We start from the raw sequence: 144,179 nt of genomic DNA, 5'->3' as shown, positions 1-144,179 counted from the left end.
AGAGAACTCAAATCCCCAATCCTATCTGGTAATCACTAATGTGGCATTCCATGTCAGAGATAATTTCTGATATCTGGAATTTCTAGCATATGAGCTTGAAGAATTTAGCTTATTGCCTTCTTAATCATCATTCTTCCCTCGCCTTCTACCTCTGGCCAGAAAGATGCTATAGCACACTGGTGTATCCAAAGTATAATCGTGCAGTACTTGCTACTCTTGAATGACACATGCACATGAATTAAACTTGTGTAAATAGGACCTTTTACTGCAAAGGGACATTTCCTTGAAACTTACATTCTGATGAAGCTCATATTCACTAATGTTGCTTTTGCTGTTTCTGGTAGGAGGACATGATGAGAGGAAAACCAGGGTATGAACATTTAAATGAGCCCCTTCACGTGTTGATAGAGGCAGAGCTGCCAGTTGAAATTGTTGATGCTCGTCTTATGCAAGCTCGTGAGATCCTTGAAGATCTGCTTAAGCCCATGGTACTGCATTTTCCCAACATTCAGATTCCAGGCTTGGACTTTCTTAGTGGTTACCAATTGGTCTTTGTATTTATCTCCCTCTCTCCCTCTCTCCCTCTCTCCCTCTCTATTTTTATTTAGGATGAGTCACAGGATTTCTTCAAGAAGCAGCAGCTGCGAGAGCTTGCCATGCTCAATGGCACTCTCCGTGAGGAAGGCTCACACATGTCTGGTTCGGTGTCCCCCTTCCGCAATAACCTTGGCATGAAAAGAGCCAAGACAAGGGGGTAGAATGTGGTGGTTGTCTGATAGGCTCTCTGTGTGGCCGTATTGTCTGCCTGGGCAGCTAGTTCTATGTGGAGGTTGCCATGCCATCATATGCCCCTACATTCCATTGGGGCACTGGCACCAAGGCCAGTCATAAATTGGTGTTTTCTGCTATGGAGGGGGTTTGCTGATATAATGCTATAAGTAATCGGTTTTTGGTATTGTGAAGTTTCCCTCGCATGTCAACAAGTTGGGGACAAAATATATATCCACCTTGTTATAGTAATATGTGCTTGTGCCTATGCTTTGCAGTTTTGTAACAGGTATGTGGTGTGTATAGAATAGAATAATGTGTGTCAATTTTTTTTTGTACAATCAAAGCAACAATCGTCTTCCAAAGGTGGTCTTGATACTACTTGCAGACTTATCCTATTTTAAGGTTTTGGCAGTAACAAAGTTTTACTTGTGGTAATTTTGATTGCTTGAGTGCTCTCTTTCCACAAAAAAAAGTATGGATGGATAAAACTGTTAAGAAGGTTGCTTGAGAACTCTGGCCCTTTATTACAGAACCAATTGTGGTCTTTCAAATGCAGATTAGACATGCATGTATGTATTGGATGGATCAATGGATAGATAGTCAGAGGTTTGCTCGTCAAACATGGTGCAGGATGGTAAGGGAGAAAGTCCACAGAAATTCCTGTATGTAACTTCATTAGAAAATAATGTGGAATGGTTACTTCTGCATCGATTCACTTCTGCAAGGAGGGCTAGAGATCATATTTGCTAAACCTGATTAGATGTTTGGTTGCAGATTCGTGCTTGATGATTTCCAGGTGCTGTGATGCCCCTGATATAAAGTACCATAGTACTTCCAAATGGGTAATACATTTCCCCTTATAATTATCCGATGAATATTGATGTGTTTTTATGGGGTAAAGTGTAGCATCCCAATTTAAATGCTACTATAGAAGGGACAGATGATTAGGATGTAAGAGCAGCCTTCAGAGGAGTCTCTCTGCGTTGCTACTGTCAGGTCTAGTGGCCAGCTTCCAGGCTTTGATTCTTCAGTGTGATTAATCCAACTTCTTCAAGGATTGCATAAACAATGTCATGTTAGAAATTGTAAGCTAGACATATATTTTGTCTCTTTGACTTATGTTATTTGTCTCTTTGGTTTCTGTGGTTCATGAATTTTCTAATTCATGAACTTCGTTGGTTGGGAAGAATTTATGTTTTGTCTCTTTGGTTTCTATGGTTCATGAATTTTCTGTTTCATGAACTTCGTTTCTTGGGAAGAATTTATTATTACTTTGAATATGTTCTAGGAACTTGGTTCTTGTCTCTTAGAAAGTTGTATCATTTATTAGTGTAAATTCGTATGGAAATTTGCCTATAAATTTTCCAGCTTTATAACTTCAGAATATGCACTTGAATAAATGAAATTTGAGTCCATTTTCAAGTAGTAACATCTTAGCCTCATTTCTCTATTGTTCTTCATCAAGAATACACCTTTCTTGCCTTTGTGCTGTTTATCTTCTACAAAGTGGTATCAGAGCCATAGCTTGATCTACATAAGGTTCTTACAAGGGAGAAATGGCTTCTAACAACAACATGTTGCAGCCACAACTTCCTTTGTTCAACGGGAAGAATTATCATCAATGGAGCATTAAGATGAAACTTCTATATGGATCTCAAGATTTATGGGATATTGTGGAGATCGGTTTTGTAGAACCGAAAAATATTGTAGCACTCACAAATCAACAACTCGGTGAGTTGAAAAAAAATCGGAGGAAGGATAAGAAAGCTTTGTTTTTTATCTATCAGGCGGTAGATGCTTCTATATTTGATAGAAAGTCAATGAGCCCAAAAGCTCATGTTTCTCCAATTTGTTTATTCTGTCTTCTCCTATATGGCCAAGCCTGAGGTGCCATAAATACTTTAGATTTATCTCATTTTTGGATCTATTAGATCCTATGGTATTCATTGTTTGCTCAGATATATTCACAGATACATCCATATGTATGTGATAGAGACTGTCAATCATAAAACCATGTTGAATCAATTTATTTTTTTTAAATAAAAATCTTTCTGTGCTAAATAAAATACAGAAATCAAATTTCTGCTAGCAATAGGTAACAGTCCCTAAGTATCCTGAGCATATCTGACATACCTTCTGAAGGTCTGTCACTCTTCATGTTCTTTATGCTTCCTATGTATGTAGGACAGTTCCTCTTCCAATGGTCGTCCATGATGCAATGGAAACACTTTTCCTTGCAATTGGCCTTTTTCTTGGAACTTCCTTACTTGGTATTTTCTTAGTCTTCTGCTTCTTCGCAGGCTTCTTCTTCTTCCAAATAGACTCTCTCTTGAAAGTAGAAACCAACTTGACACGAAAACGATGCCCCTTGAACTTCTTCAAGGTCCCTGAGGTAGTTACCAATTTATTTAACAATTCTATTTTAGTGCATACAACCTTGTTCATATGGTAGTTTACTATAAACTATTCATATGAAGCTGGAAGGGATTGCGGGATCAAATCCGTTTGCAATTCCTTGTGCATGGTCATGCCAAGCTTCTCAAGCTTCTCTAAGTCCTTTATCATGGTCAAACCATGATCACGGACATACTGCCCATCGTGCATCTTGGCTTTGAAGAGCCTCTTGGACACTTCAAACCGAGCTGCGTGAATCTGATCACCATACAACTCTTGCAGGTGATTTAATATGTCCCTGGCAGTCTTCATGTTCTCATGCTGGCATTGTAGTGCATTGGACATGGATGCCATTGTGCAGCACCTAACTTTATTGTCATTGTTCGTCCACTTAACAAGCGTCTTACGCTGATCAGTGATCGGACGGATTGGTAACACGGGGATTCCATGGTCTAGCATATACCCGAATTTCTCACAATTCAAAACTATTTTTGAAATTTGCTGAGCCAATCTTTATAATTGGGTTTGGTCAAATGGTTGTTCTATAGGATATGAGTTAAGAGTCTAGAAGCTGACTTTATAATCCTCAGAGAGTAAAGATTCTAGTTAGACTTTTGTACTTGATCCTAATCTGTTCTAAGGTCTTTTAGAACAAATGTAACTCCTACTATTTTCTCGAATTCCTCACACTCCCTGGATGAACCTTTGATGTATTGCTCTTTGAAGTAAACTCTAAACTTTTGCCTTGAATGAATTATATTTACTGATATGTTTTTGATCTATGCATAGTTATTTCGTAGATAGTTCTTAAATGGATTATGATTATTGATATATGGATTGCTTTAGTATTTGATTCGTCGTAGACGTAGAAAGCACGACGAATGCTTAGAAATTGAGTTCATATGTTCATGAAACATATACCATGATTAGATCTATCCTACCACTCATTTTTAATCAAGAACCATAGAGTTTATTTCTTGGATGCAATATCGTCAAGGGGGATTCCAGATCCCTACCATCTTTATTTTATTGAACTTTGTTTATTGCTATATTGTTCTCCGATTTTAATTTCTGAAAATCAAAACATAATTTTAATCCACAAATTTATTGAATTAATTAATCTAAAATTATATTAAATAATCTCATATATATTTCGTTCCCTGAGGATTCGACCTCGGACTTCCGAGAATTTACTACTTGTGCGATTCTCCTGCACTTGGGAGAACAATTTTATTTTTGCATCAAGTTTTTGGCGCCGTTGCCGGGGAACGGCTGATTTATTCGTATAATTTTAGATTTAATCAGTATCTTAGTATTTAGTCTTTTTTTTTCTTTCAAAAAAAAAAAATCTTTATTGCTGTTTTTTATTTCCTGCACAGTCTGCATCAAACTCTGATATCTGAGTAATCCACCGTCTGATTGCACTCAAATTTAGTCGGCTGCTGTAGGACACATGTTTCTTTCATCTGAACGGTCGGATTGACATTCTGATACTTTTACGACCATTAAATTAATATAAACTTTGCTGCTGTCTGCTTTGAATTTTCTGTGTTTAATTTTTTTTTTTTTTTTAGAATCAGAATTTTATTATCATCAAATCTCATTAACCCTTGTTGCTACTTGAAAATTGATAAGAACTTTAAGAAAAGATCAAGGGTAATTTAAAAAAAAACAAAAAAAAACAAACAAATAAATAAACTCTGAAATTTTGTATGCTAGGTTGGAATAGGGACAACACTGGACGTCTGAGTCGACAACCTTTTGACAATTCCTTAGATCACATTATTGAAACTTTTTCGCAAAATCTCAGATCTGGTGAGATGGCTGATGATGATGTAGGAAATCACCATGGTAATACTGTTGCTGGTGGTCCAAACCGAGAACGATTGACACGACGGTGTGAACGGGGTTCCGCCTGAGTTGTCTTGGTTGATGCTGGTTGCGCTCCACCTTCCGCCAAGGAACCTGCAAACAAGCCTTGCACCACCACCAGGGTGGTGATGGCCCTCCGACGGTCAAGTCAGAGGAGATTGGAGGAGGAGAGATGATAATCACAAGTGGGAGAGAGTGCTCTGGGAGGTATTGCTTACCCCCCCCCTTCTCCCCCCAGCCGCATATATACCTGGCTGGGAGGTCTCTCAGGGGGGTTTGTCGTCGTGGGGCACGATAGAATGGCCACTGACATGGCCGTTACGGGGCGTCATGGAGCAGCGCTGGGTACGGTCATGGCAGGGCGTAGTGGAGCTCCGCTTTGTACGGTTGATACAGGAGATCGTGGGCAGCATCGGGTACAGCCGTTGCAGGGAGTAGTGGAGCAGGAGGCCGCGGCGTGCCTCTGGAGAATAGCCTGTCGTTATCAAAAGATCTCCGACTCGGGGTCGGAATGCTGGATCATAGGGCAGCCGACCCGGGGTCGGGCTGCGAAGCCGAGGAGGTCCGACTCGGGGTCGGAGTGCTGGATCATAGGGCAGCCGACCCGGGGTCGGGCTGCGGAGCCGAGGAGGTCCGACTCGGAGTCGGAGTGCTGGATCATAGGGCAGCCGACCCGGGGTCGGGCTGCGGAGCCGAGGAGGTCCGACTCGGAGTCGGAGTGCTGGATCATAGGGCAGCCGACCCGGGGTCGGGCTGCGGAGCCGAGGAGGTCCGACTCGGAGTCGGAGTGCTGGATCATAGGGCAGCCGACCCGGGGTCGGGCTGCGGAGCCGAGGAGGTCCGACTCGGAGTCGGAGTGCTGGATCATAGGGCAGCTGTAGCTTCAAGCTTCCCGCCTTCTTTATGGCGTATGGCGGTTGCTGCTGACCTGGCAACCTGAGGATTTCGGCGGACATCCTTCCTTAATGGTGTCGATTCGCCTTTGGGGTGCGAGCGACCCTTCGGCGGCCAGGCGTCTTCTGGCGTCATCGAGGTGTCACTTGCCCTTTCGCCTATTTAATCGGGGGCCCTCCCCCGTCCGTCTTCTTCTTTACGGACATTTTCGAGTTTCTCCTTTGCGCTACCATTGTTGCCGCCGAAACGTTCGCTTGCTTTTCCTTTGACGCTCTCGGAGCCGTTCTTCCTCCTCTTCAAGTGAGTTTCCCACTCTTCTACTTTGAGCTCTTCATACTTTTTCTTTTTGTACTAGTGCACCCCAGTCGTTCCGGCCTTTCCCTCCTTCTTGACCCCGTCCTGACCGTAGATTGGCCATTAGGGATGGGCGAAGTGGGAGCAGATAGCATCAAGTCAAAACTGGTCGCCGAGGACTTAGACGGATTTGTGGCTCGGTACCACCTTCCCGAGGCCTGCAATGTCACGCTCCCAGGGCCTGAGGAGAGGATGTCTCATCCTCCTCGAGGGAAGATCGCCATCAATGAGGGCATCCTCCAGGCCGGGTTCCGCTTTCCCCCTTCAGACCTAGTCTTACAGGTGCTCCGGGGTTTAGGAATGGCACCGACGCAACTGGTGCCGAACTCGTGGCGTGCTCTGACGGTCTTCCAGGTTCTCTGTCGCTTGCATGCGATTCCCGCCACCTTGAACGTTTTCTGGGAGCTCTACGGCCTGAGCGGCCACCCCCAGGACAAAGGGTGGTGGTGCTTCGCAGCGCGGCGAGGGTGCGGCCTTGTCAAGGAGGGTCCTACCTCCATTCACCACTGGAAGGAGCGCTTCTTTTTCGTTGATGCAGACCCCTCCTGGGAAATCAGGGCAATCTGGGGGACGCCGGTGAAGTCCCCAATTGGCCTGTCGAAGTTGTCGAGGGAGGAATCCGAGGGCGTCGCCGCCTTGAAGGGGTTGGTCGCCGAGGGCCAGCTTCCCCCGGTGGGCCGCCTTATTTCTGAGGATACCTTGGTGAACGTCGGTTTGAGCTCGGTCCCCACCGACCGTGAGTCCGCCATCGTTTCTTTAGCTCTTTTCTTCTCTTTCGTTCCTTCTTCCTTTCGGTTTCTCAGTCCCTGACCATCCCGTCCTTCTTGCAGAGGTCGACGACGTCATACGGTCGGTGAAGTCGAAGGCTGTTGGTAGGGCGTCCCTGCTGGAAGCAGTCCGGAGGAGGAAACGAGCTCTTCCGAGCGGGGCCCCACCGGCGAAGAAGTCCCGTAAGGAGATACCTCCGATGCCGACCGACGAGTCCGGGCCCACCGGTCAGGGAGATGTCGTGGGCACCGACCGGCAGCTGACGCTGTATCAGCCCTCCGGTGGTAAGGTTGCCGCTACTCCGGAGGTGCCACCTGAGCCTGCTCAAGACGGACGGGTCGGACGTGATCGGTCCCCGACCCGGCCTTCGACTCGGTCGGCTCCTGATGACTCGAGGAGGGACGCGCCGAGGCCCCGGCCGAGCGGGACCCTATCAATTCCTGGGGCGACCCCCGCCCCGAGCGCGATCAGCCGGACTCTTCCCCAGGCGATGGATAAGGGTAAGGCTGCAGAACCACCATCCGGCTCCGGGGAGAAATCGGGGTCTGCCTTCACTACCGATGGCGCCCGAAATCTCATCGAAACAGTGTTGCTGGAGAAGGACCGTCGGCGGGTCCGGGAGTTGGATGTCTCTGACGTTGGGGCCGCCAGCTGCGTCTGTCTCATGTCGGTGAGTGTTCTTCTGGCCGTCTTTCACCATTTATTGGCTCTGTTGTTCTCCGCCTGACTCCCTTATTTTTCCTATTTCTTAGCTCGCCCAGTACATGATCCGTCTGGAGGAGTGCTACAAGGAACAGGCGGGGCTTTTGGCGAAGGCCGAGGACCGGCTGAAAGCAATGGAAGAGGGAGGCCGGGCTGCGGCAGGCAGGACGACCGGGGACCTCGAGGCGAGGCTCCGGGAGGCCGAAGAGCGGGCACTCGGCTTCGCCGCCCTGGAGGAGCAACTGTCAGAGGCTCGGGAGCAACTCAAAGCCGCCTCGGGCCTCGAAAGCAGGGTCAAGAAGGCGGAGGAACGGGCTGAAAAGCAGTCCCGGAAGATCGCGGACTATCGAGAGCGGTGGGAGAAGGCCCAGCGGTCTGCCGACAACGCCTGCGACCGAATCCGCTCTTTTGAAGCCAAACTAGGCGAACTGGAGTCGGCCCTGGAGAAGTCATGCACGGACGTCCAAGAGCTCCGTTCGCGCCTGAAGGAAGCCGAGGCCGCTCGGGTTGCTACCGAGGCGAAGCATAAAGAGGCTCAGGCTGATCTGCTGAGGGTCTCCTCTGAGGCCGAAGGCCGGATTGTGGCGAAGGTCTTGGAGGCCAAGGCTCAGATTATGGAGCGAGCTGAGGCGGAGCTGGCCGAGAAGAGGGCGGAAATCGGGCGTCAGGCGGTAGAGGCTTATCGCCAGTCCGCCGAGTTCGCCCATGATATGTCGGAGGCAGTGCGGACCTATCGCCAGTCTGACGAGTTTGTCCATGACGCGTCGGACGCGGGGGCCGAAGCCTTCACCTTGGGCTTCGAGGAGGGCCTGGCAAGGGTGTCGGCTAAGTATCCCGAAGTTGACCTGAGCGAGATCTCCCTCCTGGACTCCTCTCCGGCGCCATCGCCTGCTGGTTCTCCTGCTGCTTCCCTACCTCCCGCGGACGAGCCCGGCGTTCCCGACCCGGGAGTTCCTCCAAGCTGACCTCTTGTACCTTTCATTGTCTTTTTTATTTTTGTATGTCGGCGTTTTGCCCAATTGTATGGGCCTCGGCCCTGAAAATTAATGCACGTTGAATATTTCTTCATCTCGCCCTCGTCCTCTTTTTTTTTTTTTTTTAGCTCTTGGTTGCTTCTTGCTGACTTTTGATTCCCGAAGTTCTTCCGGCGCTAGGCCAGGCATCCGAGGGTTAAACCTCAGGAAACTCTTCCGGCGCTAAGCCAGGCATCCGAGGGTTAGGCCTCAGGAAATTCTTCCGGCGCTAAGCCAGGCATCCGAGGGTTAGGCCTCAGGAAATTCTTCCGGCGCTAAGCCAGGCATCCGAGGGTTAGGCCTCAGGAAACTCTTCCGGCGCTAAGCCAGGCATCCGAGGGTTAGGCCTCAGGAAATTCTTCCGGCGCTAAGCCAGGCATCCGAGGGTTAGGCCTCAGGAAATTCTTCCGGCGCTAAGCCAGGCATCCGAGGGTTAGGCCTCAGGAAACTCTTCCGGCGCTGAGCCAGGCATCCGAGGGTTAGGCCTCAGGAAACTCTTCCGGCGCTAGGCCAGGCATCCGAGGGTTAGGCCTCAGGAAATTCTTCCGGCGCTAAGCCAGGCATCCGAGGGTTAGGCCTCAGGAAATTCTTCCGGCGCTAAGCCAGGCATCCGAGGGTTAGGCCTCAGGAAACTCTTCCGGCGCTGAGCCAGGCATCCGAGGGTTAGGCCTCAGGAAACTCTTCCGGCGCTAGGCCAGGCATCCGAGGGTTAGGCCTCAGGAAACTCTTCCGGCGCTAGGCCAGGCATCCGAGGGTTAGTCCTCAGGAAATTCTTCCGGCGCTAAGCCAGGCATCCGAGGGTTAGGCCTCAGGAAATTCTTCCGCTCGCTGGTCGGCCAAGGCTGGCGCAAGCCGAAGCGACCGGTCGGGGCTTCCGGCTAGTCTGCTCCCGGGATGATCATCGGGTTAGCCAGGCATCTGAGGGTTGTCAAGCCTCAGGGAAATTCCGCTCGTTGGTCGGCCAAGGCTGGCGCAAGCCGAGGCGACCGGTCGGGGCTTCCGGCTAGTCTGCTCCCGGGATGATCATCGGGTTAGCCAGGCATCCGAGGGCCGAGCCTCGGGAGATTCCACTCGTTGGTCGGCCTAGGCTGGCGCAAGCCGAGGCGACCGGTCGGGGCTTCCGGCTAGTCTGCTCCCGGGATGATCATCGGGTTAGCCAGGCATCTGAGGGTTGTCAAGCCTCAGGAAAATTCCGCTCGTTGGTCGGCCAAGGCTGGCGCAAGCCGAGGCGACCGGTCGGGGCTTCCGGCTAGTCTGCTCCCGGGATGATCATCGGGTTAGCCAGGCATCTGAGGGTTGTCAAGCCTCAGGGAAATTCCGCTCGTTGGTCGGCCAAGGCTGGCGCAAGCCGAGGCGACCGGTCGGGGCTTCCGGCTAGTCTGCTCCCGGGATGATCATCGGGTTAGCCAGGCATCCGAGGGCCGAGCCTCGGGAGATTCCACTCGTTGGTCGGCCTAGGCTGGCGCAAGCCGAGGCGACCGGTCGGGGCTTCCGGCTAGTCTGCTCCCGGGATGATCATCGGGTTAGCCAGGCATCCGAGGGCCGAGCCTCGGGAGATTCCACTCGTTGGTCGGCCTAGGCTGGCGCAAGCCGAGGCGACCGGTCGGGGCTTCCGGCTAGTCTGCTCCCGGGATGATCATCGGGTTAGCCAGGCATCCGAGGGCCGAGCCTCGGGACATTCCACTAGTTGGTCGGCCACTTGTCGCTCGCCGCCCATCGGGGTTTCTCTGTGCCCAGCCGCGACCGTGTTTCTCCTCTCCTCCAAGCGTTGCCTGGGGGGAACACGAGAAGGGTATTAAACGCTAATTAATGCGTTACCTGGGAAATCGGATCGCCAGTTGCTGCTGGTGAGGAGTGTTAGTTGAGCCGCCGCGATACGCGGGTTCTTCGAGGAGGATGCGGCCTGGGCGCGAGCGGAGACACGTGGACCTAGGGGTATACGTCACCCGGATCGTCCTGCACAAAGAATGCGATTTAAGGAGAATGACGCTTAGAAAATCGCGGGGAGATACGCCTCGGGAGCCGGAACGGCTCCGGATTCAGTGCGCCTGCATTTATTGGAGCCACCCGTATCGGAACTACCAGGGGGCCGCAGCTTGGCTATAAATACAGGTGCAGGTACGATGGAATTTGCCAAGCCGGAGCTGCAGGTTGCCATGGATCGCGGACCTCCTCCTTGGCATATGACTGAGAGACTCCTGTCGAAGGAAAGGGGAGGCGCTCCCCTTACAACTTCAGCCAACTAGCCGTTTCATCTGGGATCAACAAGGAGGGTCTCCCCGGCGGAACTCCGCTCTAGGCGTTTCATCCGGGATCACATCTCCCCTCCTTGAAGTTCAGCCTCCCGGTTGAGCTCTGCGCCGGACGCTCAATCCGGGACCGCGCCTCCATATACTCTTCCCCCTCGAATCCCTTCTCTTCCCTACCACTGGGGAAGATGGGAATATCCTTTGGAGGCGGCGTTCCCCTGGGGGCAGCGGGAGCTTCTTCTGCGGCGGCTCCTCCTCTTTTTGGTGAGGTGCTGGATGGCGCCTCCGGTTAGAAGCACCCACTTCTGGTGGGACTGCAGCCGCCCTGGGTTGAGGGTTTGGGTCCCCACCTCTTCTTTACTTTCTTTACTCCCTAATTCCCCTCTGGGAATTCCTTGTAATCACACGAGCACGCCACTGTAACCAGAAATTATTGAAATGAAAAGTATTGCACCTTTCTAAATTGTCTTTCTGGCCTTGTTGTTCTACTGGTAATACATCCGCAGGTTAGCGGAATTCCAGCCCCTTGGAATTTCTCGGCCATCTAGGGCTTCCAACTGGTAGGAGCCAGGTCGGTTTACCCAACGAACTTTATACGGGCCTTCCCAATTTGGCGCTAGCTTCCCACCTTCCGTAGGTTGAGATGCCTTAGCTCGCCTCAGCACCAGATCTCCAATTCTGAAAAGCTTCGGTCGGACTTTGGAGTTGTAATATCGGGCCACCCTCTGCTGATACATTGCCATCCGTACCTGAGCCATTTCCCTTGCCTCTTCCAAGAGATCCAAGTTCCCTCGGAGTTGCTCTGAATTGGCCTCGGGTCGGTGCGCGGCCACCCGAGGCGAGGGGAGTCCGAGCTCCACGGGGGCAACGGCTTCCGTGCCATAGGTTAGGCTGAAAGGCGTCTCTCCAGTAGGAGTCCGTTGTGTGGTCCGATACGCCCAAAGGACATTCTCGAGTTCCTCGACCCAAGCTTGCCCCGTCCGGCCGATCCGCGCTTTGATACCTTGGAGGATTGTCCGATTTGTGACCTCGGCCTCGCCGTTGGTTTGGGGATGCGACACGGATGTGAACCGATGCTCGATCCCGAATTCCTCGCAGAAGTCCCGAAAGTGCTTGTTATCAAACTGTCGACCGTTATCCGAGATGAGGACCCGAGGTACTCCAAATCGGACAATGATGTTCTTCTTCACGAACTTCCGGACTTGTGCCTCCGTGATGGTGGCCAGTGGCTCTGCCTCCACCCACTTGGTGAAGTAGTCGATGGCGACAATCAAAAATTTCCGCTGGGCCGAAGCGACGGGGAATGGTCCGAGGATATCCATTCCCCACTGTGCGAAGGGCCAGGGCGCGGTGATTGGCGCCAAGGGGACAGAGGGGACTCTCTGGACGTTGGCGTGGCGCTGGCAGGCGTCGCATTTCCGCACGTGGTCCTTCGAGTCCTCCAACAAGGTCGGCCAATAGTAGCCTTGCCTCATGATCTTATGCGCCAAGGACCTAGCCCCCAAGTGCGATCCGCAGATGCCTTCGTGGACTTCGCCGAGGGCGTAGGCCGCTTCCGCGGGGCGGAGGCACCTTAAGAGGGGGGCGGTAAACGAGGTCCGATACAGCCTCCCTTCATAAAGTACGTAGTGGGCGGACTTCTTTACAAGCCGCCGGGCCTGATCTTCGTCTTCAGGGAGGATTCCTTCGGCGAGGTAGGCGACGAGCGGGTCCATCCAAGACGGCTCCGGATCAATTGCCATCACCGCTCCAGCCCCGTCAATGCTCGGGGCATCCAGGGTCTCCAGGTAGATTGCCCTCGACAAGTTGTGCGCGTCTGCGTCCACTAGGCGGGACAACCTGTCGGCCCTGGCATTTTCGCTCCTCGGGACCTGCTGAATGTCAACACTGCCGAGGTCGGGAATGAGTGTTTGCACCTTCCGGACGTAGCTCTGCATGGTCGGGCTCCGCGCCTCGAACTCCCCTCGAACCTGCCCGACCACCAGCTGGGAGTCGGTGAAGACTTTCAGACGCCGGATGCCGAGCTCCTTGGCGAGTTTGAGTCCCGCGACTAGGGCCTCGTACTCCGCCTCATTGTTGGTCACTGGAAATCCGAACCTCAAGGCATACTCGGCTATCACTCCATCGGGATTGGTGAGGACCAGCCCAGCCCCTCCACCTTCAGGGTTCGACGACCCGTCAATGTGGAGCGTCCAGATCGGGAGATCGAGGCTGGGTGTCTCCGGCGGCTTAGGTTCCGCCTCCTGCACAGTGCACTCAGCGAGAAAGTCCGCGAGCACCTGGGCCTTGATGGCTGGTCGGGGCTGGTAGCGGATGTCGAACTCACCAAGTTCTACTGCCCACTTCACCAGCCGTCCCGCATTCTCTGGATTGCTGAGAATCTGCCGCAGTGGTTGATCGGTCAAAAGGGTGACAGAATGAGCCTGGAAATAGGGGCGAAGCCTCCTGGTCGCAGTCAGCAGCGCGAAGGCGATCTTCTCAGCCTTCGTGTACCGCGTCTCGGCATCCCGGAGGACTCGGCTGATGTAGTATACAGGCTTCTGAAGTCTTGCCTCTTCCCGAACCAGTACTGCGCTGACTGCGGTTGGGGAGACCGCCAGGTAAAGGTAGAGCATCTCCCCCTCTTGCGGCTTGGACAGCAGGGGAGGAGACGCCATGTACTCCTTGAGCTGGTCGAACGCCGCATGACATTCGGCCGTCCAGAGGAAGTCTTTTGGGCGCTTCAACACCTTGAAGAATGGTTGGCAGCGTTCGGCCGACTTTGCCACAAATCGTCCGAGCGCGGCGACCCTTCCAGCGAGCTCCTGAACCTCCTTCACTTTGGTCGGAGGGGACATATCTTGGATGGCTTTGATCTTGTCCGGGTTGGCCTCGATCCCGCGCTGGTTGACAATGAAACCGAGGAACCTCCCGGCCGAAGCACCAAAAGCGCACTTCGCTGGGTTTAGCTTCATGCGAAACTTTCGCAAGGTGGTGAAAGTCTCCTCCAGATCTGCAATGTGCTGGTCTGCATGGCGGCTTTTTACCAGCATATCGTCCACGTACACCTCCATATTCCGGCCGATCTGCTCCTTGAAGATTTTATTGACGAGGCGCTGGTAAGTGGCGCCAGCGTTCTTCAGACCGAAGGGCATTACCTTGTAACAGTACAGCCCCCGGTCTGTTATGAAGGCAGTTTTCTCCTCATCCTGTGGAGCCATCATTATTTGGTTGTAGCCGGAGAAGGCGTCCATAAAAGACAGTAGCTGATATCCGGAAGTCGCGTCGACCAGTTGGTCTATCCGTGGAAGCGGAAAGCTATCCTTGGGGCACGCCTTGTTCAGGTCGGTGTAGTCGACGCACATCCTCCACTTCCCGCTCGCCTTCCGGACAAGTACGACGTTTGCCAGCCACTCGGGGTAGCTCACCTCTCTTATGAAACCTGCCTCCAAGAGTTTGTCTACCTCCTGGTCGACCACCCGGATCCGATCCGGGGCACAGTGTCTCTTCTTTTGCTTTACTGGTCGGTGGGTCGGGTCGACGTTGAGGGCGTGAGAAACGACCTCCGGGTCGATCCCAGGTACATCGGCCGCCGACCAGGCAAACACATCTGCATTGGCTCGGAGGAATTCCACTAACCGGAGCCGAGCTTCCAAGTCGAGGTTGGCACCGACCCGGACCGTGCGGTCCGGGCGGCCTTCTTCGAGGGGAACTTCGATTACGCCCTCGGCCGGCTCCCCGTGCCGCAAGGCCACTTCGTCTCTGGCGTCAAGTGACTCGACGCTTAGGGCCTCCATGGGCTTCTTCCCTTTGAGAGTTGCTAGGAAACACTGCCGTGCGGTCGGCTGGTCACCTCGGACCTCTCCAATCCCGGCCGCTGTGGGGAACCGCATGAGCAAATGGTAGGTAGAAACCACCGCGCGAAGGGCGTTCAGTCCGGGTCGTCCGAGGATAGCGTTGTAGGCCGAGGGGACACGGACGACCAAGAACCCGAGCCGCACCGTGGCTTCTGCGGGTGCAATGCCCGCAGTCACAGGCAGCTCGATGACACCTTCGGCCGAGATAGCGTCTCCAGTGAATCCTATGAGGGGGGTGGATGTTTTGTGCAACAATTGTCGGGAAAAGCCCATCTTTTGGAAGGCCTCGTAATACAAAATATCAGCTGAGCTTCCACTATCCACAAGAACACGCCTTACATCATAGTCCGCCATAGTGAGAGAGATCACCATGGCGTCATCGTGGGGAGTCTGAACCCCCTTTACATCTTCATCACAAAAAGTGATTACATTTCCGACCCGCTGCCTCTTCGCGACGGCCACTCCTGATACTTCCGCCGAGCCCCCTGCGTTCCTCACGGGCCGAGAGCAGCCCCCAGTGATGGTGTGGATCACTCCCGCAACGGGTCGATTCTGCTCCCGAGGCTCCTGAGGGGCCGGGTCGGCTGGACGCGGGTCTGCGGGGGGACGTCGGTCGTTTACATATCGACCGAGACGCCCCCGGCGAATGAGAGCCTCGATCTCGTCCCGAAGCTGGAAGCAGTCTTCGGTATCGTGGCCGTGGTCTCGGTGGTACTCACAGTACGCCCGAGAAGGCTTCCTCCCAGGGATCTTCTTCATCTGCGTCGGGACCGGGAGGTCCTCCCGCCCCTTGACCTCCATGAGGATCTGGGCCCGGGGGGCCAGGAGTGGGGTGTACCGGTTGAAGCGTCGGTGCGGAGAACGAGGGCGTGTGGCGCCGTGGTTCCTTGCTGGTGACGGGCTTCTGCGCCGGCGTTGAGGCGTCGGGCTCCTCCTCTGGGGTGCCTCTTTTCGCCTTTTCTTCCCGGGCTTTAGAGGGGCCTCGGCGGCCTCCTTGTTCCGGTGGGAGGCTGCCTCCTCGGCGTCTGCATACTGGTTTGCCCGAGACAACGGCTCCGGGAAGCTCCGCGGCAGGCGTTTGTCCAGGGAGAAGGTGAGTCTGCCCTTCCGGAAGCCTCGCTTCAGGGCTGAGAGAGCCACCTCCTGGCTCAAATTCCGGACCTCCAGTGTTGCCTTGTTGAAGCGGGTGAGATAATCCCGCAGGCTCTCTCCCTCGTTCTGCCGGACATCGAAGAGGGAGTCGGAGACCAGTCTTCGCCGGCTACTGACGGCGAAATGGCTGATGAAGAGACGGGTGAACTGGTGGAAGGACTGGATGGAATTAGCCTCCAGGCCGGCGAACCACGCCCTTGCCGGGCCGCGGAGGGTCGCCGGGAAGGCCTTGCAGAGGAGAGGATCCGATGCTCCATGGAGGAGCATAAGAGTCCTGAAACTCTCCACGTGGTCCCGTGGGTCCGCCGCCCCGTCGTAGGGTTCGATCGCCGGCATTTTGAACCCCGGCGGGTTTAGGGTTCGCAGGATCCTTGAGGCAAGCGCCGGCTGGGAGGAGATTTCCAAGTCGGCGAAGGGATCTTTGGAGTGGCCCTTCAGGACCTGGAGCTGTCTGTGGAGATCGTCCACCCGCCGGTCCAGGGAGCGCGACCGGTGGGTGGGAGACAAGGAGCGGCGCGAGGGGGACCGACTGGAGTGCGGGCCCCTCGAGGACTGGGGTGTCTGAGAACGCGCCCGGGTCCGCCTCTCGTACCCCGCGCAGCTCCGATGAGAAGGTCCTGGCAGAATGGACCGCACTCGAGAATCCTCCCCGCGCCGGCGCTCCTCTCCATGGGAGAGGAAGGAGCGCGGGTTGTGAGGAAGAGGCGAGTGCTCGGGGAGCAGCGGCTCCTGAGCCCGCTGCGGCACCCGAGAGATCACACCCTGCAGATTCTGCACTGCATCCGCGAGGGTGCGAACCTGCTGGGCTAGCTGGTCGAACTGAGCAGGTTCGACCGTCTGAATGGGAGGAGAAGCGGTGGAATGCTGCTGAGAGTGTGTTGGGGACGCAGCAGCCTCCCGGCCAGAGGCGCGAGAGGCTCCGCGACCGGAAGCATTGGAAGCTCCGCGACCACCTCGCCGTGCCATTACGATCGTTCTGAGATTCGTGCCCCTCCTTCTAGCGCCAACTGTTGCTGGTGGTCCAAACCGAGAACGATTGACACGACGGTGTGAACGGGGTTCCGCCTGAGTTGTCTTGGTTGATGCTGGTTGCGCTCCACCTTCCGCCAAGGAACCTGCAAACAAGCCTTGCACCACCACCAGGGTGGTGATGGCCCTCCGACGGTCAAGTCAGAGGAGATTGGAGGAGGAGAGATGATAATCACAAGTGGGAGAGAGTGCTCTGGGAGGTATTGCTTACCCCCCCCTTCTCCCCCCAGCCGCATATATACCTGGCTGGGAGGTCTCTCAGGGGGGTTTGTCGTCGTGGGGCACGATAGAATGGCCACTGACATGGCCGTTACGGGGCGTCGTGGAGCAGCGCTGGGTACGGTCATGGCAGGGCGTAGTGGAGCTCCGCTTTGTACGGTTGATACAGGAGATCGTGGGCAGCATCGGGTACAGCCGTTGCAGGGAGTAGTGGAGCAGGAGGCCGCGGCGTGCCTCTGGAGAATAGCCTGTCGTTATCAAAAGATCTCCGACTCGGGGTCGGAATGCTGGATCATAGGGCAGCCGACCCGGGGTCGGGCTGCGAAGCCGAGGAGGTCCGACTCGGGGTCGGAGTGCTGGATCATAGGGCAGCCGACCCGGGGTCGGGCTGCGGAGCCGAGGAGGTCCGACTCGGAGTCGGAGTGCTGGATCATAGGGCAGCCGACCCGGGGTCGGGCTGCGGAGCCGAGGAGGTCCGACTCGGAGTCGGAGTGCTGGATCATAGGGCAGTCGACCCGGGGTCGGGCTGCGGAGCCGAGGAGGTCCGACTCGGAGTCGGAGTGCTGGATCATAGGGCAGCCGACCCGGGGTCGGGCTGCGGAGCCGAGGAGGTCCGACTCGGGGTCGGAGTGCTGGATCATAGGGCAGCTGTAGCTTTCCTGGATACGCGTGCCGATCACGTGGGGCATGGCGGCTCAATTCCCCCATAACAGTAATGAAGGTAGACCCCCAGTTATGACACTTCGACAATACTTACACCCCACTAGGACTAGTCAACCTTCATGCATGATTATTCCTGAAAACGTAGGACACAGATTAAAACCTTTTCTTGAGAATTTTGCAGATGAAGAGGACTCCTTTTCCTTGGGGGAGCCTTCTTATGACTGAGCATGACGGCCAAGGTATGTGTATATTAGTTAGAATTAATTTTTTTCTTTTATTTCTAGTTTTCTTCTTATTTTTTAGGTCTTCTTTTCTGAAAATCAACAGCTCAAGGTATTCTTCTTCTCTCTATTATTTTCTCTATTGTCTCTCATATATAGTTTTCTTGCATCTTTTACATTGAGGACAATGCAATGTTTAAGTTAGGGGGAGGAAAATATTTTGATCAAAAAAAAAAAAAAACTTGTTTTTGCATTTGATTTATTCTATTAATTTCTTTTCTGAGCAAATGCACATGTATTTTCATATTGAGTTTGTGCAACTATTAAGGTAAGGAACACATGCATACTATGATTGATCAGAGACCTATCATTAGATCCCCACACGTGTACTTAATGACAATAGGAAAGCCTCAGGAGTTCACATTTGTTAACTGCATTTTTGTTAGCCTTATCCGTAAAAGAAGTATGAGTATCCTTGTCGTACCATAAGGTTCATGATTTGGTTTTCACATAAAGATAGAGGTTGAATATCCCAGTTAGATTACTTAGGTGCCTTATGATCCGACCTTGGTTGACCTATAGTCACGATGCAGTCACATATATAATAAAAAAAATACCTATATGGTTCAGTCTATCTTCTCTTTTCTTGCATAAAAAAAAAAAAAATCCTTCTGATAACAAGTCTGGCCTCGTGGCGTAGTCTGGTTCGAGTAATTAAGCCCGAGGGGTGTTTCACCTAATGTCTTGAGCCAACTGGATCGGGGGTCATTGGCTGAAAGCTCGCTACATGGACCTTACTAGAGCCTAATGGGGTTGGATAGATGTAGCCGTCATGGGTATTAAAAAAAAAAAAAAAGAGAAAAAAAGAATGAAATAATAATAAGCATGTATGGGTTGGTCGGACTGAACCTAGTGACATGTGGTAATGACTAGTTTGACTCCATTGTGTTGGACCTCTGTGCACCCGGGTTGTTTAGTTGGGATTGATAGCTCTTTCTTTATATGTGAACCATTCTTGACAAATTTAGACAACATGTGATATTCTGAAAATTTGATGGATCAGGTTCTAACAAATTGTAGAAAATACTTGTGAACTTGAGTAGTGCACCTAAAACTCAGGCGGTGCCCTGTTGTGGTGGAGGTATTAGTACTCTGAGAAAGTCATGCGATTTGATGCACACTCAACTTTTATATTTCCCTGCTTTGAGAGTTGCCATGCTTGAAAATATATATCAATTAATTACATGTGTATTAGCTTAGGATTTATTTCATATTTTTATTAAAATCTCATGTCATATCATTCATGATGTTTGTGGGTAACATCCCTGAAAATCCTCACGAGACAACACTCGTCCACTAGGGTAACCTAGGGGTTTAACGGCTTGTTGCACGTGCTAAGTGCAATCGTGATTCCTACGAAAGTGAGTATTTATCTTAATTTTATGCAATTAGTTCTAATAAAACATCAAAGGATCAACCAACACTTTTTGTACTCTCATGTTATTGTTTACTCTGAATTGCTAGAGACTAGCAATAAGCTAGTTGGGGGGTGTGATGAGAGCACAAAAGTGCGATCTATACATCCCTTAAATCAGGCGATTGTGGGTTCGTGTCCCACCGGGCGTGCCACAAAAACTTGATGCAAAAATAAAATTGTTCTCCCAAGTGCAGGAGAATCGCACAAGTAGTAAATTCTCGGGAGTCCGAGGTCGAATCCTCAGGGAACGAAATATATATGAGATTATTTAATATAATTTTAGATTAATTAATTCAATAAAATTGTGGATTAAAATTATATTTTGATTTTCAGAAATTAAAATCGGAGAACAATATAGCAATAAACAAAGTTCAATAAAATAAAGATGGTACGGATCTGGAATCCCCCTTGACGATATTGCATCCAAGAAATAAACTCTATGGTTCTTGATTAAAAATGAGTGGTAGGATAGATCTAATCATGGTATATGTTTCATGAACATATGAACTCAATTTCTAAGCATTCGTCGTGCTTTCTACGTCTACGACGAATCAAATACTAAAGCAATCCATATATCAATAATCATAATCCATTTAAGAACTATCTACGAAATAACTATGCATAGATCAAAAACATATCAGTAAATATAATTTATTCAAGGCAAAAGTTTAGAGTTTACTTCAAAGAGCAATACATCAAAGGTTCATCCATCTCCCTCCCTAAGAAATTAGCCGGCCATAAACATAAAAGGAACTCCCCTGTTCCTCTTCCTTCTTTTTTTTTTTCTTTTTATTTTCGGAAACAGGGGCTCCCCTGTTTCTCTCTTTCTCTGTTTTTTTTTTCTTTGTTTTCAAATGAGAGCTGCCCTTTCCTTCCCAGCCGAGAGGGATATAACAAGCTGGCCTTTTTGATCCTCCTCTTGCATGCGGTGGAGATGGCCGGATGAGATGAATCCACGGGAGACGAGTATGGACGTGGACGGCTGGGGTTGCTCGCGAACGGAAGGATGAACGCGTGGATCCGGAAGAATCGGATGCTGGAATCACGGACTCGGAAGCTGGATTTTTGCTGGGGACTGAGACGCGGATGAAATCTGGATGAAGCTGTAGATCCGGAAGAATCGGATGCTGGGAAGACGCTCCACGGGATGTTGGGGGATCTGACGCACAAAATCATCACGGACGGCTGGATTTTCCACGCGGACGCGATGAAGGAGGCTGATAGCGGAAGATTCACACGCGGACGCGATGGTCTGGGACTCGGATGATACGCTGGATGGTCACCGAGCTGAAGATGAAGCTTGGACTCGTGAAGCCTAGACGAATGAAGCTTGATCGTGGAGTGTTGGAGCGTGGAAGCTTCGGAATGCATCACGGGAAGGAGCTAACGGACGGAAGCTGAGATTCGGGATGTTGGGAGGCTTCGTGGACGCACGGGAGAAAGAACTGATCGCGGGTTCCAAGAGGAGTCGGGATGCGGACGATTAGATCATGGATCCTGGGATGCGGGCGCTGGGAAACTTCACTGAAGATTTGCATGCGGAGAAGACGGACGCGGTGGAATCGCTACGGACGCGTGGATGGGCTTGCGGGAGAGGCGGACTCAGAGGCTTCACGGGATGCTGGGGCTCGGGAGATTCGCAAACGGATGCGGAATGGACTGGCTCGCGGATGCCGTTGATCACTCGTGGGAGGATGGGTTGCACGCTGGATGTGGCTGCACCTAGTTGGCTAATGCTCCTTCTAGTGTGCAACTGGGACTGACCCCATGTGGTTGGCTGGTCACCTGTGGTGATGCATATTTTTGGACCCGATGCGAAATTTAATTTTGATTTACGATCACCTACACCCTACAAAAATATAATATTAATGCAGCATTTTTATCATTTTTTTGTTAGTAATAATACTAATTTAAGGGATGTATAGATCGCACTTTTGTGCTCTCATCACTTCCCTGGTAGGAAAACGGAAAACCCACACGACTAGGGTTTTTAGTGGGTACTGCGGTCCCACCGATTTACATGCCACCTCACCTAACAGTTATTGGTGACACATAAATTGATGAATGTACTACTCTTGTACAATGCTTCTCAAGCATGTTGCAGTGCTACTTGGTCTCTAAGCCATGAAGACCTCACCTAACAGTTATTGGTCCCATTTCTTAGTTAAGTCAGACCCACCGTATAACCGTAGGAATAAAGTCATCATTGGGTCCTCACCTAACAGTTATTGGTGCCCAACCCCACCTTTACCCTACAACATCTCATGTCTATAGAGAGGTCCAGCCCCCCGATGCAACTTGACCACTGTATCCAGCCGAGACAAATCAACATCAGAAAGGCCTTAGCAGCTCTACTATAGTGGAAGACCTATTGACTTAATATTGGTTAATCAGGTCTTAGTGTTTGCAACTTGAGCTCTTCATAAGAGGTAATCGAACAATTGGCCAGGTAAGCAGGTGGGAGGCTTCCCTCACTCAGAGAGTAAGGTCCTAATTAAGTAACCACCTTTCATGCTTTCCTAGACATCAATTAGATCAATTAATCTAATATGACTTGCTCATGTCGGTTCACTCTCGACTTGATTGAGGAGATTTTTAATTTAGGTCTCAATTGGGTTTGCTACATCACATGTAAACCTATCTACCCGACTCTCATTCACATCACATGCAAACGGCACATTGCAGGCAGTTATAATCGCAGCATCAAAATAAAGCTAAACTTTAAATAGGTGATGATCATGGATTCTAGTTAGGTCGTATTACAAGCACATGCACGTCAATCGATCAATTGGTCTTCAACTCTTGAATTGGTTCCAAGCCTCCTTGATTCGATCCTTGACCAACTCTTGATCCAATCGCCATCAACCGCTTAGACCCCTGTTCATCTCATGCCTTGTCTTCAACTTGATCGTTGACGTACATCACATCACAGAAATACAACCAGATGTAAAATAAAAATAATAATAAATTACATCTTCTTTTAGGAGGCACGCAGGCCTCTCAAAACATCAAATAAGATGCATGTAAGCATCTGAAAAATTACATGACATTACAGATCACATCGCAGGTCATTGCATTTGATACCAAAAGGGTTTGAATCCTATGATCATCACCACATGCAGCAATTATAATTTTCAGATCTGAAAACTAACTGATTATCTCATGACATAGGTTGCTGATCATGCTAATCATGATTCTAAACTTTGTAATCTCATTAACAATGTAATTAGAATCATCATCTTATCACATAAAAATCAGCATGCAAAAATCAGCACCCTAGAAAAATCTGCATGCAGAAAATTTTCAGCATGCATAATCTTTCAATTTTCAGATCTAATAAGCCTACTAATAATTAATCCTTACCTTAATCTATGAAGCCTAAGCTCTGATACCACTGTTAGAATACTCCGATCATGCCGCTGAAATTTTAAAAAAATTCAGATGCAGCAGAAGAGGCATGCGCGGGATCAACCGTTCATCGCATGAACGTTGTTCAAAAACCGTTCGTAGATAGATAAGGATTAAAAACTTTTAAAACCTTTAGGAAGATCAGATCTTCACCTTTGTGCGGGTAGATGATCACCGCAAACTGATGATCGTGGTTTAGGATGAAGGTTCGCTTGAAGCCGTTCAAGTGCCCGGCCTCTACGGGTATCCACACGAAGCAGAAAACCGATCCAAGCTTTCTATCTCCCCGGGGTGCTAGCTCCCTTGCAGAGATAACTTTGATGGCTGATATCCTTCCTTTCAATCAATCCTTGATTGTGCTTGGGAGGAGGAAGAAGAAGGATGAAGAGAAGAAGAGGAACGAAGCCCTGCAGCCTTCTTTTTCTTCCTTGCGTTGGAACCAAACGGTGAAGGAAGAAGGAGGCCACCAAGATCCTTTTCTTCCCTTTGTTGTTGGTGGCTGAAAAGAGAGGAGAGGAGGGTGGCCACGTGATGGAGAGGAGGAGGGCTTCACTTATCATTAGGGCACCTCCTTTCAAAGCCTTATAAAGGCATCTAGGGCTCCTATTTGGTTTAGTCCAAATCATGAATCAATTGGGTTCAATCTATGCTAGTCCTAATCCAATTAGAACTTGAATGAACCATGACTCAATTGAACTCTTCAATCCTAATCCAATTAGGAGTCATGTTGATTCATTAGATTAATAATTAATTAGGACTTAAGAAATCCTAATCCAATTAGGACTTGTTTAATTCTAGTCCTAATCCAATTAGGACTCTAATTTGAATTCGAAGTCCTAATCCGATTAGGACTCTAGGAATCCTACTCCAAGTAGGAATCCAAATTTAATTCAAAACTCCTAATCTAATTAGGATTGTAGGAATCCTACTCCAAGTAGGAATCCTAGTCCTACTCCAAATAGGATTCCCAGTCCAAGTAGGAATCCTAGTCCAAGTAGGAATCTCAGTCCAAGTAGGATTCCTAGTCCTAATCCAATTAGGACTCTAGGAATCCTACTCCAAGTAGGACTCTTGTTTTAAGTCCAATTAATTAATTCTCTTTGTTCCCTCTTCAGCTTATTATCAATCGAATTGATTACTTGTGATTCCTAATCACGATTCAACCATCGGATCGGTCAATGCCTGTAGTGTGTGTGACCCCATAGGTTCTACTCTGACTGGTAGTGAGATATATTGTGATCTCTATCACAATATCATTGAAAACTCCTTTCAATGGGTCGGAACGATTCCAACTCTACTCATTAGAGCTTATCGATCATCGAGATAATCCCTATGAGTCCCACCATCCACCAGTGACACCTAGCAGCATGTAGTGGCTACCCAGCAGAATAGAATGATGAACCTCTAGGTGCAGTTATCATGTGATACAGTCCTTCTATCGTGGATCCCTACAGGACGGAGGTCATGGATAACTCGTCAAACCCCTTCGTCTGTCATATGTCAAGATTTATTCGACTCGAGTTCGTTAGTGGAAAACTCTTTCTCCACTTTATATTCTGCCCTGGCCAAGGTCTTAGAACTCAGTCTAACAAATCACATAGGATCACTCCTCTTCTATCAAGGTCGATAGATTCCATGTGAGTGCATACCCTACTCCTACAGTGAACTTACTGCAGCCAATCTACACTACAAGGACCCATATGACTAGAGACCATGTATACGTGTAGTCAAACTACAATAACCTCACTGTGAGTAGCTGAAGCACCGCAAATCAAAGGACCAGTCATACTACTGTAACATCAAGCAAGTCACTGACGAATGGATAGACATCCAAGTGACTTCTTGTCTTGGTCACGCTCAGTACCCTTGTTCTCTAACAAGCACCTGCACTATCACTTCAGTGTCCCTACACTGTGGACTCAAGTCTCGTCCATCTAGAAAGAAAGTGATCTGTGCACTGATCGGATCGATCACCGTCCTCGTGATGATCCATTGATCAGGAGCATTTAGAAATTAATCACCAATGATACATGGCTCAAATTCTCAATTCTTGAGAATATGCATCATCATCTTATTAATTTCTTGGACGATTCATAGACACATAAATAATATGAATGAAAAGATGTCTTTTATTTATTCAATAATAAATAGTCAAGTACAAAATTATGTCCCTAGAATTAACAATGTGTCAGCCAGATTGGCTTCTAGGGCATACATCTAACACCTTCATGTAAATTACTTGAGAATAACAAAAAGAGAAAGAGATAAAGAAAAGAAAATAGATATTATTCAAGAGAAGTAAAATCTAAGTAAAGGCAAATACTTCAATCTTAAGGAAAAGCAAAACAAGCATAATACATTTGGCACATTTGTGAGACTTGTGAAAGGGATAAAATCCGTAATTAATTACACTTAAACAGGGAGAGTTTGATGTGGGCGTTTTAACCTTTCTATATTGCTCATCATAGGGATGGTGCCAATGGGGAGGCTAGTGGTAGTACCCGGCACTATTTGACCCAACTATTCGGTGTAGGGTATATTAGGGACGGCACAAGAGGGAGGCTAGTGGTAGTACCTCGTGCCCCTTCCAACTCCACCGGATAGGGAGCAAATAGAGTATAGAGCATAAGAAAGTAAAAATGAAAGATAAAGTAAATGAAAGTATATAAGAAGAATCAAGTCAAATTTTTAATCACTTGAAAACACACTTTAAGGATGAAATCAGTGCAAGATTATATTTAAATAGGGGAAGTTTGTTTGAAATGAATTGATTTTGATCATTGATATGCTTGCTCTTAATATTTTAATACATGACTTAACACATAATATATTTAGCATGCGGCATGATGTCTTGAATTATGGGTTCTCAATATTTTGTAATGCTCCATGCTTGGACAATTTGATTGAATGTTTGAAATACTACATAAAATTTTTGTTTGGTATTATTGAAAAGAAATTTCAGATTTGTCGTTCAATCATCGTTAAAATCTGAAAGTTGAATAAATTTGTAAAAAGGAGAAGAGAAGGATATCTCTATTTAGGCAAAATGAATTGATTTTGTTTTATCCTTCAACTTGCTTAACTTTGATATATAATTTTCTAATTTATACCAAAACTCAACATAAATACAGATATTCTGAATATGCTCTTATATGTTTGAAATATGTGTTTCTCAATCGTAATGATTTAAGATGAGCTACAATGTGGAAGATATATATCTCAAATTACAACTTTGAAAGCCTCCTTGAGAATCTTTATGAAGTTCAGAATCTGATTTTGTATAAAAGCCATAACTCAATATGATTTTTAAATGAAAATTTTAACATAAGAAAAACAGAATTAATTTTGACGCCTTGGTTGATTGTCTCGATACGCATCCGAAACATATCTTTTCTTATCGTTAAAGTATACTAATATTGGTCTAAATGATGTGTCTTTCAATGATCTTGATTGCAAACAAATATTTTCAAATATATAATTTTATTTTGATATTAAAAAGATTTATTGTGCTTCATGTATACATTGCTGAAAAACTATGATTAAGAAATTGAGTTCTATAAATATAAATACTTCAATGATCATCTATATGTTTTTCTCTCCTACATTATTAAAGACTTCCATCAAAATAAATATATATATTATTAAAAGAGTGAATGATCTTAAGTCTAGAAATATTTCAGCTCACTCAAATGATTTTTAAAAAAAAAATGTAAATGCTTTTGAAAGAAATTGAGCTTCAAATGAATCATTTTCTGATTAATATTTCAGTACATTTTCTCAAAGATTAAGAGGAAGCATAACTTGTTCTTGAAAGATTAAAAAGAGTGATTACTATAAACTTTGAATAATTCTAGATCACTCTACATTCTTGATATCATAAAGTTTCAGTTTTATTCACATTTATCATTAAAATCTGAAACTCAACAAAAGAAAAGAATAATTAAAGAAGAATGCATCTTTTGAGGGGGAGCTTTAGATATTCAGTATCTTATCCGAAAGTTACTTTAATTTGATGCATACCTTGAATTTTATGGATTGATTTTGATGAACCTCCTTGTATGGACTTCCTAGCCTTAGTTACATAATAAGCCTATACCTTGAGATGAGTTCTATAAATGTTGTCTTATCTCAAACCTTGAGTCTTATGAAAATAAGCTGAAACTTATAGAAAATATTTTTTTTTTGAGATTGACAATTTTATTGAACATTATCTTCAAATTCTAAACTCTTAAATGGAATGATCAATTGAGGGGGAGAAAGAAAATTTCAGAAGGAGAGATCTTATGGAACTTAATCGCATAAATCTATAACTAAAGGAGAGAGAAAGAATACTAAATGAAAAGTGATCCTAATACTCTCCAATATGTATCATCTGAAATTTAAATCTGAAAATCTTTATGATACACCTTGAGGCTTGTTATTTGGTTAATATATCTTATGCATAAATCATGAACCAAATTGCAATTCAAACAGTTGATCTTAAGAGCCTCTAACTTAATGAAAAAGGGAAAGAATAATGTGTTGAATTTTCTTGAGTATCTCTCAGAAAATCTATTTTGGAAATACAGTAATGAGTCCTAATTGGCTTTCTTTAGAACTTCAATTTTGTGCCAATTTATTATTATATGTACCAAAATGTGCTTCTTCTTAAAGGAATAAAGTCTTTAAAAGAGCTTTAAAAGAACCTTCAAAGCTTTGAATTTTATGTATGCTCTAAGATATATCATAAATTGCATGAATTCATATTTTAGTATTTATGCCACAATATTTTTACACCATAAAAGAACTTTGCAATCATACCTAATATATTGCTCTTATACTCTGAAAATTAATTAAATTGCTCTCATGTTGATAAAATACTTAATATATTGGGCAAAAGATCTTAAATGAACAAGCTTTCATACTTATTATTGAAGAGAGGTTAGATTTCCATTCGTGCCTTCTTTGAATATCAGTCTTGATACTTCTTGAATTAACTTAAGAAAGATTCCACCTACACTTGAGTTGAAAACTATCCTTGGAATCACATTCGATGCTCATTAATCTTTTTCTAACATTATTGCCTTGAGTTATATGATTCATATTCTTGCAATAATTTGACATGCATTAACTTAGTGTTTCACTATCTTTTTGATGTTGTCAAAAAGGGGGAGAAATATCTGAGTATATGCTCATAATGCTTTATGTGTTGATTATGTTAAGTTGATTAAATCTAAAGCATTATCATGAAGTATATTTTAAAGATATATATTTTCTACTTCATACAACTTAGCTATGCATTACTTCTAGAACACAATATATTTTATATTGCATATACTCCAAGTTTTGTCATCATCAAAAAGGGGGAGACTGATGACCCAAAGATTGATTTTGATGATCACAAAACCTTGAAGTATAAATACTAATGTTTATGTTGCAAGGAGAAAGATATTTATTTGGCAAGGAACATAGCAAGTTGGAAGAACGCAAGAAGGCCTCCAAAGCTCTCAAGAAAAGTTGGAAGAAAGCTACAATTTATTGGCCCAAGTTTCAAGTTTAAAGTATTCAAGTTGGAGGAACAAATTCTAAAGAAAAATTCAAAAAAATAGTTCTCAAGTCGACTCCTCGAAAATTCGAGTCGACTCCGATACATGCCGAGTCGACTCCCAACGTTTTCGAGTCGACTCAAAAGAGTAATAGAGGAAAGACAGAACAATGAATTTTAGACCCTGCAACCGAGCCGACTCCAGAGGACCACGAGTCGACTCCGAAGTCAGGCGAGCCGACTCCTAATTGTGCAAGAGTCGACTCCCAGAGAAAAGCAAGGCAAAAAGTCAGAGAGACAATTTCGGACACTGAGAGCCGAGTTGACTCCCGCAAAGTCCGAGTCGACTCCGAGGCAGTTCAACTCCAAAGACAGAGGATCAGTTTTCGGGCTCTGAGAGCCGAGTCGACTCCAAGAGAATCCGAGTCGACTCGAGGAAGAAAATCAGAAAATATGTCCTCTGGATTCCTGAGAATGAGCCGACCCCCAAGTGCCCGAGTCGTCTCCAGCTATTGGCGAGTCGACTTCAGTTTGGTCCGAGTCGACTCTAGGACAAGGCATGCACATTAATTCAAATTTGGAACAGTGGCCGAGTCGTCTCCAGTCAAGCACGAGTCGACTCCAGTAACAGCCGAGTCGTCTCCAGATCGCGCGAGTCGACTCCGAGCCCAACGGATACATTGTCAGAATGTGCAGACGGGTCATAACGGCTCTATTTTTGTCTCTAACGGCTAGTTTTTGTTTCCACGCCATCAAAAGCTATAAAATCAAGAGGAGAGCTAGGGGAGAAGGTATGGAAGTGGGAAAGAACATTTAGGAAAGAGATTTCAAAGAGATTACAAGGGAAATCTCCCATAAGCACAAAAGGGCCATTCAAAGTAAAATAGAGAGAAGAAGAGCATCCAAGTGAATCCCAAAGCTTCCTCTCCATCCGTGTGCTGCCTCGGTGATCCTCTACTTCGTGCCAAATCAGAAGAGGGTCAAGTAAAGAAGAAGCCGAGCTCCTTCATCTTCAAAACTCGTTTGAGGGCTTCTCTTTACTCTATTTGTTTATATTTGCTATATTTGCTTAGTTAAGAAGCTTGTAATTGCTTTAAATTCTTAGTCTAATATCTTGTAACTTGATTCAATCAAGGGATTGAATTAAGAGGTTAAGGTTTGTTGGTGAGCCAAAGGAAAAACCAACGGTGTTAAGGTTTGTTGGTGAGCCAAAGGGAAAACCAACGTTGTAAGGTTGTGGTTGGTGAGCCTTTGGGAAAACCAACTGGGTTGGATTGTGAGCCCGTGAAAATAATCGGTTGGTTCTAGTCGGTGAGCCTGTGAAAACCGACCGAGTTCGTTGTGATCTCGCAAAATAACAAGTTGGGTTGTGAGCTTGTAAAACAACCGGCTGTAATCTGAGGGATTATAGTGAAATTCCTAAGAGGTCTTGGGGAGTGGATGTAGGTGCTGGGATGCACCGAACCACTATACTTTTGTTGTGTTTGTGATGCTCTTTGTTATCTAACTTCCTCACTCACTTACTTACTTAGATACTATGCTTGCTTAACTCTTCTCCGTGCATCTTTTAGTTGCAAGCATATTCAATTTACTTAATCAAGTCTCATTCAATATAACAGCATTAAGACTCATTGTATTGAATTGCATACTTGGGCAAACTTAGACTAATCTTTTATTGAGTCCGCTGCTTTATAGTTGATTAGATTAGAATCATACTCTTGCTAAGTTTAAATTCCACTATGCATCCATACAACTTAGCTTAATTAACTCTAAAAGATTAGAAGTAGTTGAAAAGTTTTTAAAAGACCCAATTCACCCCCCCTCTTGGGTTGTCACCTTGGGCAAGACATTCGAATGGTGCTAGCACTTCAGCTCAACGGAAATGGAAAATTTTCAGATGGATGTGAAATCAGCATTTTTAAATGGCTACCTTGAAGAAGAAGTATATGTAAACCAACCACTCGGATATGTGAAGAAGAGAGAAGAAAAGGTGTGCAAATTAAGGAAGGCACTTTATGGTTTGAAACAAGCTCCTAGAGCTTGGTATAGCCGCATTGATGAATATTTTATAAAGAAAGGATTTAGGAAGTGTCCATTTGAGCATACTCTCTACACCAAAGAAGGCAAGCAAGGTGAGATTTTAATTGTTTGTCTTTATGCTGATGATTTAATCTTTACGAGCAATAATTCATGTATGTGTGAAGAGTTCAAAGAAGCTATGAAACATGAGTTCGAGATGACCGATATGGATCTCCTACATTTCTTTCTTGGCATTGAGGTTAAGCAAAGTGAAAGAGGAATTTTCATTTCTCAAAAAAAGTATGCAAGAGACTTATTGAAGAGATTTAGAATGAAGGATGTCACTCCATTGAACACACCTATAGAAGTAGGCTTGAAGCTAAGCAAATCTGATGGTGAGAAAAGTGTTGATGCAACACTTTATAGAAGACTTGCTAGTAGTCTTATGTACTTGACAGCTACAAGGCCAGACATTGTGTATTTAGTGAGCATGCTTAGTAGGTTCATGGAAGCACTATCAAGAAACCATTGGAGAGCTGGAAAAAGAGTTCTAAAGTATGTAAGTGGAACCATTGATGAAGGCATTCACTATGCAAGTGTTGAAAATACAAGGTTGGTTGGCTATTGTGATAGCGATTGGGGAGGAAGTGTTGATGATAGCAAGAGCACTTCTAGATATGTTTTTAACATTGGTTCAGGAGCTATTTCATGGGCTTCAAAGAAACAATCAGTGGTGACACTTTCTACAGCTGAAGCAGAGTACATCTCTTTATCTTTTGCATCTTGTCAAGCACTTTGGCTAAAAATGGGTTTTAGAGGAGCTCAAATATTCACAACAAGAAGGTATCACATTATTTTGTGACAACAAATCAACTATTTCTCTCACCAAAAATCCAGTTTTTCATGGCAGGAGTAAGCATATAAGAATCAAGAATCATTTCATTCGTGACTTAGTGAAGGATGGGGACGTGAATGTGAAGTATTGCAAGATACAAGAACAAATTGCTGATATCTTTATAAAAACTTTGAAAGTGCACATATACAAGCATTTGAATTGGGTATGACGGTTGTCTAGCTTAAGGGGGCTGTTAGAAATTATAAGTTAGACATATGTTTTGTCTCTTTGACTTATGTTTTTTGTCTCTTTGGTTTCTGTGGTTCATGAATTTTCTGATTTATGAACTTCGTTGGTTGGGAAGAATATATGTTTTGTCTCTTTGGTTTCTATGGTTCATGATTTCTGTTTCACGAACTTCGTTTCTTAGGAAGAATTTATTATTAGTTTGAATATGTTCTAGGAACTTGGTTTTTGTCTCTTAAAAATTTGTCATTAATTAGTATAAATTCGTATGGAAATTTGCCTATAAATTTTTCAGCTTTGTAACTTCAAAATATACACTTGAATCAATGAAATTTGAGTCCATTTTCAAGTATAACATCCTAGCCTCATTTCTCCATTATTCTTCATCAAGAATACATCTTTCTTGATCAGTTCTTTGTGTTGTTTATCTTCTACATGCCAAAACCATGCAAACTATCAGACCGTGTAAACATTGCTTCTACTTGTCTAAGCCCATGTTAGGCACCCTAAGCTGCACAAAAACTGCACTGCCTTGCTTGCTCAAATTAATCCACGTCAGCATTACCTACTCTAATATCTCCTGAAGAACTCGTAGATGTTCAAATCCGGATCTTTTCAACTGTTTGCTTATTTTGTGAAGTTATTGTCCTATTTGATTGGCAATTTTACTCATCAGAATTATAAGAAGGAACGGGCATGAACAAGCATAGCTTACAAAATCTTGGAGAACCAGAAACAATGCAAGAACTCAAAACATTCGATGGATGAATGTCACTACTATTCCTCAGAGCGGCAATCAAGCAGCTTGGGTAAATAAGCCTCGTCTTTCCAACCGGTTTGGCTCATTAAGTGCACGTTCCCTAACCAGATCTTTCAGCATATCCTGTTCTTCCATCATCTTACATGCAAGATCCTCCTAAGATCATACCCAAACACAGCAAAAAGGAAATGGAATAATCCAGGAAGATGACACTTGGCAAATGCTAGAAGAAAAGAAAAGAGAAGTCCAAGCTGGACCCCGTGCAAAGAGCACTATTCTTCCTAAATTTTTCGGAAGATTAACTGTGAGGACCATGTAGGTGCGTTTTTAGTCCTACATCAGTTATTTGCCGGATAGATCTTGAATACTTATATAGGATTAAGGAGCCTAAATAATACTTTCCGGCTAGCCTTTTTAGGTGAGGCCTTGAGTTATTACAAATGATATCAGAGCGGATCCGACTCATAACCTATGTGGACTAGGAAATACTGCAGAACAGATTCATTAGAGATGACCACAGACCAATCGTGATGCTTGTGATTAGATTTAAATGTATTTGAATTCTTAACCTTTTAAGTACATCAGGGCTTAAATGGAAGAGTATGAGAGGACTCATGCGGACGTGTGCTTAGTTCCAAATCGATTATTTGCTGGATAGATGTTAGATACTTATATAGGATCAAATCTACATAATACCTTCCGGCTAACTATTTTGGATGTGGTCCTAAATTATCGTCTTTTATGGATAGGGTGTTATGTCACACTAAAAAAAGCTTATGAATGCCGTAGAATCAGTTCGACCATGTCCCGAGAAGAGCAAGAGGCTTGTCACCGGACCCCCTAGCTTGAGGCAGAAAGAGTACTTGGTTGGCTGCTTTTAGTGCAGAACATTCAGAAGGACAAGCCCAAACAGTGGACGAAGAGGGCAACCAAAATTATCCGTGCCACCAGTGGATTCCGCAGCTTTTCCTACAGTGTTGTTGGCTCTCACGATGCTAAAAACCAAAAAGCAACACCTAGATCAAATGATGGTGACAAACTGCAGCAGCTGCTTGCAAGTTCCAAACATTTCAATGGAAAGAAATTTTGGGGATACAGCAAAGCCATGTAACTGCTGTGTCAAACTTCAGCATGCGACTTTTATCTAAGCACCAAGATCCAATCTTCATGATACATCAAGGTGCCCCTTATCATTGGTCATACAAAAATCGACACTGTGCGGCGGCTGTGGTGATTTCATGAACTTTTTTGTGGTTAATAGGGGGGGAGATACATGACTGGTAATCTAACATTGCACTTCTCATACCTACTAATTGGTGTATCTGAGATGCATTTCTTCTAGCTCCCGAAAAGGACATTAGATGGATTGGATTAGAAGGATCAGTCGTCCGAAAATGAGAGCTTTTGGTAGGTATTCTTTTATTTGTAGGTTTCTCCACTTTCGAGGGCCTTTGTTTGAGGTGAGGTTCTATAGTTTTTTGGTTATCTCTGTTCCACCAATGAATGTTGGTTATTTCTGTTCCGATTGGACTGGGAGAACAACAGTCAGGTGCACCCATTGGACATTGGAGGCAATGTTCTACACACAGAAGGATTGCACACCATACTAAAAGGTCAAAGTAAATAGATAGAGAGAGGAAAGAAAAGGCAAAGATCTCTCTTCACTATATATCTTTGAAGTCTGCCGTAGTATACATAATCTATTGATTAAACTAAAGAATAAAAGTGAAAATGAGGTATTCTATATTTAACCCCATGCCGACATCCCACAATTATAAGGCGACAGGGATGGTATTTATTAATTTTAGGTAACTGTAGAATCTAGATGTCAGATTGACATCATAAACTAGTAGAGTGTAAAAAATTTCAAGTGTAATAGCCATCAGATGGAAAATTTTGACAATAATGGGAGATATAAGATCCAGAATGAATTAAACATGGCATTCAAAGCTATTTTTAGCTTCATCTATCCTGTTAGGGACAAAACTACGAGGGTGATCAAGGCTCTAAGTGTAACTCCAAAGCTGGCACAAGGAGAAATCTTTATCAGCCCTCAGGAAAAAGTAAAAAGATAAATCTTCTTCCTCAATACTCCATATCTCTCAATACTATCTTGATGAAGAGTTAGCCAAGCATTTCTTCAGGCTTCAATCTTTTAAAGGAAACTTCCTATAGGAATTCCATTCATCTAACTTGGCAAACAACTTCATGTATGCATGAATGCATGCGTTTGCATGCAGAGAGAGATGCAAATTGGAAATTTTTAGGCATTAATTGGAAGAAGCAATTCTAAGTACTAAAACGTAAGATAACAGGACCAAAGAGGATGTTTTTTCTAAACACAAATCAGATTGTAGCTTGTAGAATAACACAAATCAGATTGTAGAATGTACATTCATATGTATAGCCCCAAAGCATTGCTGCAATTCACACACCGAGAGAGAGAGAGATGCAAATGGAAATTGTTTAGGTGTTAATTGTAAGAAAGAGTTATAAGTATTAAAATGTCTGATAACAGGACCAAGAGGATGGGTTTTTCTAAACATAAATCAGATTGTAGAATCTACGTTCATAAGTATAGCCCATAACACTGCTGTCATTCTAACAGTAGAAGTTATGAATTTCATTGTCAACTTTTTGGAAATTTTTGGCCTCAAGGACGTTTGATCTTGAAGGTCACAACAGCATCATATACTTCAAAATAATATAAATAGTGATCTAGTTGAAGAAAATTAATCATTATATAAGCTCCTAACATTCTTAGGCAAGCTTAAATACTGCAAGCCAAGACAATGAAATCTATTCCTCATCTGATTCTGTTAGTACAGTTGCTGCAGTTAGGATGATGCTAGCCTAGAGTAAATGAGCATGTATGGACTTGTAAACTAATGAGTTGATCCTAAATTAACCATCAATTTAGTCTAGCTGATGTTGCATCTTGCAAGTATATAAAATCCTGTTGCACATTAAGCAATCCTACTTCAAAATTTCAGAGACTTGCTAGTCATTTGGATTAAAGCTCAGCAGACATGTTGGAGTTCCCAACAAGGCTGATGAAGTAATCATGAAACATAGATAATATGTTAAAAAAAAAAAGATCACTGTGACAGTGAAGTCGGTGAAACTGTTGACTTGATACTGGATATGGAAAAGGCGCCATCTTAGGATATTGAAAACCACATATCAGCAACCACTTGAAGATGTTTGAGAAAGGATCATGGCAACTTGCTCCAAAGCTACCGACAGACCAGATGGAGAAGAAACAATGTCTTTAAGAACAAACAAGGGTTGTTATTCAAAAAGGCAGCCCAATGTATGAGGCTCCCATGATAGGTTCAAAACATGAAAATAATTTCTCTGCCTGGGTACGTCCGACCCTCCCCAATAGTTGTTCAACATCAGGAACATAAGAATTATAGGGTTAAACTAAAAGACTTCCATTGGCTGATCATTCTCAAAGTTGCGCACATGGAAAGAATTGAAATTTCAAGCCTGTGGATTCCCTATGCAGCCCCATTATCCTCTTCATTCAAGAGCTGATATACTTGCATGATTGTCATGGCAATTACTATTGGCAACTAATGGTACAGTTGAAATGGACATGGATATTCACATGATGCCATCAATATGGATGACAGTCACAGAAAACTCACAAAATTTAATGTGCTGACTTAAGGGCTATCAATATAAACAATTTGATGGATAAGGTGTAATCATTGATTAAGTTGTTCAAGACCTTGGAAAACGAAGCGTGGGATTACAGGCTAATAGAAGGTAACAAGGAGAAACAAGACTACACGAGATAGCTGTTCAAAATGAAACAAGTGTCAGGCAGAGATAATACACAGGCTGAGAATGAGGGTAATCAAAAGAAAACACTTGGGCTCATTTTGTGCTCATGGGTCTGTGAGCCTTCATCAGTGCCCGCCTCAATTGTTATGCAAATAATGCCATCTTACAACAAACACAATTTTCTTCAGTCTCAAAAGTTTACAATGGTTACATTACGCCCCTGAGACACTTTTGCTTCATCAGTTCAAGTTACAGAAATTGTTGTCTCTATCCACCCTTTCAATGTAAAGGTCAATGCAAAAAGAGCAATTTGTTTGAACAATCTATAGTACCTGTATTCTAATAATTAGAATATTTCTACTTAAACATTAACCTATACTTAGGTCTCTAAAACTTAAATTTACAAAGTTGCATATTTTTCAATCCTCTTGCATACATATCCTTGTCATGATCAATTTACCACTCGATTTGCCTACTCCCTGCATCACCTGCTTGTAAGTTTATTGGTAACCTATCACATAGCTTTTCCAAATTAATGAGAAACTGGAAAGTTCTCTTTTTTCTAAATTTTTTCCATCAATTATTGAAGCAAAAGAAGCATCTACATGATTGAACTTCTTAGCAAGAGACAAAAATTAATATCCCACCGATTACAGTAACAAATTTCCCAGGACCAATATGCCACAACTCAGAACTAGAACATCTTTCACAAAAAAAAAAAAAAGAATGAACTTTGGGAGTACTTTACGGTTGCACCTTCACCCATGTACATGCAACCATTGGACTCTCTCATAACATGTTTAGAAGAAGAGTCACAACATTGATCCCATCAATATGCTCCTGTAGTTGACCAAGCGATGGCAAAGGAATTGGAATTCTAGTCATTCAATCTTAAAGTCAAAAACTAAAAATTAATATTTAGTTACAGTACATAATTGGGGTGTTTCTAGATATTCTTTCCTTCAGTTAACTGTAGATGAATAAATATCCTTTCAAGTATATTCACTTTGCGCTTCATCTTGTAAAGGCTTTCAGATGTCAGTCCCCTGCTAGAGTACCACCCAGCAGGATATCATCACAAGCCTCATACACAAACAGACTATCCACATCCTCTATACCAATATCTCAGCACTTATCAAAGACTATGGAAGCACTTCAACTTTGACTTCCTCCACAACATCACATGCAGATGTTGAATGACAATAGAACAGGACTTGGTGCATACCAGAATAGTCCTTGAAATTGCACTTATTCAAACCAAGTAATAAGGATCATCATTACCAAGACAAGATCCCACGTGAAGCTATTTTATACAAACTAAAACTTACAGAGTGGACTGTCAAGTAATGATAAACAAAATATGAGAAAGAAATAAGTCACGTGCTTCACCCTATACCGACCACAAGCACAAGCAATCCATTTGCACTACATAAACAAAAAAAATAAATAATAATCCTCTGGCCACCATATTCTCAACAATGGTATTCCATACCGCATGCAAGCCGTATGGAACATTCCATAACGTCCTGATTTGGTACCGGTACGTGGTATGAGAGGACGTACCGACACTCAGTATGCCGAACTAGCTCTCATATTGGGCATACCGACACAATGACAAAGTGGCACCAGTATGGGGCCCAGTACCAAACGGCGTTTGTTTTTAACTATCAAAATACTTCTACTAGATAACTGTCTCTCTGCATCCGGCATAACAAAAACTTCATAATCACTTCAAAGTATACTGTTGTATCCTACATTTCAGCAGTTTTCTATTGTCATTTAACCACCCAAAATATGAGCCTCCACTACAACAAAGGGCACAACCAAATCCAAAATAGATGATTTAAAGATATAGCTAAAATTAGACTAAAGTATTTAACACAAGATTTGTTGTATCAACCTATACCAATTCGAACCAACTGTACCATACCTATAATATACTGGTACAGTAACAAGATTCGCTATATAAGTCAAATCGGTAAGTACCGCCTGAAATCAAGGGTGTTGTAATAAAAAGTAAGAAAAAAAAGGATTGGAAGTTATCTTAGTATAGGATGCATACCGTACCAAACTGATAATGTACCGGTATGGTACATAATACCAAGATAGCAGATCTTGATTGATCAACTGTTCTTCATTTCAGGAACATCACAGATACTGGTCCGGCAACAATCATCCATACTTAACCCCACATGATTTAGGTCTATACCTTCCTAAACTAATCCTAGAAAGTTAAATTGATATCCATATGAATTATGAGAAGAAGAAAAGTAGCATCAGCTGACTCCTAAGAAAAGTAAAATCAAGATTGAGCTAGCAATCTCTGTTCTAGGAATGCCCCCAAGCAGTAACTCTTTTAACAATCTCCACTCTTACCCACATATTTCCGAGAGATAGATTCTGTCCCTGTCATCCCTTCTGTCTCCATTTAGAACCTTAATCACCCTTCCTCAACATAATGACAAGTATTGAAGACAAAATGTCACAAATACTTGATTCTTATGATGTGATGCTACCCAAGAAAAAAGGTTGGGAAAAAAGCTTTAAGCGCGTACAGGTCAACAATTCCAAGTGACACAGCTAGGTGGAAAAAAGAAATTAGAGATGATCCTGATTGTTCCCCACTGACTGCCTCCAAAAGTTACAATTTAAATGCTGATGATGAATGAAAAACCAGAGATTCAGCATATTAGGTAAAGGAAACTATACACCTTAACCAATGACCTGAAAATAACTTATGCACACGACTTCAATGAAGAAGTGAGTAGACAATTAAAGGAGTCAGACAGTTGTGTCTTTTCTTAATTCATTAATAGATCATGTAAATAAAACACTCTGCAAACAAGTAAACATCTTTCTTCCCTCGGAAAGCCAGTTCTTTTTTCAATAATATGATTCAACAATACGAGAAGGGCAAGAGCCTCCATAACAATAGTTATTTTTCTCACAATAAAGGATATAATTCTCATGTTATCTTTCTTCATAATCACATTGCATAAACACTCATTTTCTAATTACAGTTCTCTAAACAAGTGTGTCAATTGACAGTGAGCCATCTTCCCTTTTCCCATAATTTCACAAATAGCCACTTCCAAGGTTCCGTAATGTGATTCTATTAACTCAGAAACAGCCAACATTCTTCATAAAAATGAACCCATATATATCTAACAAAGATGCAATTTTTTCACTAAACATTTAACCAATCATACGGGAGAAAGATAATATGTTATATTAGAACATACAAACATCAAGAAAAGCACACAGAGTTATAACAACCAGATCTATTCATAGAACGGTTTTTCAGAACGCAAGTACATAACCAAGCCAAAACGACAGATGCAACAATCCTTAACTTACTTATCCACCTTGAATGATCCCCAGGCTATAGCTATCCAACAAAGAGGAAAAAGAGACCCACACCAAAGTAAGCAAAAGTTTCCAGTTACAACCACTCACTCACATATCCTGCCTTCACTGCTGCGGGACATAGTAGTAGGCGAGGGGGTCGGCCGGTGCCCCCGCGAGACCCCGGGGGATGGCATCGTCCTTCCCCTCCTCCCTGGGCACGATGTCGACAAGGAAGTCGAAGACGTCGGTGCGGGTGATGGCGGCGGCGATGTCGCTCTTCTGGAGGGTGCGGCGCTTGTTCTCCTCGGCGTGGGCCCAGCCCCGGAGCGTGAGCTCGAGGATGAACATCTCGCAGGCGCGGGCGAAGACAACGGGGGCCTCGGCGGCGATCATGCGGACGTCCTCGTCGGCCTTCATGATCTTCTTGATCCGGGCGAGGGGGAGGTTGTGGTTCTTGAAGTCGGTCGTCTGCTCGATCTCGCGGTACTGGTCAGCCCAGAACATCTGGAGCTGCTGCTGCTGTTGCTGCTGCTGCTGGTGGTAGAGGTGGTGGTACGCCTGATAGGGCGCTGTCGCGGCGGCGGCGGAGTATGGGACCGGGGTGGCGACACCGATGGCCGGGGGGGTCCCCTGGCTCTTCTGATCCATCTGCACCTGCGGGTTAACAGAGTCACGCGTCAAGATCGAAAGCTTTGGAGGGAGAAATCGGAAGAATCGAGGGTTTGGTGGAAGGGGGTGTTTGGACCTCCTTGCTGGGAAAAGGAGGGATTTTTAAAGGGGGTGGAAGCAGAAACGAGGAGGAATGGGGAAGGGAGATGAGATATAGGGTTAGGGTTTGAGAGATTAACGCCCACTCAGAACGCGGATTTAATAAACGATTTCCCTTTTTTTTTTTCGGTCCTTCTTGGGTACGGAAAGAAGAAGAATGGAGGAAAGAGGAAAGCGAGGCGGTTTCCTATTGGGTCTGACGCTGGGGAAGAGGTGGGGGGCGTGAAAAGAAGGAACGGGAGTCGTTTGAAGTTTTAAATAGGGGACGCGTGTCACGTGGAGGTTTTAGCTGGGTGCTTTTTACAGTCTAGTACCTTGCAATAATGGATTCCCATCGTGATCCCAGTATTTCTTTAAAAAAATTGATATATATATATATATATATATATATATATATATATATATATATATATATATATTTATTTATTTATTTTTTAAAAAAAAATGAAAATATTATTTTTAGTGGAAGATATGGAAATATTTTTTAGCAATTTATAGCAGTCCTAAAATTAAATAGAATGAGTTTTTGGTCATCCCCCATGAAATATCTAAAATGCCCTATAAATTTGATAAATGTCTATTAGTACTTCTCGTTAAGACATCAACAATTAGCTTACTTATACATAATTCCAAAATAAAGATATTAATTTCTAAAAAATCATTCCTTGAGTGTTTTTCTATTAACTGGCAACATTTTTCTCAATAAATCTGCGGATTAGTACTATAAATTAATAGTCATGCCCGATCTGGATGTTGTTAAGCCTAGAGAAAGAAAAGGAAGCCATTTCCTTGGCTTACCTTGGAACTCTTCATCTCCTTCTGCTGCTGGGTCCAAGAGTCTCTTGAAATCTATGTGGAACAAAAACTCACCAGCCTCCATAGGTAAAGCTTGCCTCTTTCGCCTTCTCTTCCCTAGAACCTCTTCGCTTCCCATTGTTTCTTTCTTTCGCTTATTATGGGGAAATCATATAGGCCAACAAGATTAAAGAAATCATGACTAATGTATCTTTCTTTCTATCTCAAGTATTTTGTTCTTTGCTTCAATTATGTTTGTAGAAAAAATAGAAGTTTATGGTATCTAGTGGGATTCATGGTTTTGCATAAAGAGGTCTTCTTTGTTATTTAGGTTTTAAGTTTTTGATTCTTTTTTCATATTGAATGTTTGAGTATGTATTCATGTGAGTATGTGTTTGGCATGAAAGGATTTCTTTCGGTGTATCTATGTCAAATGTTGGTCCTCATTATGATAGGAAGTTGTCCCCATGCATGCAATTTCATTTGCTTGATGACCATGGTATTGACATGGACTTCTATAATTAGCTCTATAAAATATGTATGGTATTGGCATGGTCTCTTAGGCCTTGTTTAAGGGAGCTGTTGGCAGTAGAGCTTTTGGAAGTAAAGCTGTTGGAAGTAGAGCTGTCTAAAGTAGAGCTTTTATAAAAAGTTGTTTGCTGTTTGGTAACTGCATTTCTAAAGTGCTGTAGCACTTTAACATATGTTTATTAAACAAACTGAAAAAGTACTTTTGCATGACAAAATTACCATAAAGGATATTGCAGAGTATTATACAACAGAACATAATAAAATATACATGTATTAATACATAAATATATGATATAGGATAATATTACTGTAATGTAATATAATATTATTATAATATAGTACTATAATATTGTATACTATAGGATAATAATTTAATATAATATTTAATTATTTAACATAGCATATCAATGTATTATGATATAATGTAATATAATATTATTTATAGTATAATACAACAATAAATGTATAAAATATTATAATTATTAGTATAAATTAATTTTTTTATCCTTCTAATGACCATTTATCTCTGTAACAAATTATCTCTTTACTTAACTAATTGCAATAGTGACAAATTTACTATACCTATCAATATCATAAAGATCAGATTATTTTCCACTCACTCATTATTTTTATTTATTTATTTATTTATTTATACGTTCATTCGTATCTATATATTTATTTATGCATTTATTTATTTTATTTTTATTTTTATTTTATTTATTGAAATATATTTATTTATTATCTTATTTATTCATTCATTCATTTATATACATATTTATTTATGCATTTATTTATTTATTATTTTTTTTTCTTTTCTTCTTTTTTTTTCTTTCCTTTTTTTCCTTTTTTTTCTTTTTTTCTTTTCTTCTTTTTTCTTCTTCCTTCTCTTCTTCTCCTTCCTTCCTCTCCCCCCTTCTTCTTTCTTCTCCTTCCGTACGGCCGGCGGCGCCGAAAGGGGGCCAGGCCGCGGCGACCGTGGAAGGGAGCCAGGCTGTGGCCTGTGGCAGTCTCGGCGGCCGCGGCGGGCCCCCTACGAAGTATTCTCCTCTCGGGAGGTCGATGACGCCAGAAAGGAGCCGGGCCGTGATGGACGCGGAAGAGGGGCGGGTCGTGGCCGGCGGCGGCCGCAGGAAGCGGGAGGGCGCCCCCTTCTTTTTCCTCTTCTTCGGCACCTCCCCATTATAGGGGCGGGGACATCCGTGGCGACCGACCTCCTTCTCCTTCAGCACCTCCCCATCTGTAATGGGGACATCGTGGCCGATGGCGGCGGTCGCGGAAAGAGGAAGATCGACCCTTCTTCTTCCTCTTCTTCGACACCTCCCCACTGTGGGGGCAGGGGCATAGGGGGTGGCGGCGGGGGAGAGGGAGGGGGGTGGGTGGGAGAGGAAGAGGCGGTGAGATGAGTGTTTTGGAAGAATTTTTTTTTTTAAATGAAGATATTTTGGTCACAAATAGTACTTTCTGATAAAGCTCAAAACAGTTTTTTCGAAAAGCTCCAAAATAGAGCTTCTGCCAAAAGCTGTTTTCGGCTTGTTGAAAAAGCTGAAACAGCTTTTTGAAATTTTTACCAAATACCATTTTTTATCTAAAAGTACTTTTGGAGGGCCAGAAAATGCTTTTTGGCCCTCCAAAAGCTCTCCCAAATGGAGCCTTAGAATTTTCTTTGTTAAATTTTTATCGTCATTACAACAGGATGTCCCCCCCCCCCCCCCCCCCCCCCCATTCCTGCATTTTCAGTTGCTTGATGACCATGGTATTAGCGCAAACTCTTAGAATTAGCTATATAAAATATGCTCCTAAAGATGATGATCTTGAGACTTTAATGTTTATTTGGTACTTCTCTGGATGTTGGTTTCTTCTACAAGACCAAGCTTTGCTCACCAATAAACCTCACTTCTCCATTGAGCAGCATGCATACATGCTAACGTAAGACCAAGATATGAGCTTAGCTATCTTCGCTTGCCTGCTGCCTTCAATCTCACAGAGCAACAATAATGCAACTTCTATTTTCATGGTCAGTGGCTACATGGTCATCTTCCAATAGGCCCCTCTCAATGACTCCAATATCTTTTTTGTCTTCTTCCAATAAGAATTATGAAAAACATGGATTGCCCTCCAAAGGGGAAATTTTTTATTTTTTTTCTTTTAAGTATAGGGTGGATGGATTGCCTTTTAAGAGCATCCTGCAGCACCCTGCAAGGAATTCTTCCTAATGACAATGTTTTTACTTTATTTGTTACTAAGCTTTTAATCCCATTCTTTTCCTCATATTCTTGTTGAAATTAATTTTTAAGTATCCTAATTAATTTTTCAACTCTATATTGGTTTGCTTATCAAAATAATGGTTATCTATATCTATTGATGTACTCTTTGAAGAATTCTCATTTTTCAGATATTTTGCTATCACAATTTAAGATAAATAAAGTTGTTGGGAACCAGAAAATCTCTCCATAAGACTGACTTGGTTATTCATATGAAGTTCTGACCATATTGTAACATATAGTCTATATCGATCTCCGAATACATTTATCTCAACATGGTATTTTGTACATACTATTATAATCTTGGTCTTCTATATCATTTTTTTCATAATAGATTTTCTAGGTCTTGTTTTTTTTTCAAATAAACTTTATTTCTTGCATAGGCATCAATATCTTGGTATGCTATAAATCTAGAAGATGCAGTAGAAAGTATGTTTATTATATTAGAGGAAACTTTTTTTTTTAATTTTATTAAAGGAAGTTACACAATAAATTCTCTCTACTACAACAATGTCTTCAAGTCATTTGCATCTAAAATATTAGAGGTTGCAAGTGGAGGACTATTTGTTGTATATCATATTCTTGATGTAGTACTTGGAATTTGTCAAAAACTTTGAATTAAGAAAACTAAGAATTGCTAATTATATTTCATTTGACTCCATTTTAACATCTGAACTAGATTGTCATGGCCTGTTTTCAGCTCTTCAGATTGTCAAAATTAGTCTAATATGTGTATATTTCCATATTGCAAGTATTGTCTCATCAACTTTCGATTTTTATTGCACTCAAACAAATACTACTACTTTTCTAGGTGGCATCCCTGGTCCAGAGGTTTTCCTTCAACGCAAAAATGAGCTTTTATCAATTACTAGTTATAATACTAATGCTTATTTAGAAAACAAGATGAACTTTATATATAAAGTAGATTTTATATCGAATTACATGGCCCAATATCTGACATAGATTTGGCATTTGGCATTTACTATTGAGAAGCTAGACTTGTGTATCTCAGTAATCAATGAACTCAAAATGTCATTGTTGAGCTGCATGCTTTCATTTCACTTTTCTAACAAAAATAAACCAATAAAATATTCTAGAGACCTCGAATTTGATTGGTAGGCCTAAAGGAAAATATAGCATTAATTTTAAGAAAAATAAAAGTAGAAATCCATGAGGAATTTGCATCAGCTAATGAAATGTATATGCAGTTAATATAGAAACAAAGTATTGGTTTAGTATTTTGTCCTCCCTTACAATTGAATTGCCTTATCTGCGAGTTGACATAGGCAATGCTTATGTTGAGGTTTTAGCGGCAAGAACGCCAGAGCTAAAGTCCGTATACAGATAAATGAAGTGAAAGCTTGATAAGATGCCAAGGACATGCGGATGCATGTAAACTAGACGGCATTAAGATGTCAAAAGATACATGAGTTTTTTCACTTGGCCCTAAAATTTGCCAAAGAAGTGTTTTATTTTGGGTATTTGGTTATATATTTATGGCGATTTCGTTGTAACTAGAAACCAAAAAATGATGATACAAGAAGTTTTTTTCTTTTCATGATGAAAATGCAATAGCCATTGATTACTAAATTTTCTTGATTTAAGCATCATATATTGTATCGTTCTTGTAGACTTAGATTATTTAGGACAGGTAATTACATAATAAAAACTACAAAATATTTCATCTGCATGTCCTATACCACATCTCCTTATAAATTGTATATATTTTATGCATAATGCCAATCTCCTCTCGTCGCAAGACATGCAAGTTTTTTTTTATTTTTTTTTGGTTGAATTGAATCCTGTATCGTTACTCTAAAACTATTTGAATACTATATAGCTCAAGTTTTTTAATCTCGATATATCGATTATCTCAACAATCAGTCGAGACTAAGATGAACCCAGATCTTTGTTTATCTCGGGCAAAATTGCAAGTAGGAAGATTTGAAGAAAATTATAGTTTTTTAAAATCCGGACTGAAATTTTCATAGCGGAACATAGAAATCTCAACCCATATGATAAATTTGATATTAAAAATATATTTAAATATCAATATCAAGATTACCATAGAAAATTAGATTTATGTCGACCCAGTCATCTAGACCGTAAGTTATCCTCATCAATGCCAAATGATAAGTAACTCTAGAGAGGAAAAAATAATAAATCATTGGAACTTTTTTCTTGGACACCACATTAACAGCCATACATCCAATGACTCAATTATTAGGATACTGTGCGTAAACCAAAGAACAGTACTCCGACACACCTGCTTCAGCCTGGCTAATTAGTTCAGCATCCTCTCACTCCCATATACTAAATCCCCTGCACTTACCATTGGATTCCTAGCCTCCATGATGTCCACCACCGCCACACCCGCCGCAGCCACAACCACCGCCACCATCATTATTGCCGTCGCCTCCACCATCAGCACCAGCGTAGCCGTAGACGGCAGGGTTCGTCCCACCTCCTTTGCCACGTCTTTTTTTTTTTTTTTTGCTTTAAAAAAGGGAAAGGGGGGAGGAAGGGACAAGCCCACCTCCGCGTAGCAGCCCCGACCACTGGGCCCCCACCCCGCCAGGAGAATATTCGATGCGGGTAGACCGAGTCGTGTGTTGGGCACCCCGACCTATTTTACTCATACCCTCCCCATCCGTGGGCCGGCTCGGTTATCCGACCCAACCCTCCGTGTGAGTACGTCACACCTGGCACCACCCAGGCTACCAGCCGACCAGTAGTGCTTCCAGACCCCGCGTCCAGACGTGGGGCATCCGGTCCCCGAATTTAATCGACGCCCGTGCGTTTCGAGCCTGGAACCACTTGGTTGGAAGCAAACGTTCCGTTTCAACTGGGCTACCACCTTGGTGGCTCCTTTGCCACGTCTTTCGCCGGGGCGACTCGGCTTATCGTCGTCACCACATGCAAAGATGGCCAAGGTTATGCACACGATGGACGCCGCAACCGTGCAAAACAAGAAGAAACCTACTCGAAATTGGAAAAGAGCATCGCTGCCGCTGCTCCCACCATCGATGGCTTCTACGAACCTGGCCATGTCTAACAAGTGCACTTGTTGTCTCGGCTCCCTCAGTTTCTGGAAGAAACAAGCATGTTAAGACCTGCTATGGTACTTGAAACTATGCTTGGAGAACGAATGGCATCAGGGATTAAGTAGAGGAACCTGGAACCTGTATACTTTTTCTTGGGGATTTTAGTGGCCGTTCGAAGTGCATCAATGGACCACCAATTATTGAAATAATGAGTGACTAAGATGGTCCCCTAATCCAATAGTCTCCACCTGCACCTACGATGCTTGGTGGACCTGTTTGTGGGTAAATGATACGCCCACAATACCATATAACACCAACTATGGTGCTAATTATATTTTGTGGGCTTTTGTCTCAGAAAGTAATTGGTGAGCTCAGAAGATATCTTTGTATAGTTCCCTTCATGACCATATGGAATGCTTTTTCAATAGAGAAAATATGTTTAAGTATGAGGACCGTGTCCGCGTGTATTTACTTCTACGTCGGTTATTCGCTGAATAGATCTTGAGTACTTATATAAAATTAAGGAACCTAAATAATCTATGTAGATTAGGAAATACTGTAGCATGGGTTTATAGAGGCTGACTATGGGCCTATCGTAGTGTTTATGATTAGATTTGAATGGATTTGAACTCTTAGCCTGACGAAATGCTAGGGCTTGAATGGAAGGAATATGTGATGATCTGTATGAGCATAAAATTAGTGTAGACCACGGGTCTACTGTGATGCTTGTAATTAAATTTGAATAGATTTGAATGGATTTGAACTCTTAGTCTGATGATGAAGACATTAGGGCATGAATGAAGGCAGTATATGACCGCGTAGAGAAAATTCGTATATGTTGAAGGAGTGGCATGGGGATAAAGTAGAGGAATCTAAATGCTTTCTTGGATATTTTAGGGGCCGACCACAATACATAAATGGACCACCAATCATTCAAACAGAGACTTCGATGGTGTCCTCATCCAATAGTCTCCACCTGGGCCTAGAAGACGTCATGTTGACGAAGAAGATGATGTCCATATACTTTTCCATATATCTTCATGGCTATCCGGAATGGTTTTTCAACCCAGAATTCCTGTCTTTCATCTCAGGAAAAAAAAAATCCTTCAGACAACTTGTCTTTAATTCGACATTTGGTTTGAACATTGTTTCAAAATAAATGTTGCGAACTTGCAGCATTACACACGAACATATTTTATGGAAATTCTTTTGAGGATTCTCACAATGTTAGCTAATTGTTTTTTATTCGACTAACAATGATTTAAGTAAATATTGGCATTACTATTCCATTACCTTTCATTATAACAACAACTGACAATCTTTTTTTTTTTTTTAAGAAAATGGAGGAAGCAAAGTGCTTCCCCTAGCTTTATTAAAATGAACGGAGTATACAAAGCAACAAAGATGTTTTGCTACAATGCCTCACCATGAACAAAAGGGAAACCATCAACCGACCGAGATATTATCTCAGCAGATGAGGGCCAAGAGGATTCCTTCGTGTTTGGTGGCTATCTTTGTTTTTCTCTTAGCCCAGGCTTGAAAGAATGGATGATTTTGAGAAGTTTTGGTGTTCAGTGACCAAAACATTATCACATTGAATGTTTAAATAGAGTTGCTGGTCTACATATACAACTGATAGAAGATAACAATACAACATAAATATCTCAACAGAAATTTAAATCCTAGAGCTAATCCTCAAGTGTAACAGATAATATAAACAGAATACAATATCTCGACAAGAATTCAAATCCTATAAACTAGAGAAGAGGTCACATTGATCGAGTCCTTTTTTTCACTAACATCCCCCCGCAAACTGATGGGGGGTGAAACCACGAGCAGTTTGTCACGAAGAGTCTGAAAACATGTAGAGGATAAGCCCTTAGTAAAAACATCTGCTAACTGATCATGAGTGTTTAAGTATTTCCCGACAACATTACCATTCAATACTTTCTCACGTATGAAGTGAAAATCAACTTCAACGTGTTTAGTCCTGGCATGAAAAACTGGGTTAGAGGCCAATGAAATAGCAGACATATTGTCACATCACGAGACAGGTGGATTAGGAAGAGGTATCTGCAGTTCATGTAATAGCATGCCCAACCAAAAAACCTCAGTTGTAGTGAGTGCAAGTGACCTATACTCGGCCTAAATGCTTGAGTGCGACACCATTGATTGCTTCTTAGCTGACCAGGAAATTAAACAAGGACCTATAAAAACACCATAACCAGAAGTAGATCTTCTATCATTGCCTGCCTAGTCCGAATCACAAAATGCTTGTAAATAGAGATCACCTTTCTAAAATAAAAGGCCATGATTGATAGTACCTTTAAGGTATTGAAGTACTCATTTGGCCACTGTCCAACATGAAGAAGGACATGCATATGCTGACATAGCTGATTAATAGAGTAGAAAACATCAAGACGAGTAAGTGTACAATACTGTAAAGCACCTACTATTTGGCGATATTGTCTGGTCTCATCATCAGAAAGAAGATCACCATCATGAGCTAAGAGTTTCGAACTAGAAGCTGAAGGAGAATTAACAGGTTTGGCACCTGTCATATGAGCCCGATCAAGAAGTCCCTAATATATTTTGTCAACCTCAAATGAAGCCCTGAAGAGTCACGAGTTGCCTGGATGCTGAGAAAAAAATTCAATTGACTAAGATCCTTCAATTTGAATTCTTGTTGAAGAGAAGCAATAATCGAAGTTATGACAGAAGAATGAGTGCCAGTGACTAAGATGTCATCAACATAGATCAATATATAGATATGAACATCATTTTGATGAAAAATGAATAAAAAGAATCAACATCAGATGAGAGAAAGCCAAGATCAAGCAGTGAATCCCAAAGTCCTGTGAACCAGCCACGAGGTGCCTGTCTTAGCCCATAGAGGGCTTTATGCAAGTGGCACACATAAGTGGGATGTTGGGGGTCAACAAACCCCTGAGGCTGCTCCATAGACACCTCTTCAATAAGAACACCATTGAGAAATGCATTAGAGACGTCAAGTTGGTGAATACCCTAGTCAAAGTGAATAGCAAGAGCCAGCAACACCCTCATAGTCGAAGGCTTGATTACAAGACTAAAGATTTTTGTAAAGTCCATGCCACTTTGCTGATCGAAGCTCTTAGCCGCAAGGCGGGCCTTATAACGATCTAAGGAATCATCCTACTTTTGTTTGAGTCAATAAACCCATTTGTTTCGAATGACATTGTGTCCAACAGGTCTCAGGCAAAGAGACCAGGTGCTATTGGTCATAAGCATATCGAACTCCTCTCCCATTTCAACCCTCCACTCAGGTGATTTCACAGCTTTGGAATAGCAACTTGTTTTTGGTGGTCGATGAACTGTATGAAAACACAAAGAGGATGTTTTGTAGAAAAATAAACTTGATAGTCAAGAAAGGAATTTGGATGCTGATGACCTATTTGGGAGTGGGTTATGACACAACTGTTGCTTGGCTCATTTGTGGATGGGGTGGATGAAGAGGGATGAGGATGATCACTTATTGAATCGGGTGCACAAGGAATGATTGACTCGGGTTGGTCAGTTGGAGTAAAATTTGGAGGCGAAGTGATAGGATGCGATGAGGGAGTGGGTGTTTGAATTTCAAAGGGAGAAGCTATCGGGTTGTCTAAAGGTGGGTTAGAGTTCCACGTTGCATGGGACTCTATTAGTGCATAAGAAAGTAGTAAAGGAGGTAGAGTAAGCGAGGTCTCACCTGATGACTCTGAGAGCGATGTTGTGGAAGTAGAGTGCATGGACAACCCTTTTGCCGCAGGAAACAAATCTTCAACAAAGATAACATTTTTGGATATGTATTACCTTTTGAGAGATAGGAACAAAACATCTATAACCTTTGTGACCAAGAGCTATAACCAATGAGAATACATTGGTTACTACGAAACATTTACTTTTGAAAATTGTATGGACGTAATAATGGATAACAGGCACACCTAAAATTTCGAAGGAAAGAATAGTCGGGCCCTCTTTGCCATTATCAGATTGAAATTGTTTTATCTTTGTTGAAAATTGATTTTCCACCATATTTTTAAAATGTTCGAAACAGGAATATACATCGGCCTTTGATTGTAATGGATAAAGCCAAGTGAACCTTGAAAAATCATCAATAAATAAAACATAAGCATAACATCCACCAATAGATCGAGTAGAACATGACCGTACATCAGAATGAATAATTTCAAGTGGGAAACTTGAGACACGTCTTGAAGGTTGAAAGGGTTGCTGTTTATTCTTGCAAAGTTGACAAGATACACAAACACCAGGTTATTGACCGGACTACTAACTAGAAGAGAATGATCCTTAATAATTTTGGAAACAACAAAATGAGATGCATGGCCTAAACGAGAGTACTAGACTAAAACTGAAGATTTAACACTGACCAAAGTAGTCTTTTTATTGGAATTGAGAGAAGCTTACTGCATGATGCAGATAGGGTATAGTCCACCTTCACTTTGGCCTTGCAACAACATCTTTCCCTTTGTGCATCATAAACAAAATAGTGAGACCTAGTGAGAACAAAAAAATAATTGTTATCAATGAAAAATTGATTAATGGAAAGGAGATTAGCAAAAGCTTGTGGACAATGAAGAACTCGTGACATCACAAGATTGGAAGAAGAAGAGGTAAAGAGAATAGAACTAGTGTTGGCGATGTTAAGACCAGTGTCGTTGCCTACTGCAATGTTATCACCACCTGTGTAAGGCTGTGAGTTGGAGAGTTGCTCAAGATTTGCAGTAATATGTTAATTTGCTCTACTGTCAACATACCAGGTAGCACCATTAGAAAAGGACGAAGTTCGGCCCAAAAATGCAGCATTTAATTGAGCAACCATAGCTGCTAAGGTTTGTAGAGGATGACACCCCTGATATGCAAAATTGAAACGATGGAAACAATCCAAGGCACCATGACTATATTTTCCATAGATCTCACATACTAGACGATTACTATCCGAGAGTTGCTGCGAAGGACCTTGCGGAGGTGTGAGAAAAACTCCAGGTACCAAGCTAGGCAAGGGGCCTTTATCCTTCAGTTTGCCAGTGTTGCAAGGTGGGAATCGCTGCTGCGATTGACGAGCTACCAAGGCATAGGAAGGATCCATATGAGAAGAAGAATGCTGTGATAATTGTTAGGCAGAGAAGGCAAAAGAATGTTCAGGAGGAGCAGTTCGCTGTTGGGAATCCAACATGTGCTCATAGGCGAGCAATCCAGCCTAAAAATCAGCAATGGAGATACACGTAGTGCGAGACAAGATGTTGATGGAATTATGAAAAGGCACATACGGTGGACTTAATCCACTCAACAAAGTCGATATATAATCATCATCATCGACATTTTTTCCAGCAAGGGCAAACTGATCAACTAGACTCTTAGCATGAGCCAGGTACTCCGAGCAGGTGCGATTGTCGATGCGAAGACTATACAACTGACATTGCAGAAGATTAACTCGCGAGCGAGATTGAGAAGTGTTGGCACAAGTGTGGCGCATCCAAAGCAAGAAATGCAAGGAACAGTGGTGGGAACAGCAGAGGGGTCGACTCATGCTGATCTGGGGTCGACTCCTGAAGAGCTGGAGTCGACTTCAGATAATCAGGCAGAGAAGTAGCTCTCTAAAAAAACTTGTGAGAGTCGACTCATCAAGAGCTAGAGTCGACTCCAGGTCGGGGCCAGTTTTAGGTAGAGACGGGTATTGGTCTTCCACCTGCTTGAGGCTCAGGTAATTTGGATCTTGAGGGGGCTAACCATCATTGGGCTTGGTTTAAGCTCAAAGGAAGAGAGAGTATGCAAGTCATGGGTATATATGAGCTTGGATTGAGTGCTTTCTTATGTGGTTTAACCTAAGAGGGTTCTTGGGTTTGGGTCTAATTGACCAAGTATTTTACATTCATGTAATTGATGTACGATGGAATGAAATCAAATCACAACTCTTTTCTCTCGGAAACACTTTTCTTCTCCCTCTCTCTCACGCATGCCTCCATCTCCAAGAACCCTAGTGCCTCTATCTTCTAGGGGCGGTCATCTAAGAGGAGTCCTATTCCACTGGGACTCTAGTGCATCGTCTCCACCCACAAAAACCAAGCCATCCACGCCTCATGTAGCAAAAGGGGACGCTCTAGGTGCTGTGGTTAGAGGCGGTTCATCTCCCTAAAAGAAGCAAATCTGGTGGATAAAGAAGTCCACGCCTGTCTTGCAGTAGTAAGACCATAAATGGTAGAGAGAACCTTCGGATGAAGTGTGGCATTAATCCATGACAGCTCAAATTGATCCTTTTTATTCCAAAAGAAGTAAGCAGGATAAGGATCACCTTGAATTTTGTCAGCTGCAGGAGGAAGAAATTGATCAGGGCACGGTGCAGATCTGTCCACGAGGCCCCAAAGATCATTGGATTTTAGGACAGGGATAAATTGTGAAATCCATTGAAGATAGTTTTCACCATCTAATTTCACAGATATGAGCTGGCCAATATTGGGAGAAATAAATGGAGATGCAGAAGCGTTATTATTAGAAGAAGAAGCTATGAGGATAAAAGGTCAGGAACGAGAAGCGATAGCTTTAGGGGGCTCTAATACCATGAAAGTATGGATGATTTTGAGAAGTTTTGGTATTAGGCGACTAAAACGTTATCACATGGAATGTTTAAATAGAGTTGCTGGTTTACATATACAGCTGATAGACGACAACAATACAACGCAAATATTTCAACAGGAATTTAAATCCTATAGATAATCCTCAGGTGTCACAGATAATATCAACAGAACACAATATCTCAACAAGAATTCAAATCCTAGAGCTCATCCTCAAGCGTAACAGAAGCTGGAGAAGAGGTCACATTGATCGAGTCCTTTGTGCAGAGCTTTCTGCAGGGTTGCATTGATGGAAGATTGTTGCTGAAGAAAGGCTCCAGAATTCATTCCAACTAGAGATGCCAACGAATGGCCATTGCAATCTTTTCTAATGTTGCCTTTGTCTCTCCTTCTCCTTCATGCTGCCCATAAATCTTTATTATCGGTAATATCTAAAAACCAAAGAGTAACACCTAGTTCAAATGATGGTGACAACAACCAACAATCGTTATTATATTCTAAAATATTCTCAAAGTGGAAGATTTGGGTAAAAAGTGGTTCTTGTTTATTTGATAATTTTAAGTAATGATAAAAGAGAGGGTTTATTCTTACAGGATTTCGATATTAGTTAGAGCTTTGCCATGCCCTTAATTAATTAACTCAAACCCATCTAGCTCCCGAGCAAAATATGGAACAGAATTTGCAGACTTTACTTTGTATCAAAATTTAAACGTATAGAACTAGCTGTCTTTGCATAACATTATTAATTTGTCATGAATAACATCATATGGATCAAAGCTTGGACCACTCCAAAGTGGACAGATATGTGAACTAGCTATTTAATGTTGGCTGGCAAAGTATTATTAATTATTATAATATTTATAACAGTAATCGAATTCTATCTCGATTGAGATTATTTATGAATAAAAACTGGCTAATATAGCGACTCTATCTATGCCGCAACGAAGAAGAGATTAATAATGTAGAAACAACAACATATTAATTGTGTGCAGGCTGCAGAGTACTACTTATTATATAAAAACTAATTTTTAACAAATCCAAAAATTTGAATTTTAAAACTCAAGCGAAAATTGTTAAACTAAATAATAATACAATAGCTCCTATAATAAATTTATTTGTCAAACAACCACCATCGAATTTCCAACAAATACTCTCCAAAACTATTATAAGGGTTGTTATAGCATTATATGGGGCATTATTTTTAAAGGTACGAACGAGTCATGCCAGATTTATTTGGTGATACATCCGAAACTAAATCGATTTAGATCAGTTTTCTAAAATCAAAATTGAATATGAACGAGTCATCTACAAAAACCATTTAAAACTGAACTAAAAAATTTACTTTAGTTTTTTGGGTTGATGTTTAATAGGTTAGACTAAATCTAAACATAAAAATTTGATTTTATATAGAATTAATATTCAATGGACAAGATTAAATAAGTTGGGCTAAGTCTAAATATAAAAATTATATTTTATATAAAAATAAAAATATAAAAAAAATAAAAAAAATAAAATATATATGCACATATATGGGTCAGTCGACTTAGGTCGGTTCGAATCGGTTTGAATCAGTTTTTTGAAACTTCAAACCAAAATCGAACTAAATTTTTTCAATTCAAAACTTTTTCAAACTAAATTGATAATAATAATAATAATAATAATCATATAAACTGTCTTTGCTTCAGATTGGATTCGTAATTTGGCTGCTTTTTTATATATCCCTATCTATTTTAAAATCTTGCTATATGCAGGGTGCATGCACGGTGGAAAACTTTATCTGTAGTGGGACATTCTTGTCTCGTCAAGTCTATCACCGTAGCCAGACCATTCCACTTTGCCGCGGTGTCACCTTCCTACGTTTGGAAGGACTCAATGATGCATTGTTTTTTCCTGAGCCGCGGTTATAAAGTTGGAAAATTCACTATTAAAAAAAAAAAAAAATAAAAAAAAATAAAGCCTATTTTGACTCTTATGTGCCGACACACCAAAGAAGTGTCGGCAATTTCATGAGTGCACCAAAATTTGCCGATGCTTTTTAATAACGTCGGTGGGAATGAAACTAAAACAACGCTAATTAGGATCGTGTAAACCAAATTGATAAGACCACGCTTCTAAGCGTCGTCGGAAGCCAAAAAGTAAAAGAGTAGATGATGCTTAAAAGCGTCGTCGGAAACCAACATACTAACTTCTTCGCTTAATGCTAATTTTTTTCTTAAACATATTAAATGATAACCTAAGACGACACTTTTAAGCGTCGTCGGATACCGCTTGAGCCAGACGGCACTTAAGAGCATCGTCGGAGACCAAGCCATCACCTTAGGCCAGACGACGCTTAAAAGCATCGTCGGACACCATCCCACTCCCAAACAAATTACCCCTCCTCTCTCGAACAAAATTCCTAACACTTTTAAGATCCTCCCCTCAACCTAACTCTCACCGCCTCTGAGTCCAGATTGAGGTTTGCCTTTTTCGCTTTGCAGAGGAAGGGAAGACTCCATGAGAAGCTCCATGGTGGCGGTGCCCTTGTGGAGGATGCGGATTGCGTACGAGGTCGCTGGCGCCGTGGAGTACCTCCACGAGGGGTCCGGCGAGCTCCCGGTCGTCCATGGCAACATCACCGTGTTGAACGTCCTCCTCGACAGTTGGCTCGACCTGAAGCTTCATGACTTTGGGTCGGCCCGGGCTAGGTTCTCGTCAGTGGTCTGGTTGGCCAAGCCGATGGATAAGGCCACCGCCCCTCCAGCCGCTCCCTTCTAACACAGACGATGCTTAAAACCAAATCTCTTCTAATGACATCTGCTGCTGCAATTTCCAGTTCAATCTCTTCGCATTCGTTCATCTCCTGTGATGCCAGAGGTGCATTTTCTTTCTCCCAATTTTCTTTGCCTTTTGATTTTTTGAGATAAATGGTTCTAGGCGCAGCTGCCCTAATTGGATCCATGAGGCATCTGGCGGCGCCGGCTACGATGGTGGAAGCAGTGGTGGAGGAGAAGGGGAAGGGGAGGGAGGAGGAGGAAGAGAAGGCGAATTACGATCAGCTGGCGAGAGAGCTCGAGAACGCTTCTCCTCTCGAGATCGGGGATAAGGCCCTCAAAAAAATTTGGGAATGGCATCGCCATTGCCTTCAGGTTTAATCTCTTCTCTCTCTGTCTCTTTTTTTCCCTCTTTTTTTTCTTTTCTCCGGTGTTCTCTATGGTGGCCGACTGATGGCGAGTCCCGAGTGTCGCAACCCATGATAGGTGCCACAACCTCTGGTAGTGACCATCGCATTCTCTGGTGGTCATTGCCCTTCTTCTGATTGGGACATCTTATTTTTTTCTTAAACTTTGAATTCAAATTAGCAATTCATTTGCCCATTTCCTTCCAGGTGAAGTTGGTAAATAATTCATTTACCGATTTCCTTTCGGTGGTCGTCGCTATTTCATTTATTTTCTTATATTTTTTCTTAATTTCTATACAGAACTATTGATCTAATCTGAAGCTAGAAATATAATGTTGTTCCGAGCTTGCTAAATTGGGAAGGTGCCATAGTAATGGAAGGATGATCTCTGCAAAATTTTCAATGACCTTTAAAGCTTACTAAAAGAGAAAAAAAAATTAAATAACTTTTTTTTATAAAAAATAATTACAACGACGCTTTAAAGCATTATTATACAAAATATAAAAGGTTAATAGCCGACATTTTTAACCATCGCTAACTACCCAATGCTTATAAGCATCGGCTTTTAGCGACGCTAAAAAACGTCCCTAAAAGCTCGCACCGTTAGCGATGCTTTTATAAAGTGTCGGCAGATTTTTTTTCTCATCCTTACATAGCCGATGCTTTTGCGACGCTTTAGATAGCATCGGCGGAAAAATTACCGATGCTTATAAGCGTCGGTATAGGCTTTAATAAGCGCCATGATATGTATATTACATCCCACATCACGGAAGAATATTTGTTAGCAAGAGCAATGGGATGCTCACGGTATTCCTAATATCCAGATTTGACAAGAAACTTCGACGAGCAAGGTAGTCGCTAAGTTGGTGGTTCAGCCAAACAACCTTTGGAGCATTGTGATCGAGGAGAACTATTAGTTTTCTTGAAAGTTACAACACTTTCTTCCGCAAATGATGTTCACCAACTTGCTGTAAGTTAGACCCATAAGTAATACAAGCTGACTCTAGTCAAATAAGAGTCGATCCCAGAAAGAAGCAAGTCGACCTATGAACGACCACAGTAAAAAAATAGAGAGTAGTAAAACTCAGTCTGTTGAAGTGCCGATCCCTGTTATCAGACGAGTTGATTCCTGAACTAAGAGAGCCGACTCTACAATGTTCATAGAAGAAAAACAAAGTATAGCAAAAATAACAATAAGCTCGAGTCGGCCCCTGAAGATCACGAGTTGACTTCTAAAAATATTGAGTCGATCCTCTGCACCTGATAATAGTAATGGCTACTTTTTCTGTAAGTCAGAATAGCCGTTTTCATCTCATAATGGCTCTTTTAATCTGTCTCGCAGCTAGGAGAGTATTCCAACTACTTCCAAATATTATAAATTTATGGGAACACCAAGAGCACTAGAGCGCTTGAAGAGAAAAAGAAATATAGACAAAAAGAACGAGAAAAGAGAGCTTCAACTAGAAAATTATTCAAGAGTATCCATTGAGCGCTGAAAGATCATATCTTCTACAATTGAGAGTTGGTGAAGCGCATTCAAGATCAATCAAAGCCAACCAATTGAGTCAATCTCCATTTATTGCTTTATATTTATTGTTCAGGAGTTATACTTTATTGTGTTTGCACCTTATTCTTTCTATACTTTGTTGTAATAAGTTTTATAAATTGAAACTTAGAGAAAGGCCTATCCAAATCTCAAATTGGATTGTGTAGATTTTGGTTGATTGCATATAAAAGTCAGTTGGATAGATTGTGAGCCCGAATAAAACATTCAGTTGTTGAGCCTAAGAATAGGCTTAGTGTAGTTTTTGGTTGATTGTTTGAAAAAATTAACTAGGTTGATTATAAGCCCGTGTAAAACAATTAGTCTGTAATCTCTAAAAGATTATAGTAAAAAAATTTAAAAAAGATATTTTGGGGAGTGGACGTAAGGTGAAGGGTTGGCAGCAAACCATTATAAATTTTGTATATTTGTGTTGCTTGATTTGCTTGCATTAATTTTTTTGCATATTTACTTATTACTCATTTGCTGAAATTAATTTTCATCTATCAAGTTTTATTTCGTTGCATTGATTTTAAGTTTTTAGAAAGCCCAAACACCTCCCTCTTGGGCTGTATAACCGGGTAACAGAAAGAGTAGAGTTGAATAACTCTCAAGAGGGGAGAGCAGCAGAGCTTTTGCTTAGGCTTGATTTGATCTGAGTTATGTCTCCAATATCCTAGACTTAGGGCCTTTATATAGGCTTGGTCCATGTAACCCTTAGAGAGGCTTATAATTGTCTCAATGGCTATCTCGATAGAGTTGGGATTTGGTGCATGTTTTTAATCACAGAGGGTCTTGAGAGAGCGGCAACTATCCGTCCATCTCTGAGATAAATGATGGGGTAAATGTCCTTTGCACCGTTGGTGATCCAAACTCATCTAAATAAAGGCTAATGGCCTGCTTGTACTGGCATCTCATAAAGATCCGAAAACACATGCAATAAGATTTTGCTGTGCTTATATTACGGTGTGCAAATTAGCCCAAATTCAAATTTTAAATTTTATAGATTTTAGGAGTAAGTCTGGTCAGGCATGTGACCAAAAAGGTTAGCCATGTGTGCATTCTCATCACGCATGCCATGACATGCCCGTCAAGCCTTGCCACATGCATGACATGGCTAGGCAAGCCTAGCAAACATGCACACGTGTGCATTCACGAACTCATAACTCACGAGATCTAACTAGTTTTAGAACTTTTGGAGTTCAATAAATACCAGTCTACTTGCACTAATATATCCAAAATGGGTTTAATAAATATGGGATTTAAAAGTTTAAATCCTTTCATAACCAAAAAAAAAAAAACTAACAATTTGTGCCCTTGTTATGCGATAAAGCAAATTGATATATCTTATTATTATATATTTAAAAATTTCATTTGTTTATTTGAAAATGAATTATAGATCATAAGTCTTTTTGTTTTACTTAAAATCTTGGCTCCACTGTACTCCTGTAGTTTGGCAAAGCCAGAGTTCCGAAAAGGTGAAACATCGAAATGACATCCACAAAAAGTAGGAGCGGCTTAATGCATTTGGGGGCCTAAGGCGAACTCACTAAGAGGAGCACTTTTTCCTTCCATTTTGTCTTTGAGGCTTTTCCTGCATCGGGCCGGCCTAAGGCGAACTCACTAATGAGACTTTTTTTTTCTATTTTTCTTTGAGGCCTTCCCTACGGTAGGCCTTCTTTCAGTCGGGGCTTAGGCGAATGCCTCAATCGCCTAAGGGTTGGGCCGGCCCTGACAGAAAATCCATGTTCATTTTATTGTTTGGGATGTGTGGATAGAGAATTTCTTCTTTTATCTTCTCTCTCTTGCTCCCTTTTTTTTTTTTTGTATAGCACATGGATCAGGGTTGTATCTCTGTCACAAAATAAAGTTTCACCTTTTTTTTTCACAAATCCACTATTGAATCATTCACCGTTCGCTTTGAGATCTATATAGATAGATGAATGAAGTTTGGAGCATTTTGAGAGCTGTGTAGTGCATGATCAAATGGTGGAGTGGCATGAAGGAAGGTGAATCCTTCTTTCTAGTGAAACATACAACCCCCTTCTAGCATGCACGAAGTACTAGTTAATTATAAAGAAAATTTAAAATTTTATCCTTTGTTTACTTGCCATTTGATTTTAGCATATATATGATTAGTAGTTCAACTCTCTCTGCACAATTAGGACAGTGATTTGCACATCATGAGATATATTTTTGAATTTATGTAGTTTTTAAACATATCTAAGCATCATCATGGACAAGATGAGGGATTAAACCAAAATGATCATCAAAATCAAAGGGTAAAGAATATAATTATCAATGGTCGAACCTTAATTACCGCAAGGTATATCTGGGATAGCGGTTGTATCTTTCACAAAAGAAGGATTCACCTTACTTCGCACCAATACACTATTGGATCAGAAGTCAAAATGATCTTAAAGCACTCCGAACTTAGTCATTTATCAATTTTCTTACATCTGAAAGCAAATAATAATTGATCCAACAGTAGATAGTTGTGAAAGAAGGTAAAACCTTCTTTGGCACGAAGGATACAACTACAGACCGCTCTTGTAAGTTCTAACATTCTATATACTAGCCATCACTTTAAAGATTTAGGCTTGTTCTATGGGGGAACTTTCTCAGAAAAATATATTCTGCAAGATAAGTATTACCAAGCAACATTTAGATAGAAAAATAATTTACTCATATTTTTTATGTATTAGAAAGTAACTCCAGAATCTATTACCCATGTTCTTTTGCATTACCACTTTTCGAGTATATTGCTAAGCTCTATCTATATTTTTCATAATACCCTCTTCCAGGCCTAATTTACACATGATAGGGTTAGGATTTACAAAAATAAATTAATTACAACCCTATTTAGATGTTCAATATTAAAAGAAGAGCGATGATGATGATCCAAGAAATAGACATTTGTACAATTCGGAAACTGCCTAACATAGAATTTTCAATGTTAGGTATGAAAGAAACAAAGAACAAATTGTCATTTCTCTGATGATATTTCCATGACAAAATACTAGTCCTCTAGGTTTCAATGTTTGGCAGCCGCATCGCCTCTTTGGTGTCCCGATGCGATGCTTCGCATATCTAAGATAGCAAGAGTCCACCGTTTCCGGGATCGACGACGTGGCGATGATCCAAGCATGCATGGCGGCGATCCAAGCGAAAGATGCATCGCACAGGATCCGCATCCTTAGCGCAGGACGAATGCCAAAGCGCCTTTCCAAATCCATTCTTTTCGGCCGTGTAGTACCAATGCCCGCTTTGTTTCGTACCATCCCGCCAAGTAGTACAACACCTTATCGCGCCCTCTCCTCCCTCCCCCATCTTAATTTATGCCCCAACAACAAAGGCCACAGAACTGCAACCCTTCCTCGTATAGCCCTGGCAAAATCTTCCGCCATGGACGACGGCATGGGCGACATGGGACATCATGGTATGGCGCCCATGGGCGATATGGGACAAGGCATGGGCGACATGGGACACGGGATGGACGACATGCACATGACTTTCTCCTGGGGCAAGAACGCCCAGATCCTCTTCTCCGGTTGGCCGGGCGATAGGGGCGGCATGTACGCCCTTGCGCTCATCGTCGTCTTCGTCCTCGCAGTCCTCCTCGAGTGGTTCAACTACAGCCGGGTGATCAGCCCTCGATGGAGCCGTGTGGTGGCTGGGCTGGTTCAGACGGCCATGCATGCGGTCCGCGTCGGCCTCGCGTACGTGGTCATGCTCGCCGTCATGTCCTTCAACGTCGGCGTGCTGATCGCCGTGATTTTGGGTCATGCCGTGGGTTTCTTGCTCTTCTACAGCTCTGTGTTCAAGCGGCCGCCGCCGCCGGACGAGGAGTCCAAGGGATACCTCCGTCCCATGGCCTGTTGATGTTGATTTCTCCAGCTTAATTCGGTTTTGTTTATTGTATCATCCAATCGTGCAATAAATATTATCAGATTTGGTTTGGTATATGGCAGTAATTTTTGATTGTAAATTTTGAAGATGCGACTTCGGATTAAGATATGATGGTAAATTTTTCTTTTTATTTCCTAAGAGAAGCTTTTTCTGAGCTGTGTCAAGGGTGTAATTATCGATTATAGGCAAGTGAAGGTAATCTTATTTCTCAAGACGGCCAAAGACTCAGAGTCATACTTCAAGGAATATTGCTAAGATAGCCCGGAAATTGCTTGAGTTCCTTTTAAGATGTAATTGTACCAGAAACCAAAGAAGGTGCGTCCCAGAATTTGGCCGGAGCTAGGCACCAGAAGATCCTGGAGATTTTTCACTGACGGGATCAATACGCGATAGAAAGCCGCTGCTCTTTAGGAAAAGGAGAAGTGCTTCTACATAATGATATAAAACAGTCATAATCTCTCGACCTATCTTTTACTTCTGATTTCATAAATTTTACCTTGAGCTCTACTGCTCGAATCTAATTTCTGAAAATGAAAAATTAACCATATTATTTCCCAGTCCAAACTAAAAAGAGGTTCACTTAAGTGAACATCCACGTACACTAATACTAATATACTTCTTGTTTTGTCTAATACAAGGATGTGTACGGGATATTAACCTGTGAATATGTTATTCTAGCTGTTCTTTTTAATCTTTTGTAATCTACTGTGGAAAACGGTTGACACAATACTCTGAAAAAAAATTCCTGGTTGCTAAATGTCTCGAAGAAATCAATTGAGGGTTTGAGAGCTTGGCAACAAGATATGCAGTGCCTTTTAAGCCCAGTGGGACATGTATTGGAGCACCAATCCTTATAGCTGAAGAGACATTTGTGATTACTCAAGGGTTGCTTTTGATTGTGAATTCTTTTAGGAGCTTATAATTCATTGGCAATCTGATGGAGCAAGAAGTATAGTAGGAAAAGCTGCAGTTAAGAGTGTAATTATTTGTTCGTGTAAAAAATATAGACAAGTGGTAGATGCCTGGTAAAATCAGCTAGGATCCCTAGGAAAAGGATTTAGGTCATCACATATGATGACTGCAACTCCTAAGTGAATGACGATGGAGGGGAAATGCTAATAATTCAGCGCCTCTTGTATACTACGCTCAATCCTCGGTTCACTCGGAGGATAGTGTGATACATCGAGCCATTGGATTTCACGAGCACCACCTATCTCCGCTTCGTTTGTTGTGTTGTGGTTGACGGGTTGCCGACCTAATTATCCTGTTTTGATATGGAGATGTTTGAGGCTACGATAGTTTGAGAACACGACTAAAAGGATTTGTAGACTGCAGTTTTTTGGCACGGGGGTTATGATATAATATAGCATTTGAACCTTTGGTTTGTGCCTCAAAACCTTTTGCCAAATTTTGTGCGTTCCCTCTTTGTGGACCCTATTTCTAATAAATTCTGGACGCCCTTGGATGGTTGCTTCTCGAGAATATCATTTGAAATTATGTCAGCAAGTCTTCCTATAGACCAATTAAGTCTCGCTCTTGTCCCAGATTAATATTGTTAGTGATAAAATGCTGGCTATCAAGTATGGATATATTATGATTTGTTATATAAATCTGCAGCTACATAAACAATATGTAGTTTTTAATTAAATTTAAAAAGGAATTTTCAAGATTAGCACCTGAACCATTCATAGTTGCATATTAATTCCTGTCATTCACTAGTTTTTATTGAGTAAATGTTGGTTAAGGGTAATCAGGGTTGTAGAAGGACACAATATCCTTCTGTTAACAATGAACAAGGCTCGGGACTTGGTTTTGCGTAATTTGCCTTCTTCTTCCTACGGACTTGCTTGGTAGGGGAGTAATATCATGTATGGGTTAAGGTGTTGAAATATTTGGAGAAGAAGAGGAAAAAAAAAAGAAAGAAAGAGAGAGAGAAAGGTAATTTTATTTCTCTATTTATTTATATTCGATACATCTCAGGGGTTATATATACTTGTGTACATACTCCATACATGGAAATAATATAGACTGATATAGGATCTCACTAACAATGAAAAATATTATGTGGGATACAGGTTGTCATGTGATCCTAAAAATTACTCTAATCAAATTGTAATAATAAAGAAAACTAATATAGGTCGACACAGAATCACGCTGATAAGAAAAATATTATGAGTGATACACAAAATTATTCTAATATAAGAGATCAACTCTATTTGAGGGATAGAGGCCAGAAGATATGAAATTAACGGTGTGAGGAGAACTAAAAGTAGAATATCTTGTTCTCATCTAGTTAACATACAAGATATTTAAGCAATAAGCTACAAAATTCCTTAGGATTAGAATACCCAAGATTATGTAGAATAGTTTTATGTTTTACATAGAATTAAACCTTACATGTGATCCTCAACTTTCTCCTCCTTTATGTGTAAGCCAATTTATCTCTCTCTTGAGTCTACTACACTGCTACACTCGAATCAAGCTTCCGGCTCAATCACTCTTGAGTGCACCACGATTACCACTCCAATCAAGAACCCACTCTCCAAGAGTCACACTACATTTCATCTAGTGCGTTACCACTCCAATCCAAGACTCCTGCTCTCTAAGAATCCACTCTCCAAGAGTCAAATCTCTTTCCTCCTTTGCAAAATGTTAGATAGGTAGTGCAAGTAGAGTAAAAAGTCTTTGCAATTCTAGATGCAGAAAATTCCATAATAAGGATGCATGGTGGATATCAAATCTATTTTCTTTTTTCCCTCCCGTTTTAATTTTATTGATACCTCAACATGCAAATAAGACTTTTTTAGATTTTAAATCTTAAGTGCTTCTTCACAATCTTGTATAATATTCATATTATTTGTCTTCACATAATCTTTCACTACAACAAATGTTGGTTTTTCCGACTAACTTTTTCCGACGCTAGGGGAAAGCGTCGGTAAAGTTTGGCTCAGCGCCAACCTTTTCCGACGCTTTGGGTTAGCGTTGGAAAAGCGAAACAAACAACGACGCTCTAAAGCGTCGTTATAAGTTTGAGAAACAACGACGCTTATAAGCGTCGTTAGAAAACTTAAAACCCCAACACCTCGCTCGATCGGCCCCCTCTTCTCATTTTCTATCTGCAACGACGCTCTAAAGCGTCGTTATAAGTTTAAGAAACAACGACGCCTATAAGCGTCGTTAGAAAACTTAAAACTCCAACACCTCGCTCGATCGGCCCCCTCTCCTCATTTCCTATCTGCGAGCCCTAGCCCCTCTCCTCATTTCCTATCTGCGAGCGCGCCGACTTCTCCGCTGCCGTGGACCTCTCCTTCTGAGGTAAGCCCTAGCTCGATCGGCCCCCTCTCCTTCTGAGCCCTAATCTCACCTCTATCCCTAGCCCCGATCGGCGATCGAAGACTCCGCTACTCCGCCGTCGTCGACCTTGCCGTCGTCTGAGGTAAGCCTCCTACTCCTCCTTCTCTTCCTTCTCCTCCTCCTCCTCCTCCTCCTCCTCTTTGTTTTCTTCTTGTCTTTAACTCTCGCCCGGCCCCGTCTCCTCATCCTCTGCCGGTCGATGCCCTAGCTGCGCGCCGACATCTCACCTCCATCCCGAGCGAGCCGTAGCTACTCCGCCACCGTCGACATCGCCGTCGTCTGAGGTAAGTGATCCTCATACTCTCCGTAAAGAAATTTTCGGGTAAATAATTTCAGTTTTCATGTTACTAGCAGAAATTCATTGCTATTTGTATGGTATTTCTAATGATTCTGTCATAATAATGGAGTCTATTTCATTCCTTAGCATCAGGTGGTCTATTTTATCTAATTATTTCATTGACAGTCTGATTTGCGTCATTATTGCTGTTTATATTTCTCGACAATTAATCTTGAAGATAGCATTTGCATAGTATTCCTTGCTTTTGTTTATTACTTTTATTTGCTTTATTTGAAAGCAAAATCCTTGCTACCAAATGCTCCAAAAGTTTTACAATAATAATAATAGTAATAATAAAGGGTTTCATTGTACATGTTGCTCAGTCTTGTCATTTTTTCTTGGATTACAACATAAGCAATACCTCAAGGATTCTTAGATTTATTTCTAAGCTCAAACCCAGTTCATACTGTTCAGGCTTCTAGGTCTTCGGCCCAAGCTCGGTGCTGCGGTCTTTTATTGAGTCAAGGGGCCGCCATTTGGAGAAGTCTTCTGGTCTTTAAATAGACTCCTCTGTTTTGGATTTTGAGAGAAAAAAATTGAAGTACAGCAGGAAGATATATAAACATAGAGGAGCCATCTAGTGTTTTTTGGCTGTTAGTGACAAGATTTGATCTGGCTAGAATTTGATTACAAACTTATGTGACACCAAACAGGTCATGGTAATGACTTTAGACTTCATTTTGTAAGTTTGATCAAAATGACGTTTTGGATTCTAACCAAAACCTAGCATTTATAAAGGCGGGCTGAGCCGATAGGATGAACAGGAGCAGCAATATAGGTGGCAATAATCTTATGATTAAATATTTTAAATTTTATATTTGAAGATAAATATACTTGTATTTTTGATGGTTGCACTCATCTAATTTCTTTTTTTAATTGAAAGCTAAGAAGAGTTAGGTAAGCTAGGTAAAGTGAGTGCATTTATTATACTGGTTGAACATCAAGTTTGTCAAAATGTGAACATTCCACTGGATTTTCCTTATAATTGTAGAGATTTGCATGATTATGAAAAATCCTAAATAGGTTACCTTAGGTTAGGTTGAGTCAGGATAAAAGTAATACCACTTTACTCTCATAAGTTTCTTGTTTTGTAATGCCTGATAGTCATGAGACAATTCAGTTTTCGAATACAAGTTAATGTTAAATAGTATTTCATAAATTACATATGAAACATTTAGCTATATTTTAACATAAGCATTGTGTGTCAAGTGAGAAGCACGTCTGATTTGCTTGATTTAATAGATGGAGACAGACTTGTATCTTTCGAATTTATAATACTTTAGTGTAAACAACTCTAACTCCCCTATCTCTAGCGTTTGATCATCATCATTGCATAACTAATATCTAATTACAATATCTTATTAATGGAGAGGTAGATTTTTCTTTTTTCCCCTGAATCTCTTCTTTCTCATTATTACAATATCTATTTATCCATGCAATAATTTCAATAAGTTCTGTGAAATATTTGATGTCACCATCAATTAGCTATGTAGCAGCTCATTGCATAGGATGTTGATAACTTCCACTCAATCATTCCTTTGATTCCCCTAAAAAGTAATTTGCTTATTTCAATGTTTTGTTTATCCCGAACCATCACATATAATTTGATAATTAACACAATTTATTTTTTAAGAGAGGATAATTATCACAAATTATGCTTCTGCATACCTATATGCATGCTTGTTTCTCTTTAAGACTCATATGATAAAAATTTGTAAAATTATCTAGTTAAGCAGTTGAACCAGTGTGGAAGAAATTAATGTTCAGATCAGCTCAACTGATGTCATGGTTGTTCCTCTTTTATCAGTGCATGTCAGTGTCTAGACTAGTTCAAAAATAGTGATAAGTCAGTGCTTCAGCCCCAAACCAAAAAGCCTAGAACAATTTGATTCTATCTATGATTTAACCTCTGATACAGACATCGGTTTACTATAGAGACTATAGAGAGACGTAATCTTTTGAATAGTCGTACTGATCTCAATGTTAATTCTTCCCTCCTGGTGAACACCTAAGTATATGGCTGGAAACTCTGAGATCATATATACCTGCCTGTTTTGCTGTCAGCTTCATACATTGGTCCACATTGATAGCATGATGCACCCAATTATACTTCATAAATAACTGAAGTCTCCAATCACTGAACATATATGGGATGATATCTTACAATTAAGTTATCTTTGTTGTTAGTTATAACAATACAGAAACATGGCTTAAATCCTAAAAAGAGTCCCTAGAAGATAGCATGAAACACAGTTTCCATAACTTCAAATAAGGAATGCTCTAGGTCGCTGATCAAATCTCTTAAAGTGCATACAATCTCACTACCATGCAAATAGAATTCCTAAAACACATTACTTTTGTAAGATAATATGATTACTGATGTTTCATATCCTGCAAAGGCAGTTCACTTGAAGATAAACTCTGCCGCAACGTAAACATCAGTATAAACAAAACCATACCTTCTGTGAACTGGTACTCTTCATGTGCCACATGTTAGCTGGTGATGAGATAATTCTGTGTGTGGAACCTTATACCTCCTGCCTTTGTATCCCTTATGAGTGAATCTACTACTGCTGCTTGACCTCTGGATTCTTTCATGATCTAGCTTGGGGTTCGACCGATCTGGATCAAATTACTGAACAACATATGCTTCTCGGAATCTTATATTTTGTATTAATAAAATTTGCCAAGATCTTTTTGTACCATGATTTCGTATTGGTGATTCATACCCTAATTTCGTTTATTATTGTTTTATATTACTTGCAGTTCAATCAGTATTAATGGACAAAAGTTGGATAAATAAGTCGAGATCCAGTGCCGAATATTTGAATGGAGTTCAGAATTTCGTTAAATTTGCTTCTGAGAAATCTGAAATGAATGGGAATATTTTTTGTCCATGTCAAAAATGTGTAAATTGTTATGCTATCGCTCCACAAATTGTTGAAGAACATTTGGTATGGAATGGTTTTCTAAAGGGTTATACAGAATGGATATTTCATGGAGAGTCTAAATTGTCGTCTTCATCTAACCAACCCTTAGTTATAGAACACACTGCTAGTATTGGATCTAGTAACACAGACAGAAATCCTGTTGTAGAAGATAATATGAGGGGCTTACTCAGAGATGCTCTTGAACATAATATTAGAAATTTAACAGATTTTAGTGGAGAGTAAGAAGGAGCTCCAATAGGTGATGAGCATACCGTTACTGAATCTATACATGTTGAGGAACCTATATACTCTGAAGATAACACAACTTGGTATCATAACTTGCTGAAAGATTGTGATAAAGAACTATATCCGGGTTGTAAGAATTTTACGAAGATTTCTTTTATGGTGCATTTATTTCATTTGAAATATTTGAATGGATGGTCTGGAAAGTCTTTTACTATGCTTCTTCAATTATTAAAAGATGCATTTTCAGAAGGTGTTATTTTACCGTTAACTTCTTATGAAGCCAAAAAACTAGTAAAAGACCTGAATCTTGGATATGAGAAGATTCATAGTTGTCCAAATGATTGTATTTTATATCGTGGTGATAATATTAATGAAGATTCGTGCCGAATATGTGGGTCTTCACGATGGAAAAAACAAAATGAAGACAGGCATGATTTGTCGAATGAAGTGGATGCTGCACAGTCTAAAAAAATTCTGGCTAAAGTTTTGAGGTATTTTCCTCTCATACCTAGATTGAAAAGGATGTATGCATCATCAAAGACGGCTTCCTTAATGAGATGGCATGATGAAGGACGTACAAGGGATGGAATGTTAAGACATCCAGCGGATAGTTTAGCATGGAAAGCATTTGATGATAGGCATCACGAATTTGCTTCTGATGTTCGCAAATTCTTATCAATATATGTTAGGATTATCAATACCAGGTAAGCTGTGCAAGGCAGAAATGAATCAAGCAAATTTAAATCTTCGTAGGTTATTGACAAAGTTAGTCCAGCATTCATAGATCTTTTAATAAGTAGAAAGAGAAAGTACCCTTGCTTTTGAATATTGGACTTATAATGAAAATTGTGTAAATATTGTAGAACTAGCTCAACACACACACAAACACACATGCAAATGTAAGGTTTCTTGTGCTATGGAAGCAGTATTATGATTTTTCACTTCTTTAAGTCATAGCCTTATGTAAAACTCCTTGGGCCACGGACCTGAAATCCCTCATTGAAAATATGCAAAGCTATGATGGAGGTAGCTTGACATCAAGAGTAGATGGCAAACAAGTATTGATAAAGAAGATAATCCGTATTCAGGGAATGTGCACTGCCTTCCAGATGTTAGAAAATCTATACAGCCTTATTACTACTAGTAAATGAGTCCCATTATTCATTCATCTTTTACTGCTATACACTTATATCCGTTGCTATGTATTAAATATGACAAGTGAAGGCATTTTTCTCTATCAAGAGTTGCTTCCATGCTGTGAAAATACTATTCAGATTTTACATTTGGATTCTGGAGGCGATTGGATTATTAGTGTGATATTCAAACTGTGCCAGGCGTTGAATTTTGCAACATAGTATGGCATGTAGGAAGCAATACATGTTACATGACCGGGTAGCTGAAATTGGTTTGGAGCTTGTGACTTATTTCATGCTATAGTTGTCTAAGAGCAATTCAGTAGGCAGGGATAGCATCAGATTTGGTTATGTTGTTCTGTGCATTTTTTTTCATGGATGTTTTTACTTTATGTGCATATCTTCGTAGTAATCTGGCTCGAAGTTTGAGCAGCCAGCAAGTTCATCTATAAATTGTCGTAAAGCATGGATTTGGATTGGGATTGCTGGTGCATCATCGAGGAGCTGCCATGAACTTAAAGAGTTACCTAGAAAACTTTAAAAATCCAGGCTGCGATTCTTGCTGCTACTTTGAAAGTGGTGTCATCACACTACTCCCAAATCATACCACTTTACCAGTAAGGCTACTCTGAATTTGGACTTGTATCTCCTATTATTAGTCTTCTTCTTGAAGATAAGTCAGCATTTATAAAGTTTGTCTACACTCAATCTGAAAAATAAATAAATATAAACAAGAAAGAGAACAGGGATTGTGATAATGGATTTGTGGGTGAACCACATGTTTTAGCAAATCTAATAGTTATGCTGCATCATATATAAACATTACTCACGCATAGATTGTTCAGAAACCCTGGTATATTATGTTTGTCCCAGACATATGTGCAATGAGTTCTGGTTTCATCGTATATTAGTTCTCCCACAAATCAACAGCTTTAAGTGTGTTTCCTATCTTCACCTCTAAATGTTTTTTGGCATCAGAAGAGCTAATATTTGGACCAGCTTAGATGATCATGTAGAAGTAATGTACTTTTAATATTTATTAATTGTGAGAGAATAAGGAGTTTGGTGCGGGAATACAATATAATTGAGAAGACTATCTTAAATATTCTCAATTCAGAAGAGGATGGTGGCAGTTATAAGAATATTAAAAGTAATGTACTTTTAATATTTAACTAATATTGATTCTTTTTTGTGCATTCTAGATTACAATATGCCGCGAGGAAAACGTTTTAGAAATATTGAGTTTCAGCACACATCCGTGGGATCTACTTTTGATCGTTCCCAGCAGCCCGATGAGCCCCATACTCAGTCCGGGTCCCAGTCTGAGCATGCCCCACCTGCTGATCGTCCAGACACGGATGATGTGGACGTCCTGGGTAATTTGATTTATAGTTTTTATATTAATTTCTCTTACAATCTAACTATTTTAAATCATTTACCTTTAATGGACTTGTTATTTTATAGATGGACTGAGGAGAGTGAGGAGAACACGAGGGCCCACTCGAGCACGGGACGTATGGAGCCTACCTGAGGATGAGAAGATTGTCGTCCATTGCAACGAACTGGGGCAGCCCATCAAGAATACTGCAAGCATTTTATCCACTTTTTTAGGATCAGTTGCGCGGAAGGGACAATTGTGTCCGCTCAACTATACGAAATGGAATGAAATGCTTCCTTCGTATAAGATTTAGCTTCTTAGAATTGTTGAGGTAAAGAATTGAAGTTGCTTACTATTTTCAATTATTTTTTGATTTAACATTGATATAACATTTTTGATTTTGATATAGACAAAGTTTGTCCTTCCTGCAAATAGCCATGATTGGGTGCTAAAGTCCATCAACCGCAAATGGAAAGAATATAAGGCAAAGCTAAAGGCGGATTGGAAGCACGAGAGCATGACTGAAGAGGAGGTGGCCCGTGTTTGTCCTCCAGATGTAATCTCTCATCAGTGGAGGGAGCTTGTCCACTACTGGTTTTCCGAGAGAGCACAGGTTGTGTATATTTTTTCAATACCTTAGATTGTATTTAATATTATTATAGATTAGAAATTTATACATTGTATAAATTACATTGTTTATTGTTTTTCGGGAAAGACATATTCCAATATTGGTAGAGCTGCTCGAGCATCGCAGACTGTTCCTCACACTTCAGGCTCCATGAGTTATGCGAGGCGTAGAGCTGAATTCGTAAGTTTTTTTGAAACTCTTTAAATTTATCTTAAATTATTCTATCATATAGCATGTATACTCGGAAAATATACTTTTTGTTGTAGGTGGATGATAATGGGAGGGAGCCTGGTAGGGTGGAGTTTTATAGGATGACTCACACCCACCGAGATGGCAACTTTGTCCGGAAAGAGTCAAGAGATATAGTTGTATGTATTCATCTTTGATTTGTGCTGTATTTTTTTTTGGTTCTATTATTCGCATACATTAATTTGATTTTTTTTTTTGAGAGATATAGGATAGGGCAACAAATCTTATTTCAGAGCGCGTCGGAGGGTCATCATCATCCGACGCGAACAATCATATTGAAGCTCAAGTGCTTACTGAATTGATGGGCCCAGAGCGTTATGGTCGAGTGCGGGGTTACGGCGTTGGAGTTACTCCCACTCAGTTGTCTTCAGTGGGCACATATATAAGAAATGCCAGAGAAGGTAGTAACACTGCAGAAGTTCGTCATCTTCAAGCAACTATTGAAGAGCTGAAGCAAAACCAAGCAAATTTGCAGTCTCAGCTTACGAATATTACATCCATGTTACAACGATTTCTACCTTCTCAGGTAATTAACTTTATTATATTTCAATACTTTACATATTATCAATTATGATATATGAGTTAATGTATCACATTATTCCTAACTTTTATGTTTTCTCTTTTTTTTTTTTTTTTGCAGATTCCTGATTCATCAAACGCTTGTAGACATGATGATGATGGAGCTGAATCCCGTCCCTGATGCATTCTAGATTATCTTTTATGAGTTTGATATGTATATGTTTCTTATTTTTCAGAGTACATTGTAATTTGCTTTTTCAGAGTACATTGTAATTTGTATGGCAGCTTTTCTGATACATGAGTTAAAAACATGGAGTTTTAATCAGATATATCAATATTCATATTTTGAATGATCTGAATATTTGTGTCAATGTATCAATGTAATACAGGTTCATATTGTTATAATATATGTTTTGTAATTTGTATTTTATAATACTGATTATTATTTTATTTTTTTTAAAAAAAGACAATTCCCGATGCTTTTAAGCGTCGGTAAAAAAGGTCGTGCTACCACCGGCAAAAAAAGGTCTAATTCCCGACGCTTCAAAAGCATCGGCAATTGAGCAATTTCCGACGCTTAAAAGCGTCGGGGAAAAGTTAATGCCGACGCTATACAAGCGTCGGTAAATCAGGAATTGCCGACGCAAAAAAGCGTCGGGGAAAACGCCCTGTCGGTTTATCGCCGATGCTATATAAGCGTCGGTAAATCCATGTTTTTGCCGACGCTTTACTCCAGCGTCGGCAAAAACTTTTGCCACACCGCTATATCCGACGCTTTGCCGGCGCTTGGCTTTGCGTCGGGGGTATTTTAGCCGACGCTAATTAGCGTCGCCAAAGCTCCACGAAAGCGTCGGGATAGGTCCTTTTTCCTGTAGTGTTTTATTCTAATTTTGGCTCAATAAATTTTAGCTAGCTTGACCTCTTGTCTAATATCTAAAAATAAAATTAACTATATGTTTAATCCAACCTACCATGAGGCTGACTTAACAAAGCATATTATGGACATTTTTTATTATGGAAATATGAGGATGTGTATATTGCTACATGATTATATATAGCATCCATGTACGTGTTGAAAGTAAATCCTAGGTTCTTCGGTGTTAAGCATGCGGATTTTTTTTTTTTTTAAAACCATGGCTGAACCTGATCGGGTTGCCTACGTACCCCTTCATAAGGGGGATCAAGCCATACGTAGTTCTTTTTAAGTTTTAAAACGCAGCGGAAAAATCGAATCAAACAATTTAATTCATGCATGCTTACAAGATCAAATCTAGAAATCAGCACCTTAAGAACACATAGGATTATGCCGGAATCGTTTAAACAATTATGCTAAAACTTTCATGCATGATTAACTATCAGATCTGAAACTTAAGAACTCTATTCCGATTAATCTCCGAATATCCATTGAATGGATTCTGGAGATATCTCCGTGAGGAGCCCCAAAAGAGGGTAAAACCTCGGGGAATCAGACCTAGATCTTGACACCATAATAAAAGATTAATGTAGGATTAATACCTTTTATGATGGATGAAACTTGTGGATCTGATCCTCGACTTCGCAGCCACGCACACGAATGGCCTCTACGAGAAGTCCACGCGAAGTTCCTGAAGAGATCCAATCCTGCGGAAGTGCTAGCTTGCGCAGAATTTCTTGAGGCTGAAATTTGATCTTCCAAACACTATCAACTTTTGATCCGCCTTCTTGGAAGAACTTGGAGGAAAGGTTTAAAGGGATTGAAGAGGACTTAGATCTGATCTAAAGACTCTTATCAGGGACCCCTAACACTAATGGCGCGGTGGACTTAGAGGAGGAAGAAGTCAGCTAGATTGAATGCAGAATTTTTCCATGCATGAACTAGGGTTCCTCTCTTTTCTTTTCCCTTTTTTCTTCTTCTTTTTCTCTCTTTTTTCCTTGAATTCGACCACCAGATGATGGAGGTCCTTTTAATGTTGCTCTCCTACCTAACTTCATGCCAACCATCCCATATTTGTGGAGGATTTTGTGGGGTTTTGAATTTTGAATTCAAAATTCAAGTTCATGTGCCATTACATGATGAAGCTTGATCTAATCTAAACCATTCATCATGTTGCCACTTCCCTCTTTCAATTTCGAAATTCCCATGCCCCTAATCAGATTAGAGGGTCACGTGGTGATTTTGTGGTGATTAAATTCGAAATTCAACCTTAATTAGAAGTGAGATAAAGATAAGGATGGCATATGTCATGAAGAGAGAGAATTTGATCTTATCCAATTCTTTTCATGAATTTATCTCTCCATTTCGACCCATCTAATGATGAAAGAGGTCCCTGATGTTGCCAAGTGTCCCATGGCACCATTAAATAAATTAAATTAATTTTTAATCATATTAAAAATTAATTTATGGCGCCATGCATGGATATGTGACAAGTGGATTTCAAGATCCGAATAGTTTCAGATCAAACCCATTTAATTTAATTAAATCCTAACAATTAGAATGATTCAATTACCATGGGTTGAACCTAATCCAATTAGGTCAATCCCTAATTAAGCACAAATTTAATCTAATTTAATTTGGTCAACCTAAGTCCTCTTGATTCAGACCTAATCCAATCAGGTCAAAAACCCTGATTGAGCCCAGAATTGAATCTAATTCAATTTGGCACATCCTTAGTCTAATTACTCAATCCAATTGAGTTCATTAGCAATCTAATTACTAATTAATCCTCCGATAATTACTTTAATTATTTTATAAGATAATTTGCCAATCGAATTGACCAAATTATCCCTGAATGATTCTTAATCATTCATCAGCCTTCTTGATCAATCAGGAATCTTCTATGCGTGTGACCTCATAGGTTCGAACCTAAGCCGGTAGTATAGGAACGACTTCCTACACTAATCGATGTGACCATCTAGCAATGGTACCCGACGTCCGAATAGGCCGAATATATGCGAAGCAAATATTCTGGAACCCTGAACTATGGTTACTGTATAATTCAATCCCTTTGACTCTTAATGCCAGGATGACTTAGAGCTCACTGTCAACCCTATAATTAGTACATCCATTATGTGATTAACTTTAGATATCCCGTGACTCTCACTGAGATTACCCTGGCCAAGGTTTTGCTAAATTAGTCACAAGACATTATCTCCTGTTTGCAGGAGGGGTCAATTCCATCTTGACTCACAACTGACTACGCAAGTACTTGACTGCACCCAGTGACCTTCCGTCACTGAATTAGAAATTCAGGTAGTCCGGTACCAAAGTACAGTGAGTTGCTTGCTAGTCACAGGTTGCGGTCTCAGGTCAGAGGGCCAAACTTATACCCATATCCACTCGGAACATCTCTCGACAGTAGAGCGTTCCGGAATTGGTCACGTTCAGTGAAATGTACTCCTACACTTCACCTGTATGGCATACCAATGTCTCCACACTCCTTGGTTAAGAGGACAACCAACGTATATGTCACACAACGACCTAATCTCGATAATGTTGTCGTCCTAATAACAACATATCATTTGGTCGCGAACAAGTTTAAGGACTCAAAGATAAATCCTCCTTTATCATAACATAAGTCCTAAAGACTTCATCATATAAGAGTTCATTTGAAGATGAAATGATGAATAATGCCAAATAATACTTTATTAATTTGTCAATTTATTTACAATATTCAATCATCAATATGCTGACGATTGACATTTAGGATACAATTCCCAACAACTCCCACTTAGCCTAAAGCCAATCGGCACAGTATCTAATACCCATCTTCGACTTGTGTTCGTTGAACTCTTTGATGCCGAGGACTTTGGTAAATGGGTCAGCCAGATTTTCTTTTGTGTCAATCTTCTGAAGATCAATATCACCTCGTTCTATAATCTCTCGAACCAGGTGATAACGTCGCAGAATATGCTTGGTCCGCTGATGTGCTTTAGGTTCCTTTGCCTGAGCTATGGCTCCAGTGTTATCACAAAATATAGGAACTGGACCATCAATGGAAGGTGCCACTCCCAGCTCGGTGATGAACTTGCGCAACCATACGGCTTCCTTGGCTGCATCAGATGCTGCAATGTATTCTGCTTCACATGTAGAATCTGCCACTGTATGCTGCTTGGAACTCTTCCAGCAGATGACCCCACCCTTAAGAGTGAAGATATATCCCGACACGCTCTTGCTATCATCTTGATCTGACTGAAAAATTGAATCGGTATATCCCTCAAGTTTTAAGTCAGAATCACCGTAGACAAGCCACTGATCTTTAGTATTTCTCAAATACTTAAGGATGGTTTTGACAACCTTCCAGTGGTTGCTACCTGGATCAGACTGGTATCTACTCACTACTCCTAGTGAGTATGCCACGTCTGGTCTAGTACATGTCATGGCATACATTATAGATCCCACTGCCGAAGCATATGGAATTCTATCCATAGTCTCTCTTTCTTGAGAGGTTGTCGGACAATCCCTTTTAGAGAGGTTAATTCCATGGCCCATTGGAAGATAGCCTTTCTTGGAATTAATCATACTGAACCTTTTCAGTATAGTATCAATGTATGTAGATTGGGATAATCCAAGCAATCTTCTAGATCTATCTCCATAGATCTTCATCCCTAGGATGTAAGATGCTTCTCCCAAATCCTTCATGGCAAATTGAGATGATAGCCAAACCTTTATTCCTTGTAATGCAGGAATGTCATTCCCGATTAAAGAATGTCATCCACATACAAAACAAGAAATATAATAACTGAACCATTTGCCCATTTATAAATGCAAGGTTCCTCTTCATTCTTAATGAAGCCATATGATTTGATCACCTTATCAAATCGTATGTTCCAACTCCGTGAAGCTTGCTTTAATCCATAAATGGATTTTTGAAGCTTGCACACCTTAGACTCATCTGCAGATATAAAACCTTCAGGTTGCATCATATACACCTCTTCTTCTAAATCTCCATTTAGAAAAGCAGTTTTAACATCCATCTGCCAGATTTCATAATCTAAGTGTGCTGCTATCGCAAGCATAATCCGAATGGATTTGAGCATTGCCACAGGAGAAAACGTCTCGTCATAGTCAATACCATAACGTTGACGATATCCCTTGGCAACCAGACGGGCTTTATAGGTCTCTACTTTTCCGTCTGTGCCCCGTTTTCTTTTGAAAATCCACTTACACCCTATGGGTTTAATCCCTTCGGGTGGGTCAACTAATGTCCATACATCATTGACCTTCATGGATTCCATTTCGGATTGCATGGCTCCAAGCCATGCATCAGAGTCATGCCTCTGCATAGCATCCATATAGGTGATCGGATCCTCATTGTTTTCATCAAGTTCGACAGGATCCCCGTCCTGGACCAAGAAACCGTAGTATCTGTCCGGCGGACGTGGTACTCTACCTGATCGCCTTAATGGTGCATCTAAGATGGGTTCTGGATCTGATCTAATCAAATCTGACTCAACTAGTTCAGTAGATGGTGTCGGATCTTCTACATGTTGAACTTCCCTAAGCTCAACATTAGAGCTTTTAGTTCCTTCACTAAGGAATTCTTTCTCTAAGAAAACTGCTCTATTGCTTACGAATAACTTTTGTTCTTCAGCAAAGTAGAAGTAATATCCTTTAGTTTCTTTAGGATAACCAACAAAGAAACATTTGTCAGACTTGGGTTCAAGTTTGTCTGTCTTCAAACGTTTGACATATGCTGGACACCCCCAAACCCTAAGGTGAGACAGCATTGGCTTACGTCCAGTCCACATCTCATGTGGTGTTTTATTTACAGACTTACTTGGAACCTTATTTAGAATGTAGCAGGCTGACTCAAGTGCATATCCCCAAAAGGATATGGGCAGACTTGCAAACCCCATCATGGATCGAACCATGTCTAACAGAGTTCGATTTCTTCTTTCTGATACACCGTTATACTGTGGTGTACCAGGAGGAGTCCATTGGGAGAGAATCCCATTCTCTCCTAAATATGTCAAAAACTCATTGGAAAGGTATTCGCCTCCTCGATCTGATCGAAGAGTTTTAATACTCTTTCCAGTTTGTTTTTCTACTTCATTACGATACAATTTGAACATTTCAAATGCTTCAGATTTATGTCTCATTAAATAGACATAACCATACCTAGAAAGGTCGTCTGTAAACGTAATGAAATATGAATACCCACCTCTAGCATCTGTGCTTATTGGCCCACATACATCAGAATGTACAAGGGTCAATAAATCACTGGCTCGTTCACCTTTTCCGGTAAAAGGTGATTTGGTCATCTTACCAAGAAGACATGACTCACAGGTTGTCAATGATTCACAATCATTAACATTGAGGATTCCCTCTTTACTTAACCTGTTCATCCTGTTGTTGTTAATATGACCTAGCCTATGATGCCAAAGGTAGACATCCGTGACATTATCTATTCTAGGACGCTTACTTGACGTGTACATTACATTAACAGGTTGTGATAACAAGTAGATGCCATTGCTCAATTGTCCATTCATTACAGTAACACCATTCATAATGATATCACAAGAATATTTCTTTATTGAAATTTCATAACCGTTCATGGCCAAAAGGCCTACGGAAATTACATTCAATAAGAATGCAGGACAATAGTGACAATCACTCAAGACAACTACATGAGAATTGAAAACAAGTTTGAGATTTCCTAAAGCTAGAACTGGAACAGATCTTCCATCTCCAACATTCAGGAATCTCTCGCTGTTTTCAAATCTCTTATTGACCTGAAGTCCTTGCAATGAATTGCATATATTAAACGGACTTCCAGTATCTAATACCCAGGTTGAATTATCACATATAGAGAAATTACAAGGTGTTATCATATAAATACCTTGATCAGCAACTGATTGCCCTTTTCTCTTGCTTAGCCTGTTCGGGTCAAGTGAGGTAAGGTACTGAGGACAATTCCTCTTCCAATGCCCCTGCTTCTTACAATAGAAGCATTCTGCCTGACTTTGGTCATCCTTAATCCTTTTGGTCTGACTATGCTGAGTTTTCAGCTTTCTATACCAATTATTGAAGTTGGGACTAGTCAACTTGTCATTATCCAATAATGAGCGAAGTGACAAACTTGTGGCCATTTCTATATAAAAGAAAATTTGGCTATTAGTATATGAATTGACTAAACACAGTAGACTTGGACTTTAGTCTAAAGATACTCCCACTATTTTATACAAATTGGTAGCCTCTACCTCCAATTCGAAAAATTACTCCTAATTCTTTAGTGGGCACTAGAACCCAATAGATCGCATATAGGCCCGAGTGTGGCTCGGCTAACCCATATGCACCTATTGGTAGGTTCTAAACCAGTTGCTTCACCAAGCAACTTCTAGTGATAATTTTGCCCTAGGTTCTTCGGCAGGCGTGTGGCGCCTCCACCGAATACCCTAGTCAGGTCCAACCATTAAATGATAGGGTTAAGTCTAATCAACTAATAGACGACCAAGCCCGAGTGTGGCTCGGCTCACCTGACCGCCTATTGAAGGTACACTTAACTCATCATATATTGAATGACAATTCCAATGCTTGATAAGTACCAGGCGTGTCGCGCCTCCAATAATTATCAAAACATTGGACCCATTATCACCCAACTTAATGGGAGGCTATGACCTAGTTATCCCCATAACCATTTCATTTTAAGGACCTAATAATTTTAGAGGATTTCATAATTAGGATAGATGAGAAGATCCGGTTAGTCTAATTTCTCCCACTGACTTCACCAAATCAGATTAGACTCAAACCGGTTAAGGAGACACCTAAATCAGTCAAACTGATTTTCCTTATAGGCATGGGCTAACTCGAATCATTAAGTGATCCAATCAAAATGTGATTGACCATGTCGGCCAGGTAAGTGAGATCGGTGGAAGGGATATGCCATTAACTCGGCAAAGACGAATCAGTGCGAGTAGCTCCCAATTAAAAACCACCGGTCAAAACTGCCAAACTTACCTTAGACACCGACTGGTTAATCAATTTCGATTTGATTACTCAAATGACTCGGGCTACACCTCTGAGCCTAAATCAAGTTCCATCTTGGTCTAATCAAAGACATGGACTTGATCCATCTACAACTATTGTAAATTGATCTAGAATTTTCTTGACCTAATCTAGTTACTACTTAATTAGATTTGATCAATTAATTCTATTTGTCCATGTATGATTCTAACCTTAGGTCTAACCCAATCCTAGGAACTTGATTCAAGCTAACCCATATGCCCAAAGAATTATGCAATGTCAATTAATTGAGTTACAATTCTATTTCATAACACTTAATTCTCAATTAAGTTTAGACTTATGAAAGTTTTGATCATTGCATATTTCTTTTTAATTACATATTAATTACAATCTTTCAGTTCTTAAAACATATTTTCAGATCTGAGTTTTTGTAATTAATCACATGTAATCAGATTAAATTCATGTTTAAGTCATTATATTTAATGTTCATGCATCACATATACATAACAACATGAATTAATACAAACAACATACATCTTATGTATTTGTTTTTTCACTTTTATTTTCAGATCTGATTTGTTCATTAAAATCAGAGATCATATGAATCATAAATTTTATTTAGATCTAATCTAAACAATATTATGATTTCAGATTTATTTATGTTACAAATCTTAACACAAACATGCATCATATGCATTCAAAATTTCAGATCTAGTTAATCATGCATAATCAGCAATTAAATCAATCATAAAAATACTTTAGATCTAATCTAAGCATGCTCATGATTTAAGATTTAATTACAAGAATTAAAACAAAAAAGTTTAAACATGAACCTGGCTCTGATACCACTGAAAGTAAATCCTAGGTTCTTCGGTGTTAAGCATGCGGATTTTTTTTTTTTTTAAAACCATGGCTGAACCTGATCGGGTTGCCTACGTACCCCTTCATAAGGGGGATCAAGCCATACGTAGTTCTTTTTAAGTTTTAAAACGCAGCGAAAAAATCGAATCAAACAATTTAATTCATGCATGCTTACAAGATCAAATCTAGAAATCAGCACCTTAAGAACACATAGGATTATGCCGGAATCGTTTAAACAATTATGCTAAAACTTTCATGCATGATTAACTATCAGATCTGAAACTTAAGAACTCTATTCCGATTAATCTCCGAATATCCATTGAATGGATTCTGGAGATATCTCCGTGAGGAGCCCCAAAAGAGGGTAAAACCTCGGGGAATCAAACCTAGATCTTGACACCATAATAAAAGATTAATGTAGGATTAATACCTTTTATGATGGATGAAACTTGTGGATCTGATCCTCGACTTCGCAGCCATGCACACGAATGGCCTCTACGAGAAGTCCACGCGAAGTTCCTGAAGAGATCCAATCCTGCGGAAGTGCTAGCTTGCGCAGAATTTCTTGAGGCTGAAATTTGATCTTCCAAACACTATCAACTTTTGATCCGCCTTCTTGGAAGAACTTGGAGGAAAGGTTTAAAGGGATTGAAGAGGACTTAGATCTGATCTAAAGACTCTTATCAGGGACCCCTAACACTAATGGCGCGGTGGACTTAGAGGAGGAAGAAGTCAGCTAGATTGAATGCAGAATTTTTCCATGCATGAACTAGGGTTCCTCTCTTTTCTTTTCCCTTTTTTCTTCTTCTTTTTCTCTCTTTTTTCCTTGAATTCGACCACCAGATGATGGAGGTCCTTTTAATGTTGCTCTCCTACCTAACTTCATGCCAACCATCCCATATTTGTGGAGGATTTTGTGGGGTTTTGAATTTTGAATTCAAAATTCAAGTTCATGTGCCATTACATGATGAAGCTTGATCTAATCTAAACCATTCATCATGTTGCCACTTCCCTCTTTCAATTTCGAAATTCCCATGCCCCTAATCAGATTAGAGGGTCACGTGGTGATTTTGTGGTGATTAAATTCGAAATTCAACCTTAATTAGAAGTTAGATAAAGATAAGGATGGCATATGTCATGAAGAGAGAGAATTTGATCTTATCCAATTCTTTTCATGAATTTATCTCTCCATTTCGACCCATCTAATGATGAAAGAGGTCCCTGATGTTGCCAAGTGTCCCATGGCACCATTAAATAAATTAAATTAATTTTTAATCATATTAAAAATCAATTTATGGCGCCATGCATGGATATGTGACAAGTGGATTTCAAGATCCGAATAGTTTCAGATCAAACCCATTTAATTTAATTAAATCCTAACAATTAGAATGATTCAATTACCATGGGTTGAACCTAATCCAATTAGGTCAATCCCTAATTAAGCACAAATTTAATCTAATTTAATTTGGTCAACCTAAGTCCTCTTGATTCAGACCTAATCCAATCAGGTCAAAAACCCTGATTGAGCCCAGAATTGAATCTAATTCAATTTGGCTCATCCTTAGTCTAATTACTCAATCCAATTGAGTTCATTAGCAATCTAATTGCTAATTAATCCTCCGATAATTACTTTAATTATTTTATAAGATAATTTGCCAATCGAATTGACCAAATTACCCCCAAATGATTCTTAATCATTCATCAGCCTTCTTGATCAATCAGGAATCTTCTATGCGTGTGACCTCATAGGTTCGAACCTAAGTCGGTAGTATAGGAACGACTTCCTACACTAATCGATGTGACCATCTAGCAATGGTACCCGACGTCCGAATAGGCCGAATATATGCGAAGCAAATATTCTGGAACCCTGAACTATGGTTACTGTATAATTTAATTCCTTTGACTCTTAATGCCAGGATGACTTAGAGCTCCCTGTCAACCCTATAATTAGTACATCCATTATGTGATTAACTTTAGATATCCCGTGACTCTCACTGAGATTACCCTGGCCAAGGTTTTGCTAAATTAGTCACAAGACATTATCTCCTGTTTGCAGGAGGGGTCAATTCCATCTTGACTCACAACTGACTACGCAAGTACTTGACTGCACCCAGTGACCTTCCGTCACTGAATTAGAAATTCAGGTAGTCCGGTACCAAAGTACAGTGAGTTGCTTGCTAGTCACAGGTTGTGGTCTCAGGTCAGAGGGCCAAACTTATACCCATATCCACTCGGAACATCTCTCGACAGTAGAGCGTTCCGGAATTGGTCACGTTCAGTGAAATGTACTCCTACACTTCACCTGTATGGCATACCAGTGTCTCCACACTCCTTGGTTAAGAGGACAACCAACGTATATGTCACACAACGACCTAATCTCGATAATGTTGTCGTCCTAGTAACAACATATCATTTGGTCGCGAACAAGTTTAAGGACTCAAAGATAAATCCTCCTTTATCATAACATAAGTCCTAAAGACTTCATCATATAAGAGTTCATTTGAAGATGAAATGATGAATAATGCCAAATAATACTTTATTAATTTGTCAATTTATTTACAATATTCAATCATCAATATGCTGACGATTGACATTTAGGATACAATTCCCAACACGTGTTTTTGTTCTTCTAATTATTTAACAAAATCTTAGGATCTTCTATCAAGTTTCCTAAAGTATACTCAACCAATTATTTATAATCGTATAATAATATTATGTATTCTACTTTTGTTTGTTGGAAAGAAAAATTTGAAGGTTATTTACTGATTGATAATTTTCAATTATACTTGCTTTCCCCTTCTATATCCACCTTGGATGCTTTTTTGCTTTTGTAGTGTTATTCAAAAGCAAAGCACCACTTACAAAACTAAAAGCAACTTTTACTAATTTTATTAATTTAACGTATGGTTTAAGCCATAATCTCATCTATATATATCGTTTGTGCATCAAACATGTTGAACCAAGCTAAAAGCTGTTGAGAGCTTAGGGCTACTCTCGACCTTTCGATCGAACCAAACTCATAAAATGTCGAGTCTACCTTTAGTCAAGAATCCTATCCATTGCAGTCGAAGACTTGAAGCATTTGTGAGCTTGGAAACTGTTCAAAGGTTTAAATATACCTTGATGAAAACAAATCAAAATTTCTTAATATGCCAGAAAGAAGCTTGGGATGTGTGTCAGACGATCTTCTTCTAAGCTTTCACTATTATGGCAAGATATTACCAAGTAGCTTGATGCCTTGTGGAATTGTATTGCTTTCAAATTGAGCAAGGGAAAAAACATTCATTTCTGGAAGGATGGATCGACTCCATATCTTTGTCACCATTGTTCAAGGAGCTGTTCCAAAAAGCCACTAAAAGGAACACCATAGTTGGATCACAATGGATTTTTTTTTTGATAACAAAGGAGATGGGTAAAGTAGCCACCCAACTTTTGTTGAAGAGCAAAAATAATTACAGAAGAAGAAAAGAAAGAGTTACAGCAGCTAACAGAGATTAGAGTAGAGCAAGGCAATATGACAGAAACAAAACCGGTTGTAGAAATAAAAAAGTAGAGGAAAACCAAAAGAAACAAATGATGCAACTTCAACTCAGCAAAAGAACCAGCTTGCAGTCTCACATTGAGTAATCCATTTGCTCGGGTACCAGCAAAGTCAAGCTCCATTTAACAAGATAGATAATCTTCTTATTTTGTGCATATTTCTACATGCTCATTAAGCAACTTCGCGCTATAGAGGTATCAAAATGGAAGATTAAGCTTTGGGGTCTTCTTTCTCTAGATGAGACAAGACAAGTGTCCATTAGATACTACAGGAATAAGTGGAATTGCCGACGCTAGATAGAAGCGTCGGCAATTTGGCTACCACGCCTAAGCTTTCCAATACTTTTTGAAGCATCGAAATATTAAGGGCTTTGCTGATGCTTTGTTTAGCATTGCCGGAAGCCATTAATTACTGATGCTTATAAGTGTCGGAGGGCCTAATTACCGATTCTTATAAGCGTTGGCGGAAGCCAAAACCCAACAACACTTATAAGCATCGTCGGACTCCATTTAACAAACCTATCTCGACCGGCCCCTCCATCCGCCCCAAATCCCTAACCTACACCGACCGGCCCCCTCCTCAACCCCTTTCACCGCATCTCAGCCTGAAATCCTTGCTGCCTAATCGATCGCTGCTGATCGAGCACCGCCTCCGCCTCTCTTTGCGCTGGTCTCCTTATCCTCCTCCTCTCCATTGGCCTTCTCTTCTTGGCCAACTTCCTCCTCCTATTCGTACCCACCGCCAATCCGCGGTGTTAGTGGCAGAAGCTCCGGCCGACTGTCCTCCTCAGCCGATTGCAGATCCCGACCATCCTACCTCCATGTGCAACTCCCATGTCCAATAAAAAATATTTTCTTCTCCAATTCAACAAAGATTTAATTAGAGAGCGAAAGATTATGATAGGATTTACTATTAAATATTTATGGTGTGGAGGCAAGTTTAGAGATGGTGTGGAGATGTTTGGGATGGAAATGTCCTCAGATATGTTTCTCCAGAGTGGTCTAAAAAAAAATTATTTTCTTACTAGCTAGCATAATTAATTCATCCTCATGAATCAGATTTAGGTCTGTCAACTTGAATATATTAACACCAAGAAAATTTGCATTGAGATAATGTATTGAAGCTTGGCATAATGTATTGATATGTCCTAATATTGTTGAACTCCCTACCGGAAGGTTTTTATGTTCTCCACATTTAGAGGTGCCAAAAATGATTGTTGTACTACAAGCATCTGGTCAGAGCTCTTGATTAGTGATCATATGTGAAGTTATACATGTGATTCTTATCCTAATTAATTCTCAATGTGTACTAGCTCAACCTGAGATAGAGTTTTTTCTAGAACCATCCTATATTATCATTTTGCTAGATTGGTTTTACTTTTTTTGTATATGTTGATTTTGCTAGATTGCTTCAGACAACTTTTTACTTAGTGTCTCATTTCATTTATCTTTTGCAGATAAGTTGCAAGTCAATCATTAGTCTAATATAATGGACAAAAATTGGTTAAACAAGTCGAGCTCCAGCAAAGAATATTTGAATAGTGTTTAAAATTTTATTAAAATTTAATATGAATGAAAAGATTTTATATCCATGTCGAAAATATGTAAATTGTCTTCTCTCACTCTAAAAATGACGCAGAACGGAGGTGGGTGCCATTGAAATTTTGGTGGATGATGGCTGAAATTGGTTGGACCCATAGAGTTTAAAATTTTGAGAAATCTAATATGAATGAAAAGATTTCATATCCATGTCGAAAATATGTAAATTGTTCTTCTCTCACTCTAAAAATGATGTAGAACGGAGGTGGGTGCATTGAAATTTTGGTGGATGATGGCTGAAATTGGTTGAACCCAAAGCTAATTTGGGTTAGAACGTGGGAGGAAGAGATTAGGCCTACGATTTAGATCAAAAACCTAAAGGACTTTGTGATGATTAGAGCATCAAAGGATTAGGGCTATTGCATGAAGAAGATGGGCGGATGGAAGAAGGATCCATGTAAGGTACTGTGGTTTGGGTAGTATATGATAACTATAGGCTGAATAGAAGAATCCCACCTCTATCCTAAATCCAATGATTTTCCGATATCTCATCGAGGAGGAAAGAAATATTTGAAGTCTCACCAAAGAAAGAAGAAGAAGCCTCTCGCCTCTAGATCACAAGAGCAATTGAAAACTAAAATTAATTCTCTAATTCAGTGCTTTATTCTTCATACCTCCTCTATTTATAAAGTAAGAGGTTGGGATAAACATGGACTCTTATCAATGCAGAATTTAAAAGAAATCAAATCCTACCTAAACAAGGACTCCTAATTTTTTTGGACTCTCCAAACATTGACCAATTCAACCACAAGACTCCTACTTTTATTGGACTCTTCATGCTGCATGGACTAGAGTCCAAGTCGGCTAGGACTCCTTTCCACACACCATGGAACACAAATAAAAGGACTCCAAACTCATAAGGACTTCTCCAACATGCCTCATCGCAAAATAGACTAGACTCAAACCAATCTAGGACTCCTAGGATAACTCAACTTTGACCAAGTCAAAGTCTATGTCGAGTTTGGATCCTTGCTTGGGTGTGCCTGAAAACATATTGGGTTCATGATTTCCAGCATTTAAGAGTCTATTTTATTATTGACGTAGTTGGGGTGGAAAGATTACTAAATTTTTGGTGGATAATGGCTGAAATTGGTTGGACCCAAAGCTAATTTAGGTTAGGACGTGGGAGGAAGGGATTAGGCCTATGATTTATATTTGAAACCAAAAGGACTTTGTGGTGATTAGGACATCAAAGGATTAGGGCTATTGCGTGAAGAAGGTGGGCGGATGGAAGAAGGATCAATGAAAGGTGTTGCAGTTTGGGTAGTATATGATAACTATAGGCTGAGTAGAAGAGTCTCGCCTCTATCCTAAATCTAATGATTTTTCGGCATCTCACTGAGGAAGAAAGAAACCTTTGGAATCTCACCAAAGGAGGAAGAAAAAAGCCTTTTGCCTCTTAATCTCAAGAACATTTGAAAACCAAAATTAATTCTGCCTTTGATCTTCAATGTCTACCTTTTAAATAGATAAGGCATTGGAGCAAAATAAAAAACTCATTATATGACTCAAACTCAGATTTAGGTTCATGACTAAATTCAACTACTAGGGACTCAATAGGACTCCTAACCAAAGTAGGATTTGATCAAGTCAAAAGACTCCACACGCCAAGAAAAATCTTCATGGAGTCTTCATGCCTAGAGAAGTAATCTCCAAGGGCTCCACACCAAGGAAACATGCCCTCTCAGACTCCCAACCATTGGATGATCTTCATGCGTTGGATGATTCACGTCTTCAAGGGATTTCATGTCAAGGCTTCATGCTATATTCCCTTCACGTGATGAGAATCCTTCTTCAAGTAGAACTCCTCAAAGGGATGCCAAATTATGAAGATGTTGATCCCTAAAAATCAACAAGATGAGGATCCCTAAAAATGAGTAAGGGTTGATCATCACACGTGCAGATTTTCTAGTGAAAGGAGGGGTCCTTCTTGCGCCAAGGCTTCTCTTCAAAAATTCTTCATGCCATCTGATTGCCACTTGGCACTCAATTACATGAACCCAATCATCAAACACAAATCAGCAAACTACAAATCCAAAATAAGAACTCAAATAAATCCAAAATAAAAGGACTCAATGTGATCTAATAGACCCAAATAAAATAGACTCAATCTAATGTAATTAAATGCTGGAAATCATGAATCCAATGTGTTTTCGGGTACACCCAAGCAAGGATCCAAACTCGACGTACGTCCATCATGACTCGGGCTCGTGCTCCTGCATCAAAAAACTATTGAAGAACATTTGGTGTGAAATAGTTTTCTAAAGAGTTATACTGAATAGGTATTTCAGGTGAGTCCATATTGTCGTTTTCACGTAACCAACCCTTCTATATATATATTACACCTCTAGTTTTAGATCCAGTAATACGGAAAAAAATTCGACCTATAGGAGAAGATGATATAAAGAGCTTACTCAGAGATGCTCTTGGACATAGTATTGAAAATTTAACAGATTTCAGTGGAGGAGAAGAAACAACTACAATAGGTAATGAGCATATAGTTTTGAATGAAGTGGATGTTGAGGAATCTATACATTCTGATTACACAACTCGGTATCATAACTTGGTGAAAGATTGTGATCAAGAACTATATATGGATTGTAAGAATTTTACGAAAATTTTTTTTCTTGTGTATTTATTCCATATGAAATATTTGAATGGGTAGTCTAGCAAACCTTTCACTATGCTGCTTTAATTATTAAAGGATGCAGTTCTGGAGGGTGTCATTTTGTCATCATCTTCTTAAAAACCAAAAAACTAGTAAAAGAATTGGATCTTGGATATGAGAAGATATACAGTTGTCCAAATGACAATATTTTATACTATAGTGAAAATATTAACCAAGAGTCATGCTGAATATGTGGATCTTTACGATGAAAAAAATATAAAGAAGATGAGTATGATTTATTGAATGAAGTGGATGCTGCACAGACTAAAAAAAAATTGGCTAAAGTTTTAAGATTTTTCTCTCATACTTAGATTGAAAAGGATGTATGTATCATCGAAGACAGCTTCCTCGATGAGATGGCATGACGAAGGTTATACAAAGAATGGAATAATAAGATACCCAGCGGATAGTTTAGCATGGAAAGCATTTGATGATAGGTATTACGAATTTGCTTCTGATGTTAGAAGCATTAGGTTGGGTTTAGCTACTGATGAGTTTAATCCATTCCGAACGATAAGTTCTATATACAACACTTGACCGGTTGTTCTGATTCTATATAATTTGCCATCATGGTTTAGCTCAGCTTGACCAGATTTATCTATGTTGCATAGATTTGCCCCTCCTTTGGTAAATAGCTATATCTATTTGAATATTTTACATAATTATTATGTATGTTTGTATGAGCTTAATGATTTTCATATTCTTAACTTCTAAAGTTTCTATATTTTTCTTGTAAGTTTCTAATATTTCATCTACTCGTAGAGATGATGATGATAATGATGCCATCGACCCCTGATAACTCATAGACTATTTATTTAGTTCTATATGTATATTTTTTATATTTTCAAAACATATTGTCGTAAATGTAATTATATTTGACGATATGAATATTCCGAATGATCCGTTTGGTTATGACATGTGACTTTTGTTACTAACGTATTTGGTAATTGTATACAGAAATTTATTTTTTTTTAAATAATTTTTTTTAAGGCCGACGCTTTTAAGCGTCGATGGAAGCCACGGCGGAAGCCAAAACCCGACGCTTTAAAGCGTCGGCAAAGTGTCGATAATTGCCGATGCTTTTCCAATACATCGGCAATTAAAATTTTGATGCTTACACTGCCGATGCTTTAGAAAGCATTAGCAATAAAAATACTGACACTTGTAAGCGTCTATATATAAATAAAAAAGCATCAAGAATTTTCCTTTTTGCTGCAGTGAGACCATCTGGAATTGCTGATGTATGCTGTTGAGTCTTACTATAAATTCATTATTAATGGTGGAACCCTCTGCTCGTACTACAATCCAATTTGGATGGCCATGGTAATCGGAGAAGGCAAGGCTTTTGTCTGGTTGGCTTTGACGAATAGACGTAATACAGGCGGAATTATTGCAAGAAAATGTTAGGCGATTAGTACCTAATGTCTCTTGTGGAGTGCGAGGATTGAAACCTCATCCCTTTCGCAAGAAACATTTAATTCTCTCTAGTTATATCGCAAGCTGAAAGGGTGGCCTCCGAATCTTCATATCCTTTGGACCACTTGGAGACAAGAAAATCCACATATATCTAACAGAAGATATGCTGGTGCTCGTGTTTTGTTGGCAAATTTTACATGAAAAGAACTCTCGTATTTTCCTTGGAGGGTATTCCTTGGTGCATGCGGTGCTATGCAAAACTCTTCACACCTTCAAGCTCTGGAACGATCAATGCCCAGGTAAAACACTAGAGAAACTCATGTTTACCCTTTTCCCCTCAAGGCTCTCTCCTTATTGATCTTTGTTGTACCCTTCTCTCTTTCTTGATGTACTTGCTCTCATGTACCCTCCTTCTAACATTTCCTTCAATAATTATTCCCCAATTTAGCTAATTTTCACTTCCTCCATTGCTCCTCAAAAAAAAAAAAAAAAAAAAAAAAAAAAAAAAAAAAAAAGGGGCTCGAAACCATTTATTTTAATTAAAATATATTAGGAATTTTGACACAGTGTGTTTTGTTTGACTGCCATTTTTGATTGCTCGAGTATTCGGCTCAAGTACTTCCGTTCCAAGCGCTGAAAAGATAGTATAATAAAACGCCCAAAGATGAAAGCTTCAGAAACCAGCTAAAACTATCGCTGGACTCCGTGCTTTCCAGGAAATCATAATCTCGTCTCCTGTTCAGCTTGTTAGGTTCTGTCTGACACTAGCTAGTACCAGAAAAATGAACAGGGATAAGTACCCTTGTTTTTTTTTTTGGTTTTTTTATAAATATTCTTTTAAAAATATAAATTTGTGTAAATACCTTCTTAAATTTATATTTATTCCTGTACTTTCATAAAATACTTTTTTTGCATAAATGCCTCTAATATAACGGTTCTTCTAACACCGTTAATAAAAACTATATTTATTTTATTAAAAATAAAATAAAATTTTGAAATTATTTTTTTGTTCTTCATCGCGATCACTTTATAAATGTTTTTTTTTGCATATCTATCCATTAAAGATATTTTAGTTATTTGAATTTGAAACAATTAATTTTTTAATGGCTTTAAATAGCGTGGGTATATATACAAAAATAAAGATTAAAAAAATAGAACAATAAAATAAGTATTTTACGAGAGTATTTATGTAAAATTTGATATTTAGGAGGATATTTATATAAAAATTTTTTTTTTCTCTGTTGAATTCTAACGGTCATAACCGTTTCTCAAAAGTAATAAAATGTCATTTTTCATTTCACATATTTGATTTTGAATTGGTTCCATGTATTTAACCACATAGAAAGTTTGATCTTAACGTATAAAACATTTGATATCCTTTTCATAAGAAAAGTTCAATAGCAATTTACCAACAAACATTTAGCAATACATCGTAATATCATTTTAGGAATCGATTTGCACAAAGAAAAGAAGAAGAAAAATAAAGATGAGACAGATAAAGAGAAGAGAGAGCATAGTTAATAAAAACCCTTATCTTCATATCTTCAGTTATCCCTTCTGACTTAATCAAAAAAAGTTTTCTCCACTTATTTTTCCATACAGAGGACATGCATCAACACTCGGGGAGAAACTACCCCCCCTCCACACTTAAGAAACGCATGCATCACAAACTCCATAGGCCCCATCACCGCCGCTGCCGAAACTGGGAGCACCGATGAACACATGCCTTCCCCGGCTCCGACGACGCTTTCGAGAGACCTCAGGATCATCCACACAAGTAAATATGATCCAAGATATGATGGCGAGCCACATGACGATCAAGCAGTACAGGGCTTCACCTCCAAAGCCATCACTCCACGTAGCTTCCATGCCAATAGCTTGAAGCTTGTTTCTCCTTCCTTTAGCTATAAAACCGAGGAAACAAAGATGCTGTTTTTGTGGTCAGCCTTCTTGGACTTGCTTGCAGTGGTCACTCTTTGTGCATTATAAAGCGACGTCCAAGGCAAGTTCGCATGGCGTGTTGACCGGTAGAGCTTTGCGGTTGAGAGAAGGGCTCTGGTTGCCTCTTTCGTGCGGAAGAGTGATTGAATCTTCTTTCGTCACGTCAACCATTGAATCGCATCTCGTACATATCGCAAAGCTCTCCGAGTTTTCTTCCACTTTTCTGCGCAGATCTCGAAGTAGCTATTTTGAGATCCAATGGTTTAGATCGCGAAAGAAGGTGAATCGTTCTCTCGCGCGAAGGATACAACCTGAACCCCAAAAGAAAAAGGAAGCGTTTGCTTAGGAGCAAAGAGGTCTGTTGCCCCGTAATGATGTTTGGTACGCTTGCACCACAAGTGATGATTTGGACCATTGAGTAAATCTTTTGGATAAAAATGATGATTTGTTTCTTGATTAGCGCTCAGGCAATAAAAAATGCCAAGCAAAAATGTTAGATGGGCGTGTATAACTTTTTCACTACGACCAATACCTGACGCTACAAGCTGTCAGTGAAAGAGCCTGCAAAAAATGTTACTGTGTTTTTTTTTTTGGGTATAGTGTTGCACTGCTGCGTGTCTGTTAAAAAACAAAGGGCTCGACCAGGTCTCTGCTCTCCGGGTAGAAAGGATTCTACTAAATTCTAAAAGATAATTTGATTGCTTGTCCTTCAAGGAGAAGTTTGTAGCAAAAAAATATATAAAAAAGGAGAAGTTGTTACATCGTTGGAGGAACATCTTTGATACATGCAGCATAAGGATGTCTTTTGTCCTTGTCAACCTAACTAATTAGCTTTTAAGTAAAGTTATCAAACCATTGATTATTATAACTAAATCATTTTAAGGCCTCCTTTTAATTTCCTACAACAAATGAGAACTTTGGAAGATGGATTTATGTTATGGTGGGACTTGGGAGCAACTTTGTACTTTCCCCCCCTTTTTTTGGGTGAGAAAAATTAGTCTCCACCTAATCTATTGACAGAAATGTTAGCCCCAAGTGAGATAATAAGGGGCAAACATTTCATTAAATTGGATAGAAGCGGATATTGAGTTAGATTTACGGTGATGAGGAAATATTAAACAACTCCCTTGCACGACTGTGTAGTATGGAACCCCTATCATATTCCTACTTTTAGATTGCTAGCCTTAAATTTTATCGTTGCTAATCCTTGAACGAATTGGACACCTCCAGTTGAATACTTGAATCATTCAATGACATACAACAGAAAGCTCGAAAACATTTTCATTGTCATTTATCTGAAAATAACATCAAATTTTGTTTCATCCGCCGAGGGTCATATGGTCACACTGCTGATGAGTCGTTGCAAGTAGCAGCACGGGATGGCTAACAAGCAGAAGACGTTGAACATAACATCTTTGTTAAATGTTTCATGTGTTTATGAGGTTCGTCAATTTAGATTGGAAGCAGACGATGGTGTTAGCTATCAGAAGCATTTGTGTTTGCACCTCTCCCTTATTTATGGTGTGCATTAAGAAATCAAAAAGACGCTTGGGCATGGTATATTGGATACTGTCATAGTTAGCTCTTTTTGATAAGAGATGCCTCCCTCTCTATTTATTTATTTATTTATTTATTTATTTATTTGATGAAGAGGGAGATCCAGCTTTCATTAGAAAAGAGGAGTTTACAGAAACTATTTATAAAAGATTTGTAAGTTAGAAAAGTACAAAAAGAGTAATAAAAATCTTTTACAAAAGATAGCAGTTTGAAGAATCTTTGTATCTTCAATATGTAACTATATAAGCTCTTTATCCTAATATAAGTTAGCCTTTTTCTAAATAAGATAAATCAACACCTCTCAACTTGCGGCGCTAATGTTGCGAGGTTATTCCAAAGTTTGAGATGAGGATCTAGCAGTTTCTCTGAATACAGATGAAAAAAGTTGATAAGATTTTCTACAAAACATAATAGATAGAACTTGGCTTCTTTAAAAAAATTCAAACATTTTACTCCTTCCATATTTTCCAACAGATAGTAGCAATCAACTGATCCGCAGCTGTTCTCATTGGTTGTTGAAATTTTTTGTTTTTCTATTTAGTCTACAGATCATTAGTGTTAGTAGACCATTCTCTCAAATTTAGTTGCATGCCTCCCTCTCTAGTCAGCACTATGGCTCCTTTGGGTAATGGCCATCCCGAAATCACTCGTATTTCTTTGTCGGCCGGCTGAGGCCTACGATGCGTTCCGACAAGCAAAGCTGGGAGGCAAATCGACGATACGACCACGTCGTGAATGGTTGCATCGCCAATTAGTCAACACGTTCAGACGTTATTTTCCGGCCATTTATTGAATACACGCCGTGGTGATCTTTTCACAGTTTTTTTTTAAGTTTTTGGATATAACAAGCCCGCAGTTTTCTTTAAAGAAAAGAAGAAAAAGCTAGTATCTTACAGTCTGCACAGGTAATGCATCAGCTAACAAATTACTACGAAAGTCCAGTGGATCCAAGGAAAAATCCTGTCATAAAAGCTCGTGATGGTTGCTTGATTAGCTTCGAAACACATGGAATGCCTGAAAAATGATAGCAGCAGACTTCCATTGCCAAATATCCTTCAAGAATGGATTAACATGCAATCTACAATATTATTGACCATCATATTTTAAACAGGTTGTAAGCTTGCGCATTCTTGCAGGGGTGTTCTCTTGTGGGTGCAGATTAACTTTTCTAAACAGCAGGCCTCCTCTGGATCAAGGATTGAGAGAGGGCAAAAACTAGTAAACAAGGACCATATGAAACCAAAAACAACTGAAAGGCCCTCTATATCTTATCAAAAAGAGCTAACTATGATAGTATTTTGATTTTTGTTTGTATCTTGGCATTGTAATTAGCTCATGGAATCACCAAGTTTAAATAAATATTTTGGTCCTGCCATAGTTGTGGTCGCATTTTCGGTTGAGAAATAAAATGAAAAAGAAAGCGGAGGGATAATAGGCAATTTCCTTCATAAATTGAACAGGATTGCTTGAATCTGAAAACACTACATCCATTATTTTATAAGGCATTCACCATAAACATCAATATGAAAAGAAAAAAACAAAGAAGGCAGATAGTATACATTCTTAGAAACAGAGGTGGTTTTATTAGCAATAAGGCATGCACTGATACAAAAGACCAATCTCCTCTCTTTAAGATTTTTTTCTTTTCGAGCAATGCACTCGCAAGCCACCACTCATTTCATTGGACTAATGGAATGGGTGATTTCCTCTTCAAGAAAGATATGAAGAACACATGTTGGAGCCACTGCAGCCACCACCTTTGCTGCTGATGAACACCGAGCTTTTGCTGTTTCTACGCTTTCGAGAATGGTTCAAATCATCATTGCGAGCAAATATGATCATTGATAAGATGGAGAGCCATACGATGATCATGCAGAATATCACATCGCCGGTGCTGTGGTCTTCGAAAGCCATTGCTATGATTTTTGTGACTCCTTAAGCTTGCTTTCTGCTGGACATTGTATCTACCAATTCAGTATGGTACAGTATATATAGGCTCTTCGGATCCCCCCTCAAGCAGTTTTCAGTCCCAAACAATGCAATTCACAAGGACTTTGACTGAACTAATTGGAGTAAGTTTTGCTTATTAGAAAAGGCCGCACAATCCCCTGTATCGCGCTGTTCGTAGACTAGGGCGAGCTGAAAAAAATGAAAGCATTGACTAGCTTCATCGATTTAGTCAAAATTGGCGAGCGTTTTCTTTTCATGCTGCTGTTTAAAAATGTCAAGCACGGTTTGAAGTTGGGTTTGTTATTAAGGACATGAAACGTTTTAAAGGTCTCTTTGGAGTGGTCTCTTTGTATATTACTCATGTTTTCGGAGAGGCAAATCATTCAGCTGATTGGTTAGCAAACAAAGGTAATTTTGAGGATATAGAGTTTCTTAAGAAGTATGTTCTTCCTTGGGAGATATCTAGACTAATATCTGCTGAAGTAACAGGGTGTATCTTTTTCCGATTTTGGTTTTGGAGTCTCTCCCCTTTAAATGTACCAATAAAATAAAATAAAATAAATGACAATCCTACTTTAATTTGGAGGTTGGGAAATAAAGTTCATGGGCATTATAGTATTCTTTTTCTTGTTTTCCACCTGTGAACTTCGATTCTTCGCCTCCTCCGACTTACTTGTGTACTTTGTCCTCCATCCATCTCTCGTAGGGGCATGATTTCATGTTAATTTATCGTTTATTTGACTTTCATGTTCATTTATATATTATATTATAACTGGAATCTACATATGTGATTGACATACAAAAAAAAAAAGTTTTTTTAGTAGAGATGCAGGGGAAAATGCAAAACGATTCATTGAAGTGTCGCATTATATATATATATATATATATATATATATATATATATATATATATATATATATATATATATATATATATATATATATATATATAGACACACACAAAAGAAGAGTCAAAGAAATCCGCCATCTTTTGATCAGGCACTTGAAATTATAGATGCATTTAATTTAACTACATATGGAACCTAGCGTTTGAGAAATCCGAATGCTCAGCAAAAGAAGCACAGAGAGGGTATTTGAAAAATTAAAAGTAGAGCCGGACGAACCAAAGCTTCACAGACGGAGGGACTCGAAAAGAGTTTCCTTCTAATATCAATGTTCAGAAATTATTTTTACTGGAACTTTAACAACAGAATATTGATGACCTTTTCAATGAAGGTATTTTATCAGTGAAATTGAGAGTAAAAGATGGAAAAGTTGGCACCAAAAATGAAAGACAAACAAAATCACATGTTTCAAATATTCAAAGCCAGAGACTAACGAAGTTAATATTTATGGCACTCAACATTATAAACCCAAATTGTTTTTGAAGAATTATAATATAATTTTATTAAAACAAAGAAATTAGTTCTATCCATCCCCAACAGCCACCAGCAGAGGAGTAGGAGGAAGAACACAATCGAAAAGAATTGGGCCCGAGATTGACTCGTGTGGGTGTGTGTTTCGTCCCACATCGGTTATTTAGTGGGTAGATCTTGGATACTTATATAAAATCAAGGAATCCGAAAAATACTTTCTGATACTAGACTTTTTTTTGGATAAAATTTTGGGTTGTGACGAATAGTATTAAAGCGCACTCGGCCCATAACCTATATACACTAGAAGCCAAAAAGTTCTTGGGTTGTGACCAATAGTATCTGAGCGAACTCGGCCCACAGCCTACTGAGCTAGGAGACATTACAGTATGCTGACCATGGGCTAATTGTAGTGTTTATGATTAGATTTGAATGAATTTGGATTCTTAGCTTGATGAGAACGTCCGGGCTTGAATGGGGAGAGTAGACTAAGAAAGCTAAAAATACCTTTTGGTATCTGTATGGGTGGTGGCAAGGAAGATGGAAGTGACTTGGCCATGACATTTTACTTCCGTGGCCCAAAGTCCAAACTTCTAAACATGATTTGCGATCTGGGGACGCGGGAGGTGTCCCCCAATTGATTGACTTTGTTAATTCTAGCTAGTGGTACTCCTAATGTTATTGTGAAGAAAAACTAATAATTGACAACATAAGTATACACATAATAATAAAGTATATTAAATATGGTTGGTTTTGAACTAGTGAGGCCACTTAAACAGTTTGTCGGTTTGCACTTGGTCTACATTGTCGTTGTCGCCCTTAGAAAGCACTAGTTAGAAAATCTTTTTGTTGCCGCTGTTTTTTCGCCTCCAGCTCCTATTTCCTCTGGCTAGAACAGGCAGCATCAAGGCGATCCATGGGCCGGGCTCAGGTTTTATAGCCACAGGCCAGGCTTCGGCTTGGAAATGGAGGCCTGAATAATTTTTGAACTGAGTCCAAGAAGTTGATAAATAATGAATAGGCTCCCATTTTGAACCCGCACACGTCCAATAAAATATCTCGAGTTTGGAATTGGTCAGGCCAAGCTTGGGCCAGAGGTTTAAACTAGCATTACTTCGGCCCGATCTGACCTGCTTCACACCATTGACTGCAGACCTAATGATGGTGCGATAAACACATGATAAGCCTACCTATACTGCAGCACCATCAGAATTTTAACGGGTAACATGTATTTAACTAAGAACCACCTATAAACATGAAGCTTTTTCTATGTTTTCTTCTTCTTCTTTTTTTTTGCTAAGATGGATGAATCACACATATCTATTATGAGTACATCCATAAGAGTCAGAAAATAAAATATCCGAAACATAAGTGGCAAGGCTGTGTCGACCATCCATGGCATCTCGCTAGAGTGATCAACTACAAAGAATGCAAACTCAGTCTACTATTCTTTTTGCCTCGCAGTAAACATGACTCATTTTGAATGTGGTACACTTCCTAGCATAGATTTTCCAAAATAGTGGGCATCTTTGAGTCTCCAAAATATGTCCACAAATCCAGCTAATGATAATAGCTAAGTTACTCTCCAGATGGATGAAGTCCGTCTGTAAGCAAGATCTCGCATAATTGAAACACATTCTTTACCACCTAAGGTGGGGACCCTATTTTAAGTGGTGTGCGTGACTTAGACCATATTTGGCCCGCTTTCACCAACATGTATGAATAGGTACAACATTTTTCTTTTTTACTGACCTTTTATTGTAATACAGTAATGTAATAACCGGCCCAAAATGGGCCAATCGGGCCGAAGCCGGCCCAACCGGTTTCAGCCCATGGCTGAAGAAGAGACCGAGACAAGAGATTGTGACGCGATCCTCTGGTCTTCTTCCTTGGGGTAACGGTGGCGAGACTGGAGCGGAAATGTCATGGCCTTTTTGAATGGCCTCCGATTCTGCTCAACCACCGCAAGCATCACGGCGGTGAATGAGCCACAGCCATTTTCTTTCTTCCCGGAGAAGGCTATAAAAGTCCCCGATAGCTCACCCGATCCAAGACCCCCCTCCTCCTTATTTTCTCCTTGCCCTCGGACCAGGATGTTGCCAGATCTGGGCACTCCGGCGGCCTGATGTTCCCCACCATCCTCGCTCATGCAGTCATGCTGGGTTCTACCTCCGGTATCCTCCACCGGCGCCTCTCCTCGTCGGACTTCACCACCTGCGCCCCTGCTCTCATTAGTGAGGTAAGATCCGTCCATTCCTCCTTTTCTTTACTGCCTTTCCTCCTCTCGATCCACTCAGGAGGATAGATCAAATAGAAGAAAGAAAGAAAGAAAGAAAGAAAGAAAGAAGAAAGGGAAGGGGGGACTCACCGTGGGCGCCGGCCGCAGGTGCGGCCGTGCTGCTGCAGGCGCCGGCCGCCAACAGCACGCAATGGCCACGGGCCGCGAGCGCGGCCCTAGGAGCGGTTGCGGCCACGGGCACCGCAGGCACTGTGGGTGCCGTTGGCCCGCCGGGGGCACCACCGGCCGCTGCCCGTTCCTCTCGAGCATTCCGACGAGCTCGCCCTCCTCCCTTCACGAGCGAAGAAAGAACAAGAAATGGGGGGAGGAGAAGAAGTCGGGAGAAGAGAAGAGGAGGAGGAAAAAAAAAAGAAAGAAGAAAGAAGGAGAAGAAGTTTCGGGAAGGAAAAAAAAAAGAAGAGAAGAAAAGAAAAAAAAAAAAGAAGAAGAGAAGGAAAAGAAAAAAAGAAAAGAAGGGAAAAAAAAGAAAAGAAGGAAAAGAAAAGAAAAGGAAAGGAAAAGAAAAGAGAAAAAAAAGGAAAAAAAATAAAAGAAAATACGTAAATAAATAGTGAATAAGTTAAATTTTAGTCCAAATTATCCGATTGGGACTTGAGATTTATTCAGGTCCATGTTAGAGTTTTAATTTAATAATGCATCTGGAACTGTTTGATAGGTACAGAGAATTTGACGAACGAGATTAGAGTTGTGTGGGTGAATTGAGGTAAGTAACCCTGGCACTGATCTTATTAATTTAAAATCACTGTTTAATTGTAAGAATAAAATAATAAAAAATATATTTGGTATGATGTATTTTCTTAAAAGTAGGATCAAGCATATGATTGCATGTGATTCATGAGTTTGACTAAAATGCATCCTTCATGAATATTTGAGTATAAATCATGATTATGATAAATTGCATGAAAATGAGATTTGTGGCATGATCATAAATTTTATATATTACGATGAATTATGGTTATGATAAATTGCATGAAAATTTTAAGACTACTAAGGATTGTGGCACAAGTGGCTTCAAAGTTGGAGGTTTAAGATCATTGAGGATTGTAACCAAATTGGAATCAGAACAAAGGTTTAAGAGCAATAGGGAATGTGACAGGAATGTATGAGAGCTTAAAGTTTAAGATCACTAGTGATTGTAATAGAAATGTAGCAAATTTTTATGATTAAATTAGATTTTGACTAATATTAAGTGGAGTACTAGCCAAGGAATATTAAAGTATATTGTGATTGTTTGTGTGTTAGTATATAAGTGATTTTGGAAGATCAACTTGATATCGAGTACTATGGATAATTCTTCTAGTTTGAAGTTAATTATTTTGATGACAAGATAGGGTTCATTCATAAGTCGTTTAAGGCTTGGACAAGAAAAAATTTTACATTCTTCGAGAATGAAATATGTATGACAATTATGCATGAAACTGTTATATAGAAAGAAAATATATTTGAGGATGAGACTTAAGAGTTTTTTCTTTGTTTACTTAGAATATGAAATATTAGATCTTTTCAAATTACAATGCAAAATTGGTATTTTGATTGAAAGTCATTTAGTAAATTTTGTGAATAATTATCAATTTTGAAAAATATTTGAGGCTCAAATGTTCTACTATGGATAAAGTGCAGTAATTTATGATCCTGCAATAAATCAATTAAATAAATATTAGTTGATGTTTTGACTAAAAAAAAAGAAGAAGAAGGTTTCTGCTATGAACAAGGAAGAAATCAAAGAAGAGAAACAAGTTCATCAAAATGATATGCAAAAGGCAGAGAAATGAGGTATTAAATAGTTCTGTTCATAGACAAGTAGTATTTTGATCAAAAGTTATTAGTGAATCCAAAGGATTTTGATGTCTTGAATCAGAGTGCGCAGCAAAAACATAGTGGTCTGAATTATTTATCTAAGTTGATCAGAAGTATTATTCCTTTGATTCGGAAAGTTTTAATAATAAAAGATTTGATATGTTTTTTTTATGAAGTAGGACCTTCTGGATAAATGAAAGAAAATTGTTTTGATTTTTTTTTTTTTTGAATGTCGCTGTGCTATCTTAGGTTCTCCAATTTTATGTCGTGCTAAGAAATTCGTAGCATCTTTTGGCTAGAATTACTGGATCATCGATTTTGATCTTGGATCTGGAATATGTTGGTATAGACCTCCTTTCTCCAAAATCTGAAGCTTGATTTTTTTTTTCTTTTCAAATAATATCAACCCTCTATCTGATTAAAAGAAATTGAGGTTGTCAATCGACTTTAATGAATATCTATCAAGGGTGGATTAGAGTTGTTTATGATCTAATCTTGTAATAAATTGGTTAATGGAGAGAAATTGATATTTTGACAAAGAAACTTGATGTTCTTATTCAGAATTAAGAAGTTGATTTTCGATTACAAAAGAAAAGTTTGATTTAAATCACCTACCAAAAGAGTCAAATCTGAAAGTATCGGACCTTATTCTTTTGATAAGATCTAATGATGAAGTTGTATTGATAAGTAGAATTTTCGGAAAACTTAAGTTAGTTTTCTAGTGGAGAAGAATGTGTTGATTCTTAGGATAATCATGATATTCATTGCTGTCTAATGATCATCATTACATGTTTATTTTGTGAATCATATTACTAACCATTTAATGATTTGACTCTGATTAAGGCGGGTCGGTATCTTTTGTGGGATTAGTACTCTACCATAATAAGTGCATGAAATCTATTTTATTCCAAGATCTATGTCAAATACAATTAATTTTATCAATCTTGTTGTGAAATGATCCCAATCTGACCTAGTGTAAACTTGCATCAAGACAATGATTGCAATCTTAGATTTTAGTTAGTCACTCATCTAGTGCTAATCTTACTCATATGTATAAAATTTTTGACACTTGATCAAGAGTCATATATCTCACTAATTTTGATCAAAGAGAATGAGATCTTAGATTTATGTTACTCAATGGGTTGAATATCGTTAAATTTGGAAAGACTAAATTCTGAAAATTTCGAGGACGAAATTTTTATTAAGGAGGGAGAATGTAATAACCGGCCCAAAATGGGCCAATCGGCCGAAGCCGGCCCAACCGGTTTCAGCCCGTGGCTGAAGAAGAGACCGAGACAAGGGATCGTGACGCGATCCTCTGGTCTTCTTCCTTGGGGTAACGGTGGCGAGACTGGAGCGGAAATGTCGTGGCCTTTTGAATGGCCTCCGATTCTGCTCAACCACCGCAAGCATCACGGCGGTGAATGAGCCACAGCCATTTTCTTTCTTCCCGAAGAAGGCTATAAAAGTCCCCGATAGCTCACCTGATCCAAGACCCCCCTCCTCCTTATTTTCTCCTTGCCCTCGGACCAGGATGTTGCCAGATCTGGGCACTCCGGCGGCCTAATGTTCCCCACCATCCTCGCTCATGCAGTCATGCTGGGTTCTACCTCCGGTATCCTCCACCGGCGCCTCTCCTCGTCGGACTTCACCACTTGCTCCCCTCCTCTCATTAGTGAGGTAAGATTCGTCCATTCCTCCTTTTCTTTACTTCCTTTCCTCCTCTCGATCCACTCGGGAGGATAGATCAAATAGAAGAAAGAAAGAAAGAAAGAAAGAAAGAAAGAAGAAAGGGAAGGGGGGGACTCACCGTGGGCGCCGGCCGCAGGCGCCGGCCGCCGACAGCACGCCATGGCCACGGGCCGCGAGCGCGGCCCTAGGAGCGGCTGCGGCCATGGGCACCGCAGGCACTGCGGGTGCCGTTGGCCCGCCGGGGGCACCACCGACCCCCGTTCCTCTCGAGCATTCCGACGAGCTCGCCCTCCTCCCTTCACGAGCGAAGAAAGAACAAGAAAGGGGGGGAGGAGAAGAAGTCGGGAGAAGAGAAGAGGAGGAGAAAAAAAAAAAAGAAAGAAGAAAGAAGGAGAAGTTTCGGGAAGGAAAAAAAAAAGAAGAGAAGAAAAGAAAAAAAGAAGAAGAAGAGAAGGAAAAGAAAAAAAGAAAAGAAGGAAAAAAAAAAGAAGGAAAAGAAAAGAAAAGGAAAGGAAAAGAAAAGAGAAAAAAAGGGGGAAAAAATAAAAGAAAATACGTAAATAAATAGTGAATAAGTTGAATTTTAGTCCAAATTATCCGATTGGGACTTGAGATTTATTCAGGTCCATGTTAGAGTTTTAATTTAATAATGCATCTGGAACTGTTTGATAGGTACAGAGAATTTGACGGACGAGATTAGGATTGTGTGGGTGAATTGAGGTAAGTAACCCTGGCACTGATCTTATTAATTTAAAATCATTATTTAATTGTAAGAATAAAATAATAAAAAATATATTTGGTATGATGTATTTTCTTAAAAGTAGGATCAAGCATATGATTGCATGTGATTCATGAGTTTGACTAAAATGCATCCTTCATGAATATTTGAGTATAAATCATAATTATGATAAATTGCATGAAAATGAGATTTGTGGTATGATCATAAATTTTATACATTACGATGAATTATGGTTATGATAAATTGCATGAAAATGAATTTTGTGGCATAATCATGAATTTAATACATTATGATGCCATTTGTCATTTTTCAACCTATGTATGAAAGTATAATTTATGAAAAAGAAGAATGATTTATGAACTCTCAGATAGCTATGCCCACCTCTAGAAATAGAGGTCAGTCGACCTCCTGGAGCTAGCATCCAACGAATATGGCCCTCTGCCAACGGGTTAAAGTTGGTAACGAATATGAATAAATTATAAAACTCGTCGACTACGAATACGAGCCCTGTCATGGGATTATAGTGACCATAGCAGCACATCCGTCTGAGAGTAAGATTTATAAAGTATGGATGGATGGCAACATTTTTATATGACTTGCATTATCATTTTTATGAACTTGCATGGTTGGAGCATACATTGCTTTATGACCCGATTTGAATATATCATCTCTGAAATGCTTTATTTTGCTATAACTGTTATATTCTTCAAAAGATGCATTGGTATGAGAAAGATTATGCTTGATCTAATAAGATAGTACATGGTTACTTACTGAGCCGCAAGCTCATACCCCTCATGTTGTTTTTTTTTATTTCAGATAATTAAGGCGATTAGGAGCGGAAAAGAGTAAATGAAAATTGGAGTTGAAGCATAGTTACAGGGATTCTTAGAAGTATCTATGCTTTTGGGTTGTAATATTTCAAACTCAAGTATTTGATTTAGGTACTCTGTACTCGCTCCTTTATGATTAGTAAATAAATGTGATCAAATTTGGTCTTATTTCATGAAATAAAATTGTTATCATGGGCTTCGTGCTATTGTGGGTAGCAACCTACAATAGCACGGCCGTGTCATGAATCGGATCTGGGACGCGAAAAATCATATCCGGATCCGGGGCGTGACAAGTAATATACTAGTGATATGATCAATCTCGCCGAGCCCCAACAAGTCAAAAGAATACTGTTTTGTGATCCCTGAAGGAGCACCGGATCAGGCTTTTCCGTCTCATATACAAAATTAGGCGGTTCATGAAGGGCTTTACTGTCCACATTATTTTCAACGGCTCGTAGAAACTTGAACAGGGTATTTATGCTAAGGGGTACACGAAGTACTTTCCCAATTGAAAAATTACTATGGGTCCTTTCCTTTTGGAGAATGATGGAATCGTCCTCTTCTAACTACTGCCATTGATTGGATGATACCACGATCGACTTGCGGGATAACGGGATTTGCGAGAATTCGGTGACATTAAAATATTATAAATAACAACAAAATTGAATGGTTGGCTATCGATTTCTGCAATACCAAGAATAAATCAAAGAATAGAATACTGGATACAGAAGCTCACAAAATAAGAAAAAGTGGATACAAATCCATTAACGAAAATGTCATTCAATATATACATATTTTTTTCGTTTCTGACAACAACTTGGGATATATTAGGATTGGGTTTTACCCACCGCCGCCACCCCCGCAGCCACCGCCGCAGCCACTGCCACCGCCGCAGCCAGTACCACCACCGGCAGCATCGAGAGAAACAGATACGGCGAGACCAGCCGCGACACCGAGGCCAGTACCGGCAGTAAAATCGGCATCTCCGCCCCCACCATTACCTTGGCTCGTCGAGGCATTCGCCGTACCACCGTGTCCATAATACACCACATTCTGGCTCCTGCCAGACCTTTTGGGGCGATGGCTGCAGGCGAAGAGGACCATGGAAATCGATGCAGCAACCAGGCAAAGCAGGAAGAGAAATCCTGAGATTTGAGACATGGAGTTTCCCCAGTCTCCAAAGCTAAGAACACCCAAGATTCTAGCCATCTAGCTCAACCTTGAAATCGTTATCCAAGGTTTATATGCAACGCTCTAGATTTCTTCATCATTTCTACTCACAATTCTAGGGAAAGGCCGGAGAAGACTTCCTTGGTTGACTCTCCTTTCTTTTTGCAATTGGCATAGTGGGGGGACCCGAGAAAAGTGCGGTTTACGTGCGCGCATTCGTGTAAGGAAAGATCTAGGCAATTGCGAATTGGTGTTTCTTAGACGTGGCTGCTATTGACTCGCTTAGGCCGCATGATATGAAACGAAGAAAGTAATACAGAAGCTTTTATTTTAAAGAAAGGTCCTTCGGCGACGAAGCTTTCGACCACTTGCGTGGTCATCAAGAAAGTAATGCAGAGAGGGACGCGAGTCTTCTTTAGATAGATGGTCATTATTGTTTAGTATAATAATCCAAGTCTTCGATGCTGCTTCTACTTGTGGTTATATCTGGTTATATTAGTGCAGCGTTGTGAACGGTGAATAAATAAATGATCGGATATAGGATTGGCCAGGGTGGGCCTCACAAACGGAGTAACTTGGCACAACCCATAGTAATTAAGGGTTCATTTGGGTTGAATAGACCTGGATTTATGGGAGAGACGGATGGGCTGGCTTGGTTCAAGCTTGACCTGTTCTACTCTATACTGGAAAGCAGAGCGATATTTCAAGAATACTATATCCAAAATTTCAAATTGAAATGTGTAAATTTGGCTCGGACATGAGTTTATGCTTTTGCAACTGGAGTGTGGACACGTGTGATCCAACATAAGGATGCAACAAGGATGGATCGGGTTGGGTGACAAGCCACTTTTGATTTGACATTATTCAAATTCTAGCTACGAACTTAGGGATTGAGAATTCTTGGATATTAGCCGGGGCCTCATGTACCATTCCACCAATCATAGCTTCCATAAATTTGGTGTGTTGAGCAAGGTATGGACTTCCTAAATCTAATTTTCTAAACCTAGGCACGCCTTATCTCATGGACTCATAATCTAAAAGTGTAAGATATTGAAAGGACCAGCCAGAGCTGGTAAACCTACGTGGTACGTTTTTTTAGTTGGTCAATGTAGGATTATGATAATTTTCTCTACCCAATTATATGGTGCCCTCATCATAGTTAGCTCCTACAGTCCTACTCAAAATAGGGGAGCTTACCCATGGCCCAAGTCCTACTCGACTCTGATATCTCTTAGTGAGGAGCCCACATGACTGATAAAGGTCGTGACCCACAATAGACCTTGCTTTCATACCATGGATTCACAGTTTGAAAACTTAAGCTGTTGTGACTTACAATAAACCTATGTGGCATTTTTTGTGTTAAGTCAATCTGGGACTAGATACTTAACAATTAACTTGCCCAAACCTAAGTGTATGTGTTGAAAAAAGAAGAATGAGAGAAGAGAATTGTATTTCTACCCCTTTTTACAATGTATAGGAGCAGCCTTTATATAGTACTAGAAGGTTGCCAAAGTTTGGTAAGGCCGACTATATTGTTTAGCATAATTAATCACAAATTAATCAAGGTGAAGTTTGGTAAAGTTGATTAAGTTTGGCACAATCAGCCTTTATGGAGGCAGACTATGTTTGGCACAATTAATTACAAATCAATCAAGGGTCCTACAATGATTCTAACATCCCCTTTCAAACTCAAGGTGGTAAAGTGGATACAAACTTGAGTTTGAAAACAAGAGATCGAAAAATGCCAGAAGGATTAGCTTTGGTGAAGATGTCTACAGGAAGAACAATTCTCAAAGAGAAGGCAATTGAAGTTCAATGATGCTCGTAGACGAAAGCATCATAAAAAAAGAGCAAGAGACCTCGATCGGAATAATGAAGGAGCTAGGGGCAGCAAATAAAATCGAAGATTGAGGACTGGGGCGGCACCATGTAGATGTACGCCTCCATGATCGAGAGTGGGACTGTGTCTGCTGAGTTTACCTTCGTTAAGCTTTTGACGAGACAGTGTGGCGTGCTACTGTTGGAGTTTGAAGTGGAATTATGCCTGCCCAGTTTACCTTCGCTAAGCTTTTAACGAAACGGTATGGCACGCTGCTGCTGAGTTTGGAGCAGGACCGTGCCTGCCAAGTTTATCTTCGCCAAGCCTCGGACGAGATGGTGTGGCACGATGCTGGGGTTTGGAGCGGGACCATCCCTATCGAGTTTACTTTCATCAAGCTTCTGACGAGATGGTGTAGCACGCTGCTTGGGTTTGGAGCGGGACCGACTTGCCGAGTTTACCTTCGCCAAGCTTTTGATGAGACGATGTGCCACATTGTTGCTGGGGTTTGGAGTAGGACCGCGCCTGCCGAGTTTACCTTTGTCAAGTTTCTAACGAGATGGTGTAGTGCACTGCTGAGGTTTAGAGCTGGACTGCGCCTGCCTAGTTTACCTTCACCAAGCTTCTGATGAGACGGTGTGAAGCACTGCTGGGGTTTGGAACGGGACCATGCCTACCGAGTTTACCTTTGCTAAGTTTCTGACGAGATGGTGCGGCACATTGCTGGGGTTTAAAGCGGGACCGCGCCTGCTGAGTTTAGCTTCGCCAAGCTTCTGATGAGATGGCGTAGCGCGCTGCTTCATGCTCAACGATGCTGGAATCTTCTCGCGGAGGATAGGGGATTGCTGGAAGACATCAACTTTCTTCTTTGGATTGCTCAACCAGAGAAGGTCATACATCACGGCACACCCAAAATCATTTGGGATGCCGAACGACGCAACAAAAAGAGCCAGGCCCAAATTATCCACAACCGTCGCGGACTTGATGCCACCCTTTGCAACAAGCATGCTCCTCCAGGTGAGGGCAACCACCATGGCATCCTGCTTGATAGAGGATTTTCCTTTGAGGGTAAACTGGAGAGGATGTAAAACTCTAGAATGTGAATGCATGCACGACGGTCGGTCGACAATCATCGTGGGATTGTGCTCATCGGCCTTGCTACCCTGAAGGTAGAATCTCCCAATGGAATTAAAGACTAGCCTGGCCGGGCTAGGGGCGCGCCGGAAGGTGGCAGGGACTTCTCTGCGGAGCCAATTGAGTTCAGAGAGGTGGGTGGTGATGAACTTGCGGAGGAAACGGGGGCCATGGTCTCGCAAATCGAGTGGAGCTCCGCTCGGGGGTCATCCAACGATGGCTTTTCTTGGCTAGAGTTTGCTTCTTCTTTCACTGCCATGGCTGCCACTTTCTCGCCGTCGGAGGTTTGGAGGGCGTCGAGATCCTTGGAGCGGGCATTGACGGAGGCATCGAGCTTGAGGTCGCTGGCATTGACAGCGAGATGGTGTAGGTGGAGTTCCTGTCCACCTCATATCTCCCCTTCACCGTAGCCTTCATCTTGCCCTCTCATGCTCTCGCTCTCTCGTCACTCCCCGTTGTTCCTTACATGCGACGGACGCCGATGGGGATCGAGGGAAAAAAGAGAGTGTTAGCTTAGCTTTATCCTAGCTGTATATTAGCTAAGCTAGTGACATTACTATATATGACCTGACACTGTAGCCATTTTAATACCTGACACTGTAGCCGTTGTAACTGTACATGAGCTGTATACGATAGCGACCTTCCCTTATAAAAGATGGGCTATGGCTGTTTCCTAATACAACAAGAAAGGATCTTTTTCTTCTCTACTTCTCTTCCTCCCCTCCCCCTCTTTTTTTAACATGGTATTAGAGACTCACCTTCTCTAGCTCTATGAGAGTCTCTTTCCCATCTGGATGGGTCCCCTCTTCCTTTGTGCCGAGAACCTTCTTCTCCCATCCCTCTTCCCTTCGAGCTAGCGGCCAGCAGCAATGAAAGGTTCTTCCTGATCAGCAGCTCCGTGCTCTTCTGATACTTTCGAATCTCCCAAAGAGCTACCGTTCCTAGACGGTAGCGGTGGGGCTTTTTCACTCCGCCGGTGGTCGGCGCCGATTTCCTCATTGTCTTGGTGGTGAGCTGCTCCAGGGTGCCTTTCCACCGGTGGACTTCCGAGCGGCCCTCTCTCTCTTGCTCTCTTTTTCTCTTCCAGCAGCGGCCCCCCCTCTCCCTCTTCTCTTCTTTCAGAGGCGGAGATCCTAGAGCCTCCTCTTCTCGTAGGCCCTCGTCGGTGACTTCTTCTTCGGCGGCAGCAAGCACGGCAGCACCGCCGGGATCCAGCACTCCACCCTCTTCGGCGTCTCCCACCCTCCTGGAGCCTTCCTCTTCACCATAGGCAGGCTTCCGCTTCCTGAGGAGAAGCCTCGTTTTCTCCTTGAGTCGCTCGCCTACCACTCGACTGACTCCTTCCCCAACTAGTTGGGGTCCCTCTCTTCCCGAAGCCGACAAGGGAGGTGACGAAGTGGCTGTTGCACATCTCCTCTCCTCCATCTCACCTCGCTAACGCCAGCCGAAGAGTCTCCCTCTTTCACTTTTCCTCCACTTTCTCCTCAGGCGAAGAGACGGGAAGAGAGAGGAGAACGGGGCCTGAGGCTGCCATTGTCGTTGTCATCACGGCAAGCTCCTCTAAGACCAAGGCTTAGTGGAGACCTTCTTGAAGACCCTCTCCTCCGATGACCTTTGCGTCGTCTCCCACACGCCCTGCCTCTAGAAATCCCAGTAGGCCGCCTACACCCCGTTGCTTGGGCCACGTCCAGCAGCGTCCTTACACGTCCAACAACATCTTCAATACATAAGATCCACTCTCACTCTCACATTTATTTCTAAAGAGTTCGTTGGCATCCCGAAGCAATCAAGTGATATTAGACACTAATAAAAACAAACAAACTTGTCATGCTACTAGTCGAGGTGCTTTTATTGATATGGTTATGGCCACATCAACTGGTATTTTACCTACTCCCCTTATTTATTTTGAAAGAAAGTCTAGCAAATTTTAGGGACGGTGTTTTCATTGTGGCAAAATAGGCCATAAGATCTTAGAGTATAGAAAGAAACAATCTGAGGAGAAAGCAGCTCAGAAAGCTCAGGCGGCCTCGTCACATCGGACTGTAGCTGTTGCTTCTATTGTTTTGTTAGCATTTGCATCTTCTTCTTCTATACCCACTTCAGCCATAACTACAGCAGATATTGAGGCAATAGTTTATCAGATTCTATCTCGCACTACTCTCTCAACCACCTCAGGTAAACCTTCCTCTTGGTTCATTGACTTCGTATGTTGTAATCACATGACCTCTAATCCCTCTTTAGTTTTCTTGAAAACTAACTTGAATTCTGTTCCGTTATTTACACTGCTAATGGCTTCCATATGACTGTTAGCCATGTAGGTTCTGTCTCTACTTCTACCTTGTCTTTACCAAATACATATCTTGTTCCGAAATTATCTTTTAACTTGCTATCTGTTGGTCAACTTGTGGAACATGGCCTTAAAGGTACCTTTACTGACAAAGATTGTGATGTGCAGGATCAGAAAATGGGTTAGCTCGTTGGGATTGGGCGTAAAGTTGGTCGTCTGTTTGAGCGCACATCATTACATGTACCTAGCTCTAGTCCTATTCCATTAGTTGCTGCTGTCTCCTCGAGTCTTTGGCATTCTCGTTTGGGGCATTCTTCCTTGTCTCGTGTCCAGTCTTTGGCTTCGAGCGGTTATTTGGAAAAAGTTAACTTTCAACTTTTTGATTGTGTCTCCTGTCAATTAGGTAAACAAAATGCTCTGCCCTTTAATAAAAACATTTCTTTCTCCACTGCACCTTTTGATTTGATACACTCTGATATTTGGGGACATGCTCCTGTTGCGACTAAGGAAGGATCATGATATTTTGTGTTGTTTATTGATGACTACTCATGGTATACATGGCTTTATCTTTTACGTGATCGCTCTGAGTTGCTTGACACTTTTCATGATTTTCAGCAGATGCTTAAAACCCAGTGTGGTTAATCCATAAAAGTTTTTCGTGGTGACAACGCCATGGAATATACCTCTACCTCATTCATAAAAGTACTTAAACAAAATGGAACAGTATTCCATCATTCTTGCCCTTACACCTCTCTGCAGAATGGTCGTGCCGAACAAAAGCATCGATACATCTTGGACATTGTAAGATCCCTGAGTTTTTCTGGGGAGAGGCTGCTCTTACAGCAGTCTATACCATCAATCAGGTACCTTCTCCCACGATCTTAAATAAATCACCATATGAGGTTCTTTATGAGAAGGTTCCTAATTACTCTTTCCTAAAAGATTTTAGTTGTGTTTGTTTTGTTATACTTTCTTCACATGAGCGTACTAAACTTGAACCACGCTCACGTCTCTGCTATTTTTTTGGTTATGGTATCGAATATAAAGGTTATCGTTGTTATGATCCTATTGCCAAGCGACTTCGTATATCCTGACATGTTCAATTTTGGAAACACAAAATATTTACTACCATCTCTCTGCTCTCTACGGGTCCTCCTCCGTATTCTCCTATCTTCCATAACCCCATTGTTGATCTCTTCCCAGGCCCCTTTTCAGTTGCAGGTGATGGGAGCTCATCAGGCAATCTCTCAATGACACTAGGTCTAGATCGTCCACTGATCTGATCATCACAACTAGATCATCCAAGCCTTTTCTCAGTACTACCCTTCCCGCTCTAGTAGGGTAAGATCCATCCCATCTCATCTCAATGATTATCACTGTTTTTATGCTCTTGCTACCCTCTATGAGCCTCGCAATTATCGCAAGGCCAATTCTAATCCTCTTTGGCAAAAGCCATGTCTGATGAACTCCAAGCTCTACATAATACGCATACATGGGACCTGACTGACTTGCCTCCTAGAAAGACTGCAGTAGGATGTAAGTGGGTGTATAAGATCAAGACTCATGCTGATGGTTCAGTAGATCGCTACAACACTCGTCTGGTGGCTCGAGGATTTACATATGAGTATGGTATTGACTATGAGGAGACTTTTTCTCTAGTCGCACATCATACACTTTTCGTTCCTTACTTGCAGTTGCAGCTGTCAAGTAATGAAAGATGCATCAGATGGATGTTAAGAATACTTTCCTCAATGGTGATTTCGCCGAGGAAGTATACCTACAGCCTCCTCTAGGTCTTGCTCATCCACAGGGGAAGGTTTGTCGTCTTGGAAAGGCGCTCTATGGCCTCAAGCAATCTCCTCGAGCTTGGTTTTCCAAGTTCAGTTCAGTCCTCACTCAACAGGGTTTCACTCCTAGTGCATATGACTCTACGCTATTTCTTTGCCGATCTAAGGCTGGTATTGTTCTTCTCTTGCTATATGTGGATGATATGGTTATTACTGGAGATGACGTATCAGAAATTTATACACTTTAGCAGTTTCTTGGACAGCAGTTTGAGATGAAGGATTTAGGATCCCTCAGCTACTTTCTTGGTCTCGAGGTAACATCCAGCTCAGATGGCTACTATCTTTCATAGGCTAAGTATGCTTCCGAGTTGATATCTCATGCTGGGTTGACGATAACAAGACCATGGATAGTCCTCTGAAAATAAATGCTAAGCTTCTTCCCACAGATGGTGAATTATTGACAGATGCAACTCTATATCGGCAGCTGGTTGGCAGTCTCATCCACCTGACTGTGACATGCCCTGATATTTCTTATGCAGTCACCTTAGTTAGTCAGTTTATGCATGCTCCACGCTCTACACACTATGCAGCAGTCCTACGTATCCTTCAGTACATTAAGAGTACATTGTTTCACGGCCTTCATTTCTCAGCCTACTCCACTTTAGATATACAAGCCTATTCTGATGCTGATTGGGCTAGAGATCCTACAGATCGTCGTTCTACCACAGGCTATTGTTTCTTGCTTGGATCATCTCTTATCTCTTAAAAAAGCAAGAAGCAAACAGTTATCTTTCACTCCAGTACAGAGGCTGAGTATCATGCACTGGCAGGTACTACCTCTGAGTTCTTGTGGCTTCGATGGCTACTGCATGATATGGGTGTTCCTTTGACTAGCAGTTCCCTCTTCATTGTGATAATGTAAGTGCCATACAGATTGCTCGTAACAATATGTTTCATGAGCGAACGAAGCATATTGAGATAGATTGTCACTTCATTCGGTATCATATCAAGCAAGGTACTCTTCAGTTGATATATGTTGCTTCTGCGGAATAGCTTGCTGATATTTTTACGAAGGCACATCCACCAGGGCGTCACCGTGATATGGTTCACAAACTCAAGATGGCATCTTCACTCCCATATTGAGTTTGAGGGAGGATATTAGCTTAGCTGTACATTAGCTTAGCTAGTGACGTGACGGTATTGTTGGGATCCCGTTAAGTTGTGGCCCACATTGACAAATGGCGTCAATATGGTTTAAGTGGGAGAATGTTGGATCTTGTTTAATTAAACCCTAATCCACTATAGCCATTGTAATACTTGACACTGTAGTCGTTGTAACTATACATGAGTTGTATACGATAGCAACCTTCCTCTTATAAAAGATGGCCTATGGTTTTCCTAATGTAACAAGAAAGGATCTTTTTCTTCTCCACATCTCTTCGTCCCCTCCCCCTCCTTTTTTTTAATAGAGAGGAAGCAGCGGCAGGAGGACGCTGGCGCAGGGCTTCGCCAGTTCCGTCTTCAGGGTTTTCCCTTTCTTGGGAGCCTCTGCAAACAGGGAGCACACGGGAGGAGGGAGGGCACGGGAAGAAAAAGAGTTGTTTTTCTTTTGTGTGTGTTTGTGTTGTTCTCGACTTGGGAACAGCCCCTTGAGCCCCTTTCCCACGTGAAGCAAACCACCCATCTTCACAGGAAGCCAACTTCGGGAGAGAGAACACCAAGCCCCCCGAGCCCCCATGGCATCATAACATTCAAGCGGGCGCCGCCACTTTTCAATCGAAAGTCAAATAAAAAATAATTAAAAAAATAAAATAAAAAAATTAAAGAAAGAGAGAAAAAGGCTAAAATTTTATTAAAATCTCAATGAGAAGAAAAAGGCTTTAAAGCCGCCTAGGTCGGAGCTCCGGCTACCCCCCAAATGAGACAGAAGAAATAGAGGATCTGCAAGCGACGACAATCACAACAAGGGCAGAAGAGATGATTGTAGCAGCTTACATGATCGGTGGCTCTGATACCATGTTCAAAAAAGAAGAATGAGAGAAGAGAATTGTATTTCTGTTCCTTTTTATCATATATAGGAGCAGTCTTTATATAGTACTAGAAGGCTGACGAAGTTTAGTAAGACCAACTATGTTTGGCAAAATTAATCATAAATCAATTAAGGTAAAATTTGGCATAATCAGTTTTTATGGAGGCTGACTATGTTTGGCACAATCAATCACAAATCAATCAAGGTGAAATTGGTAAGGCCGACTAAATTTGGCACAATTAGCCTTTATGAAGGTCGGCTATGTTTGGCACAATCAATCACAAATCAATCAATAGTGCTGTAATAAATTTAACAGTATGCTTAGCCACAATTTATTCAATCTAGAGGCTCCGATCTTTTGCCCCGTACCGACGACTTGAAGGCTGGTCCAACACAGCCTTGATATAATTGTTAATTAAATATGTGCCCATCTAATTGAAATCTGTGCTTAACAGATAGTTCCACATAGGCTTTTTATGGGTTCGGATGGAACCTATCATGATATCATCTGTTACATATAGAATCCAAGGTCTATTATCCAGTGCATCCTGCTCCAATGAAAACTCTTCCTTCGCCCGTGCAGCAGAGTTGAACCATCCAAGAATTTTGATGTTTGATGCTATGGTGCCCTGTACAACGCCATGTAAAATTTGCATGGTGAACAAATAATAAATAGGATAGGTTCTCTAACCATCACTGCAGATTTTCTTGCAATTGGGCTGCCAATAACTTAATTTCTTGTTAATATCCTTGGAAGGAGGTGGAGAACAAAATCCTAGCACACTTCTCCATATACAATTAATGAATCTATTTCATTCTTTGAAAAGAACATATAAATTAATTTTTTTATGGAACGGGAGGCTTCACCACCAGGATTCTATTAAAATATTAAGTACATAGTCTGTGGCAATATCATCTCAGCTTAAAACCGTGTAATTATGTGGTGCCTCGGGGGAAACCTCGACGGTTACACTCCATAGAGAAGGCCGCCAATATTTGCATATTGAGGCAGGCTTAGGAACCTGCGGCTGATCTTTCATGCAAAGCCATAGAAATTAATTAACGAGCAAGAAATATACACCTTATTATATAACAAATCAAACGCTCTAAAGTTGAACCTAACCACCACCACCGCAACCGCCGCCGCCGCCGCCGCCACCGCCACCACCGCCACAACCTCCACCACTAGCACCGCCGCCGCCGCCGCTAACAGCGGCTAGGACAGCAACGGCGGCACCAACAGCAAGCCCGACTCCTGCACTACTTCTCTTTGTTTGAACACCACTGCTGGTGCCTCCTGTTCTTGGAACGCCCCCGCTACCATAATACACGACGTTGTTGCTTGGCTTAGGCCTCTTTGGGCGCCGGCCACAATTGAAGACGACCATAGCCATGATAGAGATTACCGCGGCAGCCACGAAAAGCATGGAAGGTATTCCCGAGAATGGAGAAGACAGAGAATTGCTTCCACGGTCATTGCCATCCGACATGCTTAGCATCCTAGCCATCTTCTCGTTCTTTCAATTGTTTGCCAAACTAAGGGCATATATATATATATATATATATATATATATATAGTCATGGTCTTGATCTTCAAAATATATTTTAAAATTGTATTGGCTAGGAAGTCTTCATGATGATTTCTTTGGAACTTCATGGATGCTTGTGATCAGGTCGTTGTTTGATCGTCAAAGTCTACCGTTGAGTTTCAATCAACAAAAATAAAGTCTTCCATGGAGGCGTTGGCCAAGTCTAAAACGGGAGGCTAAACAAATGTATCAAGTTGGAACGACGTGGAGAGGGTCCCGCTTCACAACTTGTGGCAGACCACTTGGCACGAGCCAACCATTATGGATTGGGTGGATCTGGGTCCATGGTGAGAGATCCATGGGCCAGCTCGGAATTAGTTCGCATAGGAAGGATTGGTGGGCTCGGTAGGTGAAGAGCCAACTTTAATTTGATCTGCTTCGCTTCAAAATTAGCTCGACTTCTTAAATTCAAATGTTCGATTGTGCCTAACTTATTCACACCAACACCCAAGGCCTAGTATCCACTCCAAATTATCATATAATTTGGCGCACAACTTGGCCTATTAGCAGCTTGAGCTACAATATAGTTTAAATTCAAAGCGGGCCAGTAGTTTGAACCAGAGGCTGCGAACGAGCAAGCTGTTCATGAGCTAGCCCGAGGCTCGAATTTAGTTGGCTTGGTTAAGAAAGAAGCTGAGCTAAAGCTTGGCTTACCTTGCACAAGCTTGGCTAGTACAAATGGGAGATATTAATATATAAATAACGTAGATATAACAATCATAATCACAATTATTTAGCTTTCTGTCAACTAGTTAAGATCGGCTTTGTTAATACTCAATTTTTTGGTAGAATATGTGATGTTATTCCAAGTTTCTTCATTTTCTTCCTCACAATCTCCATCTATATTAATTTATTTTTTTTTTCTTTTCTTACGACCATCAATATAAATTAAAATATCTTTCTTTGCACGATCCACATCAAATATTAGTTATACATCCATATGATCTGAATTGATTTTTCATCTCTTTATCCTTATTTTTTTGCAACTTTTATAACACTTTTAATTTATTCGTTTGTTAATATGCAATCATGGTTTCACCATGTATCCTGCTGGAAAGCAAAAAATACAAATCTAAAACATCAAAAATATTAATTTATTTTTTGTTTCTTTTGCCCCATTCTCTTATTAAGAAAGAATTGGGATCCTCCCCACTCCCCGTCAGCCTCTCTTTTTGCACTAGCACTCTCAAGCAAGCTCAAGTGAAACAAGGATTGATGGCTAAGGCAACAAGGCTGGTGTTCTTACCAATTCCGGGAGTGGGTCACTTGAAATGTGTAAGTATCCAAGATCTACTTAGATTCCTCGTCTAAATCCTGACTTCCTTGTTAGGGTAAGAGTTCAAATCTGTTCAAATCTAATTATAAGCATTATGATCGGCCTATGGTCAGCCCCAATAAATCCATGCCACAGTGTTTCCTAGTCTACTTAGGTTATGTGCCAAATTCGCTTTAATACCATTTGTAACAATCGAGGATTTCGTCTAAAATAACTAGCTAGAAGGTATTATTTGGGTTCTTTAATTCTATATAAATATCTAAAATTTATCTAGCGAATAATCGGTATAGGACTAAATATATGTCCATACGGGTTCTCACACAACCGCCGTCCAATTCATCAAGCTCCCGCGGATCAACTTCTCCTTTGACGACAGTGAAGATGCGTCGCGATACTTTAGTGCTTCATCGAAGCCCAGAAGCCCGTCGTCAAGGATGCCATCCCTACTGTTGGGGGAATACAGTTTTCCCCCAAGCAATATAGTAACCCCACCTCCAAAAGGCCGCATAGCTACCGAACTTGGACGACTGAGGTTGGCGTCCGACCTCTGAACGTCCGACCTCAGAACGTCCGACCTCGAAACGTCCGACCTAGAGAATTTCCGACCCCAAAGGTCTGTCCTTGTCGACCACCTACTATGGCCGAACCCCTCCAAAGTCCGGCCGAGGGCCATATCCTGCCACTGCCCCAGCATTTATTGCGCATGACCTCTGCAAACCCCCAGTTTACTCAACAATTAATGCGACTCTCCGGCCTACTCAACTATTAATGCGCACCTCCGGCTTACTCAACAATTAATACGCATGGCTCCTATTATCTACGGACCTACGACTCTCCATGGCAAATCAGCTCAGCGGAGTCCAATCAACTGTGATAAGCCTCTGATCTCGGCCTCACCTCCGACACCAATGCAATGATTCACCCGATCGTTTGTCAGTCCAAGCAACATGCCGAGCCGTACGACGGCCTCGCCCCGTCACATCACAGGTAAACCGACTCCTCTATAAAAGGAAACCCTTGCTTCTCAAAAGGGAGGGAAGGACAAAAAACTCAAAAAATATCGTTCTCCTCTTTCTCCTTTGAACACAGATAGCCTCCTTCTGACTTAAGCATCGGAGGGCCAGCGCCGGAAAACCCGGCCACCGGCTTTTCTGCAGGCACCCTGACGGAGGACGCCGCCCGCCGACGGACCGCCACTCTCCTGTGTCCACCGCCGCTCCCTCTCCTCGACCGACGATTGCCTCCGGGTCCAATTTCCAGCAACAGTTGGCGCTAGAGGAAGGGCCCGAGTCGCGATCATGAAGTTGAGAAGTAAGGGAGCCTCCAATATCTCCCGGCGTCCCCCATAGAGTCCTGGACACTCCGTCCAGAAGTCGCCTACTCCGGCTGATCCGGATCCCCGGGTCCAGCCAGAGCAATTCAATGCTCTCGTGCAGCAAGTTCAGGCCCTGGCCGCTGCCATTCAAGGCCTGCGGCGCGAGGAGGCCTTACCAACGCTTCCCCCGCAGGCCCAGGTCTTGCCGGAGTTTCCTCCCAATGGCCCGATTCTCCCAGTCCAGAATCTTCACGGCTCCTCCAGGGCCAACAACGAAGGGCGGGCCTCCCCCCAGGGAGAGCTGCCGGGGGAAGGTCTCAACAGAAGACCCCAACCCTCTGAAGCCGAATCAGCCCCTGACCACCGTGAGCCGGAGCAAACCACGGTGGTGATTCCACGGGTTGGGGAGCTCGACAGGAAAGTCGAACATTTGGAGCGCCAGATCGAAGCGCTCCACAGCAAGAGGGCAAGACAGGAGGGGAATTTTGAATTCACCACCAAGTCCCCCTTCTCCGGCTAGATCGAGGATGAGCCGGTCCCCGCGAGGTTTAAGATGCCTCAAGTGGAGCCCTACAGCGGAATTACCGACTCCCTCGACCACTTGGAGAGTTACCGAGCTCTCATGGCCCTACAAGGATCCTCGGAGGCTGTACTTTGTAAGGCCTTCCCGGCGACTCTCCGAGGGACGGCTCGGCTTTGGTTCTCTGGGCTAAAGCCGAACACGGTATCTTCCTTCGAGCAACTCGGCAGGCAGTTTGCCACTAATTTTGCTGCCAGCCGACGCCAACGGCGGACGTCGGATTCCTTCCTGGATGTCAAGCAGAAGGAGGGGGAATCCCTCAAGGAGTATCTAGACTGGTTTACCGCCGCCACGTGAGAAGTTCGCGAGCTGGACCAGTCAATAGCCATGTCGGCTCTGAAGACTGGGGTTCGCTCTTATCGATTCCTCTTCTCTATCGAGAAGAGCTTCCCTGCCGACTTCACCGAGATGCTGGCCCGAGCTCGGAAGTATGCAAAGGCCGAGGAGGCAATCGCCTCCAGGCGGGGTGCGGTCGAGCCCGCCTCAAGAAAGCAGAAGAAACGCCGCGAGGAGCGCGGCTGACAAAGAAGCCGATCCCCCCGTCGAGAGAAGAACCTCCTCCGACTGAGGAGCCCGCCTCGGCAGTGGGGACAACCGCAACGGAGGACCCCACCTCGACCAAGGTCCCCACCATGGCCTCGGACGTACCTAGGGAGGTACGAGAATTACACACCTGTCAATGCTCCCCGGGCCGAGATTTTGATGGAAATCGAAGGTCGGGATTTTTTCCGACCTCCGCCTCCTATGCGGGATACAGGAGTTCCCCGCAATCCCAGAAAGTACTGCCGCTTCCACCGAGATCGCGGGCACGACACGGAGGATTGCTTTCAGCTCCGAGACGAGATAGAGGCGCTTATCCGCCGTGGAGTACTCAATCGGTTCGTAAGAAACCGATGTGAGGAAAGGAGGCCAGCGGAAAACGCCACACCGCCCGAAAATCCGGACGACAACAGGCCTATCGCCGGCACCATCAATGTAATTGGAGGAGCCTCGGCAGGAAGGTCAGCCCGAGGAGTCTCCCCGAAGCGCCCGCGTACTGCTGAAGTCATTTCGTTCTCGGACGAGGACTTGGAAGGAGTTGAGAACCCTCACGATGACGCTGTGGTCATCTCCATGATTGTAAATAAGTTTGATGTAAAACGTGTCCTAGTTGACAATGGAAGTTCAGCCAACATTTTGTACTACCACGCCTACCAAAAAATGGGGCTACCATGGGTCCTATATTCGGATGGGTCCTCAACTTCGGGGGGTAGCAGAGCTGGACTCATCCTCACCAGCCCGGACGGAGTGGTGGCCGAACAAGCCTTGCGCCTCGAATTCCCGGCCTCAAACAACGAGGCAGAGTATGAGGCTCTCATTGCTGGGCTTAAATTGGCGAAGGAACTGAAAGTGGAAGACCTGAAGGCCTTCAGCGATTCCCAGCTGATAGTGAGCCAGATCCAGGGAGACTTTGAAGCAAGAGAGCCATCAATGCAAAAATATCTCCAAAAAGTGCGGGAGCTCACGTCTGCCTTGGGCTCTTTCAGCATCCAGTACATTTCCAGAGCGGAGAATCTCAGGGCAGACCAGTTGTCCAAACTGGCGACCTCCCGCATGAGCGAGCTTTCCAAGGAGACAACGCTCGAGTATCTTCAGACACCCAGCACGGAGGAACCCGAACCCACCATGTGCATCGACTTCGAGCCGAGCTGGATCGACGGGTTCGTCCGCTATCTCTAGGACGGAACCCTCCCCCATGATGAGACAGAGGCTCGCCGGATCAAGCGCCAAGCTTCCCGGTATGTCCTATATGAAAACAAGCTCTATCGTCGATCATTCACTTCCCCTCTTCTCAGATGTCTCCGCCCCTCTGAGGCGGACTACGCCTTCCGAGAAGTCCATGAAGGAATTTGCGGAAACCATCTGGGAGGTCGGGCGTTAGCCCATAAGATCCTGCGGCAAGGATATTACTGGCCCACGCTCCAGAAGGATGCGACGGACTTCGTTCGGAAGTGCGACCGGTGCCAACGGAATGCCAACATCCAACGCCGACCTTCGGCCCTGCTAACTTCAATCATCGCCCCCTGGCCGTTTGCCCAGTGGGGGATCGACATTCTGGGGCCCTTTTCTCTGGCCACCGGGCAAAGAAAATTTCTGGTCGTCTCCATCGACTACTTCACCAAATGGGTTGAAGCTGAACCTGTAGCCCAGATCACCGAGCAAAAGATGCGGAACTTCGTGTGGAAGTCCATAATCTGCAGATTCGGACTCCTCCGAATCCTTATATCTGACAATGGCCGACAATTCGACAACGTCCACTTCAGAGAATTTTGCTCCGAGCTCGGCATCGATCACCGCTTCACCTCGGTCGCCCATCTCCAGACAAACGGGAAAACGGAGGTAACTAACCGTACCATTTTGCAGGGACTCAAGGCTAGGCTTGATCGATCCAAAGGACAGTGGGTCGAGGACTTGTACAACGTCCTCTGGGCATACCGGACTATGTTTCGATTGCCCACAGGAGAGACCCCCTTCAACCTATCATATGGCACAGAGGCTGTCATCCCGCTGGAAATCGGCCTCCCTTCTTCAAGGGTGGAGCACTACGACCCCGACTCCAACTCTTTCCGACTCAGGGGTAATCTGGATCTCGTTGAAAAGACACGAGAGGTCGCCCGGGTCTGTATGGCAAGATACCAACAGAAAACGGCCCAATACTACAACTCCAGAGCCAAGCCCAAGCTCTTCAAAGTAGGGGACCTCGTCCTCAGGAGAGCCGAGGCTTCTCAGCCAACTGAGCAGGGAAAGCTCGCCCCAAATTGGGAAGGGCCATATCAAATCGCCAGAGTACAACGATCCGGAGCATACAAATTGAAATCCCTCGAAGGGACTCCAATTTCGCGAAGCTGGAACTCCGAGAATCTACGAATGTACTACCAATGAAACCCCTAGGGGTTCAAGACAATCAGGAACATGGACTCAGTCTCCTTTTTACAAATGATTCGTCCATTCCAATAATTATGATTATTTCTTCTAACGTCGGGTCATTTGTCATCCTCAGATTCCTCGATTAAGATCGGGATGCCTCAAGGCCCGACCGTAGAGTCCCAAACTCCCTCGACCTCGAAAAGCGTCGCAGGTCGATAGAGCGTTCCCAGACCCATCGACCTGACGTACGATTCCTCGACTAAAGTCGGGATGCCCCGAGGATCGACCGTAGAGTTCCAAACTTTCTCGACCTCGGAAAGCGTCGCAGGTCGATAGAGCGTTCCCAGACCCATCGACCTGACGCACGGTTCCTCGACTAAGGTCGGGATGCCCCGAGGGTCGACCGTAGAGTCCCAAACTCCCTCGACCTCGGAAAGCGTTGCAGGTCGATAGAGCGTTCCCAGACCCATCGACCTGACGCACGGTTCCTCAACCCGCACCGGAACCCACTCACACCGGTACAACCACCAACGTCGGACAAGCAAAGAGAGAAGCAAACGGATAAGCACTCTCTCGCTCCCTCGACACCGGACTCAAGGATCACCGCTTCGCTTCCGCTACGAAGGGCAAAAGATTACCCCGTGGTATCAATAGGGTAAAACACTTGAGCACCGTAGCGGATTATCAAACCAAAAGAAGAAGAAATAGGAAGAAAATAGCAAAGCAAACACAAAGATGTAACGAGGTTCGGCTACAAGTAGCCTACGTCCTCCACCGCTCCAAATCTCAATTAGGATGAACAGATTACAGAGATAGCACACACCCGAACGATCACACGCGATCGCTCTACAAGAGATTCACACAGAATTTCCTTTGCACAAGAAGTAGGATCCCAATCCTCTTCTTCTCTAGAACCCTAGCCGCACAAAACAAGAGTCTCTCTCAAAAATATCCTTGAATATCTCTCCTCCTAGGGCTCTCATGAGTCCTATATATAGTCTCAAGACCTTCAGATGATCATAGCCGTCGAAACGCCACCAAAAACACCAAAAGAAAATCGTCCGTACGATTTTTCGCGAGCCCGAGTCGACTCGGATGTGGTTCGAGTCGACTCTGGCACGTCTGGACAAAACTGGCACGATCTAGAGTCGACTCGACTGTAGCTCGAGTCGACTCGACGATGCTTCGAGTCGACTCGACTGTAGCTCGAGTCGACTCTGACAGTCGAGATAGAAACATGGTTTTCTCGGTCTTCTGGCCTTTCTCCTTCCGGGTCGGCTCGACTGTTCCCGAGTCGACTCGACTGTTCCCGAGTCGACTCGACTGTAGCTCGAGTCGACTCCGACAGTTCGCCAGACAGAATTATGCAGAATTGATTCTCCTTCAATTCTCTTCATCACCAATGGTCTCCACATACCCCAACAATCTCCCACTTGGAGACCTTGGGTATATCCTCTTGTTACTTGGCTCTCCTCTGTGCTCCCACTGAAACTGAATCATCCTAGTGAGATAGGTACGATGCCTCCTCAACGTCTTCAAGCATGAAGACCAGCAGAAGCTGAACAACTCCTCAGCTTCTCCACCGTGACGACCTTCGTCAACATATCTGCAGGATTCTGACTTGTATGAATCTTCTCCAACTTGACGAGTCCCTGCTCGAGCAATGACCTCACAAAGTGGTACCGTATGTCAATATGCTTCGTCCTTGAATGGAAAGCTGAATTTTTTGCCAGATGAATTGCACTTTGACTATCTGAATATAACATGCAATCCTTCTGCTCCTTCCCAAGCTCCTTCATCAAGCCCTGAAGCCATATTAGTTCCTTGCATGCCTCTGTGGCTGCCACATACTCCGCCTCCCTAGTCGACAATGCAACAACTGGTTGCAACCTGGAAATCCAACTGACGGCTCCACTGCCCAGGGTGAACAAGTACCCTGTCGTGCTCCTCCTGCCATCCAAGTCCCCTGCCATGTCTGAGTCCACAAAGCCCTGTAACCGGATCTCAGAACCTCCATAGCACATTGATATGTGCTCCGTGCCTCTCAGATACCTCAGTATCCATTTGACCGCACGCCAATGCTCCAAGCCTGGGCAGCTCATAAAGCGACTCACAACTCCCACTGCTTGAGCAATGTCAGGTCTCGTACAGACCATAGCGTACATCAAGCTCCCCACCGCCGATGCATACGGGATTTTTGACATATTGAGCTCCTCCACCCGCGTCTTCGGACTTTGTCCTTTTGAAAGCTTTAAGTGGGCACCTAGTGGTGTGCCAACAGGTTTGGCACCCTCCATGCAGAATCTCTTGAGTACTCGGCTGATGTACTCCGCCTGAGATAGTCTAAGGATATGTTTAGACCTATCTCTGCTGATCCGCATCCCAAGGATCTGTTTCGCTGCTCCTAGATCCTTCATTGCAAATTTTCTTGACAGCTTCAGCTTCAATTTTGCAATCTCATGCATGCTAGCTCCTGCAACTAACATGTCATCAACATATAATAGCAAGATAATATAAGATGTACCGAAGTCCCGGAAGTAGCAACAGTGATCCTCCTGACATCTCCTGTATCCTATCTCAAGCATGTAACTATCGAACTTGAGATACCATTGCCTGGGCGCCTGTTTCAAACCATAGAGGCTTTTCTTCAATTTGCAAACCAAGTCACCCGTGCCAGCTGCAATGTATCCCTCCGGCTGCTGCATATATATCTCCTCATCGAGATCTCCGTGAAGAAAAGCCGTCTTCACATCAAGCTGCTCTAAGTGAAGATTCTCTACTGCCACCATGCTCAGCACCGCCCGAATAGAACTCATCTTGACTACAGGAGAAAAGATCTCCGTGAAGTCGATACCTGCTCTCTGCTGAAATCCTTTTACAACCAGCCTGGCCTTGTACCGTTTCTTCCCATTCTGCTCTTCCTTCAGCCTGTAAACCCATTTGTTTGACAGTGCTTTCTTCCCCTTGGGCAGATCCACCAAATCCCACGTTTGATTCTGCTCCAATGACTCCATCTCATCATCCATGGCCAACTCCCACTCCTTCCTGGTATCAACCTCCAATGCCTCCGTGAAGCATTCAGGTTCGCCATTATCTGTGAGCAGCAAATAACTAAGAGTCCTATCATACCTTTGAGGAGGCTTCCCATGAGTACTACGAGTGGACCTTCTTAGTTGTGGAGAGGGTGCCAATACTTCAGGTTCTTGCTCTGACTGAGTCTTCTGACCAGAATTTGTAGACTCCTCTTTAGGATCCACAAAACACGGCTCAACAGGTTTTGTTTCTGATTCAGTGCTCTGCTGCATTTTCTCATTAAATACCACATCATTACTACGAATGATCTTCCTGTGTTCGGGATCCCAAAAACGATACCCAAACTGTTGACCTCCGTATCCAACGAAAATGCACTTCTTTGATTTGGCGTCTAATTTGCTTCTTTGATTGGAATCAACATGGATATAACTGGTACAACCGAATACTCGTAAGTGCGCCAAATCAATCTTCTTCGCTGTCCATGCTTCCTCAGGAATTCCAAATTCAAGTGATGGCCCTCTGTTGATCAAGTAGGCAGCAGTGTTAACTGCTTCTGCCCAAAACTGCGGTGGCAATCCAGCATGTATCCTCATACTCCTGGCACGCTCATTAATTGTTCTGTTCATCCTTTCAGCAACTCCATTTTGTTGTGGTGTCCCTGGAACTGTCCTCTGCCTGACGATCCCAGCCTCTGCACAGTAGTCCTCAAACTCTCTGCTACAATACTCACCACCGTTGTCTGATCTCAGGCATTTTAACCTCCTTCCTGTCTCGAGTTCTACCATTGCCTGCCATCTCCTGAAGACCCCAAATACCTCTGACTTGTGCTTCAAGAAGAACACCCAAAGCTTCCTGGTAGCATCATCAATAAAAGTAACATAGTACTGAGATCCACCAATGGAAGAAACCGGTGCAGGCCCCCACACATCCGTGTGCACGAGATCTAGCTTTTCTTGCTTCCGAGGTTTACCTTCTTTGTTGAATGAAACACGCTTCTGCTTTCCGAGAATACAATCCTCACAGAAGTCCATCTCAACACTCCTGAGACCCTACAGCTTTCCCAACTGGTGCATCACCTCCAGTCCCTGATAACTCATGTGCCCAAGTCTGCAATGCCATAACTTGGCGTCCACATCTGCTGCAGCAACTCCAATAGAGTTTTCCGTGCCGTTGGCGATATAAAGTGTCCCAACCTTCTTGCCACTAGCCACCATCAACGAACCCCTGGATATCTTCCACTGATCAGCTGTGAAAATAGTCTTGTACCCCTGGCTCGCCAACTGTCCAACAGAAATCAGATTCCTCTGCAGTTGAGGCACGTGCCGTACGTCCTCAAGCTCAAGTGAAGATCCAGAAATCAACTTCACTTCCGCGCTTCCCCTTCCTTGTATGGTGCAAGGCTCTCCATCCCCTAAGTAGACTTTGCCGAAGTCTCCCTTCTCATATCCTCCAAGAAGCTTCCGTTGGAATGTAGCATGGAAAGACGCGCCTGAGTCTATCACCCAAGACTCGTCACCGGTAGATAAAGATAGAATGAGGGCATCCATGTCACCGTTTTCAGCAAGATTTGCCAGATCCTTGTTGACTCCTTCGGTGTGGTCGCCTTACTTCCCTTTAGGAGATTTGCAGTCCCTCCTAAAGTGCCCCATCTTCCCGCAGTTCCAGCACTTCGCTCCCTTGTTCTGAGGTGCTTGAGACCTGCTGGATCTCGACTTCGAGTCGCTTCAAAATCGACCGTCCTTCTTTTGTCTTCCCCGGTTAGAGATGTTTAGTGCACTTCCAGACGACTCCGTAGCTCCAGAAGATTTCCTTCTTGCTTCTTCACTCAGAAGCACTCCCACAACGTCATCAAAGATCAACTTCCCCGTCGCCGAAGAGTTGCTCACCGCCATCACCAGGCCCTCCCAGCTATCAGGCAGTCCGGAGAGGATTAGCAATGCCCGAATCTCATCGTCAAAACTAATATCCACTGACTCCAACTGGGCCGTGAGTCCGTTGAACTCGTTGAAGTATTCTGCTACGCTGCCGCCATTTTTCATACGAAGATTAAACAACCTCTTCATGAGAAATACCTTGTTTGATGCTGAGGGTTTCTCGTACATCCGCGACAATGTTGCCATCAACTCCATCATCGTCTTCTCGTTTTTGATGTTGAATGCCACTTGGGATGCAAGTGACAATCTAATGGTGCCGAGCGTCTTCCGATCGAGGACCTCCCAGTCTTCATCGGACATCTTCTCTGGTTTCTTCGCTCTACCTCCAAGAGGTAAATAGAGATCCTTCTGGTAAAGATAATCCTCTATTTGCATCTTCCAAAATCCGAAGTTCGTGCCATTGAACTTCTCAATTCGCAACTTTCCTTCATCCGCCATTGCAGAATACCAATAGCTCTGATACCACTAGTTGGCAGCGACCCGCACCGGAACCCACTCACACCAGTACAACCACCAACGTCGGACAAGCAAAGAGAGAAGCAAACGGATAAGCACTCTCTCGCTCCCTCGACACCGGACTCAAGGATCACCGCTTCGCTTCCGCTACGAAGGGCAAAAGATTACCCCGTGGTATCAATAGGGTAAAACACTTGAGCACCGCAGCGGATTATCAAACCAAAAGAAGAAGAAATAGGAAGAAAATAGCAAAGCAAACACAAAGATGTAACGAGGTTCGGCTACAAGTAGCCTACGTCCTCCACCGCTCCAAATCTCAATTAGGATGAACAGATTACAGAGATAGCACACACCCGAACGATCACACGCGATCGCTCTACAAGAGATTCACACAGAATTCCCTTTGCACAAGAAGTAGGATCCCAATCCTCTTCTTCTCTAGAACCCTAGCCGCACAAAACAAGAGTCTCTCTCAAAAATATCCTTGAATATCTCTCCTCCTAGGGCTCTCATGAGTCCTATATATAGTCTCAAGACCTTCTGATGATCATAGCCGTCGAAACGACACCAAAAACACCAAAAGAAAATCGTCCGTACGATTTTTTGCGAGCCCGAGTCGACTCGGCTGTGGTTCGAGTCGACTCTGGCACGTCTGGACAAAACTGGCACGATCTAGAGTCGACTCGACTGTAGCTCGAGTCGACTCGACGATGCTTCGAGTCGACTCGACTGTAGCTCGAGTCGACTCTGACAGTCGAGACAGAAACATGGTTTTCTCGGTCTTCTGGCCTTTCTCCTCCTGGGTCGACTCGACTGTTCCCGAGTCGACTCGACTGTTCCCGAGTCGACTTGACTGTAGCTCGAGTCGACTCCGACAGTTCGCCAGACAGAATTATGCAGAATTGATTCTCCTTCAATTCTCTTCATCACCAATGGTCTCCACATACCCCAGCAGCCCCGAGGGTCGACCGTAGAGTCCCAAACTCCCTCGACCTCGGGAAGCGTCGCAGGTCGATAGAGCGTTCCCAGATCCATCGGCCTGACGCACGGTTCCTCGACTAAGGTCGGGATACCCCGAGGGTCGACCGTAGAGTCCCAAACTTCCTCGACCTCGGAAAGTATCGCAGGTCGATAGAGCATTCCCAGACCCATCGACCTGAAGTACGATTCCTCGACCAAGGTCGGGATGCCCCGAGGGTCGACCGTAGAGTCCCAAACTCTCTCGACCTCGGAAAGAATCGCAGATTAATGGAGCATTCCCAAACCCCTTCAACCTCAGCGGGCGCCATCGGGCCCATGAAAAGCCCGAGTTCTCCAAAAGTCAAAGAATTACTCCGAAAGTCGGCAAAGAAATAAGGCCGCCCACTCCGCTACGAGGAGCGCAATTTTGGAAATACAAAAGGTACACCCTACTTGATGTTTGCCTTGTTATATTTATCTACATATTGCTAGCCACATCCCGATTAAAATCGGGACCTTATTCTGGCCAAGATCGCATTGCTCCTGCAAGTCGGTTTAGTCTACTGACCTCATGCATGCTCCGTCTACCGATAACCTCCTCGACAACTTATGTGAACCCACAGGCACCAGGGCCCAATTCGGCCCTCATACGCAGAAACCCCAATGTTGACCTATGAAGATGACCTCGACCGTGAGCATACTGATCGAGCTCGAGAAGGTCGAGGTATCCTCTACAGATTTCGGCCCCGCTCGCTGAAGCCTCGGCGGGGTCCGAGGGCGATAGCTAACCTTTTTATTGACCTACGGTCCGAGAGCCGAGCCCGAAAGCTCGGCTAGGCCCCCTGATAGCGACCTATGCGAGTCTGACAAGGCCCCTCTCGGGGTCCGGGGCCCGAGCTTGGTGCCTCAAGAATCCGAAAACCAAACCCGGCAACCTTTGCGAGCTCTAAATCTGGGCTCCAAAACTTGTCGGACGCTCAAATCCGAGCTCCAAGACTTGGTGAAATTTGTTGGAAAACAAGTTAAGAGAAAGAAAAGCAAAATACAGCTGAGAAACGTGTATTCATTGATGAGCCGCCCAAAGGCTAGGATACAAAGTCGAGGATCGGTAAAATAATAAGTTGAAGTACCGGCCTCGCTCACAACTGAAGAAAGTAAAAGGAAAGAATAGGCGCAGAATCACGAAAGGAAATCTTTTCATTAATAAAGCGCCGGAAGGCTAAGTACAAAATTAGAGGTCGGCCGATCAACAATTTTGAAGGCCGACCTCATTTACAGTAAAGGGAAGAAAAAAGTCTACGTCCTAAGAGGCGGCAGCAGCGTCGGCGTCGCCCTCGGGGTCATCTATGGCGATGACCTGGGGGCCTTCGGCGGACACGGGCTCGGGGTTTGTGGCGGGGACCTCGGTGGGCACCTCAGGAGCGTCCTCGGTAATTCCGTGAGGGGGAGCCTCCATCACCGCCAGCGCGGCTGTGTCCGCCTCAGCCTCGGTAGACTCCTCCTTGGGCGCGAGGGCATCAGGAACGTCGTCGTCGGAGTCGCAGCCCAACCTCATCCTCGGACGAATCATGGAGAGATCGAGCTGGGGGCAGAACCGAGCCATCTGCCTCCGGAAGTTCTCGAAGCCGCGGAGGAACCTATCCACGGTTTCCTCCTCTAGCATGTCGCGGAATTCGTCCGAGTCCTTGAAGAAGTCCACGGCATGCTCGGCTCGCTCGAGCACCCTCCTCTCCTGGGCCTCAAGCTACTCGACCTTCAGGCGCAAGACCACGCCCTCGTATTTGAGGCCTGCAACCTCGGACTGAGCCTCCGCCAGACGCGCCTCTGAAGCGCGCAGGGCCGACTTGGCGAGAGAATGAGCGGCCCTTTCCTCCTCGAGCTCTTCGACGACGGCCAGCCGCCCAGCCTCCGTCGCTTCCCTTCGCGCTTTGGCCTCGGCCAGCGCGGCCTCTAGCTCGGCGACCCTCTTCTTGGCCGGCTCCAACTGCCGGCTGAGTCGCCAAGTCTCCTCCTGACACCCTTGGGCAATAAACACCAGGGCGTCGACTTCATGAATATGCTGCAAGAGGATGAGGATGATAGTGTTATTTTGATGATTAACAAGCAATTATATCTAGAGTATGTTATAAGTTAAATTGATACTTCATTTATAAGACTATTACTCTCAGGATATTTGTATAAATTGATATAGATACATTTCATTGTTTATTTGAATGAATCTAACCTTGAGATGCAGCAAAGTGTGGATTGAGTCGACCCAAAGGATGATTGGGTCGACCCCGGCACATCAAGAAATCATTTGGCACACTTCTGCAAAAATGGCACAGATGAACAGTGAGTTGGGTCGACCCAAGGAAAGCATGAGTCGACCCAAACATCAAGATCCTCAAAACAAGACAGAACAATGGTTCTCTGGATTCACTGAGAGGGTCGACCCAAGAAGTAGTTGAGTCGACCCAAACCCTGAGAGGGTCGACCCAAAGGCAAGACAGAAAAGAAGACAGAAAATGGTTCTCTGGAATTACTGAGAGGGTCGACCCAAGAAGAAGTTGAGTCGACCCAAGTGAACTTTGAGTCGACCCAAAGAATGGTTGGGTCGACCCAAGGGAAGGAAGGCTGAATTTCAAGTTTCTGTGTTTTCTGAGAGGGTCGACCCAAGGAATGTTTGAGTCGACCCAAGTGAAAGTTGGGTCGACCCAAGGACAGGTTGAGCCGACCCAAACACGGGCTGAAGCATAACGGCTAGTTCTGCAGATGTACTTTTTGTCCTTTCCAAAGTCAGTAACGGCTAGTTTTTGAATTCTAACCATTGGGGCTTGTCCAATGGATGTAGGAGACTATTTAAAGTGGCACTATTCATCAGATAGAACAACTTTTGAAAGGAATATCAAAGAGTACACAAGAAAACAAAAGTGCCCTAATCTTCTTCATCCAAGTGCTTCATTCAAGAATCAAAGAAAGGGGTTGAGCAGATTCAAAGAGTCATCAAGAGCTCCATCCTCCCTTGTAGAGTGAAGCATCCTTGACAAAGAAGAGAGAAGCCACTTCAAAGCGATAAATATTTTCTATACTCTTCTTTGTAGTTTATATTGTTTCATTTGCTCATTTAGGAGTTTAAATCTTCTTTCTTTATTTGTTAAACAACTTGTAAAGGTTGGTTAGTGAGCCCGGAAAACCAACGGAGTAGGTTGATTGGTGAACCCGGAAAACCAATTGTAAAGGTTCGTTGGTGAGCCCGTAAAACCAACAAAGGTTTTTGGTGAACCCGGAAAACCAAAGTGTAAAGGTTCGTTGGTGAGCCCGTAAAACCAACAAAGATTTTTGGATTGTGAGCCCGGAAAACAATCCAACTGTAATCCGCGAGATTATAGTGAATTCCCAAGGGGTCGCTTGGGGAGTGGACGTAGGTGCTAAGGAGAGCACCGAACCACTATACTTTGTGTTGTTTGTGTTGTGATTTGCTTTAGCTTACTAACCATCCATTTGACTTGAGTAAGATAGTTTAAATTTAAAAGAAACCAATTCACCCCCCCCCCCTCTTGGCTTGTCACCTTGGGCAATAAGTGGTATCAGAGCAAGGTGCTCTAATAGTACTCATTGATCTCACAATCAAGAGTTAAAGATCATGACAACCCAAGTGGGATGTTCTATGAGTGAGGGGCAATCCACAAATAGACCACCTCTATTTAATGGCACAAACTACACATATTGGAAAGCTAGAATGAGGATATTTATTCAAGCTTCAGACTATGAACTATGGCAAATCATCACTAGAGGACCTCACACACCCACACTTAACATAGAGGGCACTATCATACCCAAACCAGAAATGGATTGGAATGAAAGTGATAGAAGATTAGCACAGTTAAATGCAAAAGCTATAAATGTACTTTACTGCTCATTAGATGTAAATGAATTTAATAGAATATCTACTTGCACTACTGCCAAAGAAATTTGGGACAGACTTGAGGTCACACATGAAGGGACCAATCAAGTTAAGGAGTCAAAGATAAACATATTAGTACACAAGTATGAATTGTTTAAAATGGAATCTACTGAGTCCATAACTGATATGTTTACTCATTTTACTGACATTATAAATGGGCTTAAGAGTTTAGGAAAGTCTTACTCTAACTCTGATTTGGTGTGAAAAATTCCAGGTCTCTACCAAGGAATTGGGAGGCCAAGGTAACCACTATTCAAGAAGCAAAGGACCTCAACACACTGCAGTTAGAGGAGCTTCTAGGATCACTCATGACCCATGAGTTGACAATGAGGCAAAATTTAGAAGATGAGATCAAGAGAAGAAAGCCCATTGCCCTAAAGACAACCACCCCTAAACAACTAACTGAATCAGAAGATTCAGATGATGATGAAGAAATCGATGAAGAAGGGATGACTGTGCTTGGGAGAAAATTCAGAAAATTTATGAGAGGTAAGAATAGGTTCCATAAAAAGAAACCCTTCCTTAAAGGTAAATCAAGCAAAGAAAAGGGTAAGGACAAAGAAAAGGAAAAAGAAACTCCCATTTGCTATGAGTGTAACAAACCCGGGCATTATAAGATAGATTGCCCAGATTTGAAGTGGATGGCAAGAAAGTTGAAAAAGAAGAATTTCATGGCTGAATGGAGTGAAAGTGAGGAATCAAGTTCGGAGGAGGAAGATCATCAAGAGAAGGCCCAAATGTGTCATATGGCCAATGACGATGAGGTAGATTCTGAACTTGACTGTGATTTTACTGTTGATGAATTACATGATGCATTCTTAGAACTCATGGAAGAACATAAGAAACTAATTAAAAGAAATAAAGTTCTAAAAGAAGAAAATCAATCTCTTATTAAGGACAAGTTAAAACTGTCTCATACCTGTGAAACTTTGAGTAGGAAACTTACAAATGAAACCAAGGATCTAATTGCTGAAAATATCAAGCTAAAAGAAGATGCTGAAAAATATAAATTCTTGGTAGATAAATTTACACTTAGTTCTACTAAATTAAATATGATTCTTGATAGCCAAAAAGCTGTATATGATAAGGCTGGTTTAGGATATAGAACAAATAAGAAACAAAAATTCTTAAAGAACATTTTTGTAAAAGCTAAAAGTGAAAATATTACTTGTTATTGCTGCAATAAGTTAGGACATAGAGCATATGAATGTAACTTTAGAAAGTCCAGTCAAAACAAATCAAGTTATAATCAAAAGATTAAATTCAAGAAAGTTTGGGTTCCAAAAGGAACATGGAGTACTAACCCTAAAGGACCCAACTTAGTTTGGGTACCTAAAGTTTCTTCTTGATCTTGATTGCAGGTGTGTCTTACAGCTGATAAAGTGGAAAAACGATGGTATCTAGATAGCGGCTGTTCAAGACACATGACCGGTGACGTAGATCAATTTGTCATCTTGGAATCAAAGAAAGGTGGAGTAGTAACCTATGGAGACAATGGTAAAGGGCATATCATTGGAAAGGGTAAAATTTTCATTGCTCCATCTATTTTTATAGAAAATGTCATATTAGTTAAGGGTTTGAAACATAACCTTCTTAGTATAAGTCAATTTTGTGATAAAGGGTTTAAAGTTACATTTGAAGCATCTGTATGCATAATTACTAATCCTAAAGATAATAGCATTGTACTTGTAGGACAAAGACAAAGAAATATTTACTTAGTAGATCTTCATGAGTTAGGCAAGAAAAATGGTTTATGCTTAATTACTAATGAAGAAAAGAAAAATGAAACTAGTTGGCTTTGGCATCGAAGATTAGGACATGCTAGTATGGAATTAATATCAAAACTAGTTAAGAAGGAATTAATAAAAGATGTGCCAAAATTGATCTTTGAAAAGGACAAAATATGTGGACCATGTTCATTGGAAAAACAAACTAAATCATCTTTCAAATCGAAGAATGTAGTATCAACAACTAGACCATTTGAACTCATACACATGGATTTATTTGAACCTACTAGAACTACAAGTCTAAGAGGGAAGAAATATCGACTAGTTATTGTTGATGATTTTTCAAGGTATACATGGGTTTCATTTTTGGCACATAAGAATGAAGCATTTTCAGAATTTTTGAAACTATATAATAATATCATAAATGAAAAGAAACTCACCTTAGTAGCAATTCGAAGTGATCATGGTACGGAATTTGAAAATCAACACTTTGAAGAATTTTGCACTAAAAATGGAATATCACATCAATTTTCAGCACCTAGAACGCCTCAACAAAATGGGGTTGTTGAAAGGAAAAATAGGACATTGGCAGAAATGGCACGCACAATGTTGTGTGAGTCAAATCTTCCAAAGTACTTTTGGGCTGAAGCTCTAAACACTGCTTGCCATATTCTAAATCGAGTTTTAATATGACCTATAACCAAGAAAACTCCTTATGAACTCTGGAAGAATAAGAAACCAACTGCTAAATATCTTAAAGTTTTTGGATGTAGATGTTTCATCTTAAACAATGGCAAGGAGGATCTAAGTAAATTTGATGCCAAGTCAGATGAAGGTATCCTCTTAGGATACTCCACATCTAGCAGGGCATACAGAGTATTCAATAAAAGAACCTTAGTAGTGGAAGAGTCAGTCAATATTATATTTGATGAGTCTGATAGTGAGTCTGCTAGGAAAGAAAATATTGTTGATGATGATACAGGAATTATCGACTTTGAAAAGTTGAATATTGATGACGTGCCAAATCAAGATAAGGGAGATGATAGCGTGCCACCACAATCCCAAAACTTGCCAAAGGAATGGAGGTATGCATATGGACATCCTAAAGACTTAATCATTGGTGATCCATCTCAAGGGGTAAGAACTCGATCATCTCTTAGGAATTTAAATGATTATCTTGCTTTCGTTTCACAATTAGAACCTAAGACTTATGAAGAAGCTGAAAAAGATACTAACTGGATAAATGCCATGCAAGAAGAATTAAATCAATTCAAAAGAAGTAATGTATGGACATTAACTGAAAGACCAAAGCATAATTCAGTAATTGGAACAAAATGGATATTTAGAAATAAATTAGATGAAAATGGATTAGTTATAAGAAATAAGGCTAGACTTGTAGCTAAGGGATACAATCAAGAAGAAGGAATAGATTTTGATGAGACATTTGCTCCTGTAGCTAGATTAGAGGCTATTAGATTACTTCTAGCATTTGCATGTTTCATGGATTTCAAATTATATCAAATGGATGTGAAGAGTGCATTCTTAAATGGTTTTATTGAGGAGGAAGTATATGTAGAACAACCTCCAGGTTTTGAGAATCATGAATTGCCAAATCATGTCTTTAAACTACATAAGGCATTATATGGATTAAAGCAAGCACCTAGGGCTTGGTATGATCGATTAAGCAAATTTTTGCTTAATAATGACTTTAGTAGAGGAAATGTAGATAAAACTCTATTTCTCAAAAGAAAGGACAAAAATCTATTAGTGGTACAAATATATGTAGATGACATAATCTTTGGTGCCACAAATGATACTCTTTGCAAAGAATTTGCTGATTTAATGCATGGAGAATTTGAAATGAGTTTGATGGGAGAACTAAGCTTCTTTCTAGGATTACAAATCAAACAAACTAAAGAAGGCATTTTCATTCATCAAACTAAGTATACAAAGAAAATACTAAAGAAGTTTGGGAATGAAAATCATAAGGGAGTAGGCACTCCAATGAATCCTACTAGCAAGCTAGACAAGGATGAAAAAGGAAAGAGTATTGATATCAAGCTCTATAGAGGACTAATTGGATCCTTGCTCTATCTTACTGCTAGTAGACCCGACATCGTATTTAGTGTAGGAATATGTGCTAGATACCAATCGGATCCTAAGGAGTCACATTTAAGTGCTGTTAAGAGAATCCTTAGATATTTAAGAGGAACTACCAATATAGGGCTATGGTACTCAAGGGACTCCTGTCTAAATTTGCTTGCGTATTCAGATGCTGATTTTGCCGGATGCAAATTAGATTGGAAGAGCACAAGTGGCACATGTCAATTCTTAGGAAATAACTTAGTATCATGGTTTAGCAAAAAGCAGAATTCAGTGGCACTGTCCACAGCTGAAGCTGAATATATAGCTGCTGGTAGTTGTTGTGCTCAAGTATTATGGCTTAAGCAACAACTAGAGGACTATGGAGTTAAACTAGATAATATTCCTATTAAGTGTGATAATACTAGTGCCATCAATCTTACTAAAAATCCAGTTCAGCACTCTAAAGCCAAACACATAGAAATAAGGTACCATTTTATTAGAGATCATGTGCAAAATGGAAATATATGTATTGAGCATATATGCACTGAAAAACAATTAGCCAACATATTTACGAAACCATTGAGTGAAGATAGATTCTGCATGCTAAGGAGGGAATTAGGCATATGTGATCCTTTTTATTGAAGAAATATAAAAGGGAGCTAGTAGTCTCATGATACATTCTTCCAATTTCTAAAATCCCATGAAACATGAGTCATATTTGTTATCTAGAGATTTCTTACTCATGTATCATTGTCCCATAAAGAGTTTATAAGGATTGGAAGCAAGGAAAATTCTTAGAAGCAAAAAGGAAGAGAAAAGAAAAAATTCTGCACTTGGGTCGACCCAACCCAGAATAGGGTCGACCCAACGTTGAGTCGACCCAAGAAAAATCTTGAGTCGACCCAACGTCGGGACCCCACTGTTAAAAGGGGACCCGAGAGCATTGTTAGGGCACTGTTTGCCCTTGTCCTCTTCTGAATACTCTAATCCCCACTCTCCAAACTCCTCCAAACTCCTCCAAACAGTAGATTACCTTGAGATCTTAGAGAAATGGGACCCAAAAGAGCCGTAGCCAAGAGATCCAGAAGAGTCACACGGATCCAACGGGAGGAAAGGCAACCTACGGAGCCATCTACCGTGTCTCCACGACGTGAGGCACGTGCGAAGGCCCCTCCTCCTCCTTCCCCATCAGTGATACTTGCAAGATTTGCGGGGAGACCGGTTACAACGGGGAGAAGGATCCATTCCGAGTTCTTTGATCAAGAAGGGTTTCGGTTGAGGGAATGGATCCAAAGGCAAGGTTGGGAGTATCTTTGCTCCCTAGACGTGATGATCTACCCCGGATTGGTTCAGGAGTTCTATGCCTTCCTCAAAACTGGTATGGGAGGGCTTGTTTCGGAAGTTCGAGGGGTTCGAGTTCGAGTTTCCGAGGAGAGCTTGAGTGAGCTACTTCATCTACCCTGCGTAGGAGCCACTCCGGAAAAGCTTGAAAACAAAATGAGAGCTCTACAGTTGATCATGGAAAATGAGAACTTCGACTTTTCCGCGAAGGTAATAGCTAGTTCTCTTACTGCTGAAATGAGATTACTGCTCAGTATAATAAATAGAATCTTATTTCCAAAGACCGGAAGATTCGATCTCATCACAGAGCGAGATCTAGCAGTGATGGAGTGTATGATTCAGGGGATTCCCCTAAATCTTCCGGCCATGATACTGAGACAGATGAGGAAGGTGATGTGCAACTCCAGGGTATCACTACCTTATGGTATGATACTCACCTTGATTTTTCGACAGCATGGTTTAGCTCTCGAGGAGGAGGCATCCAAGAGTCTGCATCATACTGACACATACACTGCACGGACACTTATACGCATGGGATATGAGAAAGTGAACGGGCAGTGGATTCACACTGGAGCAGGCATTCAGGGTGAGGCACCAGAGGGAGATGCACCAGAGGATGAGGATGAGGAGCATATGGATCATCCTACTGCACCTTCAGAGGCTGGACCATCATCATCCGTTCCTCCGAGAGATACGGATGAGTTCTGGAGCAGGATGACTGAGCTCATGTCAGCTTAGGCGAGGACTATCACTGACGGGCTGACGAGCCGATTGGACGCCCAATTGGACGTCATGTCTGCTGAGATCAGTGATCTGAGGCAGCAGATAGGAGCACTCCGGAGAGAGAGAGAGACCCATGGACCATCTGTGCCACAGGCTGCTGAGTCAGAGATTTCGGCACAGAGTCATCCAGCTCGTCGTGCTCCACGCCAGACACAGTCTCACCAGGCTCGACCTCCCCTCGCCACGTACACTAGGAGGATGAGGACTAGATCCCAGCCGTTAGAGTCTCCCTAGGCTGATCTTAGCATCTATGTTTAGAGCCTAGGCTAGATATCTAGTTCTCATATGTATTTTGCTTTTATCATGTATCTTTAAACTTTGATTCAGGAACATTGTATCTGTTTTTGTTTTTGGCATGAATGTATGAAAATGTTCCCATTTTGATCAATGAAGTTTGAGGTTTGGTATTTATTGCATCTTTCCCATGTATCTTTTTGATGATAACAAAAAGGGGGAGAAGTAAAGAAAGAGTATTTATTTTAGGAGAAGTAAAGATCTTAGGGGAGAAGTAAAGATATTGTTTAGAGTAAATAAAGTAACAAAAAGGGGAGAACTAAAGATATCTTTAGAGTAAGTAAAGAAAGAATAATAAGAGCAAAAGTAAAGAAAGTTAAAGAAAGGAGAAGTAAAGAAAAAGAAATAAGAAGTTATGTAAAGAAAGAGAAATAAGAACTTATGCAAGAAAAGAGAAATAATTGGACAAACAAATTAAAAATCATATAAGAAAGCTTATACATCTAAGGGGGAGCAATTTGTAACAATGAAAATCATCAAATCAAAAATTTCTAACAAATTTCAGAATTTGGCACATATAATTTCAGAATTTGGCACGCACCTCTCGCACCCCGATACATAACCTGAAACTCATATTTTATCTCAAATTTTTGAAGTTTCATCGTTAATGAATTATAAATGAAAGGGGGAGCAATTCAAAAAGTCAAATTGGCAACATTTAAATGAAATAGGGGGAGATTTCACTCTTATATATGAAAAGCTGAAATTTAGCAAGTTAAGCCCTTTCAAAAACTGATCTTAAAGACAAGTATCAATAGGCTCATACTCTTTATTTTGTAATCATCAAAAAGGAGAAGATTGAGGATGATAGTGTTATTTTGATGATTAACAAGCAATTATATCTAGAGTATGTTATAAGTTAAATTGATACTTCATTTATAAGACTATTACTCTCAGGATATTTGTATAAATTGATATAGATACATTTCATTGTTTATTTGAATGAATCTAACCTTGAGATGCAGCAAAGTGTGGATTGAGTCGACCCAAAGGATGATTGGGTCGACCCCGGCACATCAAGAAATCATTTGGCACACTTCTGCAAAAATGGCACAGATGAACAGTGAGTTGGGTCGACCCAAGGAAAGCATGAGTCGACCCAAACATCAAGATCCTCAAAACAAGACAGAACAATGGTTCTCTGGATTCACTGAGAGGGTCGACCCAAGAAGTAGTTGAGTCGACCCAAGCTTGAGTCGACCCAAACCCTGAGAGGGTCGACCCAAAGGCAAGACAAAAAAGAAGATAGAAAATGGTTCTCTGGAATTACTGAGAGGGTCGACCCAAGAAGAAGTTGAGTCGACCCAAGTGAACTTTGAGGCGACCCAAAGAATGGTTAGGTCGACCCAAGGGAAGGAAGGCTGAATTTCAAGTTTCTGTGTTTTCTGAGAGGGTCGACCCAAGGAATGTTTGAGTTGACCCAAGTGAAAGTTGGGTCGACCCAAGGACAGGTTGAGCCGACCCAAACACGGGCTGAAGCATAACGGCTAGTTCTGCAGATGTACTTTTTGTCCTTCCCAAAGTCAGTAACGGCTAGTTTTTGAATTCTAACCATTGGGGCTTGTCCAATGGATGTAGGAGACTATTTAAAGTGGCACTATTCATCAGATAGAACAACTTTTGAAAGGAATATCAAAGAGTACACAAGAAAACAAAAGTGCCCTAATCTTCTTCATCCAAGTGCTTCATTCAAGAATCAAAGAAAGGGGTTGAGCAGATTCAAAGAGTCATCAAGAGCTCCATCCTCCCTTGTAGAGTGAAGCATCCTTGACAAAGAAGAGAGAAGCCACTTCAAAGCGATAAATATTTTCTATACTCTTCTTTGTAGTTTATATTGTTTCATTTGCTCATTTAGGAGTTTAAATCTTCTTTCTTTATTTGTTAAACAACTTGTAAAGGTTGGTTGGTGAGCCCGAAAAACCAACGGAGTAGGTTGATTGGTGAACCCGGAAAACCAATTGTAAAGGTTCGTTGGTGAGCCCGTAAAACCAACAAAGGTTTTTGGTGAACCCGGAAAACCAAAGTGTAAAGGTTCGTTGGTGAGCCCGTAAAACCAACAAAGGTTTTTGGATTGTGAGCCCGGAAAACAATCCAACTGTAATCCGCGAGATTATAGTGAATTCCCAAGGGGTCGCTTGGGGAGTGGACGTAGGTGCTAAGGAGAGCATCGAACCACTATACTTTGTGTTGTTTGTGTTGTGATTTGCTTTAGCTTACTAACCATCCATTTGACTTGAGTAAGATAGTTGAAATTTAAAAGAAACCAATTCCCCCCCCCCCCCTCCTTGGCTTGTCACCTTGGGCAACAGAGGAAAAAGAGGAAGCGATTATAAGTAAAAAACAGGCAATATGTATATACGCTAGTAGCCAAAGGAAAATTGAGATAATGGCTCACCCGAACAGTATTGCGGTAAGTACTGTCGACGATCTCTTCCAGCGACGAGCTTCGGAACTCGGCTCGGTCCGCTGGAAGCATGGCATGCCGAAACACCGCGCGCGCAACGTCGGCATCGTGGAAGGCCGAGCTCCCCTCGAGGAGCGGGGACCCTGGCTCGGCTGTTTCCCCCCTTTGGCCCCTTGAGGAGCTCGGCTCATCCGAGCTGGGGACCTCGGGGCCCCTGCTCGGCTCGGGCCCCGAACGCTGCAGCCGGATCACTGTCGGCCCTCCCCGTTGGGCGACAGGAGCCGGACAAGATGGGGCCGCCGAGCCCGCATCGCTGGCAGCTGATGCTCGCCCTCGAACGGTTCCAGAGACCCCCGCCTCTGGGCCTCCCGTCGCGGCCGAGGTAGAAGTGGCGGCCGACCTGGACTTCTTCCGAGGCTGGGGAATAGCCCCCCTGGCCTCGGCCTCCCGCCTCTTCAGTCGAGAGAAGAGGGACGTGCTGCTGGTCGGCATATGGAGGATGTCTGAAACCAAAAATTTTCTTAAGTGTCAGACCAATGTTAGTAAAAAGAGAAAACAGATAAAAACAAAGCGATGCGATTACTCTTACCCTCGGGGCGCGCCGAACTCAAGCCCACGCTCGCCAAGGCCTCCTCCCGTAGGAGCTCGGTTAGGTTGAACCCCTTCCCGAGGGCCCGTAGGGAGTCCAAGACCCTCAGCTCCCTCCCCGAGGGCTCGGAGAGCCTGTTGAGAGCTTTCAACCGAGGGTGCCCCCACCTCGGGTTGAACCCCCACGGCGCCTCGGACGCAAGAAAGAAAAATTTTATCTTCCAATCATGAATAGAGGAAGGGGCATCCTGAAAGAGTGACATACCGCCCCGAAAGGTGAAGTATAACCACCCCGCATCCGCCGGGTTTTTCTTTAATAAAAAACAACGGCGGAAAATACTCACCGAGATCGGGATCCCGTGCGCAAGACACAAGGACAAGAACCCGATTATAGTCCTCCACGAGTTCGGAGCAAGCTGTGCTGGAACGAGTTGATACTCTACCAGCAAGTTGTTCACGAACTCGTGAACAGGGAACCGCAGACCGGCCCAGAGCGTCTCGCGATGGATCGCGATCCGACCTGGGGGCGGCCGCGTCACCCTATCCTCCGGCCCCGCGGTTTCGAGACGAAACCCGGGCTGGAAGAAGAATCGGGAGCGGATTAATTCTAACTCCTCCTCCGACAAACTCGACCCTACTTCCTCTGGACCGAGACCCATTTTTACAGAGAAATGAAATAAACTAAAGGTAAAGGGAGTAAAGAGGAGGAGGAAGGGGAACCCTAGCTAATATAGGGTGGAAACCTACGGGAAGTCGCTGGAAATCGCTCCGGGCACCGCCGGCAAGATTTGGTCGAAAGGTAGGATGAAGGAGGAAACGGCAAAATGAAAGGCAACCAAGTGGAACCCTTAGGGCAGATTCATGGGGTTTATATAGACCCCCCTGACGGCCCAGGTCGGCGGGTTCGGTTTCCACCCCCCGTCTGGATTGCACCACGTGTCGGCCTCGGAAGCCGAAGCACCACATTCACTCCAGATCGATAAGTCGGGTACAAAATCGAAGCGCCGTCCCATCGGATCTCACGGCCTCATCATGGGTCTGCAAAACCGGACCACCTTGAAAGACGAGCGGACGTCACCCCCGCTCCCTCCATTTAATAAGCCTCAGGGACACGTGGAGCGCCGATGTAGCCTCAGCCTCCCCAGATCACTATCCTGCCAATATGAGATCAGAAACATCCGACCTCGAATCATGCCGTGTGTCCGTTTTGAGGCGCGAAGCGGCGTACCTATTCAAAAGGGAGGCCTCGACCACGGGATCGAGGCGCCGCCCCATTGGGCCCAGGGACCCTCATCATGAGCTCGCCGCACAAAGCAATCTCGGAGATCCAAAGGGTGCTGTCCCCGTTGTAGCTGCTTCGGGATGTGTAAGGACGCAGACCCCGGTATAAGTTCGCCATGTGGAGCGACCTCGAAGAGCCAAAAGGCGCAGACTCTATTTTACAAGTTTCGAGGTACGTAAGGGTGCAAACATGACCCCCTTCGGCCTCAATAGCCATAATGACAACCTCTACTTCCCACGTCCGAGCTGGCAAGCCGCTCGAACTCGGAAGTTGGAGGGTAGTGTTGGGGGAATACAGTTTTCCCCCCAGCA

At 42.1% G+C, this 144,179-nt stretch overlaps 6 protein-coding genes and 2 long non-coding RNA genes across 12 annotated transcripts in view; 5 read left to right on the top strand and 3 right to left on the bottom strand.

Annotated features, from left to right (window-relative positions):
• The window catches only part of LOC103718474 (KH domain-containing protein At5g56140-like), a 6,693-nt gene extending 5,487 nt beyond the window's left edge, over window positions 1-1,206 (top strand). For all 4 annotated transcript variants that reach the window (XM_039130719.1, XM_039130730.1, XM_008807325.3 and 1 more), the window contains 2 exons: window positions 345-488; window positions 609-1,206. In XM_039130719.1, coding sequence (XP_038986647.1) covers window positions 345-488; window positions 609-758 — 294 coding nt within the window. In that variant the 3' untranslated portion in view covers window positions 759-1,206. The remainder of the gene's footprint in view (window positions 1-344; window positions 489-608) is intronic.
• A 38,198-nt stretch (window positions 1,207-39,404) lies between these two features.
• LOC103716102 (nuclear transcription factor Y subunit C-6-like) lies at window positions 39,405-40,550 on the bottom strand. Its single transcript, XM_008803969.4, has 2 exons — window positions 40,292-40,550; window positions 39,405-40,200 (listed from the first exon to the last, which is right to left on the bottom strand). The coding sequence occupies exon 2, from the start codon at window positions 40,192-40,194 to the stop codon at window positions 39,670-39,672; it is 525 nt and encodes a 174-aa protein (XP_008802191.1). The 5' UTR covers window positions 40,195-40,200; window positions 40,292-40,550; the 3' UTR covers window positions 39,405-39,669.
• Window positions 40,551-55,777: 15,227 nt separating this feature from the next.
• On the top strand, window positions 55,778-58,615 carry LOC103716103 (5'-adenylylsulfate reductase 3, chloroplastic-like). The gene is made up of 3 exons (XM_008803970.4): window positions 55,778-56,409; window positions 56,476-56,681; window positions 58,056-58,615. The coding sequence occupies exons 1-3, from the start codon at window positions 56,319-56,321 to the stop codon at window positions 58,089-58,091; spliced, it is 333 nt and encodes a 110-aa protein (XP_008802192.1). The 5' UTR covers window positions 55,778-56,318; the 3' UTR covers window positions 58,092-58,615.
• Window positions 58,616-61,391: 2,776 nt separating this feature from the next.
• Window positions 61,392-62,219, top strand: LOC103716104 (copper transporter 6-like). The gene has a single exon (XM_008803972.3). The coding sequence runs from the start codon at window positions 61,392-61,394 to the stop codon at window positions 62,136-62,138; it is 747 nt and encodes a 248-aa protein (XP_008802194.1). The 3' UTR covers window positions 62,139-62,219.
• A 1,944-nt stretch (window positions 62,220-64,163) lies between these two features.
• LOC113462450 lies at window positions 64,164-71,897 on the top strand. Of its 2 annotated transcripts, XR_005513595.1 has the most exons (4): window positions 64,164-65,601; window positions 65,728-65,803; window positions 71,368-71,541; window positions 71,630-71,897. It is a non-coding gene; the product is annotated as an uncharacterized LOC113462450 (long non-coding RNA). The 2 variants fall into 2 exon arrangements; XR_005513594.1 differs by lacking the exon at window positions 64,164-65,601 and having other exon boundaries at window positions 65,609-65,803.
• Window positions 71,898-72,784: 887 nt separating this feature from the next.
• Window positions 72,785-73,352, top strand: LOC120104579. The gene is made up of 2 exons (XR_005506963.1): window positions 72,785-72,946; window positions 73,061-73,352. It is a non-coding gene; the product is annotated as an uncharacterized LOC120104579 (long non-coding RNA).
• A 32,630-nt stretch (window positions 73,353-105,982) lies between these two features.
• On the bottom strand, window positions 105,983-106,351 carry LOC103716124 (glycine-rich protein 5-like). Its single transcript, XM_008803998.1, has one exon. It carries the CDS (start codon window positions 106,349-106,351, stop codon window positions 105,983-105,985), a length of 369 nt encoding a protein of 122 aa, XP_008802220.1.
• A 10,135-nt stretch (window positions 106,352-116,486) lies between these two features.
• Window positions 116,487-116,876, bottom strand: LOC103716126 (glycine-rich protein 5-like). The gene has a single exon (XM_008804000.1). It carries the CDS (start codon window positions 116,874-116,876, stop codon window positions 116,487-116,489), a length of 390 nt encoding a protein of 129 aa, XP_008802222.1.
• Window positions 116,877-144,179: the final 27,303 nt, after the last annotated feature.

Source organism: Phoenix dactylifera, chromosome 1, assembly GCF_009389715.1.
Source record: "Phoenix dactylifera cultivar Barhee BC4 chromosome 1, palm_55x_up_171113_PBpolish2nd_filt_p, whole genome shotgun sequence".
Classification (NCBI taxonomy): domain Eukaryota; kingdom Viridiplantae; phylum Streptophyta; class Magnoliopsida; order Arecales; family Arecaceae; genus Phoenix; species Phoenix dactylifera.
Note: the sequence above shows the minus strand (reverse complement) of the source record. Positions and strands in the feature narration are given on the sequence as shown.

What these genes read in the sequence shown, in the direction of transcription:
- LOC103716102 (XM_008803969.4), bottom strand. Translation starts at nt 40,194, where the DNA reads ATGGATCAGAAGAGCCAGGGGACCCCCCCGGCCATCGGTGTCGCCACC.
- LOC103716103 (XM_008803970.4), top strand. Translation starts at nt 56,319, where the DNA reads ATGCTTAAAACCAAATCTCTTCTAATGACATCTGCTGCTGCAATTTCC. An exon ending in CATCTCCTGTGATGCCAGAG is followed by an intron (nt 56,410 to 56,475) that starts GTGCATTTTCTT and finishes TTCTAGGCGCAG; the next exon opens with CTGCCCTAATTGGATCCATG. An exon ending in GGCATCGCCATTGCCTTCAG is followed by an intron (nt 56,682 to 58,055) that starts GTTTAATCTCTT and finishes TCTGTCTCGCAG; the next exon opens with CTAGGAGAGTATTCCAACTA.
- LOC103716104 (XM_008803972.3), top strand. Translation starts at nt 61,392, where the DNA reads ATGATCCAAGCATGCATGGCGGCGATCCAAGCGAAAGATGCATCGCAC.
- LOC103716124 (XM_008803998.1), bottom strand. Translation starts at nt 106,351, where the DNA reads ATGGCTAGAATCTTGGGTGTTCTTAGCTTTGGAGACTGGGGAAACTCC.
- LOC103716126 (XM_008804000.1), bottom strand. Translation starts at nt 116,876, where the DNA reads ATGGCTAGGATGCTAAGCATGTCGGATGGCAATGACCGTGGAAGCAAT.